At 39.1% G+C, this 112651-nt stretch overlaps 3 protein-coding genes and 1 pseudogene across 7 annotated transcripts; all 4 read left to right on the top strand.

Annotated features, from left to right (window-relative positions):
* Positions 1-16947: 16947 nt before the first annotated feature.
* LOC133085072 (zinc finger protein 248-like) lies at positions 16948-35519 on the top strand. 5 transcript variants are annotated; one of them, XM_061181955.1, is made up of 6 exons: positions 16948-17021; positions 18689-18790; positions 18883-18924; positions 27285-27407; positions 27690-27785; positions 32461-35519. In XM_061181955.1, the coding sequence occupies exons 2-6, from the start codon at positions 18751-18753 to the stop codon at positions 33948-33950; spliced, it is 1791 nt and encodes a 596-aa protein (XP_061037938.1). In that variant the 5' UTR covers positions 16948-17021; positions 18689-18750; the 3' UTR covers positions 33951-35519. The 5 variants fall into 5 exon arrangements, with proteins under 5 accessions (XP_061037938.1, XP_061037963.1, XP_061037933.1 ...); XM_061181950.1 differs by lacking the exon at positions 16948-17021 and adding an exon at positions 17408-17957; XM_061181963.1 differs by lacking the exon at positions 16948-17021 and adding an exon at positions 17408-17957 and having other exon boundaries at positions 27285-27411.
* A 14219-nt stretch (positions 35520-49738) lies between these two features.
* On the top strand, positions 49739-70056 carry LOC133091277 (zinc finger protein 248-like; annotated as a pseudogene).
* Positions 70057-74532: 4476 nt separating this feature from the next.
* Positions 74533-99167, top strand: LOC133085129 (zinc finger protein 260-like). Its single transcript, XM_061182038.1, has 3 exons — positions 74533-75922; positions 97599-97945; positions 98028-99167. Exons 1-3 carry the CDS (start codon positions 74816-74818, stop codon positions 98689-98691), a joined length of 2118 nt encoding a protein of 705 aa, XP_061038021.1. The 5' UTR covers positions 74533-74815; the 3' UTR covers positions 98692-99167.
* LOC133093726 (zinc finger protein 33B-like) lies at positions 88341-97376 on the top strand. Its single transcript, XM_061194109.1, has 8 exons — positions 88341-88398; positions 89050-89176; positions 90031-90089; positions 90514-90554; positions 95385-95511; positions 95764-95856; positions 96977-97083; positions 97131-97376. Exons 1-8 carry the CDS (start codon positions 88341-88343, stop codon positions 97374-97376), a joined length of 858 nt encoding a protein of 285 aa, XP_061050092.1.
* Positions 99168-112651: the final 13484 nt, after the last annotated feature.

Below are 112651 nucleotides of genomic sequence, written 5' to 3'. Positions count from 1 at the left end.
AAAAATGAACAGTCTCAGGGATCTGTGAGATAACGATAAAAGAGCTAACATCCCTGAAGGAGAGGAGAGAGAGGAAAAAGTATTTGAAGAAATAATGGCTGAAACTTTCACAGATTTGGCAAAAAAAATTTTAAAGCATAAACATACAAGAAGCTGAGCAAATCCCAGATAAAATAAGCCCAAAGAAATCAATACGAAGTTACAGCACAATTAAACTTCTAAAAACTAAAGACAAAGAAAAAAATCTTGAAAGCAGAGAGAAAAGATACTGGGAAATTTACCGTCATTTGAATTGATATTCCCCACAAATAATAGAGATGAAAGGAGAAACAGACAAATCCACAATTATAGCTCAAGACTTTAACTCTTAGACCTACTCTTAGAACTACTAAACAGTAAATCAGTAAGAATACAGAACTGAATGACACAATCAACTAACAGGAACTAAGTGACATATATAGAACACTCCACCCAAAATCAACAGAATATATATATTTTTTCAAGTACCAATGAAACATTCACTATGAGAGACCATACTGAGTCATAAAATAAGCCTCATCAAATTTAAAATGACTAAAATTATACAGATATCTTCTCTGATCATAATGTAATAAAACTTGAAGTCAGTAACAGAAAGACAATAGGAAAATCTCTGAACACTTGAAAATTTAACAACATATCTAAATAATCAGTTGATAAAAAGGGTAGTCTCAAAGGAAATTTTAAAAATATATAGAACTGAATGAAAATGAAAATACAGCCTACCAAAATATGTGAGATAGTTAAAGCAGGATTGAGAGAAATTTATAGCATTAAATGCTTATATTAGAAACAAGGCAAGATCTGAAATCAATTATCTAAGTTTCTACTCCAAGAAACTTAAAAAAAAAAAAAGAGAGCAAAATAGGCCCAAAGCAAGCAGACAAAGGAAATACTATAGACAGGGCAGAAATCAATGAAATTGAAAACTGGAAAACAATAGAGAAAATCAATGAAAGAAAAAGCTGGTTCCTCAAAAAAAAAAAAAAAAAAAATCCATAGAACTGGTAAACCTCTAACAAGACTAACAAATCTAAAAATAGATACAAATCATCAATGTGATTAAAGAAACAGGGAATATCACTATAGCTCATTTAGCCATTAAAATGATAATAAGGGAATACTGTGAACAACTTTATAAGCACAAATTCAACAACTTAGAAAAAAATGGATCAATTTCTTAAAAACTACAAACTTCCAAAACTCAACCAAGATGAAATAGACATCTAAATAGTCCTACAATCATTAAAAAAAATTGAATTTGTCCTTTAAAAATCCCCTTAAAAAAGAAAACTCCAGACCCAGATGATTTCACTGGGAATTCTACAAAAAATTTAAAGAAAAATTTATATCAATTATACACATTCTTGTCCAGAAAACAGAACACTTCCCACCTCATTTTATGAGATCTGTATTACCCTGATATCAATATCAAATCAAGACAGTACAAAAATAAAACTATAGACAAGTATTTCTCATGAACTTAGATGTAAAAATCCTTAACAAAATACTAGCAAACTGAATCCAATGATGTATAAAAAGAATTATACACCATAACCAAGTGGAGTTTATTCTAGGTATGCAAGGCTGGTTCAAATCAAAAATCGATCAGTGTAATCCACCATATCAACAGCCTAAAGAAGAAAAGTCATATGATCATATCTGTTGATTCAGAAAAAGCAGTTGATCAAATCCAACAACTATTCATGATTTAAAAAACTCTCAGGGGGCTTCCCTGGTGGCACAGTGGTTGAGAATCTGCCTGCCAATGCAGGGGACACGGGTTCGAGCCCTGGTCTGGGAAGATCCCACATGCCGCGGAGCAACTAGGCCCGTGAGCCACAACTACTGAGCCTGCGCGTCTGGAGCCTGTGCTCCGCAACAAGAGAGGCCACGATAGTGAGAGGCCCGTGCACCGCGATGAAGAGTGGCCCCCGCTTGCCACAGCTAGAGGAAGCCCTCGCACAGAAACGAAGACCCAACACAGGCAAATAAATAAATAAATAATAATTAAAGGTGCTAATAATTAAAAAAAAAAAAAAAACTCTCAGAAAACTAGGAATAGAGGGGAACTGCCTCATCTTGATTAAAATTATCTACAAAAATCCTACATTTAACATTATAGTTAGTGTTGAAGGACTGAATGCTTTCCCCCTAAAATCAGGAACAAGGCAAGGATATCATTCACCATGCTTATTCAACATAATACTGGAAGTATCAATACTAGATGGTACAATAAGGCATATATACAGACACACAAGCAATAAAAGGCATACAGTTTTGGGGGAAAAAAAAGAAATAAAGATATCCCTGTTTGCAAATGACATTGTATATTGTAGATTGTCTATGTAGAAAATCCCAAGGATCTACAAAAATCTTTGAGAATTAATAAGCAAATACAGGGACTTCCCTGGCAGTCCGGTGGCTAAGCCTCCATGCTTCCACTGCAGGGGGCACAGGTTCGATCCCTGGTCAGGGAACTAAGATCGCACATGCCATGGGGCAACTAAGCCTGTGTGCCACAACTACTGAGCCCACACACCACAACTAGAGAGAAGCCCGCGTGCCGCAAGGAAGAGCCTGTGCACTGCAGTGAAAGATCCCATGTGCTGCAACTAAGTCTCGACACAGCCAAAAATAAATAAACATTAAACAAACAAAAAAAAAGATCACGGGATACAAAAACCTATCACATTTCCATATACTAACAAGGAACATGTGGAAACTGAACTGAAAAACACAACACCATTTACAATTACTCCATGGAAAATGAAATATTTAGGTGTAAACATAACAAACCCAGCAACTTATCCTGAAAATTACAAAATTTTAATTAAAAAAACCAAAGAAGATCAAAATAAATGGAAAGACATACCATGTTAATAGATTAGAAGGCTGAACACAGGGAAAGTGGTTGCTGACCAAGTACCAGGAATTAGGACTCAAACAAGCATCTTGACTTACGATTTTGTTATCCGTTCTCTCCTTCAGGTGGGACAAGGAAGAAGAGTTAAGGAGTCTCTAGAGCTGGTGGAGGGTTTTGGGTGGAGTGAGCCGTAAGCAGCTGCTGCACTGCTCAAACCTGAAAGTAAATGTGTCTCGCTGGTGCAGAGATACTTTCTGCATGCCTCACTGATCCCTCATCCTCCGTCTACCCTAACCTCAGCTGCTTCAAACTGGGGCCGAGGTCTCCCTGTCCCTAAGGGGATCAAAGGCCCTATAGATATATCTGAATATGCTGGGAGACTTCAGGCAAGAAAGGGTCTTATGCTTTTACAGCTATATTAGACACAGGCAGCCTAGTCACCATCCTACCTGGTCCCTTGGGGGAAAGAGGTACTGGACGCAGGTGGCAGAAGATGCCATGGAATATAGGGCAGAGCTGTGGTTTCATGTGAGGGGGCATAAAGAAAAAGCCCCTGAGCCCAGCACTCCCCGGATGCTGGGAGGTGCACAGGGGAGGAGATAAGCCCTGGAATACGCACCAAAGAGAAAAATTAAGCCTCCTCAAGTGCTTCAGCCATCTCCTCAACCCAGCATTCAATACTCTCCAACCCTCAAGCCTCTTCTTCAAACTCCCAACCAAGAGGTAGCAAGATCTGGAAGCTGCTAAAGCCTGTGGCACGTAGATATCAAGCTCCTGTAGAAAAAAACCCACCTGAGTTCAACTGAGGCAGTTCGAAGAAAAAATGTAAAAGTGACTTTGTGGGTGGGGCCAGTTGGACTGATTCGATGTACATTTTTACTATTGTTTTTGCACTTGAATTATAGTAGGATATCATAAGCTGTAATTCCCTGTCTCATACGTACCAGAGGGCATTATCCCACGGGTGAAGAGCTATGGCTAGAGAAGAATGTTAGTGGGACCGACTCGCCTGCGATTAGCCGCCAGTGATTGGGTCATGATTTAGCATGAGTTCCCCTCACCTTATTGCATTCTTTGGAAATTGGAGACAGAACAAGTCTCTGACACTGATAACTTTGCCTACTGGGGCCTCTGGTAAAGGGATTGATATTCCTTATGGTTTTGGACTTGAGGTTTTGGCATGGCTACTACAGCTATTACCTTGTTACTGAGCTGTGTGTCAAAATTGAATGCCTGATCCTTAGAGACCTGGTGATTCTCCAGCCTCATATGTCCATTTTGGGGATGAGTAAGCTTGAAGTCCATGACTGATAAGGTGGGAAGGGACCGAAAAAAACCCTCATTTGTCAAATGGACATGTATATTGGAAAATGCAGCAGCATCTCAGCTTTATGTAAGTTGCAGCTACCCCTGTGGAGGAAATATTATTTCCCCCTGTGCTGCCTCAGACAAAACCGAAGTCACTAGCTCTTCAGGGCTCTCATTCCACAGATGGTTCTCTGACTGCTTGGGCCCGGTTTACTAATGCTCCAGCTAGACTGAAACTCAGCACTGTCCACTGGCAGCCTCAGAACCAGCTTAACCAGCTATGCAGACCAAAAGGGCTACGGTTGCTTATACTGTGGGCTGAACATAGACTTCTTTTTTTTTTTTTACTATTACAGAGTAAAGAAAACGCTCTTTGGGGCCATGAAATTGGAAATAAATTGTGGGTGATGATGGAACTGTTTGAATCACTCATGTAAATGCCCACAAGAAGAGCTCGCTCTCTGACAAAACCAACTGGATCGGTCCGCAGCACCCAGGTTGCGACAATCGTTGCCTGGATTCATTGCCTTTCTGAACATGGCAACGTGTCCACCTCCACAGACTGGGCACAGAGGAAAAGACTGTTTCTGATGCAGAAGCTACTGCTGTATGCCACACTTGTGACTCCTGCCAAAAGATGACTCACTTGTCTCTCGGTGCTGAGCCCACATCGCATGGAGCATGGCCTCCCTGCCCACTCCTGGCAGATGCCTACTTCAACATTTGACCTCTTCTGGGGGCTATCTGGAACCTTACCACTGTTGACATTTTTTCAGGTTATTGATCAACTGACTCCAGCCACATGAATCCATTTCACGTATTTGGCTTTCTGGACTATTTCCAGTTTGACAATCTGCACCTTTTTAAGGCAAAAGGTACTCAACACAGACTGGTAATCTGACTTTATCTCCCTCATCTCTTATTGACTCACACAGTAAGTATGGTAGTTTGGTCCTCTTGGCCACTTGTTGGATAATGATCAAGGTGAAAGGAGTAGGGAATCCTAGGAGACTATGTAGATCTATTTTGAAAATTCAGGATTCTGACCTGACCACTCTGGGCACAATGTCTTGTTATTTCTCCTGCTAGCAACCCCAGGCCAGCCTGGTTGGCACGTCCTCTTAGTGACAGCCTGGCCAAAATGAAGCCTAGAGAGTTCAAACTTAATTCCGTTAACTTCTATGAAAATGCTTTTGTCCATCTTTCATCTAAACTTTCTGTATGAAAGGTCAAGATGCAAGTAGAGGATGACTGGGGAAAAAAGTGTTTATAGCTACTAGAATAAGACACATAGATTTCGTGGCAGTGGAGGAAGAGCAAAATCTCAGGCACCTGGGGAGGGAATATCTTAGATCCTATGAGGTGCAGGGTTGGGAGAGCCATTAATGATCTTTCATTAATCCTTCAGAACTGAACTAAGAGACTTCTTTGAGAAAAAAGAAAAAAAGAAAAGAAAATTCCTTGGTGCAACTACCCCAAACTGTTGAAAACGCCTTATGTTTGAACTGAATGCTTGAGCTTGCCAGCTTCCACTCCACAGCTCTGAGTACAAGTCAGCAGGTGATGGCCCATCTCCTAAAACTCCATGTAAAACACTTGTTAACGCCTATGAATGTTATCCCTATCTCAATTCTTAGCGATTCCACTGAGTGGATGAATGCCACCCAGCTGGTGGTGTGAATAAACAAGACAGAGTGAACTTGTCTGCTTCACCTGAGAGCAGTGAACAAACTGCTCTCAGGTGATCCTTCTAAAAACAAGGACTGAACTCAACTCTGATCCTAAGGCCACACTGGAGGCACTGTCAATCAGTGCAGTCTGATTGATATATGTCCCACCTGGGGAGATCCCAAGAATTGTAAACAAAAGTTGTTTCCAAGGCATCATGTAAGCCCTCTGGGTTTTACTTCCTCTGTGGAGATAAGCATTGGCTTGCCTCCCTCCTCTAAACACGGTGACTTGCACCTTGGAGGTAGTTATAAGATACCTTCAAGTGTTTGAGAAAATACCTCCAGTAGATCATGTAGGTCTCGGATGACTGTGGAGAACCAAGTTACCTTTGATTATTTGGGTGAGATTCTCAGAGGGTTAACTGGCTCATTACTCTTGCGTACAATATGGGCAGTATTACCTACAATGGGAATAATTCCGCTACAAAATATGAAATAATCAATGACACCAGTTTGGACTTGGAAGGCATTCAGGTTAGCCTCATTACTGAACAGGGTTATTATGAATGACAGACTCAACCCAGACCTCCTTGCAGACCAAGGTAGTGTCTGTGTGATTGCTAACACATCCTGGGTTAATGCCTTGGGCCAATTATAAAGTTCAATACAGAATCTTTCCTTCGAATCTGGTTTGAAGGTAGACCCTGAAGGCTCATGAGATTTGTGAAGGTGGCGAATCATGATCTTTGGGAGCATGGTTGAGGTCAATACTACAGATTGTCCTCATCTTGCTGCTTGGAGTCCTATTGACAATAATCTTAATTATGTGTTCATGAGAAACACTGAACAGATTTGGTCCCAGCTAGTATTGGCCAGATTAATAAGAGCGAAATTCACATGGGAAAATTCACCAGGGTCTAAAACTCTGAAGAAACAAGGGGTAGACTTTAGGGGAGGCAGTTCTCCATGAATATCACATTTCTGCATGGTCTGGATCCTCTGAGCAAAGGCATTTACAACCAATTAAAAATGTCTGTTTAAGGAGAAATTTCAGGATTGTAAGGCTTAGTAACACCCCCCTCCCTGGAGAAAATCCATGGTAATAAGGAAAAAGACTTCTCCTTCCCCTCCCAGAGAAGATGTGTTTACATTCCAGAGCAAAGACACTTCCCCTGCACCCCCGAAAGACACGAGTTGTCCTATACAAAATCAGTTTCTAATTTCAGTATTTCTCCCTTGTAATGCACTACGCTGCATATATAGGCACCAACTGGCCTTCACTGTGTTGCCCCATGGGAACTGGAGTTCAGGGAAACAGTGCTATGAAGTTACTCTGGCTCTCAGCAAAAGCAGGGAGTAGTAAACTGCCTTTATCTCTGACCCAGAGACCTTGAGTTTTCTGTGTGTGTGTGTGTGTGTGTGTGTGTGTGTGTGTGTGTGTGTAAGTGTATATCTGCAATTTTACCCTTCTTGCAGCTAATATGTTAGCCTGTCACAGTTTTACATATATGGCAGGCTAACTTGTTAGCTTGCAAGTAAGATGAAAATCTCAGATCCTTCACAGTTTGTGGATTAATAGTTAATGTCCACCAAAGGCCACCTGCTATAAAAGGCACTCAATCAGGTGGACAAAATAATATGCTCTGTGGATGTCTGCAAGCCTCTTTCCCCATCTACCACAGTGATTGTGGCCTCAGTAAGCCCATGAATAAAGTGGCCATGGTGGCAGGGAGAGACACTATACATGGGCTCAACAACATGGACTTCCCCTTACCAAGGCTGACTTGGCTAATGCTACTGCTAAGTGTCTAATCAGTCATCAACACTAACTCCGGATGCGGCAACATTATCTGGGAGGACCAGCAAGCTAACTCCTGGCAGGTTGATTATATTTGACCTCTTCCATTATGGAGGGGGCAGAGATTCATTCTTACTGGAATAGATACACATTCTGGATATGGATTTGCCTCCCCTACCTGTAATGCTTCTGTCAGCACCACCCCTTGTGGTCTCAAAGAATGTCTTATCAACCTCATAGTATTCCCCATAGCATTGCCTTTGGTCAAGAAACTCATTTCACGGCAAAGGCTCATGCCCATGGAATTAACTGGTCTTACAACATACTCTATTACCCAGAAGGAGCTGGCCTAACTTGAAAGGTGGAAAGGCTTACTAAAGACTCAATTATGTTGCCAATTGGAAGACAACATCCTGAGAGGATAGATAGTGTCTTCAGGAATGTAGCATATTCTTTCAAGTAAGCATAAGCCACTGCCCCTTTCCCCATGGTTGCTAGGCTCCCAGCAGCCATGGAGCATTCTTGGTAATACCAAATCAATGAGAGAGTTTTTAATATACCCTCACACGCCTAGTCCACAAGATTTTGGGGCCTCAGGGGTCTTAGAAACTCAGAGAATCCTCAAGCCTGAGGAGAATCTAGGCCTCAGGGCCCATACAAGTTTTCCCCCTTAAAGCAAATGTAGTAGGAGCAGTAGGGCCAAGGTGGTGCCATTCTTGATTCACATGCATATATTTACAAATATTCTCAACAATAGTGTTTTTAATTATGTCTTGGCTCATGTTGAATATAGTTGTGATGGTCACTCACACAATGTTATGAGCCTCTCCCTTAGGATAGCAGGTTACTATGGCCCTAAGGGTTCATCCTGGAGGTCACCAAGTTGACCTACTTGAGCACAAGACAGCAACCTGGGTTTCAAGAACCATCCAGGACCTTATCCTTTCTCTCTTTACCCGTATTCTAGGCTCAATATATTTGAAAAATTCAAAAATATATACATACAGGGACTTCCCTGGTGGCGCAGTGGTTAAGAATCTGCCTGCCAGTGCAGGGGACATGGGTTCGAGCCCTGGTCCAGGAAGATCCCACGTGCCGCAGAGCAACTAAGCCCGTGCACCACAACTACTGAGCCTGTGCTCTAGAGCCCACGAGCCACAACTACTGAGCCCACGTGCCACAACTACTGAAGCCCAGGTGCCTAGAGCCCGTGCTCTGCAACAAGAGAAGCCACCGCAATTAGAAGCCCGTGAACCACAACGAAGAGTAGCCCCTGCTCGCTGCAACTAGAGAAAGCCCATGCACAGCGACGAAGACCCAATGCAGCCAAAAATAAATAAATAAATAAATACATTTATAAAAAAATATATATATACATACAAAATTTTTCTGTAACAACCCCTCCACACAGAAGAAATGCTCATAAATCTGGAGGTAACTAAATTAAAGTTCTAGTTGAAGGCAGGAAGAGGAGAGTCAATTAGCCTAATTTATCAAGATCTCTTGGGCTGCATCATGAGACTTGTTTATTTGGGCCTGTGAGATAATGGAAAATATATTTTGGTCTCTGCCCCCAGTTCCTGGCACAGGGCTCCTAAAACACTTGAAAATTCCTAAGTGATAAGAACACCAGAAGCATTTCTCTTCTAATATTTCGTCTTTGACCCTGGTTCCTGACACGGTGCTTCTGAAACTCCGGGAATTTCCTGGGTGATATTTCCTTTTGTTCTGATGAGGCGACTCTGTGTTGGTTCCTCCATGGGCTCCTCAATGGGTGTAAAATCAGTAACCCAATCTTCCAAATTAAGGCATTTAAAAGGCAAGAGCAAAATAAACTTGAAGCAAGTAGAAAGAACTGATAATAAAAGATTAGAGCACAAATTAATAAAACAGAATAGAAAAATCATAGAGAAAATCAATGAAACAAAAAGCCAGTTCTTTGAAAAGATCAATAAAACTGAGAAACCCTTAGCTAGATAGATGGGGGGATGAGGGGAGGAGGGAGGAAGTGAGAGACGGGAGACTCGGATTACTAGAATCAGAAATAAAAAAGAGGAATTTACTATCCACCTTGCAGAAACAAATAAAAAAAGATTATAAGAAATACTATGAACAATTGTATGCCAGTAAATTAGGTATCTTACTACAAATGGAAGAATTCCTAGAAAGACACAAAGGATCCAAACTGACTGAAGAATAAATGGACAATCTGAACAGACCTACGACATGTAAAGAGATCAAGTCACTAATCAATAATTACCAGCAAGAAAAGCCTAGGCCCAGGTGGTTTCACTATGAATTCTACCAAACATTTATAGAAGACTCAATAACAATTCTTCACAAACACTTCCAAAAAAATAGAAGAGGATGGTACATTTCCCAACTCATTCTGTGAGGTCAGTATTATGCTGAAAACAAAACCAAAGGCATGACAAAAAATAAAAATAAAAACAAGAGACAAGTATCTCCTATGAATACAGGCACAATAATCCCCAACAAAAGAATAGCAAACTAAATCTTACATAACATACAAAAAAATTATAAATCATGATGAAATTTTCCCCAGGAATGCAAGGTTGGTTTAACATTTAATAATCTATGTCATATATCATATCAATAATATAAAAATAAAAACCACATGACCATCTCAGCAGACACAGAAAAAGCACTTGACAAAATTCAACACCCTTTTATAATAAAAGCTCTCAACAAGTTAGGAATAAAAGGAAACTTCCTCAACCTGGTAAAGACCATCTATGTAAACCTACAGCTAATACCATACTTAATGATGAAACACTGGATGCTTTCCCCCTAGGATCAATAATAATTCAAGGATGCCAATTATTTCCACTTTTATTCAACTGTGTACTAGAGCAGTGGTCCCCAACCTTTTTGGCACCAGGAACCGGTTTCATGGAAGAAAAATTTTCCACAGACGGTGGGGGGGTGGGGAGGGATGGTTCAGGCGGTAATGTGAGTGATGGGGAGTGATGGGGAGCAGCAGATGAAGCTTCGCTCGCTCGCGCACCGCTCACCTCCTGCTGTGCAGCCCAGTTCCTAACAGGCCGTGGACCAGTACCAGTCCTTGGCCTGGGGCTTGGGGACCCCTATACTAGAGGCTTTAGCTAGGGCAATTAGGCAAGAAAAATGAATAAAAATCATACAGATTAGAAAGGAAGAAGTGGGAATTCCTTGGCGGTCCAGTGGTTAGGACTTAGCACTCTCACTGCCAGGGCCCCAGATTTGATCGCCGGTAGGGGAACTAAAATCCCATAAGCCAAGGGGTATGGTCAAAAAAAAAAATAAAGAAAAGAGAGGAAAAGAAAGGAAGAAGTAAATCTCTATTTGCAGATGACATTATCCTGTATATATAAAATCCTAAAGAATCCTTGAGTTCAACCAGGTGCCAGGATAATAGGTCAATATAAAAAAATCAATTCTATTTCTATACACTTGTAATGAACAATCTAAAAACAAAATTAAAGAAACAATACTACTTAACAATAGTACCAAAAGAATAGAATACTTAGGGATAACTTTAACAAAAGAATTACAAAACTTGCATCTAAAAACTGCAAGACACTGATCAAAGGAAATAAAAATCTAATTAAATGAAAAAAAACTATTCTATTTTATTTTTTTGGCCACGGAGCATGTGGGATCTTAGTTCCCGACCAGGGATTGAACCTGTGCCCCCTGCAGTGGAAGTGTGGAGTCTTAACCACTGGACCACCAGGGAAGTTCCAAAAAACCCAAAGTTTTAGATCACAGGTCTTAGTATTGTTAAGATGTCAATACTCCCCAAATTAGTCTACAGATTTGATGCAATTCCTATCATAATCCCAGCTGGCTTCTTCATAAAAATTGACAATTGATTCTAAAATTTATAAAGATTAACAAGGGACATAGAACAGCCATAACAATCTCGAAGAAGAAAACAAGTTGGAAGACTCACACTTATGAATTTTAAAACTTACTGTAGAGAAGCAGCATCAAGACAGTGAAGTATGGACATAAGTATAGAAATACAGATCAACAGAATAGAATTAAGAGTCCAGAAATAAACTCATACATCTGTGGGCAGCTGATTTTTGGCAAGTGTGCCAAGAATATTCAATAGGGAAAGAATAATTTCTTTAAAAAATGGTGCTGGCTGTTGGTAGGAATGTAAATTGAAACAGCCACTATGGAAGACAGTATGGAGGTTCCTTAAAAAACTAAAAATAGAACTACCATATGACCCAGCAATCCCACTACTGGGCATATACCCTGAGAAAACCATAATTCAAAAAGAGTCATGTACCACAATGTTCACTGCAGCTCTATTTACAATAGCTAGGACATGGAAGCAGCCTAAGTGTCCATCGACAGATGAATGGATAAAGAAGATGTGGCACATATATACAATGGAATATTACTCAGCCATGAAAAGAAACAAAATTGAGTTATTTGTAGTGAGGTGGACGGACTTAAGAGTCTGTCATACAGAGTGAAGTAAGTCAGAAAGAGAAAAACAAATACCATATGCTAACACATATATATGGAATCTAAAAAATATATATGGTTCTGAAGATGCTAGGGGAAGGATGGGAATAAAGATGTAGACGTAGAGAATGGACGTGAGGACACGGGGAGGGGGAAGGGTAAGCTGCGACGAAGTGAGAGAGTGGCATTGACATATATACACTACCAAATGTAAAATAGATAGCTAGTGGGAAGCAGCTGCATAGCACAGGGAGATCAGCTCTGTGCTTTGTGACCACCTAGAGGGGTGGGGTAGGGAGGGTGGGAGGGAGAGGCAAGAGGGAGGGGATATGGAGATATATGTATACGTATAGCTGATTCACTTTGTTATACAGCAGAAACTAACACAACATTGTAAAGCAATTATACTCCAATAAAGTTAAAAAAAATGGTGCTAGTACAACCAGATAGCCACTTACAAATGAATAAAGTTAAACCCTTATTTCATACGATAGGAAAAGGTTAACTCAAAACAGATCAAAGACCTAAATGTAAGAGCTAAAAGTATAAAATTCTTAGAAGAAAACATAGGGGTATATCTGCATGACCTTAGATTTGGCAATGAATTCTTAGATATGACACCAAAAGTACAAGCAACAAAGCAAAACATAAACTGTACTTCATTGAAATGCAAAACTTCTGTGCTTGAAAGGACAGTATCAAGAGAGTGAAAAGACAACCCACAGAACTGGATTACAAGGACTTCCCTGGTCGTCCAGTGGTAAAGAATCCACCTCACAATGCAGAGGACGCGGGTTTGATCCCTGGTAAGGGAACTAAGATCCCACATGCCGCGGGGCAACTAAGCCCGCGTGCCACAACTACTGAGCTCGCACACCAACTAGAGAGCCTGCGTGCCACAACTAGAGAGAGAAAACCCGCCACGACAACTAGAGAGAAGCCTGCGTACCACAATGAAAAATCCCACGTGCTGCAACTAAGACCCAACACAGCCAATAAATAAATAAAGATTTGCCTTGATCGGTTTAAAAAAAAAAGAATTGGATTACATATTTGCAAATCATATATCTGATAAGAGACTTGCATCTAGACTACACCAAAAACTTTTACATCTCAATACTAAAAGGACAATAAAATAACACAATTTTAAAATGGGCAACTGATCTGAATAGAAATTTCTCCTGAGAAGATATACAAATGGCCTATAAACTTATGAAAAGAGGTTTATCCTCATTATTCATCAGGGAAATGCAAATCAAGACTACAGTGCAGTTGTAGTTCATACACACTAGGATGACTAGAATAAAATATCAGATAAAAGCAAGTCTGTGTAGGGGAGTTCCCAAGTGGTCTAGTGGTTAGGATTTGGCACTTTCACTGCCGTGACCTGGGTTCAATCCCTGGTCGGGGAACTGAGCTCCTGTAAGCCACGTGGCATGGCCAAAAAAAAAAGTGTGTGTAAGGATGTGGAAAAATAGGAACCATCATACACTTCTGGTGAGGATGAAAAATTGTGAAGCTACTGTGGAAAAAAGTCTGGAAGTTCTTCAAAATATTAAACATAGAGTTACCATGTGAATCACCAATTTAATTCCTAGGTAAATACCCAAGAGTAACGAAAACATGTCCAAGCAAAAGTTATACATGAATGTTTATAGCAACATTATTCACAATATCTAAAAGGTGGAAACAATCCAAATGTCCATCACCTGATGAAGGGATAAAGAAAATGTGGTACAAAACAAAAATATTCTATACAAGGGAATATTATTCAGTCATAAAAAAGAATGAAGTATTAATACGTGCTAAAACATGGAAGAACTTTTTTTTATAAATTTATTTCATTTATTTATATTTGTCAGCATTGGGTCTTCGTTGCTGCGCACCGGCTTTCTCTAGTTGCAGCGAGCGGGGGCTACATTGTGGTGCGTGGGCTTCTCATTGCGGTGGTTTCTCTTGTTGCGAAGCACAGGCTCTAGGTGTGCCGGCTTCAGTAGTTGTGGCGCACGGTCTCAGTAGTTGTGGCTCATGGGCTCTAGAGCACAGGCTCAGTAGGTGTGGTGCACAGGCTTAGCTGCTCCACAGCATGTGGGATCTTCCTGGACCAAGCCTTGAACCCGTGTCCTCTGCACTGGCAGGCAGACTCTTAACCACTGTGCCACCAGGGAAGCCCATGGAAGAACTTTGAAAAACATTATGTAAAGTGAAAGAAATCAGTCACAAGAGGTCACATATTGTTTGATTCCATTTATATGGAGACAACAATAGATTAGTAGTTGCATGGCATTGGGGAGATGAAGGTATAGGGGGATGATAGCTAAAGCGTATGGGGTTTCTTTTGAGTTGATGAAAGTGCTCTAAAACTGACTGTGGTGATGATCACTCTTATCTGTGCATACACTAAAAACGACTGAATTGTACACTTTAAATGAGTGAGTTGTATGTTATATGAATTGTATCTCAATAAAACTGTTATTTCTTAAAAATGATAAGAATACTTTAAGAGGATCCAAAAGCTAACCTACGATAGCTCTCAATGCCCAAACACAGAACAATTTGAGCAACATAATAACATAATAGTATTGGATGAAATTAAAAGAGTGAGGGAAAAGGAACTGACCTAAAAAAAAAAAAAAGGGAGCAACAACATGAATGAATCTTAAATGAATTTTGCTAAGCCAAACCCAGGAGATACATATAATTCCATTTGACATTCTGAAAAGGGTAAAATTATAGAACAGAAGACAGATCAGAGAGTGCCAATGGTTGAGTGAGAAGGTGGGTTGAATAACCATAGTTGGGAATAAAATAAATATCCATACTGATATAAATAAATGATGTAATAAATAAATGCTGGAAATGAAAGTTTTCCCTTACAGGGGATCCCCAATTAATAAATATAGAAGAGGTGAAATATAAAATCACCAATTAGAACACCGCAGTAATAACTGTTGCAGGCAAGATCCACCAACGAAAGCTAAAATTAGTAGCCAAAACTCTAAGTAGGAATAGTATATTTGCATAGCCTTAAAGGTTCTCGCCCCAAATTTACTACTAAATGTGGTGATTTAAAAATATGACCCTAAATTTGAGATGGAGCTTATTTCCGCTCCCACTGAGTGCACTGGACTTAGTAACCCACCTCTAAGCATAGATTGGAAAGGGAAAAATCCTAAAGATATAGTGGAGAAACCTGTCAGACACCACCTTCACCAAGTAACCAAGGTTAATATAAGTTGTGTTGGTATCATGTGTCCCCTCATATATAGGTAGGACACATCCTCTCTGCGGTATTCTTTCTAAAAATTTATAACCTCAGTCCGATCAGGAGAAAACATCAGACAAACTCAAAGTCAGGGACATTCTTCATAATATCTGACCACTATTCTTCAAACATCTGAAGGTAATGAAAGACAAGGAAAGACCACGAAACTATTGCAGATGGGACGAGACCAAACAGACTTGATGATTAAATGTACTGTGGTATCCTGGATTGAATCCTGGATCAGTAAAAGCGCATTACTGGAAAAACTGATGAACTGTGAATAAACTCTGTAGTTTAGTTGATACAATTGTGCCCGTATCACTTTCTTAGTTTTGGTAAATGTACCATGGTTATGTAAAATGTTAACAATTAGAGGGACTTCCCTGGTGGTCCAGTGGTTAAGAATACGCCTTCCAATGTAGGGGACTTGGGTTTGATCCCTGGTGGGGGAACTGAGATCCCACATGCCACAGGGCAACTGAGCCCGCGTGTGCGGGCAACTAGAGAAATCCTCACGCTGCAACGAAGGTCCCATGTGCCGCAACTAAGACCTGATGCAGACAAATAAAAATAAATAAATAAATGTTAACAATTAGGTGAAACTGGGTGAAGAGTATACGGGAACTATCTTTGCAACTCTTCTGTAAATCTGAAGTTATTAAAAAAAAAGTTAAATGACATTGATCAAAAAGAGTTAACTACATATTCTTTTATGAAAAGTTCATCATAAAATAATACACCCATATGATCATACTGTGCTAAAAATGTCATGAGGATACCCACATAAGAGAACGTATATTTGGTTCCAGGTAAAGCATTTCTGAGAGATGATAAAGTGCTTTCTTTTTAAGTTTAAGTTTCTTACACAGGAACAGTTTTTATTATTAATACTGAATTGCTAGGTTGCTTTTTTCCTCATTCCGGAGAATAACTAGGCTGCTCACAGATATTATTTTAGTTTACATAGATTTATTGTCTAAATTATAGAAGATAAATTTATCAAAACTAAAATAACATCTGTCCACGTTCACAAATGAAATTCATGTACCACTTTGCTTCTCTTGGTTTGTGTCTAGTCGAAAACGCACACTGCTTTGACATACATCTCTGGGACACGGACAGAATCCAGGGTCCAGGTAGCAGGAGTGAATATATCAGATAGTAATCTCTCAATACAGTCAACAAGGCAGAAACTCTCCAGCTGATTTCTAAAGGAGTGGGCACGGTGTATACTGGGCAAGGTAATCTTAAGAAACGTACTGAACAATTTATGTGCCAGACGCCATCCTCAGTGCTTTTACAATGTAAACGCCCTTAATCTTCATAAATACCGTTAGCTAGGTACTGTACTACTATTAGCTTACTTTTGTACAATGTAGGAGTGAGGCATTGCTTCTAAAAGTAAAGCCACTTTTCCAACCCAAGCTGCCAGGAGCCAACTTCCAGCTCGCTGCCACCGCGCCACGCCGCTCCCTCCCTCTGCGCATGTGCATCCCCGCCTTCTCCTCCCGGCTCGTCCTTCCCCCGGCCTCCAGCCCCTCGTGGGAAACAATCCCTGGCTTCCAGGTCCACGCGGCGAGGGAGCTGCGGGTGAGCCCCAGAGGGTGGGGGCGAGGGCCGAGGGGACCCCGCGCGGCTCGGGGAACCGGCGGAGGCAGCGGTGCCGGGTGGTAGGTTGGAGCCCCGCGAACATCGGCAGGATCCCAGGAGTCTGCAGCGCCTGCAGAACTGAAGGGACTGCAGGCGGCGGCGCCTCTGCCTGGAGAGGCCGCAGTCCCGCGCGGGAACGCGGACTCACGGGCTCGCTCAGTCCTCAGCTGTTCAGCCCTTGAGCTGAGCGGGCGGCGCCGTCGTGTGGCCGCGGGTGGGGAGTACGCGTGCGTGACGTGTGCGCTAGGCCCGCGGGGAGGGAGCGGGGTTGTCAAAGGGAGAGCGCGTGCGTGACGTGTGATCTAGGCCTGCTGGGAGGGGCGAGGAATGCGGGGAAGAGCGAGTGCGCGTGCGCGACATGTGTGTGCGCGTCACGTAGTGACGTGTGCGTGTGCGTCGCTTGTGCGCTGGGATTACGGGACGCCGGGAGGCTGTGGGAGAGAACGACTGCGCCAGGAAGGGGCTCGGAAATACATGAATTTCCTGGACCAAATAGCCGCTGGGAGATTTGTCTTGCTTAGCTGTAAAATGCGGATATCTAGAGTGCTTGCCGCATTTTTTGTGTTGTTTTGAGCGCTCACGTTTTGTTAGCTGCTGTTGTATTTAATTGTTTTGTATGTAATGCAGGCGGCTGGAGCTTGGATGAGTCTCTAGGGCCTCCATTCCTCAGTTAATTCGTTTGTGAAATGGGATTGGAGGGGGCTGGACCAGCTAGCCACCAAGGCCTTTTCCTGGCTCTAACATCACCCAGATCCCAAGTTATTATTTATTATGTATTCATTTGTTATTTGTTGTGTATAATCATGACACGGTATCCTGAAGCCATCGAAGGCTGTGTGACGGTGGAAGGTCTGAGACAAATTTAAGAAGAGAGAGGTGAGCTGGAGCTGAGATGGGTGGGCACGCAGGCTGCACAGGAAATGTCACCTGTTTGGAGAGTTTGTGAAGGCATGGTCGGGGTTGAAAGGCTCACCAGCCATAGCTAAGGAAATTCTGTCATTATCTGTCCCTAACACATCCTCCTCCCTTATTCTCCATTCACTCTTTCCTGAGGTGAGCTGCCCTCAATGTCCCATTTTTCATGGCGTCTAGAGAAATGCTGAGGTTCCTGCTCCCCCGGCCGGATAGACGCGCAGGATGGTAGTGCAGGCAGGTCCTTTTTGAGTTATCTGTTGCTGATTTGAAAAATGAAAAAAAAATTGAGCCTGAGAAGGTGAGTGGCTCAGGTCATGCAATTTGTTAGTGGTAGAATCGAGGTTGAAAGTCAGGTCTGCAGATTCGTGGGCCACTGCTCATTTTGTGACTGTTAGGTCAAAGTTAGTTTTTTATTAAAAGATCCTTCTGAAAATTGTAAGCAGGTGAGAACATTTAAAAAAAAAAAAAAGAATCTTGCCTTAAACACTTCCATCCCTTTTTTCAGAGGTTTCTTGGATTATCTGACCTCATAGGATTAATGGTGTTAGCAGATAACCAGATAAACAATATGGTTTGAGGTGTTTTTCTCCCCCTACAACAACAGTTTTGGCAAATCCATAGTGTTCCCTCCTTTAGATTACTGTTCAATGTTAAACTCATCTTCTCATGTTTTTAATTTTTCTGTGTCACAGAACCTAAATTGGTAATAAATCAATAAGAAACAAATGTTTACATTCACTCAGTGAAAAGTATCATGTCTAAGCTCAACATAAATCGGAGCCACACATGGACAAGTAAGTATCTTGTGTGTGGAGCTGTGTAGGCAGGTGAATCCAGGAACTACAAGGCAGGCCAAGTTCTTACTTCCTTCTTCCTTCTCCCTCAGCTCTCCCTCCTCCACTAAGAGTGAAAAATGAACAAATCCCAGGTGAGTTTTTTTTTTTGTTTATTGCCATTTTGTCTTAAAATGCATTTTCTAAAGTTTCTAAAGGTTTATAAAACCTCATGTCAGCTCATTTGTATTTCTAGCTTGAGTAGCAGGTAGTCCTGGCTTCTGTTTCTGCATTTCCATTTCCATTTCAACCTAATACATGCAGTCTTGCTTCTTCACCACCACTCACCTGAATCAGTTCTGGAAAAGACCACCAAATTGTAATCAAATCCAGTTTTTGTCTTTGTCTTACTTGACCCTTTTGCCGCATTTGGTACTATTGTCCATAGTCTCTTTGTTTTGAAAGTCTCCTCTGTTGTTGTCTATGACACTACCCTCCTAGCTCTCATTTTCCTAACTTCTGCCCCTCATGAAGTTGGCTTTGCCTTTTGCCCCAACATGGCTTATCCCTGGGTTTATTGCTTATCCCCTGCTTATCTATCCTTAGCCAACTGCCCTTCCCAGTATACCTATTTTTCCTGACTGTTTTTGTCTTTTTTAAAAAAATGAAATAATTAAAAATTGTTAGTATATTAACATGGTTTAAAAAAAAAGTAAGTGATACAAAAAAAGTAAGTAAAGGGACTTCCCTGGTGGTCCAGTGGTTAAGACTCCGTGCTTCCACTGCGAGGGGATGTGGGTTCGATCCCTGGTCGGGAAGCTGAGATCCCGCATGCCGCTTGGCGCGGCTAAAACATTAAAAAAAAAAAAAAAAAAAAAAAGTAAAAATTCACACCCCATCCTTTCTGTACCTGACGCTTCCTCCAGGTAGGGTGAGATTTATTTCTCATCTAAACTGTGACACTTTCACTGAGAGTGAAAGAGGTTTTATTAACAATTATGCTGAGACAGCTGGCATATATTGGGACAGTCCCAGACGAACTGCAGTGTATTGTCACCCTACTATAAGTATACATTCTTTATTTATTTTTTTTTTTTTAAGAATTTTGGTAGGAACTTTATACATTTATTTATTTATTTATTTTTGCTGTGTTGGGTCTTCGTTTCTGTGCGAGGGCTTTCTCTAGTTGCGGCGAGCGGGGGCCACTCTTCATCGCGGTGCGTGGGCCTCTCACTATCGTGGCCTCTGTTGTTGCGGAGCACAGGCTCCAGACGCGCAGGCTCAGTAGTTGTGGCTCACGGGCCCAGCTGCTCCGCGGCATGTGGGATCTTCCCAGACCAGGGCTCGAACCCGTGTCCCCTGCATTGGCAGGCAGATTCTCAACCACTGCGCCACCAGGGAAGCCCGGTATACATTATTTCTATTTCTTGTTTGTCCTTCCAGTGTTTTTTTATTCAGTTGAAAGAAAATATGTGCTCCCGGCCTTTATTTAAAAGGGAATCTATTATTAGGGCTTCTTAAATTTAGATGCACCTGTACATCCCTGGCAACGTGTTAAAATGCAGATTTTGATTTAGTAGATCTGGGTGGGGCCCTGGAGTCTGCATTTCTAATCAGCTCCCAGATGGAGTTGATTCTGCTGCTCAGGGAACCACACTGAGTAGTGAGTATATACACTATTTCCCATTCTTCTTCTTCTTCTTCTTTTTTTTTTTTTCCTTTTTTCACTTCTTTTTTCAGCCTGTTCCAGGGATCTTTCTGTAACAGAACATCTTTCTTTGTTAACAATCACATGGTAATTTAATTGCGAATGTTCCATAGTTTATTAAACTAGTTATTAACTATTTCCAACCTTTTGCTACTATAAACCATGTTTTAATGAATAGCCTTGTACATGTAGGTTTATTCTATCAGATAAATTCCCAGAAATGAGATTGCCAGGTCAGAGGGTTGAATACAATTGATAAACTTGATCCTTTTGGTGGGATTATAGATAGTATCATTTTGTATTTCCATTGGTACTGCATGAGAGTGCTTTTTCTCCATAGCTTCTCCCATAGAAATATGTGGTTCACTTTTTTGGATTTTGGCAACTGATAGGTAAAAATTAGTAGTTTATGTAGTTTACATCTGTAATTATCTTAACTATGAGAGAGGTTGAAGATTTTTTTCATGTATCTAAACGGTGTCTTGTTTTTATATTTCTGTGAACTATCTGTTCATATCTTTTGCCCATTTTGCTCTTAGGTTTCTGGCTTTTTTCTTTTTTTCAATGTCTGGTTAGCTCTTTGTATATTAGGGATACTAATGCTTGTCTTTTATATGAGTTATTTTCTGGTATATCATTTGTCTTTTGATGATTGTTTATGGTTTTTTTTTCCCCATGCAGGTATTCTGCTTCAGGATACCACATTTCACTTAGTCATCATGTTTCCTTAGGCCCCACTTGGCTGTGACAGTTTCTCAGACTTTCCTTGTTTTTGATTACCTTGTCGGTTTTGAGGAGTACAAGACAGGTGTTTTGTAGAATGTCCCTCACTTGGGAATTGGCTACTGTTTTTCTCGTGGTTATATTGGGGTAATTGTTTTCTTGGAGAAAGACCACAGAGGTAGAGTGCCATTTGGTAACATCTTATCAGGGTAAATGCCCTCCACGTGACTTTTCACTTTTCCACAGATGATGAATCACTTTTGATCACGTGGCTGAGGTCATGTGGTCAACTTTCTCCACTGCAAAGTTATTCTTTTTTCCTCTCTTTTCATACTGTACCCTTTGGAAGAAAGTGGGGAGTTATGCTACACCTCCTTCATGGTGGAGTATCCACATAAGTTATTAGGAGTTCTGCACAGGAGATTTGTGTATTTATTAACTCAGTCAGTGTTTAATATCAATATGAACTCATGGCTAGTTATTTTTTACCTTGTTTATAGTCCAGTACTACCTTGTTCATTTTTTTGCTCAAATTGTTTCAGCTTGGTTATTAAATAGAGCACTTTCAGCTGGTTCCTGTGTCCTTCTGATGTACCCCATTATTGTGTTTTTGTTTGAGTACTTCTTCTATACTTTCTGGTAGTAGAAGATATTCCAGGCTCATCTTATATCTCCTGCCCTAGAATTAGCCATTTTTCCCCGAAGAGCTCTGGTTCCTTTTATTGGAGCATGGTATTAGAAACCAAGATTGGGGGGCTGGATTGCTACTGGTTTCTAATTCCTTAGAGACCCTCTCAGCTGACTGAACAAGAAAATATATATGTATACTAACTCACATATATACACATACCTATAAATATTTCAGTATGTAACCGTCTGTGTTTGCATTAAGCTAAGTATTATTTCACACTGATGTCCCCTGCTGTAATCATTATCACATGGAACATTCTAGCCTTCTCTCCTTGCTTGTCTGTAACTCCCACTCTAGCAATCTGGCTACCACCATCTGCATTTCATTTACTTAATTGTTCAATTCCAGCATACATGTATAATTGATTTCTGAGTCATTAACCCATGGACTCTTGGTTCCTTCCAGTTTTTGGTCATTATGAATTAAGCTGCTAGAAACATGTAGGTTTTTACATAGACATACATTTTTAAATAGCTAGGGTGTGAAACTGCTTGATCATATGTTAAGACTGTTTAGCTTTGTAAGAAACTGCCAACCAATTTTACAAAAGTGCTGTATCATTTTACATTCCTACCAACTGTGAATCAGAATTCCTCTTGTTCTGCCTCTGGAACTGAAATTGATGTTGTCATTGTTTTGGATTTAACTGTTCCAGTAGATGTGTCATGGTATCTCATTTTTGTTTTAATTTATATTTCCCTAATGACAGATGATATTGAGCATTTGTTCATAAATTTATCTGCTATCCATATGTCTTTGCTTGACATGTTTATTCATATCTTTGGTCCATTTTTCTATTAGGTGATTTGTTTTCTTACTATTGAGTTTTCAGAGTTCTTTTGCATATTTTGAATGCAACTTCTTTATTAGATATATATGTTGCAAATATTTTCTCCCAGTCTGTGGCTTGTCCTTTCATTTTCTTACAAATGGCTTTTGCAGGGCAAAATATTTTATTTTAAATGAAACCCAACCCATGTATTTTTTTAATGGAATGTGCTTTTTTCTGTTGTATTTAAAAACTCATCACCAAATCCAAGATCACATAGATTTCCTATGTTCTATATTGTCTTCTAGAAATTTAATAGTTTTGCATTTTACTTCTAGGTCTGTGATTCATTTTTAGTTAATATTTGTATAAGGTGTAAGGTCTGTGTCTAGGTTCATTTTTTTGCATAGATGTACAATTGTTGACGAATCATTTGTTGAAAGACTATCTTTTCTCCATTTAAATGCCATTGTGCCTTTGTCAAAAATCAGTTGACTATATAAAACAAACTAGTGAATATAACGAAAAAGAAACAGACTCACATATAGAGAACAAACTAGTGGTTACCAGTGGAGAGAGGGAAGGGGGAGGGGCAAGATGGGGTAGGGAATTAAGAAGTAGAAACTACTATGTATAAAATAAATAAGCTACAAAGATATACTGTACAACACAGGAAATATAGCCAATATTATATAATAACTATAAATGGAATATAATCTTTACAAATTGTGCATCACTATGTTGTACACGTAAAACTTATATAGTAGTGTACATCAGCTATACCGCAATTACAAAAAAAAAAAAAAGGTCAGTTCACTATATATCAGTGGAACTGTTCCTGGGACCTCTGTTCTGTTTCACTGATCTATGTGTCTCTTTCACCAATAACACACTGTCTTGGTTACTTGTAGCTTTATATGTATTGAAATCAGGTAATGTATATCCTCTTTTTCCTTCTTCCATATTACGTTGGCTATTCTAGGTCCTTTACCTTCCTATATAAATTTTAGAATCATTTTTTCAGTATTTACAAAATAACTGGGATTTTTATTTGAATTGCACTGAATGTATAGATTAAGTTGGAAGGAATTGACATCTTAACAATACTGAGTCTTCTGATTGATGAATATGGAATATCTCTCCATTTATTTAGATCTTTGATTTCTTCCATCAGTTTTTGTTTTTCTGCATATCCCTGTAATATATTGTGTTAGATTTATATTTGAATACTTTTTTTTTTGGTAGTGGTATTGTAAATGGTATTTTTTCATTCAGAAATTTGAAATTCCAATTGTTTATTCTGATATGGGAAAACAGTTGACTTTTTAATATTGACCTTGTATCCTATGATGTTGCTATATTTGCTTATTACTTCCAGGATTTTTTTTCTTTTTCTTTTTGTAGATTCTTTGGGACTTTCTACATAGACAATGTTGACTTCAAATAAAGACAGTTTTATTTTTTCTTTCTAATCATATTTCAGTTTTTTATTTTATTTCAGTTATTTTGTTTGTTTTGTCTTGTTGTAGGTCTTTCTGCACTAGCTAGGACTTGAATAGGAGTATTAAGACAGGACATCCTTGCCCTGTTCCTGCACTTAGGGGAAAAGTGTCCAGTCTCGTAACATTAAGTATGATGTTAGCTTCTTCATCAAGTCGGGAAATTTCCCCTCTATTCCTAGTTTGCTGAGAGTTTTTATCATGAATGACTGTTGGATTCTGTCAGATGCTTTTTCTTCATTAATTGATATGATCATGTAATTTTTCTTCTTTGGCTTATTGATATGTTGGATTATATTGATTGATTTTTTTAAATGCTGACCCAGCCTTCCATACCTGCAATAAATTCCACTTGGTTGTGGTTTGTATTTCTTTTTATACATTGTCAGATTTGATTTGCCAATATTTGAGAATTTTTGCATCTATGTTATTGAGAGACATTAGTCTTTATTTTTCTCATAATGTCTTTATCTAGTTTTGGTATTAGGGTAATGTTGGCCTCATGTAATGAGTTTGGAGGTGTTATTTACCAGAGGAGATTATGGAGAATTGTTATTATTTTTTCCTTAAATGTATAGTAGAATTCACCAGTGATGCCATCTGGGTTTGGTTCTTTCTATTTTGGAAGTGTTTTAATTATTGATTCAATTTTTTTTTTTAACAGAAATGAGTCTATGCAGGTTATCTGTATCTCCTTGTGTGAATTTGGTAGATGTGTCTTTTAAGAAATTTGTCAATTTCATCTGCATTACCAATTTTTCAGGAATAGAATTATTTGTAGTATTCTCTTACTATTTTTTTAATGTCATTAGGCTTAGTAGTGTCAACCTATCTTTCATTTCTGAGATTTCCAATTTGCCTCTTTTTTCTTTTTTTCTTGGTTAGATTGGAGGTTTATTAATTTTATTGATCTTTTCAAAGAAGCAACTTTGGCTTTCATTGGCTTTTTGTATTTTTTTCACATTTTTAATTTAATTGATTTATTCTAATTTTTATTATTTCCTTTAATTTGCTTGGTTTAGGCTTAATTTGCCTTTTTTCTCTAGTTTACTAAGATAGAAGCTTAGGTTTTTTTATTTTAAATCTTTCTAATATATACATTTGATGCTATAAATGTCCCTCTGTGCACTGCTTTCACTGCATCACACAAATTTTGATACATGGTATTTTCATTTTTATTCCATTTCATTTAAAATATTTTAAAATTTCTTTTGAGACTTCTTTGACTTATAGATTATTATAGGTCGACTTATAGGTTATTTAAAACTTATAGGTTATAGGTTTGACTTATAGGTTATTTATAAGTATGTTGTTTAATTTTCAACTATTTGGGATTTTTCAGCTATCTCTTATTGATTTCTGTTTAATTCCATTGTGGTCTGAGAACATATTTTGTATGATAGCTATTGTTTTAAATTTGTTAAGGTGTGTTTTGTGGCCAGGACTGTGGTCTATCTAGGTGAATGGTCCGTCCATATGAGCTAGAATAGAATGATAGAATGTGTGTTTTATTTTTTTGGATGGAATATTCTTCACGTGCCAGTTAGATCATGTTGATTGATAGTGCTGTGCAGGTCATCTGTATACTTACTGATTTTCTGCCTGCTTGATCGCTCAAGATAGAAGACTCCAACTATGGTTATAGATTTGTCTATTTCTCCTTTCAGTTCTACCAGTTTTTGCTTTATGTATTTTGATACTCTTTTTGTTAGATGAATATATTTCAGATTGTGTCTTCTTTCTCTAATATGATTTGAACCTGTCTAATGGTTCTTAATTTCAGGTATTGTAATTTTCAACTTTGGAATGCCCATTTTATGCAAGTATGTATGTATCTGTGTGTGTTTGTATACACATGTATCAGAGGTCCCCAAGACCATCACCAGGTTCAGTGATTTGCTAAGATGACTCAGTATGTAGTTGTACTTAGTGCTATCACTTATTGAAGTGAAAGGATACAAAGCACAATCAGCAAAGGGAAAAGGCACATGGGGCATAGTCCAGAGGACACCAGGCGCAAGCTTCTAAGAGTCTTCTCCCAGGACACACTTAAGTCCTCTAGCAGTGAGATGTGGCAACAGATGTGAAATGTCTGCCAGGGAAGCTCAACAGACACTCAGTGTTCAGCATGTTTATCAGGGGCTAGTCACATAGGTGCTTTCTGCTTAGCATATAACAAAATTCCAGACTCCAGAAGGAATGTATGTGTGCAGCATAAACCATATTGTTTACACAGTTTAGGCTCAGGGAACCATTCTTATCAAGGACTGGTGAGAACCCTCCTGAAATTGAAGCTCCCAGATGCCAGCCAAGGAACACCCTTGTAGCAGATCTTTCAGAGGATAGCAGTCTCAGGCCTGCTCTGTTAATTCTTTCTCCACAACACACATACCATGTATCTGTTGAACTTCTCCCATCCTTTCATTTATTTTGTTCATATTTTTCTCTCTTTTATTGAACATATTAATCATAACTCATTTTGAAGTTCTTGTTTGTTCCAATATCTGAGTGTCCTATGGGTACGCTTTTATTTTCTTTTTTTCCTTGGTCTTTGTCTCTTCATATAACATGAAATTTTTTATTGGATGCCGAACATTGTATTTAACAACACAAATATTGAGAGGCTCCAGAAAATGATCTCTTTTAGCGGCGAGGATTCATCTGTTTCTCTGTTGGGCAGGTAGAGTACAGGACTGGTCACTTTAATCAGTCACGGGTTGAGCTTGGTTAGGGCCTGTACCGTATTAATTTTAATCCCTCTGTTCATTTTAACAACTGAAAGTTTTACTTCCTTAGTGACAGTTAACTTTATAATATAAAAGATAATATGAAAGAATTTTTTCTTGGTAACCCCAGTCTACTTTGTGCATAATGCTAGCTCCTACAATTTCTAATTTAATGTGTATGTCTCCTTATCAGGAATAACATTTGTAGCAGCTAGTTCCACCCCCTTAGTGGAAACTCAATTTGTACAAGATATTACTTTTTTCCTACATAGGATAGCATAAAAGAAGGCAATCCTATATACCAATTTTTAGTAAACTCTAAAGAGATTAGTTCTTTTAAATATTTACCACTTAGAGAGCTCTGACAATTTCATATAGAAAAGGAATATACTGTTACAGGAACAAGTGTCATTCAAAGATGTGTGTGTGGACTTCACCCAGGAAGAGTGGTACCTGCTGGATCCTGCTCAGAAGATACTATACAGAGACGTGATCCTGGAAAATTACAGCCACCTTGTCTCAGTAGGTAAGAATTTTTTCTCCATGTGAACGAGTAGCATGCATTTCTTAGTTGATGAAACATAAGAACTCCCTGTGGAATTTTCTGATGGAGATTCAAGGGATCAGATGACTGATCCCTTTTCGCCACTATAAAGAATGCTGTGTTCTTACCTCTTTAAGGATTGGTTCATTTAGGTACCTCTTTTAGGTAGCTCCTGAAGCTATACATTCCTTCCCCATCATTTTTTCAGAGTCCCCGAAGCCAGGCTGTTCAGCTATAGTCCTGTGTTATTTTCTTTACAGGGAATTGCATTACTAAGCCAGAAGTGATCTTCAAGATCGAGCAAGGAGAAGAACCTTGGATATTAGAGGAAAGATTCCCAAAACAGTGCCGCTCAGGTGAGTTAGTGAGTTCACAGGCAGATGGAAGCCAGAGGAAATGAGATCTTAGGGCATTGGTTTATGGTTTATCAACTTTGAACTATTTTTCCAAAAGAACATTTTTTAGCCCCAGACCTTTGGAAGTGATTAAGGACAGTTGGCCCACATCCCTTTGTTACCTTAATCACATTCCTCCATATGTCACTTTCACTCATAAATGCTTCCCTTTGTTCTTTGACATTTTAGAGTGATTTACCTATATCCATAATCCAAACTCATTTGGCTTCATCTGAGATAATTTTTCTTGGTTACTTTATCTTTTAAAATTGTTCACCTTCTCTGTATTGTCTTTGGACATCTCTTTTTAGGTAGTATGTGTTCATGCAATACTTCCATATATTCATTTAACAAATATATGCTGAGCACCCAATATGACCCAACTATGTTTATAGGTAATTAAAAGAATGTCCCTATTATCACAGAGTGTCTATTACAGTGAGGGACAGAAAAGCATACGTGTGTGTGTAGTTGTAGGTGTGTGTGTGTGTGTGTGTGTGTATGGAGTTATACATGCTTGTATACACACACATGGTGTTGGGTGGTGATAAATACTGTAGAGAGTTAAAGCAGTGGAAAGGGGGTTGGAGAATGATGGCATGTGCTATTTGGTATGGAAGTCAAGAGAAAACCTTTTTGATGAGGTCCACAATAGACAAGTCTCTAATAAATTAAAGTGTGAGCTCTGTGGATTCTGAGTATTCCAGACAGAGGAAACATCAGGTGCTGAACTTCTCAGACAGGTGTGCTCTTAGGGTGTTTGAGGAATGGCAAGGATGTCAGTGTGGCTGGAGGTGAGGAGGCCTGGGGGAGATTGGTAGGAGATGATGTCATAAGTAGCATGTACCATGGGAGACCCATTAATTTTATTTTGAGTGATGTGGGAAATCCTCAGGCTTTTTTGAGTAAACATAAATCAGATTAAGCTATAAGATTGGATTTACAATTTAAAAGGATCTCTCTGACTTCTGTGTGGTGAATATGTAGTGGGTAGATGATGCTTAGGCACGAGCAAGGAAGGAATAACAGGACACTACTATGTACTCAGGAGGAGAGAGGCTAGTGGCTAAGGCTATGTTGGAAGTGCTGAGAAATGGTGGATTTGTACATATATCTTGGAGATGAGGCCAAGAGGATTTGCTATTGGGTTGGATACAGAGTGTGAGAGAGAGAGGAGTTGAGCATGATTCCAGTGATTTGTCTCAAGCACCTGATAACTTAGGGTACCATTTACTGAGATAGAGAAAATTTGGAGGAGAGATTATAGGGGAGTTACTACAAATTTTACATTTGGACACAAGAAGTTGAGGTAACTGTTAGAATCTGGGATTGAAAAGGAGATTTCATATATATATCATATGAAGTACGTAATGAGGCCAGACCTAGAAGTATCCATTCGAAAGGCATCAGCTTTAGGTGGTGTTAAATGTTGGGGCTAGATGAAGACTTTTAGATTAGAGATAGGCAAACTTTTTTGTAAAAAACCAGACAGTAAATATTTTAGGCTTCCTGGGCCACACATGGTCTCAGTTGCTGCTGCTGCTCTTCCTCCTCCTCCTCTTACCTCTTCCTCTTCCTCCTCACTCCTCCCTGCTGCCTCTTCTGTTGTTTTCCCTCTAAAAACATAAAAAACATCCTTAGTTCTAGGATCACTGCCTTGCAGTCATAGTTTGCTGTCTCCTTTTCTAGAGAGTGATTGTTAATGAGAGAGGTAGTCCTAGGATGGTACCACTTTTACAAGGTGTGTAAATCCATTAAATCTCGTCATTAGAGGAGACTGAGACGAACAGTCTGAGGTACAAGAAAATTAGAGAGCCTGGTTTCCCAGGGGTCAAATAAGGAACATTCAACCATCCATTACTGCCTTAAATGGCAACCATGGGATCAGGGTGTGGAACCCGTTATCCCCTATTACGAGTTTTTTCAAATACTCCTGATATTGTTTTCCTTTCCATCTTCTTCATCTCTTCATTTTCTCACTTTTCACTGATGTCACTCAAAACCATAACTGTGTCTCTGTTCTGTCATTCCTGACTTGATCTAATTCCTAGTTGGTTTTTATTTTTTTACCTAAAGCATCCAATTTATCTTTCACTAGCCTAACAAAGTTGCTCCTTATTAATAAATGAATTTACAGTCTCCTTCCATTGACTGTCACAATGTGGTCCTGTTCTATATATCTCAGAGTCTTTCTTTCTGCTCTTCAGAGTTTATACTAAACCTCATACTATCTTATGTCTTAAATTTCATTTATAAATATTTTATCTTTTTTCTATAACTTTTACTTTTGTTTATTTTGCCTTTTCAGAAAATTAAAATTGTAAATGTAAAGTGTTTAAACATTGCATGGTATATAGTAATGGCTTGTTATTATTTCACTTATTTTAAGTTAGAGATCAATTTTTTGCTGCAACTTAAATAGTCCACATTTTGTAACCCTAACCCACTAGTATCTGTATCCCAAAAACTCAGACCTGATCATATGACTGCTGCTTGGGGTTTCTATCATTGTTGAGATTTTGTTTTCCCAAAGAGAAGGCCCTTTTATATTTTTCCTGATTCTGATATTTTAATAATTACTTTGTTGAGCCAAGTTTAGAAGAGATCACTCTTTTTCATCCATTCAGAAAGCATTCTATAGTACTCTTCCTAAATGCACATTTCCTTATTTTGTCCTCATGTACAGGTTGGAAATAATTCATATGCACATTACTTTCTAAGAAGGATTAATGTGTGTCCTCAGTGAAGTCAGAGGAAACAGGATTTTGGTAACACCTGTCAAGAGCTAGACTGTGGTCATGACAAAGGATTTAGCATTGAGCACTGGATTTGTTTTATTTTACAGTGAATTAAACAGACAGTAACTTCTTCTAAGGCAGCAAGTGGAAGCTAAACGTGGTAGGGATGTTGTAGAGTTTGTTGGCTTTTGTTCTTTTATTAATATTTTTGTGGTTTGTTATTTTAAATTAAAGTAAGTAGCATTTCCTGAAGGATGTCCAGGTCCCAAGGAGAGCCAAGGCTGGAGTGTAGCTAATTAAGTGAAATGTGTGTTGTTGGGAATGAACAGTTTATGAGCGCTCCAGCTAGAGTTGCACAGATATTTTTTAATGGATTTGTGGAATTGTGATTTGAACTCTTACTGTGAATCTAGTTTTTGTTTTGATTTGTGTTTGCCAGGATAAAAACTATTGTCAGTTAGTCTTTGGAGCAGTGGGCTCAGGACTGTTCTAGATTTTTTTTTTTTAACACGTAATTAACATTGTTGCATTGGGTACCAACAGTAAAGTATAGAAAAGAATTTTTATGATAAAGTTTGTTGAAGGTCTCAGAACCATATAGAAAAATGTGATCATTATGGGTCTCACCAGTAAGTAAAAGCCACAGATGAGGCTAGATATGAAAGCAGAAAACCTCACTGTAAAAGGTAAACCTAGATATAAAAGCAGACTTAAAAATCAGTATTGCTTTAGAAACAAAATTGTTTTGGGGAAAAGTAGACCAGCAGACTGAAGTAAAGAAACATATGACTTGATGGTTGGGATAACTTCATTAACAGCTGTGAGAAAACCAAATGAACCTGGTCGTTTTGCAGAGATGGTCTGCCCCTCCTCTATTTTGTATTTCCTGTTGGGCATTTGTGTTGTGAATCACAGCTAGATAGAGTCTGGGTTAAAGCACTGTCCCTTAAAACATGAGGAAATAGGTGCTTTCAGAAATTTATTTTGATGTTGCTATATCAAATGGGAAAAAGAGGAATGGCAACATGCATATTAGTGAGGATCCTACCACAGTAATCAAGCTGTGGGAAGATAAGGAGAAGAAACCATAATCTGCCTCTATCAAACTGAGTACTTCCTCTAATATGTTTCTCAGACAGTCTATTTTCCTTTAAAAAAACAAAACAAAAACAAAAAACCTCCGTTGTTGAACTCATCCAGTTCTCGGAGTTTCCTGCTCCCTACATGAACAATGCTCAGAAAATCTCTATCCCTTGCTCACCGTGTCTTGAGTTCATTTCACCTTCTCTAGCCTGCTGCTCTTACAGCATTTAAAAACATAATTATTCCTTGTGAATTAAAGGAAAAACTAGATCCTGGGCTAGCGGACAATTCTTCTGAACCTGAGGAAGTTGGTGTTTTCAGAACTTTAGTCTGGTGTTGATGTGTAGAGTAGAAGCAAGTACTCTAGTAGGAATCCCACCCAGCAATCAGTGTCTGAGGGGATTAGGACTAGACTGTCTGTCTCCACCAAACATAGTTCATCCCGTGAAAGCCCTTGTCTACTAATCTTCAAAATCACTTTATTCAGTGTTCAACGTCGCTGTTGGGCTCACTCCATTCTCTTGAGCTTCCTGATTTCTGAATCAGCCACTCACCGGTTTCCTGTGCTTTGAATTTATTTCACCTTTTTCTTTCCAGTGTTAAAGGTTATATTAATAAAGAATTCCACTGCAGCATGTATTTATTTTCCACTCAAACCAGAAGGGTAAAGGAAATGTATACTTGGATTTAGTTTACACCAGAAAACTGAGCCTAAACAAAAGAATTGACTGTGTAATAGGGCATTAGTATAAAAGTCCAATTCCATTATAAATGTACTAGGATTTATAAGATGTGGTTATTTTTCTCATTTCTAGAAGACTGGAAAGTTGATGACCTGATAGAGAGCAGCCAGGAAAATGAAGATGAACTTTTTTGGCAACTTGCTTTCACCAACCAAACGTTAAGTACAGATAGTGGTGACAGAGTAAGGAAAACTTTAAATCTAGGTACAGAATCTGTTCCTTCAAGAAATTTTCTGTATAAGATATGTGACACATGTGAAATGAGTTTGAAAAATATTTCAGGCTTAATTATTAATAGAAAGAACTATTTTGGAAAGAAGCCTGATGAGTTTAATGTATATGAGAAATTGCTCCTTGATATTCGGCATGAGAAAACTCCTACTGGAGGGAAATCTTATAAATATAATCAAAAAAAGAATGTCCTCAATCGTAGCCAGGATCTCACTCAGCCAATTTTTGACCCACCTTTTGAGTATAATGAAAATGGACAAGGCTGCCATGGGGAGGCAGACTTTTTCACAAACAAGAAAGCTCAGATAGGAGAGGCACACTGTAAATATAATGAATGTGGAAGAACTTTCATCCAAAGTTTAAAGCTCAATTTATCTCAGAGAACTCATTTGGAAATGGAGCCATACGAATGCAGTATTTGTGGGAAGTCCTTCTATATGGATTTAAGATTGGGGCATCAGAGAGCTCTTACAGGGGAAAACCCTTATAATGAATATGGGCAAATTTTCTGTGACAGTTCAGCTTTCATTATCCATCAGGGAAATTACACAAGAAAGATCCCCCATGAATATAAAGTAAGTCACAAAATGTGGGAAAAGTCAACCCTCTTTAGACATCAGATAGTACACATGGGGGAAAAACCTTATGAGCACAATGAAAATGGAAATACTTTCAACAAGAAGTCACATCTCACCCAACTTCGAAGAGCTCACTCAGGAGAAAAAACCTTCGAATGTGGTGAATGTGGGAAAACATTCTGGGAGAAGTCAAACCTCACTCAACATCAGAGAACACACACAGGAGAGAAACCCTATGAATGTACTGAATGTGGGAAGTCCTTTTGTCAGAAACCACATCTTACCAACCATCAGCGAACACATACAGGAGAAAAACCCTATGAATGTAAGCAATGTGGAAAAACGTTCTGTGTGAAGTCAAACCTCACTGAACATCAGAGAACACACACAGGGGAGAAACCCTATGAATGTAATGCATGTGGAAAATCCTTCTGCCACAGGTCAGCCCTAACTGTGCATCAGAGAACACACACAGGAGAGAAACCCTTTATATGTAATGAGTGTGGGAAATCCTTCTGTGTGAAATCAAACCTCATTGTACATCAAAGAACTCACACAGGAGAGAAACCTTATAAATGTAACGAATGTGGGAAAACCTTCTGTGAGAAATCAGCTCTCACTAAACATCAGAGGACTCACACAGGGGAGAAACCCTATGAGTGTAATGGATGTGGGAAAACCTTTAGTCAGAGGTCAGTACTCACTAAACATCAGAGAATTCACACAAGGGTGAAAGCTCTTTCAGCATCCTGAACGTTCTGAAGCCTTTATCCACTCTTTCAAATTCGTTATACAGGTTTTTAAAATGAGATTAATGAAACCCAAAGAATGCCACAAATTATTAGAAAGTGAGGTTTTGTTGTACTTCAGATAATTAGTACTAGAATAAAACCTTATAATGTTTTGAATATGTGAAAGCTTTCAAGAAAAATTAAAACTTTCCATCAGAAAATATATATTGAGGGGAAATTCATTTAAATAATATGGCAAAAACCTTTATCTAGAATTTATGTTGTGTAGTGCCATATTCTGGATGTGATGCCGAAATTTTATTGTAAATATAATGGATGATACTCATTTACAGTCATACTCACAGAATCTGAAGTTTAAAAAAGTTAAATGACAACAGCATTAAACATTTATGTGAAGAGTCCTTGATGTTTGCAGGCCTTATGTGAGTATGCTAATATCATAGAAATTTGAGGTATTCTTGATATGTATATTAGAGCCCAACATGCTTGTGAAGAGAAACTCTGAACCCTTAGTTAAGTAACTATTATGGTCTATATTAATATTTCCCACACTAGATACCATCAGTGTCTTTATAGGTTGACACAATTATGTACATATGTATATGTAAATATGTTTATACACACATAGCAACACACAGTGGTGTACTGCAGTAAGCTTATACTGGCTTGCAAGTACTGCTGATTGTTAAATTTTCAGGAATTTTGTGAGCCAGTTGTTAAACAGAGTCATTATTTTAAAATTAAACTATATAAACTTACAGTTAAACATTAAAAAAGCAAGGGTAATAAGTATTCAACACTCATCACTTCCTAATTACTTTACAGTATTTTGTTGTTATCTTTGTTCTTTAGGTTATTTGTATTGTTGAATCTGCATGGTGAATACTGTATAATGATGTGCTACTGGATATCTCTTCCCAGCTCTACATTCAGTGCCATCATGTTGGTAGCTTGGCTTTAGTGGGAGAATTTACACCATGATAATTGGCAAACTCTACAAATCAGGGTTTTGTTTTCTCAGAGAACCTGTAGTCACATATTTACAGTAGCACATCACTGTGTATTTATGAAAATACATTTGGAAAATTTAAAGTACAAGCCACATACCCCTTTTTCCGTTTCCTGATATAAATAAATGGCTATGGCCATTATTGCTGAATGGCCTCTTCAATAAAGAAGCCAAAATATGTTTTTGTGAGGTTTTTAACTACCTCTGTATCAATCCTATTCTAAATACTACCAGAGTCTCTCTGTAGTATGGCCAGTATATGCTATTTTACAACCATATTGCTTACCTTTCTTCTGACTTTGCTGGCATATGTGAATGAGTATGGCCATTTTTACTGAGCTTCCACTTCCATAAAAGAGCCAAACAATATTTTTCTGAGGTTACTCAGCTGCCTTGGGTCAGTCAATAATGTAAATGCTATCAATAACAATGATATTTACATAAATTTCACAAAGGTTAACATCAGTTATGAACAGTAATGCTCACTGCATTCTACAAATAAAAAGTAGTGGTGTATAATGAAATGCCTCTGTCATATTCTTGGTGCTTCGTTGCTGTATCTATTTAGGCATGATGTGTGTAACCTGAGTTGTATATAACAAAGGAACTATGTATTTGTATTTAATTTAATAGACTGTAATATACTGTCTCTCTCTCCTTTGTCCTACTGTTTCCTTTGCTTCCTTGGAACACATTGAAAGCAGTTCCAAGAGATACTGCCCACCCAACAGCCAATCCCTTCTTCTTAGTTGCTGGGCTGTTTTGTCCCTTTGTCCGTCCTTCCCCCAGATGATTTAGGGGTAAATCCACATTAGTCTAAGTTAATCATGAAGATTCTATTCTATAGATTTTGTTGGGATGGACATGTGAGCAGTGAGATATTTGGAAAATATTCTGCAGTGCTTTGGGGAAAGATCTCAGTGATAAAATATTGTCATGACATGGGAAGAGGTTGTCTCTCTTCTGCTGGACATTTTCATGTCTGTATGTTACACTAGAGTATAGTTGTGACCCTGAAGGACAATAGCCTGAAGATAACAGTACACAAGATGGGAAAAGCCTGGCTCAGAGGTGACGTCACTAAGCTGCACAACTCTTTTTGGACTTGCTCTCTACTAGGAGTTTGTATTACTGTGGCAATAGTGGCTTGTTATTTATTCTCAGGGATGTCTGTTATTTAGACCTGAAGGCAGTCCCCTGATACAGATGAATTCTTTTCTAAGGGTTAATGTTCTATACAGCAATTTTAGGGAAGAATTACTTCTTTTGACAAGTTAGTATTGGATGGCTGTTAGTATCAGCCACGGTTCTGGTGAAAAACAGAATTCTGCTTCAACTAAGAAGACTTCAATGGCAGATTTATTACAGTACAGTAGTTTGGGCCAAAAACAAGGGATATTGAAGCACCTAGAGACTAGTGTCACCAGGAAGCCATTACCATTCTAAGTCCTTAAGGGGAAAAGGATAGAAGCAAGTGTTACCAGAGCCCAATAAGAGCTGCTCTTATGGAGGAGGGGCCTCCTCATAGGAGATACTGTCACTACCAAAATTTTGGCACCAAATCCCCAGAACCCTCAGATGCCACCTGCAGGTGAGCACAAGTGGGCATAGAGAACGTAGAAGGGAAGGTCTGGGTGGAGCTATTGAAGAATAAGCAGCACAGTGTTTTTTATTCCTGTAAATTCCTATATAAAGGCTCAGTGTTAGAAATAAAGTTATTCTACTAGTTGAAAGTTAAGTGTTTCTGCCTCATTGTGCTGTTACGTTGTCATAAAGTAAATTCCTTTTGGAACTGAGCACTGTGGCAGGTATGTCTCTCCTTTGGCATATGTGAAGCAGACATGTTAAATTGATTATTCATATAGCCCTACCTGGTGTTTCTTGTCATATGTGGTGTGAGGTTAGCAGCTCTCTGTTCCTCCAAATAGCCAGTCCTCTCTGCACTGTTTGATTAATTCATCCTTTTTCTTGTTGGCTTGATATGACCAGTTGGGATAACTGGTTACCCCCCTCGAGAGCATAATAAGAGTAGGTGTTTACCTCACATATTATAATGAGTACATTTTTGTGTGGATTTTTAATTGAAATATAATATTTTGACAGTATTTCTGATTGGCAAAATTCAAATGCCCATAAAATAAGACTCCAGTGTATTATAAATTCTCTATAGGTAGATATATATGGATTAAAATACATGGCAAAAGGCCCAGGATACCTGCTGAACTAAAAGCCAATAGTTACTTCAGGGGAGGTAACTGTTGGGGTAGAGACTGAAGCACAGTCATCTGTTATACTCCAAAGAGTATTTATGCCCTCCTCTCCCAATATGGGCCCTGGTTAATCAGCGCAGTCCTAGGAAAGCTTAGGAAATTTCGCTACCTCCTTGGGCACCAGTCATGGCCGCCATGCTTCTCCAAGTTCCTCTTCTATTTTAAGGAATGTGATTAAAGACTGACAAGAGCAGAGCATGTCTTCACAAGGGGCTTCAAGGAATTCTGAACCCCGTCTTATTCTTTAAGGACTTCTTGGGCTTCTTTTCGGCGGGTTAGACAACTGAGAATTTTTGGCTGTGTTTTACTGGAAGTAAGTTCAGGGTAAGATCTACTCTTTCACATAGGGATAACTACCCCTATTTTGTAGATGAGGATACTGAGCCCAGAGAGCATCAACCATTCCATGCTGTGGACTCCAGACATGCTCAAGGTGGGGCATGCAAGATATTAAGCATCACTTCTCTACCTCCTCAAGCATCTGAGGGGAACTTGCTCTCAAACAGTGGTGTCTAAGAGTAGACGCCAGTTCCTCAAGATTATGTAGTGGCTATTGCAACTTTTCTACATTCTTCTAGTAATGTAACCTATTCTTGTGAGCATGGAGTTGGCATTTACTCCAGATGGTACCATCTATTCCTGGCTCCACGTCTGTATTCATCCAGGAATGATCCTTTGTTAAAATAGGCCAATGAGAACCCATCCTAGAATATTTTTATTGAGAAGTCATCATGACCAGTTTGTGTCCTTCTTGCTACCAGCAGCCATATCAAGAAAATATATCTGCAAGGGAGAAGATGATGGTGACAAGTGTTATAAAAATAAATGGGAAAAGTTGTCAGAAAGATGGTTTGATTTTACCTAGTGCAGAGAGGGAAAGACCTCATTGGGGAGGCCAAAGTGGAGGGAAAGAGGCACTTGGATATCTGGAGGAAGTTGTGTGTATGTGTCTGTAATACATACACATGTGTAACCTGCTTTTTTTTTTTTTTTAATTGGGCCCATTTTCTGTCTTGAACTTGACCTCCCCTTGCTTGGTATGAGCTATCATCATGCCTGTGCTTGGCAGGAAAGGTGGAGCCGTAGCCTCTGGGAGGGTTTAATTCATGGGTATCCTAGATGTCCTCAGCCACTACCCCTGTTCATTGCCCCCAGTTGGAGACTGCAGCTGTAGTTGCCCTGAACCTACCCCTTTATCTGTGTTTTTCTGGGGAAGGCTTATCCTGTTGAATCCCTGTTATTTTCACTTAATCTTCTGCCACCCCAACACCATTTATTAAATAGGCCCATTTCTCTTCACTTTTTAAAAAACACTACCGATATCATACACTGAATTCTTATGACAATCTTAGGACTTCACATGTTTTTTCCCCCGACTCAAAACTAAAATATTTAGATTATTATAGCCATTAAAGACACATCTTCAGATAAGCATTAGTCTTTATTTTCACAAAATGTTTGGCTCTTCCCATTATTCCACATAAAATTTACATTTGTTCTAGCAATGGAACAAAAAAAATGTGAAAATACATAACTTCGTTGAGATTTTGTTTGGAATGTTGTGCCGTAACATACTTCATTTTGTATTCAGGAAAATGATTTGTACCTCTTATTACTCAAATCTTTTAAACTATTGTTCAGTAAAGTTCGTTTCCTTCATATAGACACTGCATATTTTTTATTTATGTCTAGATATTTTTGTCTTTGAACTTGTATACCTCTTGACTATATTATCATCATGGACAGAAGGGGGACACTTTATATTCTTAAAATATATTTACCAATAAAGATTTTCACTATATATTTAATGAAAAGACAGTCACACAGCATTATACCCTATGTAAAAAAGTCAAGAGTTGGTGCTTAAAGTTAACTCTGAGAGCAGGAGTCTTCTTTTGGATTGTATTTCTTTTTTGGATTTTCTTCCATTTTTGTTTAATACTTGTGTAATTTTTCAAATCTAACATATTTTGCAACCCAGGAGAAACCCTGATGATCATGGATATGACACTTTTTAATGGTTGGCCTCTGTTTTCAGCTTTATTTAAATGTTTTATGTATATCCATAATTGAAATGGATATATTTGTGGCATATATTTGTGGTAGTTTTATGCTAGTATAGAGTCAGGATGTGATTATAGCCCATTTTTAAACTATGTCCTTGGGATTGTAAAAGAGCAATACCTCCAGAGAGAAGAGATTATTTTGGGGAGCACTAAAGGAGGGACCATTGAGGCTAATGGATGCTGAATTCAGAAATGTGACATATTGGGCCTCTGATGACACTGGGGAAGGAAGGTGCAGCCGTTTGCTCAGCACATGTGCAGTTCACTGTCTCCAGCCTCCTAAGGCTCCAGCCTTTGTCTTCTGGAGACCTGGTTCAGGACAGAGAACGGGAAAGGAAGTTTGTGCACTTTTGGGTTCTGTGGAATTTGGCAGAGAGAAAAGGAGTTGAGATTAGCTTACAGTGGGTAGGATCCAAAATTTCTCCAAATGCCTCTGAATTGGGCCCATTAATGTTTTAATTCATGTCCATAATATTTTTGTGCCTGCCCTGGACTTACCTTCAGATAAAGGCCTTTGAGGATAGGCTATGCTCTAGGGTCTGTGTTTTAGAGTGAAGGGGAGGGTGCAGAGGAGAGAGGATGAGGACTGGAATTGAGCAGGGGATCAGCTGTGGTTGCATGTGTTACTTTCTTTGAGGAAAGCTCCCTATGTCGGTGGCCAGATGTGTGCAGTAAAATGTATACGTCTCGATTCCAGAAGATCTTTCTGAAGCTGTGTATGCCAGGGCGTGAGGTCCATGAGTGTGATTGAGGAGGCTTGTTAAAGGCTGTCTGGTAAGAGCTGGGGCTGTGGGGTGTTAGTGGTCTGTAGTAAAGCACATGGTTCAAGAGCATGGACTTTGGAGTTACGTCTGCATACACGTCCATATTCTATTACTTAATACATTTGTGAGTCTAGATAGGCAGTTTAACCACTGAAAACCTTAGTTTATCCCTGTCTAAAATGTGAATGATGGCGGTACCTACTTTATAGAGTTGTAGGACTTAAGTAAGATAAGCAAGTAAATTCTAAATATATTCATTCACTCAATAGATATGAGTCAGTTTCACAGTTGATTAGGAGTTATTTGAAAATCAAACAGAAAAAACTGTGGAGAGTTACATCACCAAGACGGTGAAGTAGGAGACCCCAGCCTTCCCCAACAAAGGTCAACAATTAGACAGTTATCCAGGAACAAAAACAGCTCTGGGAGAGCTCAGGAATCCACTTAACAAACTTCAGCAACAGAGTAGAACAAAAAACCTGAGAAGAACTACTCAAAAAGGGAAGGAAGAGCTGCTTCATTTTGCCTGCATCGTCCCACCCCGCTGGCCTGCGCTGCTCAATGCCAGACGGACCAACCCAGCTAGAAAGAGCTCTCACTGGAAAAGGAGGAGCAGGCGAGCAACCAGCCTCCCCAGCCTTTCAGGGCACCAGAGGAAGGACCCACTTCAGTTTCACTCCACCCAGAGACCGGCACAGGTGAGATGTACAGAGGTAGCTAGGAACACGGAAGAAGAACAGAGGCTACCAGTATCACCCACACAGCAGTAGCAACCACGGTTCCCAGCGACCTGTTCTGCAGAGGATCCCAGCAGCTTTCCCACTGAAGAAACCAATAGGCAGCACAGCCACAGACTCCCTGCAGGTTTCACCAGTTTTTGCCCAACAGGTATTTGCATTTACAGACACCAGCTGCCTGAGTCCGCCTCTAGGCCCTTCTGCCCCACCCCCGTCCACCAGAGCCTGGGATCCACAGTGGCAGCTAGTCAAGGCCTCTGCAGCTGCAGGAGTGCAAGGCACCAGCCTAGCCCTCACAGCTAACCCCCACCACCATATGCACCCTTGGGGTTACCTCCTCCAGCTGTGCATTTTCATGCTGCCAGCCTGACTCTTGTCACCAACTTCCATTGCCATGTGCACACCTGGTGTGCTGTCCTGCGGCCATGGAAGTGCATGTTGTCAGCCAAGGTCCCCATAAATGCTGGTGGGCCTGGATTCAGCCGTATCTCAAGTCACTGGCCTGCACCACTGGGCTCACAGGCAGCTAGGCCCACTGCCAGCTGTGCACCTGCACTTCCCTGGCCTGAACTTTGTCACTAACATCCACTGCTGTGTGCCTGTGGCAATACCTTACAGCCACAGGAGTGCACGGCAACAGGGCCCCATTAACTGCATCGGGGCCCAGACTCGGCCCTCTCTCGCCACTGGTCTGCACCACTGGGCTCACCTGCAGCTACCCCTGCAGCTGTGCACCTGCACGCTCCTGGCCTGACTCCCTTCATTGGCATCACTGCCATGCAAGTGCCTGTGGAGACACGCTGCAGCCCCAGGAGTGCACACCAACAGCCAGGGGCCCCACGGCAGCCAGTGTGCCCACAGTTGGCCAAGGTCCTTGTTGCTGGCCCTGGTCCTCACCACTCTGTGTCTGCAACCAACCCCTGCCACTTCACAGCAACTGCGGCCAGCCCCAGAGCTGAGTGTATGCATGCCACTGGCTCTGGCCACCACTGCTGCCTGCCCTGATCCTTAGCTGCTGGACCTGGAGGTGCTGCTGAGAGCCCTATCAGTCCTTGCAGCCACTGGGGACCCCCACAGCACTCACCAAGGGCCACATAGTTGCCAATGCCCTGACCCCAGTGGCCTGAGCCAGTGAGACATCACACCTCCCCTCCACCAAGCCAGAGCTGCCACCCACTCTAGCACTTGGCACCCTGCACCAGTAAACCTGCATCACAGAACATTCTGGCATGTCCCCACTCACAGGTGATAGTCTTTCCTTACTAAAGTCAGTCCATACGTCTGCAAGAGGTGACTGCTTGTTCATATGTACAAACACCTATGCAAGGATACAGGGATCAGGAAAAATTAGGGAAATATGACAATACCAAAGGAACACAGTAAACTTACAGTAACCAACCCCAAAGAAATAGAGATTCATGAATTGCTTGATTATTCAAAATAATTGTTCTAAATATGCTCAGAGAGCTATAAGAGAACACAGATTAAGAATTTAATGAAATCAGGAATATAGTACAAAAACAAATTGAGAAGTTCAATGAAGAGAAAACATTAAAAAAAACCCACAACAACAAGATTTTAGTTGAACAACACAATGACTGAAGAATTGAATAGCTTCACCAGCAGACTGGACTTTAAAGAAGAAAGAATAAGTGAACCCCCCAAAAAGAAAAAAGATCACTTGTAATTTATCCAGTCAGAGGAGAAAAAAAAAAAAAGAATGAAGAAAGACTATGGGACTAATGGGACACCATTAAGTGAAACAATGTATACATCACTGGAGACCCAGGAGAAGAGGGAGAAAGAGACAGAAAGCTTATTTAAAGAAATAATGGGACTTCCCTGGTGGTGCAGCGGTTAAGAATCTGCCTGCCAATGCAGGTGACACGGGTTCAATCCCTGGTCTGGGAAGATCCCACATGCCATGGAGCAACTAAGCCCACGTGCCACAACAGAGCCCGCAAGCCACAACTAGAGAAAGCCTGTGGGCAGCAACGAGGACCCAACGCAGCCAAAAATAAATAAAATAAAATAAATGAATGGAAGGAAGGGAGGAAGGAAGGAAGGAAGGAAATAATGGCAGGACTTCCCTGGTGGTGCAGTGATTAAGAATCTGCCTGCCAATGCAGGGGACACGGGTTCAAGCCCTGGTCCGCGAAGATCCCACATGCTGCGGAGCAACGAAGCCCATGCGCCACAACTACTGAGCTGTGCTCTAGAGCCTGCTAGCCGCAACTACTGAAGCCCACACGCCTAGAGCCTGTGCTCCGCAGCAAGAGAAGCCACCGCAATGAGAAGACTGCGTACCGCAATGAAGAGTAGCCCCCGCTCGCCGCAACTAGAGAAAGCCCACGCGCAGCAACGAAGACCCCACACAGCCAAATATAAATAAATAAATAAATAAATAAATTTATTTATTTTTTTAAAAAGAGAAATAATGGCTGGAAACTTCCCAAACCAAGAGAGAGATTTGGACAGCCAGGTACATGAAGCTAATAGATCACCCCATAATTTCAATCCAAAATAATCTTTTCCAAGACACATTATAATAAAACTGCCAAAAATCAAAGCCAAAGAGGTAATTTAAAAAGCAACAAGAGAAAAAAATTTTCTCTCATACAAGGAAACCATCATAAAGCTATCAGTGGATCTTTGAACAGAAACCTTGCAAGCCAGGACTGAGTAGGATGATACACTTGAAGTGCTGGGAAAAAAAAACAACTGCCAATCAGGAATACTTTACCCAGCAAAACTGTCCTTCAGAAATGAAGGCACGATACTCTCCCAAACAAAAGCTGAGGGAATTCATTACCACTAGAAGGAGTTATTCAAGTACAAACAAAAGTTGCTAATTAATAACATGAAAATATACAACACACTGGTAAATGTAAGTATTCTAAGTCAGACTTAGAATACTCTTACACTATAATATGGTGGTGTGTTAAACATTTAACTCTAGTATAAAGCTTAAAGGACAACAGCATTAAAAATAGCTATAGCTATAATAGTAAATGGATATACAGTACAAAAGTGTAAATTGACAACAACATAAAATAGGACGAATAAAGAAGTATAGCTTTTTGTATGCGATCGAAGTTAAGTTGTTTTGAGCTTAAAATAAACTGTCATGTCAATAAAACGTTTCAAGTAAGCCTCATGGTAACCACAAAACAGAAACCTATAGTAAATACATTCAAGATAAAGAAAAGGGAATCAAAGTATACTTTATGCAAAAGAATGAAATTGGACTGTGTATATGCAAAAGAATGAAACTAGACCCCTATCTTACATCACTCACAAAAATAAAAATGAATTAAAGTCTTAAACATAAGACCTGAAACTGTAAAACTCCCAGGTGAATGCATAGAGAAAGAGCTCCTTGGCACTGGCAATGATTCTTTGGATAAGACACCTGAAGCACAAGCAACAAAAGCAAAAATCAACAAGTAGGACTGCATCAAGCTAAAAAGCTTCTGCACAACCAAAGAAACAAAATGAACCAGCAAACTATGGAATGGGGGAAATATTTGCAAATCATATATCTGGTAAGGGGTTCATATCCAAAATATATTAGGAACTCACACAACACAATGGCCAAAAAACAAAAGAAAACAAAAAAAACCCCAAACAATTCGATTTTAAAATGGGCAGAGGAACTGAATAGACATTTCTCCAAAAAAGACATACAAATGATGTCAAAAAGGTGCTCAGCATCACTAATCATCAGGGAAAATCAAGTCAAAAAGACAATGGCATATCACCTCACACTTGTTAGAATGAATCTTATCAAAAAGACAGTTAACAAATGATGCTGGTGAGGATGTGGAGAAAAGGGTAGTCTGGTGCACTGCTGGTGGGAATATAAATTGGTAAGGCTACTAAGGAAAACAGTACAGAGATTCCTCAAAGTGTGAAAAATAGAACTACCATATGATCCAGCAACCCCACTCGTATATCCAGAGGAAATGAAATCACTATCTCAAAGAGATACCTGCAGTCCTATGTTCGTTGCAGCATTAGTCACAATAGCCAAAATACACAAACAACCTAGGTGTCCACTGACAGATGAATAAAGAGAAAATATAGAAATAATATATACATATTTTATATATGTATATATATATACACACAATGAAGTATTATTCAACCATTAAAAAAGAAGAAAATCCTGCCATTGAAACAACACTGATAGACCTTGAGGGCATTAGGTTAAGTGAAATAAGTCGACAGTGAAGGACAAATACTGTATGTTCTCACCTATATGTGGAATTTAAAAACTCACAGAAACAGTGTAGAATGGTGGGTGCCAGGGGCTGAAAGGTGGGGGAAATGGGGAGATGTTGGGCAAAGGGTACAAACTCATTCATAAGATGAGTAAGTTCCATGAATCTAAGGAAGAGCATGGGGACTATATAGTCAACAATATTGTACTGTATAATTGAAAGTTGCTATGAGAGCATAGCTTCATTGTTCTCACCATAACAACAAAATGGTAATTAATGTTAAGTGAAGAATGTGTTAACTAACCTTACTGTGGTATACATTTTGTAATATACAAGTGTATCAAATCATCACATTGTACACCTTAATCTTACACAATGTTATATGTCAATTATATCTCAATAAAGCTCGGAAAAACCTCTGTCTTCTTATAGAGCTTATTTTCTAATGGGGACAACAAAAGTACAAACAGGTACTTATGACTCACTCCACAGATCCACTCCCACATGAAGCAAGCACAACTGATGAAAATTATTTTTTTTAAAAAAGGAAAGTCTCTGGAAATTGTCCTAAAGGCATATGGCAAAAAAGAAACATTCAAGAAAATCTACTTAAAACTCATTAAGAACAGCAAGAGTTTGTCATATTTGAACCTCAACTAGCTCCCCTGCCCCCCAGCTCAGTGTGACAGTAACTCCAGTCACGTGCAGCCAAAAGAACAGCTGTCTTGCCTCCCAGCTCCCAGTCACATGCAATGGCATCTATCTGGGAGGGGCAGGCTCCCAGTGTTTCCTGTATTTCTCCAGCAACCTCTTTTAGAGGCTGCATTGTAGGCGAGTGCCATTTAAAGAGAAGTCAAGAGCTCCTATTCCTCCAGACCCCACTCCTGTTTCAGGTGTACCATGCTGAGAATACTGAGGCCCCAGTCACCCTCATTTTGACTAAGTAGGGTAGGGGTTCCAGGCCAAAAGGGAAAATGAGAAGACCACAGGCTACTATGCCCATACAGCACTATGCTCCTAAAATACCGGTGTCACAGAGAGAAGAATGCCGCTGTATCCACTCCTATATCTGGGGCATGGCTCAGAGATTTTTTCCAAGGGGGAAAGGCAGGTCATAGAATCAAGAGGTCCAAAGCTCTCTCCAAGGAACTGACTTTATTTAAAAGAGTGTACAGGATGGTTAAGCCTAAAGGCACTCAAAAATCAGTGAAGGTATGGTGAAAAGCAATTAAAAAGAGGCTGGTAGTTTCATGAGAGATCCAGGCTAAACCACGGAACAGGTAGTTTACTAGAGAGAAGTAAGGAAAAGACGAATAAGAGTCTACCTGAGAGCTTCCCTGGTGGCGCAGTGGTTAAGAATCCGCCTGCTAATGCAGGGCACACGGGTTCGTGCCCCGGTCCGGGAAGATCCCACATGCTGCAGAGCGGCTAGGCCCGTGAGCCACAACTACTGAGCCTGAGCGTCTGGAGCCTGTGCTCCGCAACGGGAGAGGCCGCGACAGTGAGAGGCCCGCGCACTGCGATGAAGAGTGGCCCCCGCTCGCCGCAACTGGAGAAAGCCCTCGCACAGAAAATATGACCCAACACAGCCAAAAATAAATAAATAAATAAATAAATTTATTTTAAAAAAAAAGAGTCTACCTGAGATCAAAATGAGCCCCAAATACCTCAGAAACTTTTCACAGAAAGGCTTGGGTAGTAAATTGCAGTTAATTTAAGTCAATTTTAGTTATTAGCATAGTAGTGGTTACCCATTCCCCACTTCCTAGTCCTGTGGCAGTCAGCTATTCACATGTTCCTGGAGCACCTTACATGCAGCTTGCAGGAGCCAGGGTGGACATTAAGAACCCTGTCCTCTAAATATCAGGGATTTGTGCTCTGTTTGCTCACTGCTGCTTCTGATTGTGGAGAGGCAGACACAGAGGCAGGCAGCCATTATTGCACCTCCCATACCACTGCTGTAAGCCACTCCCCCTGAATAAAGTGACTTCTTAGGATTTAAAGGGCTGGCACTCTTTTCTCCTTCATTTTTCTCTTTTTCACCCTTTTGGAGTCATACATTTAAAGACGAGGACATTCAAAAGCAACCACAAATACAGGAAAATTTAGAAAGTACCACACATGCCCAAGGAGAGGTGCAGGCTCAGAAAAGGCTTGAGAAGACCTTAAGTTTTCACCTCAGACTGATCCCAGCCCAAAGACATCCTATAACAATTAAACAAACAAATAACACACTTAAAAGCCAGGGAAGGGAGAAAATCTGATCTTCAGAGACACGACGTTGTACGATTCAAATGTCCAGGTTTCAAGAAAAAAACCAAAAAACAAAAAAGAAAAAAACCACGAGGCATACAAAGAAAGAGGTAAAAAAGAATTTAAAGAAAATGTCTCTGAGAAACACCAGATGGTGGGCGTAGTGAATAAAGACTAAAACTGTCTGAAACATGCTCTAAGACCTAAAAGATGATATGGACAAAGTCAAGAAAACAATGTATAAACAAAATTGAAATACCAGTAAAGAGGTTAAAAAAGCAAAAAGGAAAAAATTCTGGTGCTGAAAAGTACAATAACTGAAATGAAAAATGTACTAGAAGAAGTCAAAGACAGGTTTGACCAAGCAGAAGAAAAAATAGTAATTGAAGATAGGTACACTGAAATTATAGAGTCTGGGAGCAAAAATAAAAAATATTGAAGAGGACTTCCCTGGTGGTGCAGTGGTTAAGAATCCGCCTGCCAATGTAGGGGACACAGGTTTGATCCCTGGTCCGGGAAGACCCCACCTGCCGTGGAGCAACTAAGCCCCTGTGCCACAACTACTGCGCCTGTGCTCTAGAGCCCGTGAGACACAACTACTGAGCCCACTAGCCAAACTACTGAGCCTGCATGCCTAGAGCCCGTGCTCCGCAACAAGAGAAGCCACTGCAATGAGAAGCCCACGCACTGCAATGAAGAGTAGCTCCTGTTCACCCGCAACTAGAGAAAGCCCGCATGCAGCAACAAAGACCCAACGCTGCCAAAAACAAAAAAAAACAAAAATAAGCCCCCACCTTAAACCAACTAGATGTAACAGATGTATACAGAAGACTCTACCAAACAACAGGAGAATATACATTCTTTTAAAGTGCACATGGGGCATTCTCTAGGATAGACGATGTTAGTCCACGAGTTAACTCTCAATAGATTAAAAAAGATAGATGTCATATGAAGTATCTTCTCTGACAACACCAGGATGAAGTTAGAAATCAGTAACAGAAGAAAAGCTAGAAAATACACAAATTTGTGGAAACTACAAGACACACTGTTAAAAAACCAATGGGTCAAAGAACAAATCACAAGGGAAATTAGAAAATACTTAGAGACAAATGAAAGCAAAAACAGTATACTAAAACATATGTGATAACGTGAAAGCAGTACAAAGTGGGACATTAATCCCTATCAATGATTACGTCTAAAAATAAAAAGGAGCTCAAAACAACCAAAATAGAATAATAAATGTTAGAGCAGAGAAAACTAAATAGAGAATAGAAAAACAGCAGAAAAAAATCAACAAGCCCAAGAATTGGTTCTTTGAAACGATGAATGAAATTGACAGAACTTTAATTTGCTTGACTAAGGAAAAAAAGAGAAGGCTCAAATTACTAAAATCAGAAATGAAAGTGGGCTGGGGCTTCCCTGGTGGTCCAGTGGTTAAGATTCCACACTTCCCCTGCAGGGGGCACGGGTTCAATCCCTGGTCAGGGAACTAAGATCCCACGTGGCACACCACATGGCAAAAAACAAACAAAAAAACCCACGAAAGTGGGGACATTACTACTCATTCTACAGAAATAAAAATAATTAAAGTACTATGAGCAATTTATTCTGAAAAATTGCATAACATAGATGAAACAGATTCCTAGAAACACAAGACCTACCAAGACTGACTTGTGAAGAAATAGAAAATCTGAGGGAAGGAGATAAAGATGACAGAGTAGGAGGATGCTGAGCCTACCTCCCCTCACGAACACATCAAAACTATAACTACATATAGAGCGACTCTTGCTCAAATCGACCTGGGAACTAGCAGAACAGCTCTTCTACAACTAAGGTTGTAATGAAAGATCCGCAGAGTCTGGTAGGGAGGGAGAAGGCGCAACCTGGTTGGGACCCACACCCCTAGTGGGCGACACAGAAGAGGAGTGGGATATCACAGGCTCGGGGATCTTCCCTGAGGAGTGAGGGGTTTACGCTACACATTAGGCACCTCAGACCTGGCGTCTGACACCAGAAAAGATGAGCCTCCTTAGCTGGTTTGAGGAGTGTGCACACAGTCGTGCTTACTCCTGGTCACAGCACAGAGGCAGTAGATTGAAAACTGCCTGGGGCTCTGGCCGGCTTGCCAGAACCACCCCAGGGCACCTCCCAGCCCACACCAGGCTCTTGCTCCAGCCACTCTTGCTCTGGTGCTGCTTCCCAGCCTAAGGTGGAGGCTACTGTTGCCAATGACAGTGTGCACACATGGAGGGAACAGAGCTGGCTCACACCATGAATGTTTCTTTATCAATAGTAGACAAAAAAATCAGCAAGGACATAGAAGAACTGCATAACACCATCAACAAACTAGATACGATTTACAGAACACTAAACTCAACAATTGAATAAACATTTTTCCAAGTCTGCACAGAATATTCACCAATATAAAACAAATATTACATTTAAAAGAACTGAAGTCACACAAAGTATGTTCTCAGACCATTATGGAATTAAACCAGAAGTTAATGATAAAAAGATAACAGGTAAGTCTCCAAGCACTTGGAAATTAAACAAATACTTCTTAATAATCCACAGCTCAAAGAGAACTATCAAAAGAAATCAGAAAATATTTTGAGTAGAACAAAAATGAAAATATAACATGGCAACATTTGTGGTATATAGGTAACAGAGCACTTAGGAGGAATTTTACAACAGTAAATATTCATATTAGAAAATAAAGTTTCCATCTTAAACTAGAAAAAGAACAACAAAATAAAACCTAAGCATGTAGAAAAAAGAAAATAAAGATAAGAGCAGAGGGCTTCCCTGGTGGCGCAGTGGTTAAGAATCTGCCTGCCAATGCAGGGGACATGGGTTCGAGCCCTGGTCCGGGAAGATCCCACATGCTGTGGAGCAACTAAGCCCGTGCGCCACAGCTACTGAGCTACTGAGCCTGCTCTCTGGAGCCTCCAAGCCACAACTACTGAGCCCCTGTGCCACAACTACTGAAGCACATGCCTAGAGCCTGTGCTCCACAACAAGAGAAGCCACCGCAATGAGAAGCCTGCGCACCGCAAGGAAGAGTAGCCCCCGCTTACCGCAACCAGAGAAAAGCCCGCGCACAGCAACGAAGACCCAATACAGCCAAAAATAAAATAAATAAAATAAACAAATTAAAAAAAAAGATTAAAGCAGAAATCAATGAAATTAAAAGCAGAGAATCCATAACTTAGGAACAAAAGTCTGATGTCATAACAAGATAGATAATAATACCACCACCATCACGGAATGTACAGTGAATTTGAAATATACAAGTTAATGCCAGAAGCAAAAAATCAGCATTAAAGAATAAATATGCTACAATGGTTGTAGATTTATGTTAAGAATACATCCAGTCAAATGTATAATTCTTTTTATAGGAAAAACTAGTTCTAAAATATGTGGTTATTCACACACATACACTGGTTGTAGGTAGAACCCAGTTTTTTTTGTTTGTTTTTTGTTAAAGTAGTAAAAATAGTAAAATGAATATCTAGATTCATTACCTATATTAAGCACTGAGGATTTTGCTATATTTGCTCTTTATAACTTTTTACACACAATATTTTAAATACTTAAGTATTACATCTCTAAAAATTAACTACATTTCCTACAGAACCACAATGCATACTATTGGACTATCTAAAAATAACAATAATTCCTTAGTATCACTGATAAACAGTTCAATTTTAATAAGTAAAAATTACCCTTATTTGTTACCAAAATGCCTCTTGCAGCTGATTTAAGCCAGATCCAATTTAAGCCAGATCCAATCAAGAACCATGCACTGCACCTGGGTGTTATGTCAGTAAAGTCACGTTCGAATCTATAACCTGGCGGTGCTTAGAAAACCTGGGCGCCAGGTAACAGGAGCCTTTGAAAGAGAAACTCCCATATTGCCCAAAGGTGCGGGAGCAAGGAATTATGGGAAGTGCAGTTTTTACCCTGGAATTGGACTTCGGGGCTCCTTCAGCACATGCGTACTTCCGCTTGTAGGTGTAAGTTGTCTTTCCTCAGGCTACAGCCTCGCTCGGGAGGCGGTTCCGGCGCTGCCGAGTCTCTGCACTCTTCTGGGGCCTGTGCAGCCCGACGAGGGAGCGGAGGGTGAGCCCGGGAGGGTTGGGCGAGGGCCGAGGGGTGCCCGCGCGGCTGAAGGGCGGGCGGAGGCGGCGGTGCGGAGGAGCCCCGCTGCGGACCCCGCTGCGGGACCTCTGGCACGTGAGCTCCAGGGGGCGGGTGGGGGCGGCCTTGGCCGGGAGGAGGGACGGCTGGGCGGGGGCTCCTCTGCCAGTGGAAGGGGCCGGCCTCTACAATACGGACGCGGGGGCCCCGAGCAGGCTGCAGAGTACGTGCGTGAACGTGCGGCCCCGGGAGGGGGGTCGCTGGCTGGATAGCAATCGGAGCGAGGTTCAAGTCCCAGCGCTGTCACTGAGCAACCCTGGGAATGACAGTTAACTGCAGGAGGTTCAGTTTCGTCTTCTGCAAAACGAGAATATTAGTAATACCTGACTCATGCAGTTCTGCGCTGTAAATGTAGTGTATATACCACACACACGCGTTGCTTTTTTCCATAAGAGATCTTTTCATTTCTAACAACCATCTTTGAGGTAGGCTTAACTGTCTTCATGTTAAGAGAGGGGACCACTGAGGCTTGGTGAGGTGAAGTGATTTACCCAAGATCACACAGCCAGCCGCGGTGGGAATCTAGTTTTCGATTTTTCAACTGTTTTTTTCTGCTCATCTCATGTTCTTTCTAATAAACCACCCTGCCTAAAACCCAGCATCATTATTCATAGCATTGGGCCCTGACGTGTCTTTATAGATCCCAAGGAAATAATTGTGAAATACATGTGGACTAAATCATTACTTGGCCCTTGTGTTTTGGGGATTCTTGATGACTCTTCTGCCCTTGGACCAGGCAGCCCGATTGAGGTTTTGAGCCAGGTCTGCCTTGTCCAGCCTTTGTTCTTGGAGGCCTTTGAGTTTGTACATGACCCAGCCCATGAATCTTGGAGAAAGTATGTATGTTCCATAAGGGTCAGATTGGGGGCCTGTTTGAAAGCTTCAACTAAATTTAACTTGTCCCTTTGGTCTTGGTGCCAGCTTTCTTGGAACAAAGCAGCTCTTGAGATGAGAAGGAACAATCCCCAGAAACCCTGCCTGGAAGATTAACCCTCCATCTGAGACCTCTCACCAGAGGCTCAGAACAGAGGCTGAAGAGGCCCAAGAAAGACTATATCCTAGAACTTCCTGGGCAGAAGTAATTCTTGGTCCTCCTACACAGAATGAGCAAGGCTTGGGTGATGTCATTACTTCAGAAGCCATTGCATACTGTCCAGTGAGCAGCTTTCAGAACTGAGATGAGGCTGGCAGCATGAGCAGGGGGCAGGCAGCACAGCTGAGGGCACCTCAGAGGAGGCTTTGTGAGGGCACAGTCCAGGGAAAGGAATCTGCCCATAGAAGGGGAAATTGCCCCTCTTGCCCACCCTAATCAGCCCACTCCCTTCACTCTGTGTTTACTCTCTACACAATCTACAGAGATGCACCATTGCTCTTTTAATTCTGATGGTAAAAAAATCAAATAGTTAATGTACAGAGAGTTTGAAGATTTTTTTGTTTTGCCTTTATTTGAGAAGTGAAAAAAAAAAGGTCCTAGAGAATAAGTGACTTGTGTAGTGTCACAATTTATTAGTGGCATGCCCAAAGAACTCACTTCTGTCCGCTCTTAACAATTAAGTCACATCGAGTTTTTTTTATTAAAAGATCCTTTTGATAAACCAAGCTAGAGTAAACAAAGTACCCCGTCCCTTTCCAGAAGATGTTGATGAGGATTTTCTAACTTAAGGGCCAAACACTGTCACTAAGAATGCAGAAAAACAATATAGCCAGGGCTTGCTTGCTTGCTTGCCTGATTTTATTTAGTTAGTTATTTTTGCAGTGTTAGTTCTAGTGAAGGCACAGTCTTCTTTTTATTGTACTTTGTTTAATTAGTCCTCTGTTGTTATTAATTTTTCTTTCAGTCAGTGGGAGGGAAAGGTGAATTCTTTATAAAGTAGTAAGAAATGTATACATTCATCCAATGAAAAATCACATTCTAAGCTCTCTGTGACCTGTCAGAGTCAGCGTAGACATATGGGTGCTCTTCCACAGGGTCTGTCCTGCGCTCCTTAGGGTTAAAGGGACAGGAGCCTTGTAGGCAGCTGCTGTGTGAAGCATCATAGGCAGCTGACTCTGAGAGCTGCGCAGCAGCCTGGGTTGCATAGGACCTCATTCTCTCTCCTTTTTCCCCATCTGTACCTTTACAGTTCTTTTCACTTTTCCAAGAGCAGCAGGAAATGAACAAATCACAGGTGAGTTGTTTATTCCCACTTTCTTTTACAATGGACTTTGTGCAATTTGTAAAAGAACAGGAATTAAAATAGAAAGATTGAAATACGTGAAAATCAACATCAGAGAAACTACAGAGTATCAGGTCAATAGCTGAGCAAAGTCAGTGTATAGATGATATATGCAGGTCCCATAATGTACCAGGGTTATCAAAGTCGAGCTGCAAATTGGCCTCTGATCTTTCTGACAGCAAAAGAGAACCCAGAGAGGAGTCTTTTAGAGTACTAAAACATTGGCACTGCTGTAACAAATCATCATAGACTGGTGGCTTAAGCAACACTTATTCCTCATAGTTCTGGAGTCTGGGAAGTCCAAGGTCAAGGTGCCAACAGATTTGGTTGGTTGATGAGGGCCTTCCTCCAGTTTGCAGATGGCTACCTTATCTTTGTATCCTCACATGGTGGAGAGAGGGGGCGGAGAGGGGCAAGCTCTCCTGTGTCTTTTCTTCTAAAGGCTAATTTCATCATGAGCGCTCAGCACTTAAGGACCCAGTTACCTCCCAGAGGCCCCATCTCCAAATACCATCATGTTGGGGATTAGGGTTTCAACATATGAATTGGGGGTGGGGGTGGGACACAAACATTCAGTCCATTACAGAGTTTGAATAGACAGTTTTCCAATGGTCTTGCTTGGTCCAGCAGTAAGACCTAGAATATCTGGAAGAAGGCTAAATGGTCTACGTGCCCTTAAAATGGCTTTGCATAACTATTTCCCTCAGCTAGACTATGGCACTGTACATAAGACTGCCACTTACCCTGCTTCTTTGCCAGCACTTGGTGTTGTCAGACTTTAGACTTACTGCCAATCTAATTTCTAAGAAAAGCTCATCATTTTAATTTGCATTTCTGAGATTACTGATGAGCTTGTATATCACATATTTTATTGGCTTTTCATTGCTTTTGTGAATGACTTCATTTTTTAATTATATTTTTCTATATTTATTAATTTTTAGTAAATTTATATATTTTAGACAGTAATTCTTTGTCTATTATTATTATTTTTTTTTAAATTATACACTTTATTTATTTATTTATTTATTTTTGGCTGTGTTGGGTCTTCGTTTCTGTGCGTGGGCTTTCTCTAGTTGCGGCGAGTGGGGGCCACTCTTCATCGCGGTGCACGGGCCTCTCACTGTCGCGGCCTCTCTTGTTGTGGAGCACAACTGCAGACGCGCAGGCTCAGTAGTTGTGGCTCACGGGCCCAGTTGCTCCGTGGCATGTGGGATCTTCCCAGACCAGGGCTCGAACCCGTGTCCCCTGCATTGGCAAGCAGATTCTCAACCACTGCGCCACCAGGGAAGCCCTGTCTATTATTTTTTTGTGTGAATATTTTCTCTAAGTCTGTCCCTTGACGTTTATATCTACAGTGGCTTTGGCCTTATGAGAGTTATATTTTTATGTAGGCTGATCTTTTGATCTTTTCCATTTGATTTTTTTCCTTTTGAATTTTATTTTAAAGTTCTTCTCTAACCCAAGATAATGTTATTTTTATTTATTTTTATTTAATTAATATTAATACTATTTTTAAAAATATTTAAGCCTTGAATCAATCTGGAATTCATTATTGTAGATAGATGAGGAAGGAATCCAGCTTTACCTTTTAACACATAAAGCCAGTTGCATCAACTCATTATTAATCTTTTCCCCATTGAATTATAATGCCACAGCTATCATTCAGTGTATTACCATGTCTGCATACATCTATTTCTGGGCATTCTAATTTACTCCGTTAGTTTTTAATTCCTTTTTTTTTAAAGTTCATCTTGTCCTTTCTTACCATTTTTCTGGTCTTACTGCCTGATAGCTGACATCCTTACCTTATGCCTGATTTTCAGAGATAACTCAGGAATTGTTAGCAAACATTAAGATACTCTCTGTAGGTTTTTGGTATACATCCATTATCCCATTAGGTAAGTTCCTTCCTATGCCTTAAGTTTTGAGTGTCCATTATACCCAGTGTTTTTTTCTACACCTCTTAAGGATAGATTTTGATTACTAATTTTATTTCTTAAATGGTTTACCGTTTTTTTCCGGTTTTCTAAACTTTTTGGTTCAATTTTTGATGCATATTTATTTTTAAAATTGTATATTTAAGTTTTCAAATTTATTTGCATCAGTGTTTAAAAGACTTATGATTTTTTAAATATTTAATGATAATTTTAATTCCAATTTTATCAGTTATTAAATTGTATATAATATAGAAGCTGATGATTACAAACAGAAAGACTGTGTTCTGGCTAGTCAGATATCTGAAAACCTAAAATTTCAGCATGTGGATCTAGGATTGATATTTTCAGATGGAGATAGTGTTCTCCAGATACTCTGCGAGAAGAGGACACGTACATTTGCTGTAGTGATGACAGCCATTGCTGTATACCAAGCTATCATGGGCTTTTTTTTCTTTATATGTATTTTTTTCTGTGTGTGTATGGATTAGGTAACGTATTCACACTGGAAAAATCAATACAATATAAACAATATATATAGATACACAAGGTGGATTCTCCCTCCTGTGTCTGTCCCTATCCCTGTAACCCCTTCCCTATAACCCCTTCTAGTTATAGGGAAGAAATTTTTTTATGTGTATTTTTCCATTTTTATTAAAGTGCAGAGACAAGTAAATATGATTTTATATCTAGATAGATAAATATATATATACATAAATGTATATTTCTATTCTTATGTGTATTTGTATGTATATATGTGTGAATACATATACACGTGTAAATACGCGTATATATGTATGTGTGTGCGTATATGATGGGTTTATTTTTTTTTCTGAGGAATAAGAGCCAAGTTTTTTATTTGTTCATTTCTTGAATCTGAAGTACTCTTTGAGGACATCCTTGTTCTCAGTCACCACATAACTACAACCAACTTTATGGGGTTTTCTGTCAATTTTACAGAGGCCTACCCATTCCCCTAGTTTCCTGTTGTCATCAACCTTAACTAGGATGATTTGGTGTTCAGCACAAAGGGCTTCCACCAACTTGACGTATGTGTATTTATTTGTACACCCATCTTACCCGAAAGGAAACACACACACCATATAATACCTTGTTCTTTACCTTAATTTTTACATGTAAGAATATATACTGGAGATCTTTCGAAATTAGTATGTAGGAAAACTTACATTGTTTTTTTAAAAATAATTTTTAATTGAGGTGGAATTCACAAACTGTAAAATTTACCTTTTTAAAGTGTTAAAGCCAGTGGTTGTTAGTACATTCACATAGTTGTGCAGCCATCACCACTATCTAATTTCACAACATTTTCATCACCCCAAAAAGAAACACCCATAAGCAATTACTTTCCTATTTTTCCTCAACCCCCCAGTCCTAGGCAACCACTAATTGACTTTTTGTCTGTATAGATTTTTCATATAGGTGGAATCATACCATGTGTGGTCTTTTGTGTCTGGCATCTTTCACTTAGCATAAAGTTTTCAAGAATCATCATTACTGTAGCCTGTATCCGTACTTCATTCCTTTTTATGGCTCTTATATTTCATTGTACAGATATATCAAATTTAGTTAATCAGTATTAGTTGATGGACATTTAGGTTGGGTTGTTTCCACCTTTTCACTATTATGAATAACGCTGCTGTGAACATTTATATACAAGTTTTTGCATGAACATATGGTTTCAGTTCTGTGGGTATATACTTAGGAGTAGCAGTGGAATTGCTGGGTCATATGGTAACTTTATGGTTAAATTTTCGAGGAACTACCAAACTGTTCAATAGACGGGCTGTACAACTTTGCATTATGACCAACAATGCGCAAGGGTTCCAATTTCTTACGTCCTCAACAACACTTGTTATTGTCTATCTTTTTGATTACAGCCATCCCAGTGGGTATGAAATGGGATTTCATTGTGTTTTTTTTTTTTTAATTTATTTATTTATTTTTGGCTGTGTTGGGTCTTCCTTTCTGTGCGAGGGCTTTCTCTAGTTGCGGCAAGTGGGGACCACTCTTCATCGCGGTGCGCGGGCCTCTCACTATCGCGGCCTCTCTTGTTGCGGAGCATGGGCTCCAGACGCACAGGCTCAGTAGTTGTGGCTCACGGGCCTAGTTGCTCCGCGGCATGTGGGATCTTCCCAGACCAGGGCTCGAACCCGCATCCCCTGCATTGGCAGGCAGACTCTCAACCACTGCGCCACCAGGGAAGCCCCTTCATTGTGGTTTTGACGTGATTTCCTGAATGACTAATGCAGTTGAACGTCTTTACATGTGCTTGTTATTAGTACCGTCTTTTGAGAAATGTCTATTCAAATCTCTTTGCTCGTTTTATAGCATTAGCTGTCTCTGCAGTAGTCAATGGCAAGTTGTATACCATTTTTCCATTTATGCCTATGCCAGGTATGAGGGCACGAACAGCAGAATGGAACTAAGTGTTTGTGGTCCTGGGAAGGTGCCATTAGCCACTATGCAGTGGGTTAGCAGAGTGAGTCCCTTCTAGCCCTCTTTGTGATTGCTGACGTGGACGGTGGGCCCTAAGACTCTGAGGCAACACGATCTTTCCCACCAGGGGCAGACATTTTATTGCCTTTGGGGGTCCACAAAATAATACATAACCTGGAGGGGTGCAGATGACACCTATGAGGATTTGTTGTCATAATGCTGACTAGTCCAGTTATATACTGTCTCAGTCTACTTTTGCCCTTTGGTTTCAGGAAGGGAAAATTGTTGGTCCATTGTGCCATTGCAGATCAGTATTACCCATTCTGGTATGGGGATCTTTTCCTGTCACAACGTAGGTAATATTAAAGCAAGGGACTCAAGAGCGTGCCTGCATCTGGACCTGTATCAAGGGAGTCACCGAGTGATTTGACCCAATGATAGCTTGAAGAAGGTCCAAGTTACTATGCATTGGCCAGGCCATTACAGTGGAATTGCAAGTTGAAAGAGACTTTATTCTGGGATGATAAATCTACCATTGTTTAAGTTTGCCTCCTCTTGCCACAGCTGTGCTAATTCTTTTCAGGGTGTTGTCATCTAGGAACAGCAAAGGAATGAAAAGAAGAAAGTTTAATGTTCCGATCCCCCTCCCACTCTGTCAGTCTTCTGAGACTGGATTTGCTCATGTTTACTACTTCTGTGGGGATCCATTGCCACTTTTGTTTGACCCTACATGCGTTACAGTTTGTATGTGATTGAAGTTAAGTTCTTAGCTTAAAGTAGACTATCTTAACTATAAGATGTTTAATGTAGACCTTATGTTAACCATAAAGAAAAATCTCTAGTAGATAGACAAAGGCAAAGGACTCAAAGCATAGCACTACAAAAAAAAAAAATCAAGTCAGCAAGAGAGTAAGAAAGGAACAAAGGAAATACAAAACAGTCAGAAAACAATTAACAAAATGGCAATAGTAAGTCCTTACCTATCAATAACTGCTTTAAAGGTAAATGGATTAAATTCTCCAATCAAAAGACACCGAATAGCTGAATGGATTTTTAAAAAACAAGATCTAACAATATGCTACCAACAAGAGACTTCATTTTAGCTTTAAGGACACATATAGGCTAAAAGTGAAGGGATGGGAGAAAAAATCCATGAAAATGGTAACCAGAAAAGAACTGGAGTGGCTATACTTATATCAGAGAAAATAGGCTTTAAGTCAGAAACTGTCACAAGAGGCATTACAATGGATACCACAGAAATACAAAGGATTGTAAGAGACTACTATGAACAGTTATATACCAACAAATTAGATAGCTTAGAGGAAATGGATAAATACCTAGAAGCACACTATACCAAGAATGAATCATGAAGTAATGGAAAATCTAAACAGATCCATAATGAATAAGGAGATTGAAACAGTAATAAAAAACCTCCCAACAAAGCCTAGGGCTTCATGGTTTCCCTGGTGAATTCTACCAAACATTTAAAGAAAAATTAATGCCAGTTCTTCTCAAACTCTTACCAAAAATTGAAGAGGAAGGAACAATTCCAAACTCATTTTACGAGGCCAGTGTTACCCTGATACTGAAGCCAGACAAGAACACTACAAGAAAAGGAAACAATAGGTTAATATCCTTGATGAACACAGATGCAAAAATCCTCAACAAAATGCTAGCAAATTGAATTCAATATCACATTAAAAGGATCATACACCATGATCAAGTGGGATTTATCCCTGGGATGCAAGGGTGGCTTAACATATGTAAATCAATGTGGTGTACCACATTAACAACATGAACAAAAAAGTCATATGATCATTTCAATAGATGCAGAAAAGGCATTTGACAAAGTTCAACACCCTTACTTGATTTAAAAAAAAAACAAAACACACCTCTCAACAAATTAGGTAGAGAGGGAAAGTACCTCAACATAATAAAAGCCATATATGACAAGCCCACTGCTACCTTCATATTCGGTGTTGTAAAGCTGAAAGCTTTTCCTCTAAGATCAGGAACAAGATAAGGATGATCACTTTTGCCATTTCTATTCAATATAGTACTGGAAGTCCTAGCCATAGAAATCAGGCAAGAAAAAGAGATAAAAGACATCCAAATCAGAAAGGAAGAAATAAAATTTTCTGTTTGCAAATGACATTATGTTATATATAGAAAACCCTAAAGACCCCACCAAAACAGTGTTGGAGCTAAATTCAGGAAAGTTGCAAGACACAAAATCAACATAAATATTATATGCGGGCTTACCTGGTGGTGCAGTGGTTAAGAATCCGCCTGCCAATGCAGGGGACATGGGCTCAAGCCCTGGTCTGGGAAGATCCCACATGCCACGGAGCAACTAAGCCCGTGCGCCACAACTACTGAGCCTGCGCTCTAGAGCCCACGAGCCACAACTACTGAGCCCACGTGCCACAGCTACTGAAGCCTGCACGCCTAGAGCCTGTGCTCCACAGCAAGAGAAGCCACCGCAATGAGAAGCCCGCGCACTGCAATGCAGAGTAGCCCCCACTTGCTGCAACTAGAGGAAGCCCGCACACAGCAACGAAGACCCAACACAGCCAAAAATAAATAAATAAATTATTTTTTAAAAATTATATGCATTTCTGTACACTGAATCTGAAAATGTAAATTAAGAAAACAATGTACAATTGCATTAAAAAGAATAAAATACTTAAGAGTCATGTACCAAAATATTCATTGCAGCTCTGTTTACAATAGCCAGGACATGGAAGCAACCTAGGTGTCCATCATCGGATGAATGGATAAAGAAGATGTGGCACATATATACAATGGAATATTACTCAGCCATAAAAAGAAATGAAATGGAGGTGTTTGTAATGAGGTGGATGGAGTTAGAGTCTGTCATACAGAGTGAAGTAAGTCAGAAAGAGAAAAACAAATACAGTATGCTAACACATATATATGGAATCTAAGGGAAAAAAAAAAAAAAAAAAAGAGGTCATGAAGAACCTAGTGGCAAGATGGGAATAAAGACACAGACCTACTAGAGAATGGACTTGAGGATATGGGGAGGGGGAGGGGTGAGATGTGACAGGGTGAGAGAGTGTCATGGACATATATACACTACCAAATGTAAAATAGATAACTAGTGGGAAGCAGCCGCATAGCACAGGGAGATCAGCTCGGTGCTTTGTGACCACCTAGAGGGGTGGGATAGGGAGGGTGGGAGGGAGGGAGATGCAAGAGGGAAGAGATATGGCAACATATGTATATGTGTAACTGATTCACTTTGTTGTAAAGCAGAAGCTAGCACACCATTGTAAAGCAATTATACTTCAATAAAGATGTTTAAAAAAAAAAAAAAAAAAAAAAGAATAAATGTAACCGAGGAGGTGAAAGTTCTGTACACTGAAAGCTGTAAAATGATGAAGGAAACTGAAGAACATGCAAATAAATGGAAAGATATTCTGTGTTCATAGATTAGTAGAATAATATTGTTAACATGTCTATACTACCCAAAGGAATCTATAGATTCCATGCATTTCTTGACATCGGTCTGAGCAATGATTTTTTTAATATGACCCCCAAAACACAGGCAACAAAAGCCTAAGTAGACAAGTGGGAGTGCATCAAACTAAAAAGCACTTCTGCACAGCAAAGGAAACAACAAAATGAAAAGGCAACCCATGGAATGGGATAAAATATTTGCAAACCATACGTCTTCTTCTAGCAATCCCTCTTCTGGCCCAGACAAATTAAATCAGTACCTGAAAGAGAAATCTGTGCCCCATGTTTATTGAAGCATTATTCATAACATTCAAGATATTGAAGCAATCTAAGTGTCCATCAACAGATGAATGAATAAAGAAATTCCATATACAATAGAATATTATTCAGCTTTTTGAAAAAGAAGGAAATCCTGCCATTTGTGACAACATGGATGGAGCTAGTGGACATTATGCTAAGTGTAATAGATAGATAGATAGGAAGTTAAACTCATAGAAAGTTAAACTCTAGATAGATAGAAAGTTAAACTCATAGAAGCAGAGAGAAAAAAGTTGGTTGCCAGGGATTGGGGTTTAGGAGAAATGATATCTTGGTCAAAGGATATAAAGTTTCATTTATGCAGGATATGTAAGTTCTGGAAGTCTAACGTACAGCATGGTTGCTATAGTTAATAATATGGTAATATACACTTGAAATTTGCTAGGATAGTAGATCTTAAGTGTTCTCGCTACACAAAAAAGGTAACTACAGAGTCAGCCCTCTGTAAGTATGGGTTCCACATCTGTGGATTCAACCAACCGTGGGTTGAAGATATTCTTTTAAAAATTGAAGAGGGCTTGCCTGGTGGCTCAGTGGTTAAGAATCCGCCTGCCAGGTGATTAGAACGAGTGAGATTTATTGCAAAAGGTCTCACTTACACGCTAGATATGCAAAGAAAACTAAGTTGCAAATACTTTGCCATCATTGACTAAGTGTGTATTCTTAATTCCTGGCCAGAAGCACAGCTCCTTTTTCCCACAGACACACTGGGAGGAATGTGAGCACAGAGGCTCGGACAGTCACCAGAGTAGTGCCGCTTCCGTGATCATTTTGATGAGAGTTGTAACTTCTGTACAAGTAGACAGGGAGTGAATTCTCGTGTTCTCCCAGATTTCCACTCCTACCTCTAGGTGCCTCATTTTGCACCTGATATAAAAGTGCAAAATATATTGCATAAGTAATAGGGGAATTTGATTTATTCACTGTTTGTTTTAATCTTTCATGCTACATGTCTTAAATGTCAGTCCCTTTTTTGTAACTTTAAGGTTATAAACAGAATATAGCATTTTCACTTCATTTAAAAAATAAATACATGTTCACTAGAAAAAATTAAAAGCATGCATAAAGGTAGCCAGATTATTCTTTTATTTTACAATTTCATTTCCAAAAGCAGATAGTGGGCATACAAGATAACTGGTAAGTTAAAGCTGTAGCTACTTTGTTTTCAAATGTTCTGGCCCAGTGCTGTCCAGTAGAAGGATCGTGTGAGCCACATGTAATTTTAAATTTTCTAGTAGCCACATTTAAAAAGATAAACAGAAACAAATGATGTTAATTTTGGTAATTTATGTAATATATCTAAAATAACAATATAAAAATTGGGTTCTTACATTCTTTTTTTCATACTAAGTCCCCAAAATCTGGCAAGTTTTCCATTTATAGCACATCTCAGTTTGGACCAGCACATTCCAAGTGCTCAATAACTACATGCCAGCAAGTGCAGTTCTAGAATAATCATTACAAAGTGAAATGCTTTATAAAGGACAGTTGAAATAAATCTTAGTGAAATTATAGGTAGCAAATGTGAAATGTGGAAATTAAAGGAATGCAATTAATGTCCAGAATTTTTAATGTCCTTTTCCTAAGAGGGTAGAAAGCATTAATTATAGTTTGTTGTTTTTTATGTGAAAGAATTTTAAGTTATAATAAACTATTTTGGTTATTAAAAAAAAAAAAAAAAAAGAATCCGCCTGCCTATGCAGGGGACACGGGTTCGAGGCCTGGTCTGGGAAGATCCCACATGCTGCGGAGCAACTAAGCCCGTGCGCCACAACTACTGAGCCTGCGCTCTAGACCCCGCGAGCCACAACTACTGAAGCCCGCGCACCACAACTACTGAAGCCCGCGTGCCTAGAGCCCGTGCTCCACAACAAGAGAAGCCACCACAATGAGAAGCCTGCGCACCGCAACGAAGAGTAGCCCCCACTCGCCACAACTAGAGAAAGCCCATGTGCAGCAACGAAGACCCAACGCAGCCAAAAATAAAATAAATAAAATAAAATAAATAAAATTTAAAAAATTGCAGAAATTTCCAAAAAGCAAAACTTGAATTTGCTGCACACTGGCAACCTTTACATAGCATTTACATTGTATTGGGTATCATAAGTAATCTAGATTTAAAGTATGCAGAAGGATGTGCATAGGTTACATGCAAATACTATGCCATTTTATATAAGGAACTTGAGCATCCACAGATTTCGGTACGGGGGGTGGGTCCTGGAACCAATCCCTCACAGATACTGAGGGATGACTGTATTCAAGGTAATGAATGTGATAATTAGCTTGATTGTGGGAATCATTCACAATGTATATGTATATCAAAAAATATATACAATTTTCATTTATCAATTATACCTGAAAGCTGGAAAAAATTTTAAACCCCCAAAACTAACAAAAATATATAAATAAAACTTCTGTGGGAACTTGGGCTTGTTGAACATCAAGCATCCCCCAGTGGAGCATATAGAATGGCAATTGAGGTATCCCTACAGAAGCATGGTGAAAATATACTGTAGGCTGTTCCATGTGAATATAAATGGTCCTTATCCTCATCCCACATGAGGACTGAGAATAACAGTGTACGGTTCTCTGGTATGGGCTGCCACTGTCTCAGTGACAGTGATGATATCTGGCATGGCATTCAGCCTGTGATAATCCACTGTCAGTCTCCATGCCCCAGAGGCCTTTTTGACCATTCAAACCAGGCTTTTAAATTGTGAAAGAGTGGTTTATAACGTTTCTGTCTGCAGCAGGTCCTCAGTTAACAAAATAATGTCTTTTTCCCCACCTAGTATGCAGTATGCTTTCTGCTGGACAGTGTGCCATGGGTTGGGCAACCCTGGAGGCAGTCAGGAATGCACCAGCCTTCCATAATGGCTTAAATCTGACTTTGTTAGGGTGCATACCCCTTGAAGTGGTGATGGTGTTCAGTACTGCACATGGCCAAATTATCAATGCCCATTATGCACCCAGCAGTGGGAACCATAGTCACCAGCTGTTCAAAAGTGTCAAGGTCATGGAAGACAAGAAAAAACAAGGAACTGCTTGGAGTGTGGAATCCTGGATTAGATTCTGGAACAAAAAAAAAGGATATCAATGGAAAAACTGGTGAAATCTAAATTAAGACTATAGTTTGCTATAGGTTAATAGCATACCAATATTAATTTCTTTTTTTTTTTTCTTTTTTGACCACACCACGCAGCTTGCTCAATCTTAGTTCCCTGACCAGGGATTGAACCCGGATCCTTGGCAGTGAGAGCATGGCGTCCTAACCACTGGACCGCCAGGGAATTCCCCCAATGTTGATTTCTTAATTTTGATCATTGTACTTTGTTAATTAAGATCTTAATATTAGGAGAAACTGGATGAAGAGTATACAGGAACTCACTGTACTGTTTTTGCAACTTGTCTCTAAGTCTAGAATTATTTTAAAATGTTAAAAACTGCAAAGAAATCTTTAACTTTACTTAGTAGATCTGGTATTGGTATTATAATTCTAAAACTATTTTGTATCAAATGAATGGGTAAATATATTGAAGTAGTTGAGAACCAGGGTTCTATTAGAGGGAAATTACAGATATAGAATGGGGAAATTGTTATTGGATTTAAATTGGAGGACTCAATATGAATGCATGATTTAAAAAATAATAATAATAAATATTTTCCTGCTGTAGCTTCTGAAAGGGCCTAGGAATAGTAACCCATCTTTTGCACACCTAGTGGCTAGATCTTGATTTCCAAATACTCTTCCCCACTAAAAGAAACCTAACTCTGGGACATGGGAAGTATAAAGTCATTCTGGAAAATCATTTTATACTAGAAATAAGAATGTACTGAAATGCTTGATAAAAGGACATAGAAGGCCACCATTGACCATACTGAGACAGCTTAGCATCAAAAAGAATAACTCTTAATGGATTATTACACAACAACCAAAAAAATTTCATGAGTTCCTAGTGATACAGAAGAGGCATAGAAGAAAGAAAGCTCTTCTTTATGGAAAAAATGCCAGCTAGCAAATACAGAAGGAATGAGAATAAGAAAATCACCATTTTACAAGCCCTACAGTAATAATTGATTTGGCAAGAATCATCCATTGGTACTAAAACCAGTGACTGAAAGGTTGAAGGTGAACAGGCTAATTAATTATACGGTCTTAAAGTGTTGCTTCCTCTCACTCTCCCCAGATTACTTATCAGTTACAAGAGAAACTGTACCTTTACAATGGAGATTGCTGGTGATCACCACTTTAACTAAATAATCATACTCAGTTTCACCAATAGAGGGACAATCTGGTGTTTAGTTCCCCTGTATGTTTCAATAAGAGGTATGTGATAACCCCTGTTATGTTTTTGTCCAAAATATGAAAAGCTGATCTGCATTTAACTATAAGGAGACAATCTGACAAACCCAGAATATGGGATATTTTACAAGACAACTGGCCTGGATTCTTTTAAAAAATCAATACAAATGAAAAAAGATAGGGAGTCTGGTTTTCTGGATTAGAGAAGATAAAATAGGCATAACAACTAAGTGTAATATGTGAGACTGGATTGAATTCTAGATTGGGGAAATATTTTGAAACAATTGAGTAGTTTAAATTAGGATTGTGTGTTAGATTATATTATTGAATTAACTTAATCTCCTTAGGTGTGAATGTGATGTATGGGAACATACATGCTGATGTATAGAAGGATGAAATCTCATGATCATTGCAAATTTCAAGTGATTCAGCCAAAGGTATAATTATATGTAGAAAGAGATACAGCAAATATTGCAAAAAGGATTTAGGGAATTATTCAAGTGTTCATTTTATGTTTTTTCAATTTTTCTTTAAATTTGAAAATCCAAATGAAAAAGTTAGGGATAAAAAACAGCATTGTGGCACATACCTAGCATCCAGAGCTTGGTGTCTAATACCATTCCTCACTGAAAGGAACCAGGACTCATTGGAGAAATGGCTGATTCCAGAGCTGGGGCAGGATGGGTGTAAGATGAGCTTGGGACATCATGTTATGCCCTAAAGTAAGGAAGTATTCAAAGTAATCACAGGGCATGTCAGCTTGAAGGGGCTTCTGGGATAGTTGAACACCAAAATAATTAAGTACAATAATGAATTATAACCCACTGAGAAAAATAGGAATTTGTGAGTCTATACTTATAATAAATTGGCAGAAAGGAGGTTTCTTGCTTATGGTAGATTAAGGGCAAATTGGTAAATGTGGAAGGAGTACAGAAGCTGGAAAAGCAGCATTTTGCATCTATCATAGTGAAGATCATATCAGGCAAGAATCATCAATTCATGCTAAATCTAGTGGACAGTCTGATGAGGATTGGGGGATTTTCATGGTCTTAAAATCTCCCCAAAGATTGCTTATTAGTTCCAAGGGAGGTAAAAAGGCAGTAATTATACAGTGGAGAAATCGGACGACCCTTTGCCCGGGTGGGCAGAATTAGCATTTCCACTGAGGGACAGTGGCAGCATATGCTGTAGATAGGATACCCGTGAAGGGAACAACATCACCTATGCACTTTCCAACCTAGATCAAGTAACATGAATCTAACCACAAGGAAACATCAGACAAGTCGAAAATGAACATTCTCATTTTTAGAAAGAGTGGGGAACCGTATTTTTCAAAGACGCCAATGTCATAAAAGGCAAAAGCTGTGGAAATGTTCCAGAACAAGAGAGGCTAAAGAGACATGACAACTAAATGCACTACTTTGCCCTAGACTGGATCTGTTTTGGAAGGGGGAGGTGCTATAAAAGAGGTTATTGTGTCAATTAACAGAACCGACATAGGAAAGGTAACTTAGATAGAAGTACCATGCCAATGTTAAATATACTGAATTTGATAGTGGTACCATGGTTATATAGGAGAATATCCCTATTCTTAGCAAATTCATACTGAAATATTTACGGCCATGATGTATGTAACTTACCTTCAAATAGTACAGAAAAAAATGTGAGTGTGTGTTAGCAAACGTGTGTTTATAGGTAAAGAGGAAGAGAGAATACATGCTAATGATAAAATAAGGGGGGTTAAACGTTAACAAGTGAATCTGGGTATGCGAGTGTTCTTTGTACACATTTTATTTTTGCAGTCTTTCTGTGTGTTTGACAACTTTCAACCTTTTCTTTTAAAAAATAGCATTATAGAGTCTGGTTTATATATTTTCTAGGGTGATTCAGATGTGCAGCCAGAGTTGAGAACCACCATTCTAGAATGTTAAATCTGAAATTATGTAAGGCCAGGGCTTATTCACATCTTTTTACTGTTTTCACATTTTCTGGAGTGGGGGTCTTCAGAATGGAAGGTGGACATCCCAGGAGATATGCAAGACTATCCATCAGGGTCTCTGAAGAAGATATTACAATTTATATTAAATTTTTATCTAAAATTGAGAACGTGATTAAGCTTCATTAAATACTTGGATTGTCATTACATGTACTTATGTACAATATGTGCAAACAGTATCAGTTCACATGATGGAGTGGTGATCAAAGGATGTTTGGATTTATAGGAACTGGTTCAAAATTATTCCATGTCTGGCCCTTGAATACCTGTTGAGTACTTTATCTTACCATATCCCCTCACCCTGTTGACCTAGCAAACTATGCTAGTTGCTTTCCCCTGGACTTAACTTTTAAAATACATTTTAAATGCACACAAAATGCATTTGACCATGTGGAGGCTAATGCGTATTTTTGCATAATACAACTACTCAAAGATTTTCAGCCTCATAACAGCCACATAATAACAGATGGAACTAATTTTTCCTTCCTTTATGTCTACACTATACTTTATACTTTCTTGTTTTTATAAATTTACTTATTTTATTTATTTATTTTTGGCTGTGTTGGGTCCGCGTTGCTGTGCATAGGCTTTCTCTAGTTGCGGTGAGCAGGGGCTACTCTTCGTTGCGGTGCGCAGGCTTCTTATTGCGGTGGCCTCTCTTGTTGCAGAGCACGGGCTCTAGGCGCACGGGCTTCAGTAGTTGTGACTCGCGGGCTCTAGAGTGCAGGCTCGGTAGTTGTGGCGCACGGGCTTAGTTGCTTAGCAGCATGTGGGATCTTCCGGGACCAGGGCTCGAACCCGTGTCCCCTGCATTGGCAGGTGGATTCTTAACCACTGCACCACCAGGGAAGACCCTATACTTTATACTTTGTAAGCATTTCTAACATAGCTCTTTTAATACCTTATTGTAAATAGATGTTTGTGTATCTACTTTACTACTAGAATATAAGCTTATTGTTCTTGATTTTTCTGAGCAATTAGAATGTTTCCATGTACAGAGTAGTTAGCTCAATAGAAGCTTTTTTAATTCAGCAATTAATCACCATGTTGATAAGGTATCTATTTCTCCCACAAAAATGAAAACAGCATATATGGTATGCATCAAATATTTTTTTAAGTTCTATTCCTCACACATATTTTTCACATTCTCCAATTGTTAACAATTCAGACTGAACAAAATGTACTGTTACAGGGACTTGTATCATTCAAGGATGTGTCAATCAACTTCACCCAGGCAGAGTGGCAGTGGCTGGACTCAGCTCAGAAGATCCTGTATAGGGATGTGATGCTGGAGAACTACAGCAACCTGGTCTCAGTGGGTAAGCGGAGCTTCCCGTGTAAGTTCCTGGAGTTGGTGAAACATGTCAAACCTCTGAAGAGCTGAATTGTTTTTAGTGTTAAGGGTTTGGGTTCAAAAATTCTTAATTGCTTTGGGGCTCTAGAAAGGATGTCAGCGTCTTCGCCTCTGGTGAGAGGTGCTACCCTGCCAAGGTTGAAATAAGCACCCTCATCATGCATGACCGTCTTTAGGCTCCATGAAGCTCAAGTGTCTAGATAAGAGTCCTGTGTCATTTCCCGTTGACAGGGTGTCTTATAGCCAAACCAGATGTGATCTCCCAGTTGGAGCAAGGAGAAGAGCCGTGGATAACAGAGGTAGAGTTCTCAAACCAGAGCCTTCCAGGTGAGTTATTGTGTACCAAAGGGATGGAAGCTAGTGGAAATTAGATCTCAAATGGACAGTGAGTTGTTTAACATCTGCATTAGTTTCTTAGGGCTGTGGTAACAAAGCACCACAAACTGGGTGCCTTAGAACAACAGAAATTTATTTTCTCACAGTTCTGGAAGCTACAAGTAAAAAATCAGTGTCCTCAGGGCCATGCTCCCTCCAACGACTCTAGGAGAGGGTCCTTTCTGCCTCCTCCTAGCTTCTGGTGGTTTCGGCAATCCTTGTCACTCCTTGACATGTAGCTGTATCACTCCAATCCCTGCTTCCATTGTCACGTGGCCTGCCTTCTGTGTGCCATCTTCTTTTAAGGACACCAGCCATACTGAGTTTAGGGCCCACCCTAATCCAGTATGACCTCATCCTAACTAATTACATCTGCCAAGACCCTCATTCCAAATAAGGTCATATTCTGAGATCCTGGGTGGACATGAAATTGGGGGAGACATTAGTCAACCCAGTATAAGATCTTTGAAACATTTTTGGAAATCTCTTTTTAGAGACTTCATACCTTTTCAAAATTTGAGGATTATCCAGCCATCATTGCTAAAATACTTAAATTAACACCTTGAAATATCACCCTTCTCACAGGGTGTGTTCATTCTATGCTTAATGTTTATAGAGAAACTTTGCACTCTGACGTTACACAAATCTAATTCTTGGTTACTGCATCTTGAATCTTTACTTCTTCACAATTCCTCTCTTTCTGTAGCACTTTCAGTTGCCAGATTTCCTCTTATTTTCACATACTCCTTTTGACTTTCATCATTTTTTGATCTCTTCTTTAGAAATTACTAAACATCTGTGATTTTTGTGCTCCTTCAAGTTTCCCTAATCATTCCCTCTTTCCTTTTGTGGTAAAATGCCTTATACTTTTCTGTATCCTGACTCACAGTTCATTTTCTCTTTTATACCTGCTGTTAAGATTTCATTGCTATTTTTTTGTGTGTGTGTGCCCAAATTGATAGTTACCTTCTGTACCTTTGTGCTTTATTTGATAGCACTCAAAACCCTTTCTAAAATAACCCTAAACTTGCCCTTGGTGAGCAGAACTAATTTGATCACACTCACCTTTCCTAAATATTTACCCTTCTGTTGTCTGTCTAGTTTACCAGCCAACACCAGTGCTCATCATACAGCATACAGTAAACATTAATTAAATCAGTACATTTTTATTTATGCAATCATTTGTCCTATTCAAGATGTCTGTAAAGGCTCTGTTTTATACCTTCTGCTCTTCTCAGATGTTTTTAAGTGATTAATCCATCTTCAAGGCTTAAGCTTCTCTTAGGTTTATGACTCCAAAGTTGGTGGTGATATAATCACCATAATCAACACTTGCATTATAGCCTACAATGTGCACCGTTCTAAGCAGTTTATACATATTAATTCATCTACTCCTCACAACAATCCCCTGGTATAAATACTGTTACTATTTTTCTAGGTAAACAGACTGAAGTCCAAAGAGATTAAGTAACATGCCCAACGTCCTCCAGTTAATAAGTGGTACATCTAGATTTCATACCCAAGAAGGTTGGCTCCAGAGACTGTACTCTTTACAACTATTCTGTGCTGCCTCTTATCTGCCTTATCTTGCTTCTGCCTTTTAAATCAACGTTTTACCTGTTTGAAGATCAGCTCTAGTAGACCACTTCATTGATTTTCAGAATGTCAGAGACTAAAGTCATTTATATTCCATTTTATATTTCACTTTATAATGTCTACTCATTTTCCATATTCCCCCTTTATTCATTAGGCTGTTATCCTCCTGTTTGCAGGTGTGGAGTCATCTTGAAACTTCCATCTCTGCCATTCTCTCTTATAAATTTTATTTCATTATCTGTTATTTGTTCTTATTCCCCTAAGTTCCCTCAGTGTGCTCAGTTGTCATGAATTTTAAACAAAACCAGAACCATATTATCACATACCTGGGTTCTTATTTCATTTGTCAGATTCGATTACCAAAATTGTCTAATTTATCTTGATACTAGCCTAAGAAGATAAATATGCTTACTGTAATTTCCAAAATTTATAATTCTCTTTTTTATAAGGACTATCATTATGGCCCTGTGTTTCCTAATCTAATTTTATTTTTCTCTATTTGCCCAAAACTCATGCTAAATTCCATCTGATCCATATTCTTAAATATCCTGATATATATCTAGATCTTTTTAAAAAATATTTATTTATTTGGCTACACTGGGTCTTAGTTGCAGCACGCGGGATCTTTAGTTGCGGAGTGCGAACTCTTTGTTGTGACATGTAGGATCTAGTTCCCTGACCGGGGATCAAACCTGGGCCCCCTGCATTGGGAGCGTGGAGTCTTAGCCACTGGACCACTAGGAAAGTCCCTAGATCTTTTATTAAAGTTTATTTTGCCTCCCCAGAAACCTTAAATCTTTAATTTTTTAAAAAAATTTATTTTATTGAAGTATAGTTGATTTACAATGTTGTGTTAATTTCTGTTGTACAGTACAGTGATTTAGTTATCATCTATATACATCCTTTTTCATATTCTTTTCCATTACAGGTTATCACAGGACACTGAATATAGTTCCCTGTGCTATACAGTAGGATCTTATTGTGTATCCATTCTATATATAATAGTTTGCATCTGCTAATCCTAAACTCCCAACCCATCCTTCTCCTACCCCCTCTCCCCCTTGGCAACCACAAGTCTGTTCTCTATGTCTGTGAGTCTTTGTCTGTTTTGTAGATAAGTTCATTTGTGTCATATTTTAGATTCCACATATAAGTGGTATCATATGGTATTTGTCTTTCACTTTCTGACTGACTTCTCTTAGTATGATAATCTCTAGGTCCATCCATGTTGCTGCAAATGGCATTATTTCATTCTTTTTTATGGCTGAGTAGTATTCCATTGTATATGTGTACCACATCTTCTTTATCTGTTCATCTGTCAATGGACATTTAGGTTGTTTCCATGTCTTGGCAATTGTGAATAGTGCTGCTATGAACATAGGGGTGCATGTGTCTTTTTGAATTATAGTTTTGTCTGGATATAGTTCCAGGAATGGGATTGCTGGATCATATGGCAACTCTATTTTTAGTTTTTTGAGGAACCTCCATACTGTTTTCCATAGTAGCTGCACCAATTTACATTCCCACCAACAATGTAGGAGGGCTCCCTTTTTTCCACACCCTCTCTAGCATTTGTTATTTGTAGATTTTTTAATAATGACCATTCTGACCGGTGTGAGGTGGTTCTTCACTGTATTAATAGTTTTGTTAAATCTTTAATTTTGAGTTCAAGTTTTAATTGCTTTCAAGGAACTGTTCTTTACTACTCTAGCTGTATGACTTTAGACGAGTTACTTAATCTTTATATACCTTAGTTTCCTCATTTGTAAAATGGGGAGGACATAGAACTGATCTCAAAGGTTGTGAGAATTAAATCAGTTATGTGTTAATTTGTATTAGATGTTGTTATTGTTCTCTCACTTCTTGTCTTCCATTTGCACTTAGGAGGTCTACTAAAAATTACATATGTTGATTTATGAGTTTCTTTTTCTCACCTTGCTTATAATCCTACTAGATAAGTGCTTCTATTTTTCTCTTCCTAATGTTCTTGTGTAACAGAACTATATATTTGATGATTATATAATTGATTGATAGAGGAGTCAGTTGAGAAAGAAACCTTTTTTTGCCCTACTAAAATTCATAAAAATCAGAGATGTGTTAACCAAGATATAAAATTGAGTTAAGAAGTAACACTATTACAGGAGTAAGACTTCTTTGCATAAAAAGGTAAGTTAGAATATTGAAATAGGAAAAAAAATGGGAATTCATGATTAGCACATGTTTAGTATTAAACAACTCTGATAGACTGAAATGACTGTATCAGCATTCAAAGTAAAGCTATTAAATATTTGATCTTGTTGCAAGGATCACCACTTGGTCTGCTTATTTCTTACCTAGCATTAAAGGTCACATTTGGAGAAACCAAATACTTGTATTTAGTGTCTATTTTCTCCCCTCTTTTAATACTACAAAAGGGTCTTTGACGTAGATAGATAGATAGATAGATAGATAGATAGGTAAATAGACAGAACACAACTAATTAAGAGGCATTTGCATTTTCTTCCTGGGAGACTAGGCCTGAAGCCAAAACTGAATCATATTTAAGTACAGTTGTAGAGCCAATTCATAACCAATTTAAGATTCATCAGATGTGATTAATTTTCCTCTGTTCTAGAAAAAGTCTGGAGAGGCCAGAACATCCAAGACCAACAATCCAGTCAGTTTATATTAATCAAAAACAAAACACTGATTAATGAGAAAAATATTTCATGTGCAAAAGCATTTACTATGGGTATAAACCCTGTAGGTTCAAGAAAAATGAACTCTAAATGTGATTCATATAAGAAAAGTTTGAAATATATTTCAGAATTAATGATCAGTAATAGAAACTGTGTGAGAAAGTTGACTGATGAAGGTAATGTATGTGGGAAGTCACGTTTCAATACTAAGCTTGAAGAATTGTCTGCTGAAATTAATGAATATGATAAAAATGGGAAGGATATCAGTCATAATGAATACCTTGTTCAGCTTCAAACTTTGGAGCCAGACTGTGGATTTAATGAATCTGGAAAACACTTTTACAAGGCAGACTCTGATAGCCAAAGGAGATCCCATGGTGGAAAAAAACCCAGTAATGAATATGAAAACACTTTCATCCAAAAGTCAGTCATCAGTATATATGAGAAAACTCATATACAAAATCCCTTTGGAAGCAATGAACATGGGCAATCCTGCACAGTGTCAAAAGTTTTAAATCAGAGAGCACATACAGGAGAGAAGCCCTTTGGATGTGATTCATTTGGTTACTCATCAACCATTATTGTACATCAAAGAAATCAATCAAAGGAGACACCCCATGAGTATCCTCAAAATATGAATGCTGTAATCCAGACAGCACAGCTCACTGAACATCAGAGAGCTCATACAAGACAGGAATCCAGTGAATATAATGAATGTGAACAAGCATTTAAGATTTCGAACTTTAAATATAAGAGAATTGACACAGTGAAGAAACTTTATGAGTTTACTGAGTGTAGGAATGCCTTACACAAGAAGTCTCATTTCAGCCGTATTCAGAGAACTCACATAGAGAAATCCTATGAATGTAATCAGTGTTGCAGAATCTTCAGCAGAAAAGCACACCTCACAAAACATCAGAGGATACACACAGGGGAGAATCCCTATGAATGTAATGAATGTGGCAAAGCCTTTTACAACAAGGCACACCTCACTAGACATCAGAGAATACACACAGGGGAGAAACCCTATGAATGTTCTGAATGTGGGAAAACTTTCTGTGTGAAGTCAACACTTACCGTGCATCAGAGAACACACACAGGGGAAAAACCCTATGAATGTATTAAATGTGGGAAAACCTTCTATGTAAAATCAAAACTTACTGTGCATCAGAGAACACACACAGGGGAGAAACCTTATGAATGTACTGAATGTGGGATAACCTTCAGTCACAAGTCGACACTCACTGAACATCAGAGAACACACACAGGAGAGAAACCCTATGTGTGTACTGAATGTGGGAAAACCTTCTGTGTAAAGTCAAAACTGACTGTACATCAGAGAATACACACTGGGGAGAAACCTTATGAATGTATTGAATGTGGGAAAACCTTCAGTGGTAACTCACACCTCACAGTACATCAGAGAAAACATACAGGAGAGAAGCCCTTTGAATGTACAGAATGTGGGAAAACATTCAGCCACAAGTCTTCCCTTGTTGAGCATCAGAGAACACACACTGGGGAGAAACCCTATGAATGTACTGAGTGTGGGAAAACCTTCAGTAGCAATTCAAATCTCAAAGTACATCAGAGAACACACACAGGAGAGAAGCCCTATGAATGTACTGACTGTGGGAAAACCTACAGTCACAAATCAAGTCTTAACGAACATTGCAGAAGACACAGTGGACAGAAGCCCTGTGAATGTGATAAATGTGGTACATCATTCTGCCACAATTTGGTCCTTACTAAATACCAGAGAATTCCAAAAGGAAAGAAGACTATGAGTATAATCTATATAAGAAATCTTTCTTGCTAGAAGGCAAACTCCATGGTACATCAGATAGCACACCTGGGAGAAGAAGTCTTTAAATATTTTAAATCTCAAAAACCCCAAAATCAAGTTCATAAATCAAATTCATGGTATGGCAAAGAACTGATGAGGTGAAACATTGATCATCAAAGAATCATAATAATGAAATACATTAAAAAATCCACTTCTATAAGTAGCTATAACTAATTGTACATCAGATTATTAGTCTATGATTGAAGCTTTGTAGACAGTTTGAATATGTTTTAGCATTTGACGAGATTTCAAAAAATTTTACATCAGAGAATCCATTTAGAGGAATCTTAACATGAAAAACTATATTACAAAGGAATAATATATCATCACAGTTTTAATATCAGATGTAATGTGAAATATTTTATAGAATATAAGCCAATATTCTGATATGTATATGGGAATGTTGAAAAATAGGAAGTCCTTTAAAATTTGAATAAGTTAAATGATCAAGACATAGAATTAAGCATATGTAAACTGAGCTGATGTATGCATATGCTTCATCACAGGAATGATACATGTATTGGATTTGCATATGCAATTCTAGAATAAGTGGGTATAGACTTTATATACCCTTAGTATAGTAAGAATTATTCCCACTGAGTTCTCCACATCATTTTGCCTTAATACCTTTTAACACACTATATATTTATTATATTTGGCAAATTTTAAATATTATACTTTGATTCCTTTTCTCCAACATTTTGCTGACCTCATTATATGGTATTTGTCATTGCTATTGAACAATATTTTTAATAAAGAGGTTTATGATTCCACATGCTTTTGTTTTTTTTTTAAATGGGTAGAGGAGGGGGTACTGGCCCAAATGATGCATCAGAACTGTCAGTGTAGCTTTTTTTTTTTTTTTCTACACCGCGCAGCATCCACATGCTTTTTTAAATAACGTTTTTATTTTCGAATAATTTTAAACTTAGAAAATTGCAAAGACAGTCCAGAGACTATCACCCAGTTTCCCGTAATGTTATCATCTTACATAACCTTGGTGTATATGTCAAAACTAAGATATTAACATTGGTGCAATATTAGTAACTAAAGGCTTTATTTGGATTTCACCAGTTTCCACTAACGGTCTTTTTCTGTTCTAGGATCCAGTCCAGGATACTACATTGCATTTAGTTTTTATGTTTCCTTAGTCTCCTCTGGTCTGTGACAGTTTTTCAGTCTTTCCTTCTTATTTATGACCTTGAAACTTAGGAAGAATACTTGTCAAATATTTTCTGGAATATCTCAGGTTTTCTCATAATTATACTGGGGTTATGAATTCGGGGGAAGAATACCACAGAGATGAGGCACCCTCATTGCATCAGGTGAGGGTGTAAAGATAGCAACCTGACTATTCCCTGGTGATGTTACCCTTGATCACATGGTTAAGGTGGTGTCTGCCAGATTTCTTCACTATAAAGTTACTGTGTTTCCCTTTCCATACTCTTCTCTTTGGAAGTGAATCACTAAGCCCACACTCAAGGGGTGGGGAACTAAGCTCCATCTCCTGGAAGGTGGGGGGAGTATGCATAAATTATTTGGAATCTTATAAAAGGAAAGTTTATTCTTTCTCATTTATTTATCCAATCATTTATATCAGTATGGCCTCATGGATATTTACTTTATTCTCTGGGTTATTCCTTTTGTTGTTCAAACTGTTCTGGCTTTGACCATTGGGAGCTTATAGGGGAATATCAATACCACAGTACTCTGGAAATCTTGCGTGTCTCCGTGTAGGCCTCGTAGTTCAGACTCAATTGCACGTTGACCTAAGTCTTGGCAGATATGCATTTTATGGGGAGCTGTCACGAGACTGCTTCTCTTTCACCTCCTATTATGTGGGAGGCTTCCATGAGACAGTTTCTCATCTGCCTCTCTGGTTCCGGTTAGTTATGGGACTTCGCAACTTGTTCCCTTCTCCCTTGGGTAGAGCTACAGTCTAGCACTGGCTCCTCTGTAAGAGAGTACCCCAGCCACTCATGATGCCCATTCTATGACCCTATTTACTTTGCCACCATCCTTTGGGAGAGGAGGCGCAGGCAGCTGACACCATCGTGATCTTGTGTAGATAACAGCAGTCTCAGTCCATCTGTGCTTGCTGTGACCTTACCAGACAAATCTGTGGCACAGGGAAAACCCACCGAACAGCCGAGGTACTCACAGCTGTTTAGAGACTGCCTGACAGAGCTCTTTCAGGTTGGTTCCTGTGCCCTTTTGACATGCTCCCATCCTTTTGTTGTCATTGTTACTTGTTTTATTTTAATGGACTTAAAATGTTGCATTTGTAAAATTAATTTTCATTCAGATGGTTGGTTTTTCTTGTCTTTTTTTTACTGATTTTAATTATTTGGGAAAGGGTGTGTGCTTTTCATAATGACAACATCCCATTGAAATCCATCTGTCTCACCTCCATTGATGGGTAGCTATTTCAAGTTCAGCAGAGAAGACAGAGGCTGATCTCCACCTCTTCAATTAGTGTATGCAAAACAAAAAAGCAGCCCACACATAAGAGACAGGTATGTGTATACCTGAAGTTGTTATTGTGCTGAACCTACTAGACATTTGCTCAAATTCTTGTATCAGTGCCTTTACATTTAATATAATAAATGACCACTGACATAGTATGGAAAGAAACAGCAAAGTACAAGAGAAACAAATACATAGGCCACTTTTCAGGCCCAAGGTATATTTTTGTTAGAGCTAAAATATACTGTACATTTTCAAGAGCTCTCTGAAGGGGAGAAAATTAGTGATACCCAAATATACTAAACTATATATCTGCCTTCCACACTTTTCTTCTATTGGTCAAGGCAGCTTTTAAGCACAATAGGAAAAAAAAAAGATAAAGCTCATGGTCCGTTCATCCACTTCCTATTATAGTAGTTTAAATGCTGAAGTGTCCTAGAACTTTATGTATTTTTAATGAATTAAGCTGAGAAATTTTTTCTTTGTTCCAGTCTACAGCAAATATTTGTTTATTAAGAAATATATAACTCCTCTCACCATCTGCATAAAATTTGTCAACATCTACCTGTAAAGAGATGAATATAGGCTGATAGCCTGTTCCTATAGGGTCCTAACTCAACACTACTGGTTATAGAGTCCTGGTATGTTTGAGCTGCTCCATGCTAAGATTGCCTAATAAAATTGCCAAAGGGATATATGCATTTGGCATTATCCAAAAGATTATTTTAAGATTTTCTTAGAAGAAATTTTTTACAGTAAAGGAATCAGAGAGAGTCTAAGTATCATCAGCTTTGTGTACTTGGGTACATTTTTAGATTTTCCACTCTTAATGCTCTAGTGCAAGAAATAAATAGTCTAATAAATTACCTGGTGTTCTGTAATTATGTTTGCATCTTAGGTAAGAGAGAAAGAGATCTTCATTGTCCTGTCCTTTGCAAGTACTAAGCAGGTGATATCAAAAAAGGACACGCGCTCCTTTAGTCTAGCACAATCCCCCACTATATTTTGTATATCATAACATTGACATTTTTGAAAAATTCAGGTCATTTTATTATAGAACATTCCAAAATTGAGATTTTTTTCTGATTGTTTTCTCATTTGAAGATTCAGGTTAAACACTTCGGGCAAGAATATTACATGGGTGACATTATATAATTTTGATTGCATCATGCAAGGAGGTGCATGTTTTCAGCTTGTCCCATTTTGGGCAATGCTTAGTTTTACCCATTGGTGAGATGATGTGATATATGGAGACCATGTAAATACCTGGTTTCCCAACAAAGCTTCGCTCAATAATATTAACACCCATTGATGATCTTTACCTGAATCACTTATTACATTGCTGGGTGCAACATTAAAATTTTCTGATCTACTATTTTTTCTATATTTATTAGCTGACAGCCTTCTCTAAAGAAGAGCTTACTTTTCATCACCACCATCCCTTCTGAGGAACACTGTGAGCTCACATATTCTTTTTTATTCAATGTGTCATAGCTCATTAACATCATTATTCTTTTTGATGCTTTTTGCATCAAGGACACTGAAACTGATTATACAGCAGAAGTCTTTATTAGGAGATATATACTGTAGAAATGAAGTGTCATGATATATGCAACTTTCAAATTACTGAAATATTCAGTAATATTCAAATATACAAATTTTACAAAATATACCAAAAAAGTGTATTTGTACGTAAAGAGAGCGTTAATGTGGCAAAATATTAACAAATTTTAAGTATGGATAAAGGTTTGAATCTTTTTAAGTAGAAAAGAAAAAAAAAAACAGAACACAAAATGTTAAAAACTGATCAGTTCTTACACTAAACCTCAGGTAGATTCCTTTTTCTTCCATTGCACCCAATTTCAAAAGGAGGGAAGTGTTCCCCTCCAGTCCCCAATACGTTATTCGTCCACCTTCATTAAATCTATCATTCGGTACTGTCCATTTTACTTCCATCATATATCTATCTCCTTTTCCCTTCCCACTGAAACCACACTATTTCAGGTTCATTACCCAAACCATTATGGTGGCCTCCAAATTTATCGTTATCTCTCTAGTGTCTCTTCTTTATCCATTAACCACAAAGCTTCCAAGACAAGTTCCTTAAGCACAGCTTTGACTAGGTAAATACCTGTTCAAAAGCCCACAGTAGTTCTTAGTCTGCTGTATAATACCATGCAGATTCCTCAGCAGGGCATTCGAAGTCCTCCACATTCTGCCAACTCATCAGCCTTGCTACATTGAACAACATAAATAATATACTTAGGTCCGACTGACTCCTTTTTGGCCTGAAAAATACATATCCCTTTCTGCCTTCTTTCCCATCTACATCTCCATTTGTTGAGAATGTAGTCATCCTAAAAATTTCAAAATCTACCTCTTCCCTGAAGTGTTCTCCAATTCCCTTAATGTGGAAATTGTTTCCCTTTTGCAGGACTCAGAACACTCACTATATGCATTTCCTATCTCACATACATCAATGTGCCTTGTAATAGAGACAAGACTCATCACCCCTTTGAAAGCCAGTCAAGATTATAGCCTTCTTAAAGACAGAAACCTCCTTTTCCCTTTTTTCAGTATTTCAGCTTTGCTTTATTTATTTTTTAATTGGGGTATAGTTGTTTTACAATGTTGTGTTAGTTTCTACTGTACAGCGAAGTGGAGTTCCCTGTGCTATACAGCAGGTTCTCGTTAGTTATCTATTTTATACATATTAGTGTATATATGTCAATCCCAATCTCCCAATTTATCCCACTCCCCTTCCCCCGCTTGGTGTCCATACGTTTGTTTTCTATATCTGTGTCTCTGTTTCTGCCTTGCAAACCGGTTCATCAAGACAGAAACTTCTATTACCCATTTTTACCTCTCCTAAAAACCAGTACAGTCCCTAGTAGGGCTCAAGAATGTTGGTGGAACTGCATTTTTAAAACTGCAGTCAAACAACAGTTTCTGAAAATGACGAAGTAAATTTTTACCATCTCATAGGCTATATGGTCACCCCTAGATGGAAAATATTATAGACAGCTATCAATGAATATATTACCCTGAAACATATCAGTATCATCATCATCTTCAAAAGCAGAGTCTTCAAAAATGAAAGGCAATGGTGGAAAATCTTGAAACGATGGAGGTTGATTGCATTTTGTTTGCACCAGATACAGTAAATAAGTTGGAGACATAAATTTGCCTCTGAGAGGTTGCAATATTAAGACGTTTTGATTTGGGAGGAAATATGATTACTGTAGTTACCGAAGAAGAGGCATGACATAAGGAAAGCAATGTTTCAGAAACAATATTCTGAAAGAGGAATACAAAACTAAAGAGAAGAATGCAGAGGTGCAATTAGAGGTGTGGCCTGGCAATGTCAGGTGAAGAGGGCCAGGAGGGGATCTATGAGAGCAAAAATGAAGACAGAAAGGCACAGATACAAATATAAAGTATATCAAGAGTTGATTTAGGTAAGCTACAAAGAAAAGAAGAAATCAAGCATTTTAGGGATCAATTCTATTGTATGATAAATGTGTAGGATTCCCAAAGCACCTTGTGCATGTTTCTATTTAGCAAGTTGGGGAAAAGTGTGTTTTCTTTCTCATCCCAGCTAGCTTGGAGCCACTTAAGGGCAAGGACCATGTTGCATCCATCTTTGTAACTCCAGTGCCTAGTATAGGCACAGAGAAGGCCACAGAAAAAAATACTGTAGAACTGCACTGATGACAATTTATTATAGGTAAAAGGGAGGACTGAACTTGCACATGAAATTCAGAGTACCCTGGAGTGGTAGCTGATCCACCTATGTGTGTGAGTCGAACAGTCTTCCAGAAAGGAGTAGTAATACTTTTGTTTCAGGATGTTTGCAACTATGGTGTAACCTTTTTAAGAACAGAGTTCAAAATTATTTTGAACATTACATAGCACCAAGCATAGTACTGAGCATGCAGTGGATGTTCAATTAGAAATATTTTAAAATATTTTTTTAAAAACCCACAATAAAAACAAATCTCTTTCACCATCTTCATTTTATCATAAAATATTTAAGTAAAGTCCAGTGTTTTCAAAATCACATGAGATTTTCCCCTGCTAATGAATATTCTTTCTATATAGAGAAAAACACATAAAGATGTTATGATGTTGGACCCTCATTCTAGAACTGACTAGAGAAAAATGAAAAAGTTTTCCTTATATCCGATTTAAAGGAAAGAAAGAAGAGTTAGACTATAGACTATAAAAAACAAACGAACAAAAAAGGACATGCTTCTCAAAGTGGTTTGTCTTTTTGGATTACCATAAAACGTCATTTTAACTGATATCATTATTTAGTAGACACTTTATCTTTGAATCCTCTCTGAAATGTTTTCTCTCTCCACCTAATAGTAAGCTTATAGAATCTGAAAAATTAATCTGTAGAGAAGGCACTGTTCCTAGAAGTAGCTTCTGTTGGCTTTTTAAACAGCTTTATTGAGGTATAATTTGCATACCATAACAATGACCCTACGTGTACAATTCAATGATTTTTAGTAAATTTTCGGAGTTGTGCAAATATCACTATAATCCAAGTTTAGGACATTTCTGTCACCCAGAAATATTCCCTTGAGTAAATTTGCTGTCATTATCCACCCTCAGCCAACCACTTGATCTGCTTTTTCCCTCTATAAATACATGTCTTTTCTGGATGTTTCATATAAATATATAGTCCTTTATGTCTAATTTCTTTTATTTAACAAAATTGTTTTTTAGGTTCATTCATGTTATGGCGTTCCAGTTTCTCTCTATCCTTACTACCATTTGATATTATCTGTCTTTATAATAGTCATTCTAGTGAGTGTGAAGTGGTATCTCATAGTTTTAATTTGCATTTCCCCAGTGACTAATGATGTTTGGTACCTTTGCATGTGCTGGTTAGCCATTTTTGTATCTTCTTTGGTGACATGTCTCATTCAAGTCTTTTGCACATTTTTTGAATTAGGTTGTTTGTCTTATTATTGAGTTGTAAGTCTACATATTCTGGTTACAAGTCTTTTATCAGAAATATGATTTGCAGCTATTTTCTCCTAATCACGTGATTTGTTTTTTCATTGTCTTAATGCTATCTTTTGAAATGTAGTAGGTTTTAATTTTAATGAAATCCGTTTTTTCAATTTTTTCTTATATAGATCATGCCTTTGGTGTCTGGTCTAAGAACTCTTTGCAAAGGTCATAAAGATTTTTCTTCTGTATGTTTTATAGTTTAAGCTCTTATATTTATGTCTTTGATCCATTTGCTCTAATTTTTGTTTATCGTGTTAGGTAAGAGTCTAAGGTCACTTTTTTTGCTTGTGAGTATACAATTTTCCCAGCACTCATTGTGGACATCCAATTTTTTTAGCACAAAACTTAATTTCCCCTTGAATTGTCTTAGCACCTTTGTCAAAAATCAGTTGACCATTGATACACAGCATCTTGTGCAGTAAGAGTTTGTTGACTCAATTAAGCTGGATTTATCTGTTTGCCTGTACTTATGACAGTACCACACTGTATTGATTACTGTAGCTTTACAGTACATTCTGAAATCAAGTAGTGTGTATCTTCCAAATTTTTCAAGATCGTTTTGGCTATTCTAGGTCCTTTGCATTCGCATATAAGTTTAGAATCAGCTTGTCAGTTTCCACAAGAAGCCTGTGGAGATTTTGATAGGGATTGTGTTTAATCTGTAGGTCAATTGGGGGAGAATTACCATTATAACAATATTCAGTCTTTTAGTCTGTGAACATGGAATGTCTATTCATTTATTCAGTTCATGTAAATCCAAATTTACATAACATATACAAAGGTACGATACAATTGTTAACACTACAAAATGATGTTTGTGAAAGAAAGCAGCTGTATACCTTGAAGTTTATAAAATAAAAAGTAGTATTGTTTAAACAACTAAACTGATCTTTCATACTACTCTTATTTTTCGATGGGATGACTTATTATGTATAAACATGCATAACATTAAAACTATACGACCCCCAAATCATGTGCATCTTTATTTTATGTAGTATTATATAAGGCATATAATACCTTTTCTCTTATTTTCCTAATTTTTACTGGGTTGCCTTGGAACTAATACTAGGACATTGGATCTGACATTGTTGGTTGTCTACAAGTCATTCCACATTATTTGCCCACTCTCAGGCTTTGGGAATGACACTAGACACACCTAGGCACCTAGGACATGAAAAACAAACCCATAATCAGAAAACATTTGAATCTCAAATAGGACAATTCACTGCCTTTTCAGGATGGAAGGACTCCAGTGAAATCAACCTGCCAAAGGAATCTAGTTAATCTCAGCAAAAAAAAAAAAAGGTACTATATTGAGTGCTCTGCATTGATCTCTACTTCTGAAAGATCAGATATTTAGCAGTAGTTTGCTCAGCCTTGGTGAGAGAGAACCCATGCTGTCAGGCCCATGAATAGTCTCCTTCCCAACTACAATGGCTACTCCATTCTTGGGCTTGTGAGGCCAAGGCTGATATACACTGGATGAATGGTTCTGTCCACCTGAATGCCCCTTGCCTCTTCTGTGGTAGCTGCTCTTTGATGGACCCTGACAGAAGACTCAAAGATCTGTAAAATTTGTGCCTGCTACCATGTATCCAGCCATATGCTTCTTTCCCAGACTTCCTCAGCACCAGTCATCCAGCCTTGCTCCAACCAGCCAAAATATTTGCCAGTCTTCGAGAGTATGGGTATATCCTTACCTCAGATCGCTTTTCCTGCCACAAAGATGATGAAGAAGTGTACAATTTAAAGCCCTACTCACTTGGAGGATTTCTCCCTCACCATTGTCTTTCAGAGTGGAGTTGATTTGTACTGGCCACGGAGGACACTGGGTGAGAGATTGTAATTATTTTTCCATTACACCAGCTGAAATCAGCTCATTCATTTTTGATCTGTTTTTGATTATGTAAGCTAAGTGCTTGGGGAAGTCAACTGTGAGTTGTCTTTTCACATTCTTGATAATGTCATTTGATGTACAAAAGTTTTTAAGTTTGATAAATTCCAATTTAAATATTTTTTTTCCTTTGTCTGGTGGGGCTTTTGGTGTCATATCTAAGAATGCATTGCCATATCCAAAGTCATGAAGATTCACCCTATGTTTTCTTCTAAAAGTTTTATGGTTTTATCTCATGCTTAGGCCACATATCCACTTTGAGTTAATTTTTGTAAATGTTGTGATGGAGTGGACTGGCATGGGTTTATTTTTGGACTCTCATTTCTATTCCATTGATCTATATGGTTTATCCTTATGGTAGTACCACACTGTTTGTTTGTTTATTTTTTTACCACACTGTTTTTGATTACTGCAACTTTGTAATAAGTTTTGAAATCAAGGAAATGTGAATCTCCAAATTTGTTCTTCTGTTTCAAGATTGAAATTCCATATTAATTTGAGGATTGGCTTCTCCTTTTCTGGAAAAAAAAAAGCCATTGGAATTTTGACAGAAATTGCATTACATCTGCAGATTGCTTTGGGGAAGTACTGATATCTTAACAATATTAAATCTTCCAGTCTATGAACACAGGCTGTCTTTACATTTATTTAAGTCTTCTTAAATTTCTTTCAGCAAAGTTTTCTAGTTTTCATTGTACAAGGCTTTCACTTCCTTGGTTAAATTTATTCTTAGATATTTTATTCTTAAAAGATGAGAGGGAATTCCCTGGCAGTCCAGTGGTTAGGACTCGGTGCTTTCACTGCTGAGGGCCTGGGTTCAATCCCTGGTTGGGAAACTTAGATTCCACAAGCCACGCGGTGCAGCCAAAAAAAAAAAAAAAAAAATGAGAAGAGGGGAAGGTAGAAATTCCTTCAACTGAGACTAATATGATGGATGAGGAACTGACTTGTAGCAGTCTCGTACAAGACAGGCATGAAAAACTCTCTCACGGCAGCTCCTTGCCAGGCTTATCTCCTTTTGCTTTAAAGGAACTGCATCCAACCAAGACTCAGGAGATGTACCAGCCCACCACTGTGTCATGGCAGAGATATTTTCTTACAACTCTACCCCCAATCTTTTATGTAAACAGTTAATGTTTTGAAGCATAGGCTATTCCATCATATACCCTAATTAATTGTACCCATCCTTTCTATTGTCTTAGACAACATTAGACAAACATGATCACAACTATGAGCACCAGCAGGATAGTCAATCCTACTTGGAGGGAAGACTGCAACCAGGCTCCCCATCCAGAGCCACTCCAGGTAAATATGTTGCCGGTATCGTTGAGATTAAAGAGCCATTCTCTCTAAGGTGAGAGATTGACTTGTTCACTTTCCATGGTTCAGTAGTCCAACTGAAGCAAGAGGTTTTGGCAATTACACGTACTCTGCCTTATACAGCTGGTAGAAAATTCTGGGTGATGTGATTGTCCATTACCACTCATGCTATAAAGTTTATTCTTGGTTGTAGCAATCTCTGCAGTAGCTTTTGCTGTCTTGGGATCAGGATCCAATTCTTACAAGTCTAAAAGTTAGGATTATAATGTGAGGGATCTTAAGTGCCAGAAAGGACCTGTAGGAGGAACACTACCTTCTGAAGTGTACAGAGGAACAGCTTTTAAATTTTTATCAGCACAGACAGGATGACCAATCCAGCAATCAATTTCAGAGCTGTATCTATGGTCTAGGAAGAATGTATAAGGGAGTTTTTTTTTTCCTCAGGCAATACAGGATGGCAGGGTCATTCAATGCCTGGCAGCAAGATCTAGTCCTAGCCCTTGTGGGGTTGAACATTATAAAGCAGATTGTGCAGGACTCCTTGTCCCTGTTGTCACCCACGTGGACTCCCATAGGAAAGGACCCTTCAACAATGAACATCAGTGGACCAACAGATGTTAGTTCAGGTTGATCAGCCTTGAGACACCCAGATAAAGAACACAGACATCTGGATATTGCATCACACAGTATGTCCATCTATATTCCAGGATTGAGACCAAAATCTAGGCTTAGTGATTTAGCCCATGAGGCCAGGGAAGCCTGACAAATGTGCCTAGATTGCCAGCTACACAGTTGAATGGTGTTATTAGTTTCCTAGGGCTGTCATAATAAAGCACCACAAGCTGGGTGGCTTAAAACAACAGGAATCAGAAATATATTCTCTCACAGTCCTGGAGACTAGAGGTCTGAAATTAGGTGTCAGCATGGTTGGTTCCTGCAATAGCAGGTTCTAAGGGAGAATCTATTTCATGCTTCTCTCCTAGCTCATGGTGGCTTCTGGCAATCTTTGACATCCCTTGGCTTTAGACACGTCACTGCACTCTCCATATTGTGTCTGTCTCCTCTGTTTTCTCTTATAAGGACACCAGTTTTTGGATTAGGGCCCACTCTAATCCAGTATGACATCATTTTAACCTAATTACATCTACCAAGACTCTTCAAATATGGTCACCTTCTGATGTTGCGGATGGACATGAATTTGGAGGTACTGACATGAATTTGGTAGTACAGGGGGCACTGTACTACTCAACACAAAGCACAAAATCAACCTGCTTATAGCTGTGTAGTTCACATTTCCCCAATGGTCCCTAAAATTCCTTTATAGGTTAGTCTTTTAAACAGATTCACTCAACGACCCTGCATCCCACTGCGGTGTTTTGCAGTCTCTCGCAGTCCTGAAAGAACCAGCCTCAAGGAGCTCCAGAGCCAAGCCACGCGGGGTAGAGAAGCCTCCTCTTTCATGCATAACCCTTTAAACTCTCCGGGAGGGCGTAACACCAGGGCTTATGGGAAATGTAGTCCTACGTTCCCTGGCTCACACTGCGCGTGGTTCGGAAAGCCCCTCTGCCGCGGCTCGTCCTGCGCACGTGCAGTTCCCCGGTCGTGGGGATGCGGACGTACGGAACCCCGAGAGGCTGCCGAGTCCGCGCGACTGCGGGAGGGGGGCGTGAGTTTTGTATCCAGGCGGAGCCAGGTGTAAACTAATTACTGCTGGCAAGATGATTGACCTACCTGAGACGAGGTTATCTCATCTGTAAAATGAGAATATTGATATGTACCACACGGGGTTGTTCTGAGGATTAAGTCTTTCCATACGTTTTGAAAATATGGACGTAAAGTTTTTACATATAGCACAGAACTTATAGTTGATACTAGCTGATAAGGTGTTTGGAAGATACTTTGTTGTTTTCATTAGCTGTTTTGTTTAATCTTCACAACAGCCTTTATGTAACTGTTTTCTATTTTGACAAAAAAGGAAAACTGAGGCTCAGAGGGTTCAAGTGAAATACACCAGGTCACACAGCCACGGTAGATATCCAGCCTAAAACCAGCATTGTATTCCTCACAGCACCTCCCGCGGGGCACAGGGAAACAATCCCAAAGTGTGTGGAGTGAATCTCACCTTGTGGTCAGTTATTCTGGGATTTCTTGGCATCTCAGAACCCTTGGCGCAGACTACATAATGTGTTGCTTGGACTGCTACACTGTCCAAACTTCAGCATCCTCAGTGCCCTTGGAGTTTAGACAAGTAAGTTCTGTGACATTTGGAGCCCTGAATGAAACTTCTATATAAGATGATTTTGTCCTTTAAGCCTAGGTTCCTGTTCCTTTGCAAGTAGCAATCTTTATCCTGCTCAGAATGACCAATCCTTAGCTAATATCACCACATCCAGAAGACCTCACCATGATGGCGAAAGGTCTGGACCAAGTTTCAGGAAAGATAGGTGAGTGGGACCCTGAGAGTGGTGGGCAAGGAAGTGTTCATTCTTTGGAGGGTTCACGTGGGCATGGTCTGCAGAGAGAGATCGCTAGGCCCAGCTTTTAATAAGCATACCATGCCTTCAGCCTCCACTCACTTTCTCCAAATTCTGAGCTGCTCTCCTATGACGTCCGTCATGATGTGTGCCCTCTAGAGGGATGCTGGCTGCTCCATCTACCCTGACTTCATAGAATAGGGTCATCTGTGTCTGCTTCATTTCAAAGCTGAGAAACCTTGACTGTGAGTGTACAAGTAACCTGCCCATAGACGCCCAGTTTGTTAGTGGTGGAGCCAGGAGTAGAAAAAGGCTGTCCATGTTATAACGGGTAAGTCACCCACCAGGTTTTATTACAACTCAGTTAGAAACAAGTTTTTAAATAGACCTTTTCCTGAAGGAACTCCCCCATCCCTTTCTGCAGGGTGATTTCTCTGACTTGAAGGGTAGGGAACTCAGTAGGATATAAGCAAACATATCTTGAGTACTTTTCCTACAACATTGATGATGAAAATAATGGTTTGTCTTCTGATGTAATATTATTTGTTCAATTAGTCCTGAATTGGTTCTAAAAGAAAAATGAAATTAAATCATTAGGAAGTAAACCCAGGGTTAAATTGCTCAGCCAAGCTCTATAACTTGGCTGTCAGAGTTGCACATGTGAATTCTCCCTCCACATAGTTCTTGCTGACTCCTCAGAGGCCAGAGAAACTTTTTCCCACAGAGGGGCACTTAACCAGCTGGTAGGCAGAAGTTCTTAGGAAGCTCAAAGAGTCCTAGCAGCCAGATCTCACGTGACCCACTCCTGTTTTCTTTTCCCATAGCTGTACATACAGCCTTCTCTGTACTTTCCCAAAAGGAACAGAAAAAGAACAAGTCCCCGGTGAGTTGTTTGTTTATTCATTTCTCACATTGTCTTCCATTGCAAAAATGATTAAAGATTAAAATGATAAAAATTATTAGGGAATATATAGAGTTAACAGATCTAAGACAAGGAAAAGTCAACATTTAATTATATGGAGATAATCATAGTTGCTTTGTTAGTATGTATATTATACATATTGTATAACTCATTTTTACAGTAATAATTATGTGCAGATTTATCTCTGATACTTTGTACAAAAGGAAAATGCTTTGCTTTGACTCTAAGAATAAACAAAAGTAACTCTTCATGGAACATAAAGACTTCCTGGCCTGAAGTCTGAAAAAAATTTCTTTGTCTTAATGAAAGTGTGGTAGTTGACAACCTCACTTAACAAGCCTGAAGTGAATGCTAACTCTGTTTTTCTTCTCTGATTGTTCTTTAGTGGGCACAGAAGGCAGAGAGCCAAAGCATGACTCAGTTGATGTAAGTTGATGATTTCTTCTGTCTGCTTCTTGGTATAGTCTTCTTCCTGTTGCCTTTTAGCAAAGCTTATCCCCACGCATTCCTCCTCGGTCCATTATAATTCTTACCTTACTATTGTTCTTGACTAATTTCATACCATGTGGATTTTTAACTATATCTGAGGATGAGACAACAACTCTAAATCTGAAATTCAAAAGCTGAATTTTGTGCCTCGTTAAGTAAGTAAGACCTATCACTGGCCAGACGTATTTTCAAAGCAAACTGTTCATTTCCTATAGGGTTTTTGCAAAGAGTTAGTATATTAGTTTCCTATGGCTGCTGTAACAAGTTACTGCAAATTTGGTGGCCTAGAACAACAGAAATTTATTGCCTCGCAGTTCTGGAGGCCAGAAGTCTGAAATCAAGCTGTTGTCAGGGCTGCACTCCTGCCTAAGGTTCTAGAGAAGACTCTGTTCCCCATCTCTTTTGGCTTCTGGTGACTGTTGGGAGAGAGGGAGGAGACGGAATGGAAAGAAAACCAAGATGAAGAAAAATATTCTTAAACCCTGTATCAGTCAGGGTTTTCCAGAGAAACAGAACCAATAGTGTGTGTGTGTGTGTGTGTGTGTGTACACATATATGCATATAACACACGTGTACACACACCCATATATATTCATACGTGTATATATTCATTCATTTTAAGGAATTGGCTCGCGTGATTGTGGAGGCTGGCAAGTCTAAAATTTGTAGGGCAAATCGGTAGGCTGGAAACTGTCAGTTATAAATATATATGGAAGTTGAAAAATAATACAGCTAATATTTAGTACCGCGTTCCCCTTCCCTGAGTTCCTCTGGCTGCAGGTCTAGAATTTCTCCAGTGGCAGCAATGTCAACAGTCCCACAGCTATTTCTTCTAAAACACCATTTATATTCAATTTGAATTTCATTTCTAAAAAACCCCTTTTCATTTCTTTACTGCTCTTTCATCTTTGTTGGCCAGTTGCCTGTTGCAGTTAACTGTTTTTGCAAATGTCTTATTGCTGAGAGACAAGGAGGCAACACAACTACATGCTTTGCTGTGTGTGGTGAATGCACAGCAACCAGTCACTGGCAGACTTTGGAAAAAACGACATGGTTGATCATTGATGTGTGTCTGTTATTTTGTAGTGATTTGTGGACTGAAGAACAAGCAGTGAAGTTTCTACTTTGTGCAATTACAGTTATCCTGGTAACTAGAAATCTGACCCGTGTTGTTGGGCTGGTGTTATTTAACTAAATTGTGGTGACTGAAATTCGTGCATATCAGAACCATGCCAAGTTGGACTATCTGTATAGACATAAACATTCATACATACCTATCTATTAACACAAATTTGTAGGTGCTTAAAAGTTTTTCCTGGCAGTGTAGGTTATCAGAGACTTAGGAGAACTCTTGTGTAAAGGAATAATCCCAAGATTACACATCATCTATTCCCTGAACAGACCAGGGCATTTTTAAAGTTTATTTATTTTTTGGCCGTGCCATGAGGCATGCAGGATCCTACTTCCCCAACCAGGGATCGAACCCGTGCCCGCTGAAGTGGAAGCGTGGAGTCTTAACCACTGGACCGCCAGGGAAGTCCCTAGACCAGGGCATTTTATATCACTGAAGCCCCAAACTCAGTTCTCTCCTGATTTTCTGCTATTTGTTAATCCAGTTTGCATCCATACCAGTTTCTATGCTTTCTGAGGGTAGAAACAGTGTTTTATGTACTTTATATATCCACAGAAACTAGGACACTTTCATACATATAATGTATTTTATGCTTGCGTGGACATCTATGTATGTATATACACTGTAAGGGAGCAAAATTTGCCACACCAAAATGTGTCTCTGGCATGAGGATTAATTTAGGCTGATTATTATTATTAGTTTTTTACATCTTTATTGGAGTATAATTGCTTTACAATGTTGTGTTAGTTTCTGCTGTATAACAAAGTGAATCAACTATATGTATACATACATCCTCATATCTCCTCCCTCTTGCGTCTCCCTCCCACCCTCCCTATGCCACCCCTCTAGGTGGTCACAAAGCACCGAGCTGATCTCCCCGTGCTATGCGGCTGCTTCCTACTAGCTAGCTATTTTACATTTGGTAGTGTATATATGTCCATGCCACTCTCTCACTTCTTCCCAGCTTATCCTTCCCACTCCCCGTGTCCTCAAGTCCATTCTCTACGTCTGCATCTTTATTCTTGCCCTGCCACTGGGTTCATCAGTACCGTTTTTTTTTTTTTTAGATTCCATATATATGTGTTAGCATACGGTATTTGTTTTTCTCTTTCTGACTTACTTCACTCTGTATGACAGACTCTAGGTCCATCCACCTCATGACCAACAACTCAATTTCATTCCTTTCTATGGCTGAGTAATATTCCACTGTATATACATTAGGCTGATTATTTTTAAGAAACAGAAGACTCAGGAAGTCTTTCTTTTTACCTAAAGAATTTAGATATAGGGCCTGTTCCTGGAGTAGAGCTGTCACCAGAGAAGCTGCAAAGAATGAAGGCTACGTGTGGTGGGGGAAACTCTACAGCAGCAGTCGCCAGCCTTTTTGGCACCAGGGACCAGTTTTGTGGAAGACAGTTTTTCCATGGGATGGGGGCGGTGTTCGGGGATGGTTCAGGCAGTAATGTGAGTGATGGGGAGCGATGGAGAGCGGCAGATAAAGCTTCGCTTCCTTGCCCACCGCTCACCTCCTGCTGTGCCGGTCCATGGCCCGGGGTTTGGGGACCTCTACTCTACAGGGCCTAGAGATCAGAGTCTACTCTGTGTCCTATTGTCTCTGCAGGCCCAGTAAACCTTTGTTCACCAAACTTTTGCTTTTCCATTTCCATGTAAATTGCCTTCCTCCCCTTTGAAGTCCCAAATCACTATCACTAACATCCTTTTTTATCTTTTGCTCAAGATGGTATTTCAAGTGAGGGTTTCAGCCATTTTGGCAAGTTACTTAGCTTTCCTGGGTCTCTCCCCTGTATACATTTTATTAAACTTTTGTTTGATTTTCTTTTGTTAATCTCTCTCATGTCAGTTTATTATTTTTTTTATGGAAGTATAGTTAATTTACAATACTATATTAGTTTCAGTTATATAGCATAGTGATTCAGTATTTTTGCAGATTATACTCCATTATAGATTATTACAAGATAATGGCTGTAATTTCCTGTGCTATACAGTATATCCTTGTTACTTATCTATTTTATACATAGTAATTTGTATATGTTAATCCCATACTCCTCCTCCTTTCCCTTTCCCCTTGGTAGAAATGTAAATTGGTGCAGCCACTATGGAAAACAGTATAGAGGTTCTTCAAAAACCTAAAAATAGAATTGCCATACTATCCAAGGAATTCCACACCTGGGTGTATACCCAGAAAAAAATGAAAACACTAATTCAAAAAGGTACATGCAGGGCTTCCCTGGTGGTCCAGTGGTTAAGACTTCGCCTTCCAATGGGTTCGATCCCTGGTTGGGGAGCTGTCCCGCATGCCTCGTGGCGAAAAAAACCAAAGCATGAAAAACAGAAGCAATGTTGTAACAAATTCAATAAGGACTTTAAAAATGGTCCACATCAAAAAAATCTTAAAAAAAAAAAAAGGTACATGCACACCAATGTTTATAGCAACTTTATTTATAATATCCAAGACATGGAGGCAACCCACGAGCCCACCAACAGGTGATTGGATTAAGAAGCTGTTACTCAGCCATAAAAAAGAATGAAATTCTGCCATTTGCAGCAATGTGGATGGACCTAGAGAATATTTGCTTAGTGAAATAAGTCAGGCAGAGAAAGACAAGTACTGTATGACGTCGCTTGTATGCAGAATCTAAAAAATAATACAAATGAATGAATATGCAAAACTGAAACAGACTCACAGACACAGAAAACAAGCTTGACCTAGAGAATATCATCCTTCCTTTTATCCATGTGGTGTATCACATTGATTGATTTGCAAACGTGGAACTATTCTTGTGACCCTGGAATAAATCCAACTTGGTCATGTTGTATGATCCTTTTTACATATTGTTGGATTCAGTTTGCTAATATTTTGTTGAGGATTTTTGCATCTGTATTCATCAAAGATATTGGCCTGTAATTTCCTTTTTTTGTAGTGTCTTTGTCTGGTTTTGGTATCAAGGTAATGGTGGCTTTGGGAGTGTTCCATCCTCTTCAGTTTTTTGGAATAGTTTGAGATAGTTATCTGGTAGAATTCCCCTGTGATCCCCTGACCAGGGATCAAACCCGTGCCCCCTACAGTGGAAGCACTGAGTCCTAACCACTGGTCTGCCAGGGAATTCCTGAAGGGAGTTTTTAAATTACAGATTCAATTTCACTTCTAGTGATTGTTCTGTTCAAATTGTCTGTTTCCTCTTGACTCAGTCTTGGCAGGCTCTGTGTTTCTAGAAATTTGTCCATTTCTTCTAGGTTGTCCAGTTCATTGGCATATAACTGTGTCGTAGTCCTCTCATGATTTTTTTTGTATCTCTGTGGTATCCAAATTGGAAATGAAGAGGTAAAACTCTCATGTCAATTTAATTCTTAGAGCAGCCAGAAGAACCTAGAAGGGCGGAGGAAAATTTTTTCCTCTCTGACAACATTACGCATGAATTAATAGATTAATTGGGTATTTTCACTATGTTTCTCTTTGTCCCACCACATATAACACAAAACAGGGAATATGGTAAACATATAAACTTTTTCTAATTAACTCAACAGTGAACATGGTGAAGAATTATTTCCTAAATATCTTTTCTCTGTCATACAGTTGTGAATATTTCAGATTGATCAGATATATGCTCTTACAGGGATCAATTTCATTTGAGGATGTGACTGTGAACTTCACTCAGGAGGAGTGGGGTCAGCTGGACCCTGATCAGAGGACCTTGTGCAGGGATGTGATGCTGGAGAACTACAGAATCCTCATCTCACTGGGTAAGCAGAGCTTCTCTAAGTAACAACATCAGACCTATCCTTTCTTTGTTACCAAAGCATATGGACCTTTTGTAGCGTTTAATGATATTTAGGTTTGAACACCAGGAATATTGTTTGTGTTTTCACCTTCCCATTGAAAGATTCCAGTGGGCCCCTTCATTGTGCAGTTCCTGAAGCTGGACCTTGGTTTTTCTTCTGAGTTCCTGAAGCCAGGCAGTGTTCTCTATGTCCTGTATCACTTTCCACTATCAGGGCATTGCATTACCAAACCAGAGGAGATCTTCAAGTTAGAGCAAGAAGCACCATGGATATTAGAGGAAGAATTTACAAGCCATTGTTACCCAGGTGAGTAATCCAGGGGAAATTAGATCCCAGGTGGTTGTTTTAGATATAAACATCTTCGGAGCATTTTGAACAAATCTATTTAGAGGCTCCATCTGTTTGGAAATGACTAGGGATATTTAGCCTACATGCCTCAGATACCTAAATTCACCACCAGATATAGTCTCACACATAAATGTTTTCTTTTTGCTTGGCTTTTTAGGAGTTTAATCCCTATTACCTGTACCTTGAATTTCATTCCTATCTCATAATAAATATTTTATCTTAGTTAGTCCCCTTTCCTCTAAGCATTCTCAGTTGCCCACATTCCCTTCTATCAAGGACTCCTTTTGTTTTCAGGAGTTAATTAATAAATTAACTTAACCAATACTGCTTGAGCACTTGGTCCATGCCAATCATACTCTAAATGAAAGAGATACAGCAGTGGGTGAAATAAGTCCCTTGCTCTCAGTGAATTTACTTATTAACAGAACCTGATTGCGCTGTGAGAAAATGCTTTAGAGGGGTGGCAAGAGTAGAAGCAAGGAGACCAGTCAGGAAAAGAGATAATGCCATTGACTAGGTTTAGGGGGACAGAGTGTATAAAGTGATGGAGTTCTGGGTATATGTTGACAGTGGGGTTAACAAAATTGGCACATAGACTCTAATCTACCTCCTCTAAATACTTCATTCCTCTGGTAATTTCTTAGAACAACACCCTTGTCTACTTGTGCTCCGTGTCACATTTACTGCATAATTCTCTGATTGGGCATATTTTACTGTGAATTCCACTCTTTGTAACTCATCCACTCTTACTGAACCTTTAATTCTCTATTCCTGAAGTTTCTTTCACCCCTTCTAACCATTTTGGAAGGTATATTCATGAAGGGCCACATAAATATATGTACATTCATTGCCAACTTTACTCTCCCCTTTTCTACCCCGGTAGCTTTGATTAGTTGGTTCACTGTCACCCCGTCCCCTCAGCTCCTCGGAAAAGTGGAGGAAATGGAAAAATTTATTTGGAACTTTTATCTCAAAAGAATGATTCTGAAACCAAAGAGTCATAAATAGTATTTGTGTATTAGCCCAATTTTATAAGTAGTTTAATTCATAATGTATGTTTAATTTTTCTTATTTTTAGATGAATTGAAAGTTGATGGCATGATAAAGAGCAAAGAAAACCAAGACAGACATTTATGGCAGGCTGCATTTATCAATAACAAAAAAGTAGTTACTGCGAAAGAGAATGTATTAAGAAAACCATTTAATTTTTGCATAGACTCTATTCCTTCCAGAAAAATGCCAGTAAATATAACCTAGGTGGAATCAGTTTAGAAAATATATCAGAGTTAACCAATAATAATAGAAACTATTCAGGAAAGAAATCTGATGATACCAATGGGTGTGAGAAATTGATTCCTGAAATTAATCATGAGAAAACTCATACTGGAGAGAAACTTAATGAATTTAATAAAAATGAGAGCACTTGCTATCATAATGAGGATTTTATTCAGCAACAGGAGAGTCACAGTGTGGAGTAACTTTTTGAATATAATGAACACATTAAAGCCTTCCACAGTAATGCCCTCTTCACTACTCAAGAGGGAACTAACACAAGAGAGAAACTCTGTGATTATGGTGAGTGTGAGAAAACCATCAAGGATGAGTCAAGCCTCATGTTACATCAGGTAATTTACTCAAGGAAGAATCACTATAAACTTAATGAATGTGGGGAAACCTGTGATAAGTCAGTCCTCTGGAAGAAACGTCATAGACTTCACATGGGTGAGAAATACCACGAGCATAACGTATGTGGAAAAGCCTTCTTCCAGAAGTCAAACCTCACAGTACACCAGAAAACACACACAGGAGAAAAACCCTATCTATGTAATGAATGTGAGAAATCTTTTTACCATAAGCCAGCCCTCACTGTATATCAAATAATTCATACAGGAGAGAGACCCTATGAATGTACTAAGTGTGGGAAAACCTATCAGAAGTCAGCTCTCCGTTGTCAACATCAAAGAACACACACAGGGGAGAGGCCTTATAAATGTAGTGAGTGTGGAAAATCTTTCTCCCAAAAGTCAGACTTGACTGTGCATCAGAGGTCTCACACAGGAGAAAAACCTTGTAAATGTTATGAGTTTGAGAAATCCTTCAGTATAAAGTCAAAACTTACTATACATCAGAGAATACACTCGGGAGAAGCCCTACGAATGTAGTGAATGTGGAAAGATGTATTATATGAAGTCAACCCTCAGTAAACATCAAAGACTTCACACGGGGGAGAAAATATGTGAATGCAGTGAATGTAGGAAGACCTTCTGTGGGAAGTCAGTTCTCCTTAAACATCAGAGAGCTCATACAGGGGAGAAACCTTATGAATGTGTTGAATGTAGGAAAACCTTTTCTGAGAAGCCAACCCTCAGTAAACATCAGAGGATTCATACCGGGGAGAAACCCTTTGAATGTAACAAATGCAGGAAAGCTTTCTGCCAAAAGTCACAACTCATTCAACATCAGAGAATTCATACAGGGGAGAGACCCTATGAATGTAAAGAACGTGAGAGAACGTTTTGCCAGAAGGCCTCCCTCAATGTACATCAGAGAACACACACAGGAGAGAAGCCCTATGATTGTAACGAATGTGGAAAATCTTTCTTTAATAGTTCAACCCTCGTTAAACATAAGAGAATTCACTCAGGGGAGAAACCCTATAATTGTAATGAGTGTGGGAAGACCTTCAGCCACAAACCCACTCTTGCCACACATCAGGGAATACACACAGAAGAGAAACAATGTAAAGACATTTGTACAAAACACTCCTCCCATAATTCAGAGCCTTTGGTATGACAGAAACTATATCTGGGGAAGAAACTCTATGCGTGTAATGAATGTGAGAAGTCCTTCTACCAGAAGTCAGCCTTCAGTTTATATCAGAGAACTCACACGGAAGAAACCCTGGCAGTGTTTTTATCAATATACATTTCCTTTTGCTACTGGGCACATTGCTAATCTGTATTTCTGAGTTTCTCTTGCAACCACATGGGACAATGTGAATGAGAGCTGGCCAATGAGATGTGTGCAGAATGATGTCATTCACTTCTAGGTCTGAGACATAATGGGCTCCATGGCAGTCCTTTGTGTTCTCTGTTCTCTGTGGGGTAGGAATGTAGTTGCCTTCCATTGAGAGGTCTGTATGCACTGTATGTTGGTGAACTCACACAAGAGTGGAGACTCCTGTCAAAATCCTGAATGTTTAGAAGCCTCGTCCATAAATCAAACTCACTGTAATGGGAAAAATCAGAGTCAAGAAATCTATTGGTTACAACAAATTTAGAAAGGCTTTACTCAAAGGTGATTGATATTTCACTGAACCTCACGTAAATCAGAGTACAGTAAAACTTTATAAACGTTTGGCTTTCTGAAAGTTTTCAGTAAAACATACTTTATTATATTTCAGAGAATTTTTACTGAGGGAAACAATTTAGAAAACAAATTTTTTTTTTAGAAAAATGTTTGTTTTGGTAACAACTTTTGCTAAATATAATAAAATATTTTTTATGTATGTAGCTGCTGTAGTACATGTGTTTTTGTAAAACATCACAAATATTTTGAATGAATCGTGTATACAGCATTATGTATGTGTGAAAAGTCCTTGAGCTGTGGGAGACTTTTGTATGTGAGTGTATTGTGTAATATTTTCCGTGTTTAAAATTTTCACTGGAACCCAATAGAATCAAACTAAAACATCAAGATCCTTAATTTAATGACCATTATGACATAATTATCATTGTAAATGTCACTGCAGTCTTTTATATTTTAACACTATATATATATACATTTTAATTAATTAGTTTATTTTTGGCTGCGTTGGGTCTTCGTTGCTGCATGTGGGCTTTTCTCTAGGTGTGGAGAGCAGGGGCTACTCTTTATTTATTTATTTATTTATTTATTTTGGCTGTGTTGGGTCCTCGTTTCTGTGTGAGGGCTTTCTCCAGTTGTGGCGAGCGGGGGCCACCCCTCATCGCGGTGCGCGGGCCTCTCAGTGTCGTGGCTGCTCCCGTTGCGGAGCACAGGCCCAGACTCGCAGGCTCACGGGCCTAGCCGCTCCGCGGCATGTGGGACCTTCCCGGACCGGGGCACGAACCCGTGTCCCCTGCATTGGCAGGTGGACTTTTAACCACTGCACCACCAGGGAAGCCCGAGGGGCTACTCTTTGTTGTGGTGCGCAGGCTTCTAATTTTGGTGGCTTCTCTTGTTGTGGAGCATGGGCTCTAGGCACGTGGGCTTCAGTAGTTGTGGCACGTGGGCTCAGTAGTTGTGGCGCGCAGGCTCTAGAGTGCAGGCTCAGTAGTTGTGGCCCATGGGCTTAGTTGCTTCGCGGCATTTGGGATCTTCCTGGACTAGGGCTTGAACCCGTGTCCCCTGCATTGGAAGATGGATTCTTAACCACTGTGTCACCAGGGAAGTCCAAACACAATATATATTTTATGTGAGATTATATGTGACACATTTAAAGTATCATGCTACAGTTGACCCTTGAATAATGCAGGGGTTAGGGACACTGAACCTCCGTGCAGTTGAAAATAAGAGTATAAATTATAGTCGGCCTCTGTATCATGGTTCCACATTCACAGATTCAACCAACCATATATAGTCCTGTAGTATTTACTATTGAAAAAAATGCACATATAAGTAGACCCACACAGCTCAAACCTGTGTTGTTCAAAGGTCAACTGTACACACATTTTCTCTACTATGTCCTGGCGTATATTAATGGGTATGGCCATTGCTACTGAACGGTCTGTTCAGTAAAGAAGCCAGCAGTATTTTTGCCAGCCACATGTTTCTCTAATAACAATTATTTACATACAAAATAGAGGCTAAGTTCACAATTTTTACCTCTAGCATAAGCCTGAATTTAAGAAAGCAGATGTGAACAGTAATGCTCGAGAAAACAACCCCCTCTTTCAATATCCTGAAATGTTTAAATGGGGACCCTAAGTAGGTTTGAGTGTACCAGCCCACTTTAGATGGAATTAGGAATTATTTGTATAGTAACATGCTATATATCGTTGTCTTTACTTCCTAGTATTAGCAACCGTGGTATGGTGCAGAAGTTGGCAGACATTTTCTGTAAAAGGCCATATAGTAAATATTTTAACCCTGTAGGCCACATGTGCTTTCTGTCACTTTTTTTTTACAACCTGTAAAAACCATTCTTAGCTCATGGCCCATTGGAAAACAGGTTGTTGGCCAGGTTTGGCCTGTGGGCCAAAGTTTGCTGACCTCTGATACAGCAGTTAAGAGCATGGACTCTGGAACCAGAGTTACTAGACTCAAATCCCAGTTCTGCTGCATATTAGCTGTGTGACCTGGGCCAAATCCCTTATCTGTTCTGCAGTTCCTTATCTGCAAAATGATGATAATGATATTACTTACCCCATAGGGTTCTAGTGGAGATTAGGTAAATTAGTACATGTAAAGTACTTAGACCATTGGATAGAGTGTAGTAAGTGTTAGCTTTTCTACGAGTAGCATGATTTCCTTGCAACAGATTTGTAGGAGCTTTTACAGACTTTTGATTAGTTATTCAACAGCTGTCTCTCACTTTTTCCATGCCAGCAGAATGTTGTTTTTGTTTCATTGTCCACCTTTCCTCTGTATGATACAGGAGATAATGATCTAATTTATTTTCAGCTTTTTGACTATGACTGATAAATAAAATTGTAAGATACAGTTGGCCCTCCATACCCGAGGGTTCTACATCTATGCATTCAACCAACTGCCAATTGAAAATATTTGAAAAATAAATTCTGGAAAGTTCCAAAAAGCAAAACTTGAATTTGCTGCATGCCAGCACTGTTTACATACCATTTACGTTGTGTTTACAACTATTTACATATTATTTGCATTGTATTGGGTATTATTTAATCTAGAGTTGGTTTAAAGTACATGGGAGGGTATGCATAAATTATATGCAAGTAATACACCATTTTATATAAGGGATTTCAGCATCCATGAATTTTGGTATCTGATGTGGGTCCTGGAACCCTTTCAGGACATTTGGTCTTGTCCAAAACATCCATTGAGACATTTGTTCCATGATCCATTAAATAATACAAACATTTAACTTCATTAAAAATTTATGTTATTTTTGTTGTATTTCATGATGGATTTTGGATTTCACATTTATTCTTCCTCGTCATGAAGTTTGGCAGGGTTACTCTTAAGTCGATGACCAATTGCTCTTGAGTATATATTGACCTGATTATTGGTTTCATGTTCGTTATATCTGCTAACAATTTTGCTTATATGAATTTGATTTTGTTAGTATTGTTGTGAAATTGGTGGCCCTCTTTGAATGTGACCACCAAGAACTGGGTGATAACTTATTCATTGCTTTGCTATTCATCCTTTAACGCTTCAGTAAATCTCCAAATTGAAGGATGATGCACTACCATCAGCTTTTGAAATTTGTTATGCCAGCCTTTTACTGTGTTGTTTGTCCTCTGATCGCCAGTTAGTACTGATGTATAAACATTCCAAGTTTCTGGTGGAAATCTTGCAGTTTCTGGTCTTCTGCTTCTGCCATGCCTTCCATGAACATACACTCTCTCCACATAATCCATTAGGTATTTAAATTTTCTTTTGCAGTCTCCACAGTGTACTCAAAAGTTTCATTTATAACTTCCATAGGCAAATGGAAGTTCAAACAATAGGGACGTACAGGTGTTACTGTACATTGTCATATACTCTGGCATTAGATCTAAAGAAGACATTTTTTACCACAGTGATTGTGTAACAAGCATCCTTTTACTTATGCACTTGGTAGGGGTAGTTAAATCTTACTGATATTTGCAATCTTGAAATCCATCATGCATGATGAAGGGTTAATGTTGAGGTTTCTTTCCCATGCAAATGCAAGTACTTTCTCATACATGTATATCTGTGTCTTCTCATCCTTTCATTGTCAGTGCATAAATCGGTGGCATAGTATAACCCAGTACTAGACTGTGCACAGTAAATAATTGAGTGAAGTGTGTTGGTGTCATCTTGAAGATGCTATCAGTGAATCTTGTTGTACTGGCACTGATATAGTGAATATTGTCATAAGTTGTGTAAATAAGAATTCTTTTTTCATCTTGAGCACCAGAATCGTGCATAAAAAATGGTTTGCCTCATCTGGTCACTTTACACTCCTCTGGAATTTCAGTTCCATGCAATGATGTTGGGTTTGGAGGTCCTTGGGTTCTGGAGCTCCCACCATCTCCCTTTTGGAGTATATTCAGGGTTTCATAAGCAGGTATGAGGAAACTGACATTGTTAATTCAGCATACTTCCTAACCTAGCAACCCCAGATTTTTATGATCTTGTTCATACACGAACTGCATGTTCCTTGGGAGTGTCAGTAGCTTCCATCATATTCTCTGAAAAATTGATAACTCAAGAATGCAGTTCAAATGAGACCCCCAGGAAGCTCTCAGATGTCCTAGACTATGCCCCCCAATCACCATTTCACTGGTTCAGTCTGCCTGGAGAGCAAGGTTAAGGAGTTGGAGCTGAGTGTCAGAGCTTCATTTGGAATTTTGTGATCAAATGTGTGGACTCAGCAGTTGCTCTTATGACAACTTCAGTGGCCATGAAAAATCATGTAGATGGCTCCAAGAGCGGTTCAAGGGAATCCATCAGATCCTTCCTTGTCTTGTGATCTTTCTTAGCACAGAACAAGGAGCTTTCCCTCCTTGGCTCAATCAGAGCCCTTTTCCTCTGAACTGAGGGATAAAGGACAAGATATCAGGTCTCTTTCTGCTTGAGGATAGGTAAGGACAATGATCTTTGTGTGGGCAGGATAGCTTTAACACCTAGAACTGTCTGAGGGTTTTTTCAAAGAAAAATCGCAAAGATTTGTTCTTTCAACTTAGGAGAGATGCTAGTAACAACTAGGCTGGTTTGATGAGTTACTATGGTAAAAGTTGCATGCAAAGAGTTAACAAATCAGAAGAGATACTCCTCAATCTGCCCTAGGTTAAATTTGTAAAGGTAAAGTGTTATTAATATAAATATTTCAGAAATTTTATACTTCATGGATATCTCTGGAGGTTTGTCAGTGCCCTCTCTGTTGATAATATGTTTATAACCTTAGGAATAAAATTCTTAATGAAGTAGTTACGTACAATTCTTCAATAGAGAATTGTATTCTCATTCTGTTATTATTTGCTACAGATATAAATTAACCACAGCCACCAAGTGTCTGTCATCTGCAGATAGTTTTTCATTCTGAGGCTTGCCTGAGCACTCTGCTATAAGCTCAACAGGTCAGAGTTTCTGTCTTCAACAAAGGACAGTCATGGAGCCTCATGGAATAGTACTGTCCAAAGTACTTCAATGATGGATACTTCAAAGAATAGACTCCTGGTTACAGCTTCTGAGATAACATCACTTGGACAACTTTCAGATTTTACCAGTGGACTCGGGATTTCCAAGACTCTTCAGTCCAAAAGTAGATGGCTTCAGGAGAGCAGACTAGTAACCCAAGACCCAGAGGAACAAGAATATATTACATTGGATCAAATGAATTGATGAGAAAAATTTTATTATTGCTATTCATAGGAATATTTTATGTAGTTTTAATTTTCTATTTCCTGTATGTTATGGGATGAATTGTGTTCCCCCAAAATTCATATATTGAAGTCCCAACACCCAGTACTCCAAACATGACAGTATTTGGACATAAGATCTTTATAAAGATATGATAAAGTTAAAATGAGGTCTTAAGGGTGGCCTTAATGAATCTGACTGATGTCTTTATAAGAAGAGGAAATTTGGACACACAAAGAGACATTAGGAGCACACACAAACACACACAAATGGGAAAGTCCACATGAGGACACAGCAAGAAGGTTGCCATCTGCAAGCCAAGGGAGAGAGGCCTCTTGAGAAACCAAACCTACTGACACCTTGATCTTGGACTTCTAGCCTTCAGAACGGTGAGAAAATACATTTCTGTTGTTTAAGCCACTCAGCCTTTGGTATTTGTTACAGCAGCCTAGCAAAATAATTAACTGGATTTATGAGGAAACTTTTCTATTTATAATCCAAAACAATTTAGTAGACTCTGCTTTTGTAAACTAAACTGAAACATTAAAAAATGATGTCTGAGTCTCACTGGCATCTCAGAATTCAGAAACTATTACTATGTCTCCTTACTTTCGTGGCAATATAGTTATTTTCATAGGTTCAATAAGAATCTTTCCTTTTTAACCAGGATATATTTGGACAAATTGATGGCGCAACTAAGGACTTAACTAGAACATCACATTTGTTAGTGTTGCATATTTGATTGGGTATGATGTCTTTTTTTTTTTTTTTAAGGTTTTTGGGTTTTTTTTTTTTAAATATTGTTTTTTTTTAAAATTTGGATTCCATAGAATTTTCACGTCACAAGGTATTCTTTTTTTTTTTTAATTAGTTAATTAATTAATTTATTTTTGGCTGTGTTGGGTCTTCGTTTCTGTGCGAGGGCTTTCTCTAGTTGCGGCAAGCAGGGGCCACTCTTCATCGCGGTGCGCGGGCCTCTCCTGTTGCGGAGCACAGGCTCCAGACGCGCAGGCTCAGTAGTTGTGGCTCACGGGCCTAGTTGCTCCGCGGCATGTGGGATCTTCCCAGACCAGGGCTCGAACCCGTGTCCCCTGCATTGGCAGGCAGATTCCCAACCACTGCGCCACCAGGGAAGCCCTTGGGTTTTTTTTGATGTGGACCATTTTTAAAGTCTTTATTGAATTTGTTACAACATTGCTTCTGTTTTATGTTTTGGTTTTTCCGCTGGAGGCATGTGGGATCTTAGCTCCCTGACCAGGGATCAAACCCATACCCCCTGCATTGGAAGGCGAAGTCTTAACCACTGGACTGCCAGGGAAGTCCTGGGTATGATGTCATTTTTAAGGAACAAGGTCTACTTATGAAGCCAGTGCCTACAAAACCCTCGAAGGAAAACTAGCCTGATAGTGTCTTACCGAATTCCAGCCTTACCTTGCAGTCAAAAAGATGATTTTCTGGAATGCCAGGAACATTCGCAAATTTAGAGGATTTTGAGAAAGAGCAATTCACCCAAATGTCTAGGTACCATAAATCTGATGAAATTTGGTGGAGTTTCTTGGGATGGGTTTCCTAGCTCCTGGGATACCAAATACTAGTGGCTTTAAAAAGTACTGCTAAGTATCTCGCTAAGGCTAGATCTTTAGCATGTAACAAAAAGTTTCACATGGATTCAAGATTTAGAATTTAAAAACTGACCTGTCAAAAGTATTTTAAAATATTAATAAAATGTTCTGTCGCTTTTGTAATTATCTACTGAGCATCAACTATGTGCCAGATCCTGTTCTATGGTTTAGGCACAAAGTGAGCAAACGAGACAAAATTCTGATCTGAACAGAGCTTGCATTCTTGTGGTGGAAGCAGCCAGTAAGCGCAGAAGGTATTCAATATAATAAAAAAGATGATAGGGTTCTCCAGAGAATCAGAATCAGTAGGAGATATATATATACATGAAGCCCAAGGAAGTCACTTTTGAGCAAAATGTGTAACTCTTCAATGGTCCTTCGACATCAAATGAAATAAAAATTGAAACTTTGCAATGTGATGACATAGAAATCACTGGGGAATTTATTGAAGGTAATTTAGAGCAGTGGGTGTGAAATCAAAATTGTAGTGCATGGAAAAGTAAGGTAAAGTGAGAAAATGGAGACTGAAAGTTGACAACACTTTTGAGAAGCATCTCTTTATGAGGGAAGAAAGAAAAAGTATGTGGCTGCTGGATAATGTGAGGCCAAAGGAGAGAGGCTATTTAAAAAGCTTTTTATTATAGAAGTTTAAAAAAAATATACAAAAGTAGAGGGGATTGGATGATGCCCTTTACCTGGATCAACAAATGTCAACATTTTGATACACTTCTTTTATCTTTTTTTCTTTTATGTTTTCTTGTCAACTTTTAAAGCAAATCTCTGATACCATATCATGTTACTCCTACATACTCCAGTATGGATCCTAAAAAATAGACATTTTCTTGTATAACACCACAGTGCTGTTATCAAACCCAACAACTTTAGTAATTCTTTAATGTTATTTAATGTCCAATCTACACTCAGAATTCCTGATGGTCTCAAAAATATCTTTTTATAGTTGGTGTGTTCAAATTGGGATTCAAACACAGTCCACACTATGCATTTGGTGGTTAGGTCTCTCAAGTCTTTTTTAAATTGAATGCTGTCTCCCACCCCTCTTTTTTATGCCATTGACTTGAAGAAAACAGGTCCATTGCCCTGTAATATATTGCTTGATTGTTGATTTGGCTGATTGCTTCCTGGTGGTGGCATTTGAAATTGTTCTCAAATCCCTTGTATTTCCTATAAGCAGGAAGTTAGAACTGAAGGCTTGACTAGATTCAGGTTCAGCTTTTGAGGGCCCGAATACTTGATAGGTGGTGCCGTATACGTCATCATCATCATATGAGTAGACACCTAATCTTTTTTTAAATTTATTTATTTATTTATTTATTATTTTTAGCTGTGTTGGGTCTTCGTTTCTGTGCGAGGGCTTTCTCTAGTTGCGGCAAGCGGGGGCCACTCTTCATTGCGGTGCGTGGGCCTCTCATTATCGCGGCCTCTCTTGTTGTGGAGCACAGGCTCCAGACGTTCAGGCTCAGTAGTTGTGGCTCACGGGCCCAGTTGCTCCGCGGCATGTGGGATCTTCCCAGACCAGGGCTCGAACCCGTGTCCCCTGCATTGGCAGGCAGATTCTCAACCACTGCGCCACCAGGGAAGCCCCGACACCTAATCTTTGACACTAACACTTATAGTGACCCTAAGATTGATCGATGGCTTTAGGTGATGACAGCTTGGTGGTTTTGTAAAGTTCCCCGTCAACTTTCTTCTAATCCTTATATCATCATTAATAATTATTGCATGAAACAATTATTTCATGAGGGTCAAAAATGTATTTTTCTAATTAGATCATTTCCGTATTTATGGTTGGAGTTATTTAGAGAAAAATTCTCCATCATTAATTTCAGAGTAAAGGGTTGATTTTCTAGCTATCTCCAATGCTGACCAATGAAGTTCTTTTTTTCTTCTGCTCCCTCTCTGTCTATCTCCTGTGTACTATTTGAATTCATGGACTTTTACATATTTAAAGGTTTTCAATCAATTGCAGTCTATTCTTCTATGCTTAAATGGTCCCATCTTTGGTCACTGGGAGTCCTTTCAAAATGACTCCTGTGTTCTTTTGACCCCACTGTCCTTTTGTTGAAATAAGGGTTACTGACAATAATAAGGCAACTACTGATCTGTTCTCCATCCTTATAGTTTTGCCTTTTCTGCAGTGTCATATTTTGGGGGCTGACTGCTTTCACTTAGCAAAAGGCATTTAAAATTCATTCATATTGTTGTGTGATTCCCTTTTAACACTGAATAATATTGCAGTGTCTGGATGTATCATACTTATCCATTCACCTGTTGAAGGACATCTTGGTTGCTTCACTTTTGGGTTATTATGAATAAGTTTTTGCATAGAGATAAATTTCAAATAAGTTGGCCAAATACCTAGGAGCACGATTGCCATATTGTGTGGTAAGAGTATATTTAGCTTTGTAAGAAATTGCCAAACTGTCTTCCAAAGGGGCTGTACCATTTTGCATTTCCACCAGCAATGAATGAGCATTCCTGTTGCTCCACATCCTCCCCACCATTTGGTCTTGTAGATTTTTAAAAAAATTTAGTCATTCTAATATGCGTGTAGTATTATCTCATTGTTGTGGTAGACTTACTTTGAAAATCGTTTGGCAGTATCACATGAGCTCCTCTGATCTGGCAATTTCACATATGTACCAAGAGACATTGTTTATAAGAGCAAAACCAAAAACTAGTAGCAACCCATATAGTAGACAGAAGAATGAATAAATTTATAATATATTCATATAATAGAATACTATGTAGCAGTCTAAAAATATTTAACTTAATACGTAATTTATGGAAGTGTACATAGCAATAAAACTATAATGAATATGATATTCATAATGATAAAATTATTAATAAGGGTTGCTTTTTTCAGGATCTCATTGAGGAGGGCACACAGGGAGCTTTAAAGTTATTGGTTATATTATTTTCCTTAAGTTGGGTAATGTATATGCCTGTGTTTCATTCTTTGTATCATATATGTATTATTTACATTGCATTTTTTTATACCGGTGGCCAGGGGCATTGCACTATTTCATAATGCAAAGAAATAAGTACTTGATAGACAAAAATATTAATTCTCTTTACCCTAAATGCTTGCAGTCTTTGCTCATGTGTCTTTTTCTCATATGTAAACCTCTTCCTTATCTTCTTCAACCATGTTAACCCTTTTTTTTTTGTTTGGCTGTGGCATGTGGGATCTTGGTTCCCTGACCAGGGATCGAATCCATGCACCCTGCATTGGGAGTGCAGAGTCTTAACCACTGGACCGCCAGGGAAGTCCCTATGTTAACCCATTTTTAAAAATTAATTAATTAATTAATTTTTATTTTTGGCTGTGTTGGGTCTTCGTTGCTGCGCGGGGGCTTTCCCTAGTTGCGGCGACTGGGGGCTACTCTTCGTTGAAGTGCTTGGGCTTCTCATTGTGGTGCCTTCTCTTGTTGCAGAGCAGGGGCTCTAGGTACGTGGGCTTCAGTAGTTGTGACACGCGGGCTCAGTAGTTGTGGCTCGCAGGCTCTAGAGCACAGGCTCAGCAGTTGTGGCGCATGGGCTTTGTTGCTCCATGGCATGTGGGATCTTCCCAGACCAGGGCTTGAACCCGTGTCCCCTGCATTGGCAGGCGGATTCTTAACCACTGCGCCTCCAGGGAAGTCCCTGTTAACCCATTTTTGATGAATCTTCTGAAAAATGGCCTGAGAGCTCTAGCCCATGCTGTTCTTTCCCTTACCTGAAATCCGATAGCTTTGCCATTTGTGATAGTCAATTTTATGTGTCAACTTGAGTAGGTCACAGTACCCATATAATTCATCAAACACCAGTTCTGATGTTGCTCTGCAGGTTTTTTTTTTTGTTTTTTTTTTTTTGAGATGAGATGAACATTTAAATAAGTAGACTTTGTTAACCAGATTATGTTCCATAATGTGGGTGGGCCTCATCCAATCAGTTGAAGGTCTTGAGAGGGCATTCTGTCTCTAGAGACTCAGGCTGCAACATTAATTCTTCCCTAGGTCTCAGACTGGTGGCTTACCCTGCACATTTCAGACTTGCCATTCCCACAATCATGTGTGCCAGTCCCTTAAAATAGATCTCTTTCTCTCTCTGTACGTACACACACACCCCTATTGGTTCTGTTTCTCTGGAGAACTCTAACATGTCACTTACTGTATATCCATTTTTGAGATAACATATTAAAAGCATCTGGAAGTGCCTGTCAAATTGTAGGTACTTATAAGCATTCATGTTTTTTCTCTGACTTCTGCTTTCTATCTGTATTGTTTAACAGGTTCATGTTTTGTTTTCCTGTATTAGTTGTTTATTGCTGTGTAACAAATTACCCCAAAACTTAGTGGCTTACAGCAACACTTTTATCTCACAGTTTCTGTGGGTCAGGATCTGGGCACAGCTTAGATGGGTGCCTCTGGCCTAGGGTCTCTGACAGACCACAGTCTTGGCTGTTAACATCTCAAAGGTCGACTGGGGAAAGATAAGCTTCCAGGCTCACTCACCGTGGTTGTTGGCAGGATTCAGGTCTGTGCAGGCTCTTAGCCTGAGGGCCTCAGTCCCTCACTGAGAGGAACACTTGGAGACTGTCCTCAGCTTGCTTCATGAAAGTGTGCAAGCTGAGATGGCAGGAGAGAGTATACCCACAGGAAGGAAGTCACAGTCATTTATAACTTAACCATGGAAGTGACATCCCATCACTTTTGTTAGATTCCTTTCATTAGAAGCGAGTCAGTAGGTCTGGCTTCAAACGCCAGGGCGAATTCAAAGGTGTGAATACCAGCAGGTGGGGATCATTGGGATCATGTCAGAAGATGCCTACCACATTTTCATTTAAATCCATTCATTATTCAACAAACAGGTATTATATATGCCAGGCACTGTTCTAGCCACTTGTACCAGTGAATAAAACATACAAAATTCCCTGCCTTTAGCAGAGAGAGAGAGTTAATTACATGTTTGTATGTTTCAAGGTGATAAATGCTATAAAAATTAGGTCAGGATAAGAGCACTGGGGGTGAGGGTGGGAAGTCAGAAAAGGCTTCAGAGAGAGGGGACAGTTGAGCAAAAGCTTAAAGGAGGTGAAGGAACTGACTACATGAATATCTGGAGGAAGAGAAACCCGTGCAGAGACTCATAGGCAGGAACATGCCTGCATCTTCAAGGAAGAGCAAGGATGCCAGTGGCACTGAAGTCCAGTGAGCAAAGGAGAGTGTAATAGGAAATGAGGTCTGAGAAGATGGGACCGAAGTCTGCAGAGCTGGGAGGTTATTGTAAGGATTTTGACTTTTTCCTGAAGTGAAATGGATGCCGTTGAAGGGCTTTGAGCAGACGAATAACATGATCTTACATGTTTTTGTTTTATAAACTTGAAAATTAAATATAATATACACTCAGAAAGCACACAAAGCACAAGTGTACAGCCCAATAAATATTTACAAAGTAAACATACCCATCAGTTAGCACCAGATGAGGAAAGAGAACATCACTGGCATTCGAGAAGCTGTCCCCAGGGCCCAACCTAGTCATACATCCCCTCCTCTACAAAAGTAAATTATCTTGACTTCTATTGCCTAGTTTCAAATTTTATATAAATGGAGTCATACAACTTATTCTCTTGTGTCTCGCTTCTTTTGCTAAATATCATCTATGTTGTTGCTCAAGGCAGCTTATTTTCATCGTTATGTATTATTCCATTGTATGAATATACTATAGTTTATTCATGCTTCTATTGATGGACTTTTGGGGTTTTCCAAGTTTGGACAATGCTATGAACATTCTTGTACATGTCTTTCAGTATATATTTCTGTCGCTGGCTTGTAGAGTAGGTGTATGCTCAGTAATAATAGATATGCCAAACCATCTTCCAAGGTGTTTATACCAATTTAAATTGTGATTGATGCCTTATGTTTTTACAGGATCACTCTGGCTGCTGCATTGTGAAGTGACTGTGCAAGGGTAAGGGTGGTTGGAGGAAGACTAATTAAGAGGTCATGCAGTAACCCATGTATGGTAAGATGGGGCTCAGCCCAGAGCAGGAGTATTGGAGATGGTGATACATGGTTGGATACTGGTTCTATTTTAAAGGTAGGATCACAGACAGGAATCTCCTGACAGGTTGGATATGGAGGATGGAAAAACAGAGGAGGCCAGGATTTGTCCATGGTGTTTGGCCTAATCATCTTTATGGACAGAACTGTCATCAACTGAGATAAAAGCTGGGCAGCCAGTTAGAGAGAAGATCACTAGTTCCATTAGGGCCTGTTACGTTTGAGATGTCTATTTGACATCCAGCTGGATTGTCAGGGAGGTGGCTGGAGTCCAGGAGAGAGGTCTGAGTCATTGATACAAATTTGGGAGTTGTTGGCAAATGATATTATATTGATCAGGGTCCAATCGAGAAAAAGAAACCATACTGTAATTTGAACAGGCAAAGTTTATGTTAAGAATTATTACAGGATGGTATTTTACAACAATTCAACAGTTACAGGCTAGGACTTCTGTGGAAGTATCTCTTTCCCTTTTCCCTTCTTCCTCAACCCTCTCCTTTCCTTTCCTCTTTGAAATTTAACCTGGTG

The sequence above is a fragment of the Eubalaena glacialis genome, chromosome 1, assembly GCF_028564815.1.
Source record: "Eubalaena glacialis isolate mEubGla1 chromosome 1, mEubGla1.1.hap2.+ XY, whole genome shotgun sequence".
NCBI classification, from domain to species: Eukaryota; Metazoa; Chordata; class Mammalia; order Artiodactyla; family Balaenidae; genus Eubalaena; species Eubalaena glacialis.
The sequence above is the reverse complement of the archived record's forward strand: the minus strand, read 5'-3'. Positions and strand labels throughout refer to the sequence as shown.

Coding starts and splice junctions, on each gene's coding strand:
- LOC133085072 (XM_061181955.1), top strand. CDS start 18,751: ATGTCTAAGCTCAACATAAATCGGAGCCACACATGGACAA. Junction 18,925..27,284: donor GAAAAATGAACAAATCCCAG/GTGAGTTTTTTT, acceptor ATACTGTTACAG/GAACAAGTGTCATTCAAAGA. Junction 27,408..27,689: donor ATTACAGCCACCTTGTCTCA/GTAGGTAAGAAT, acceptor TTTTCTTTACAG/GGAATTGCATTACTAAGCCA.
- LOC133093726 (XM_061194109.1), top strand. CDS start 88,341: ATGCGGACGTACGGAACCCCGAGAGGCTGCCGAGTCCGCGCGACTGCG. Junction 88,399..89,049: donor CGCGACTGCGGGAGGGGGGC/GTGAGTTTTGTA, acceptor CTTTAAGCCTAG/GTTCCTGTTCCTTTGCAAGT. Junction 90,090..90,513: donor AGAAAAAGAACAAGTCCCCG/GTGAGTTGTTTG, acceptor ATTGTTCTTTAG/TGGGCACAGAAGGCAGAGAG.
- LOC133085129 (XM_061182038.1), top strand. CDS start 74,816: ATGAATGCTGTAATCCAGACAGCACAGCTCACTGAACATCAGAGAGCT. Junction 75,923..97,598: donor CATCATTCTGCCACAATTTG/GTCCTTACTAAA, acceptor GTCCTCTGGAAG/AAACGTCATAGACTTCACAT. Junction 97,946..98,027: donor GACTTGACTGTGCATCAGAG/GTCTCACACAGG, acceptor ACTATACATCAG/AGAATACACTCGGGAGAAGC.